The sequence below is a fragment of the Manihot esculenta genome, chromosome 1 (assembly GCF_001659605.2).
Source record: "Manihot esculenta cultivar AM560-2 chromosome 1, M.esculenta_v8, whole genome shotgun sequence".
Lineage (NCBI taxonomy): Eukaryota > Viridiplantae > Streptophyta > Magnoliopsida > Malpighiales > Euphorbiaceae > Manihot > Manihot esculenta.
In genome coordinates this window covers 3,882,343-4,026,521 of record NC_035161.2, presented here as the reverse complement: position 1 = coordinate 4,026,521, position 144,179 = coordinate 3,882,343, and the positions used below count along the sequence as shown (strand labels likewise).

The window sequence follows — 144,179 nt, the reverse complement described above, 5'->3', positions numbered from 1 at the left end:
CAGTGGTCCATTCACAAAGTTATGGCATGTGACACTGAAACTGCTTCTTGATGTTTGTAAAATGGCAGAAATCATCAGCTCATTTTTGTTTTTTTTTTTGAAGTATATAATTAATATATATATATAGTATACATATATTGTAAAGTATTGATTCCTTTGACCCAAAAATATTACTTAAAATAGAAAACCATAATACATAATTAAAATGCTCATCAGGTTTGTAGGATTATATTTTTGCATTATTGGTGGTCCACAGAGGATATTTTATTTTATTTTATTTTATTATTATTTTTTGAAATGTTAAAAACACTTTCTATATTAATAAAATATACATTATAATATTAATAAACTGATACATTTATTATTTAATTTTTAAATATTTTTATTATTAATAAATTAGTTCAATATTTTTAAAAATTTATTAAAATTATTATCTTTTTTTTATATCAATAAAATCATCTTTTTTATTTTTTTATTAAAAATAAATAAAAAATAAAAAAAAAATAAAATCTAATTTTACTTTTAAATAAAATCATTTATTTAATTTCTAAATATTTTTATTATTAACAAGTCAATATTTTTAGAAATTAATTAAAATTTATTATTTTTTTTAAATATATTAAAATATTTTTTTTTCATTAATGAAATAGTCACCCGTTACCCTTCTCTTTCTGTTCCTACAAAAAATAAAAAAGGGAATAATTTAATTTTTTTATTATATTATTTACAGTAAAAATAAATGAAAATGACTATTTTATTGATGAAGAGAAAAAATAATAATATTTTAATAAATTTTTAAAAATATAAAAATTAACTTATTAATAATATTAATACTCAAAGATTAAATAGTAAATTTTTTTAATAATATTAATAATAATAATAATAATAATAAATATAATTAATATGAGTTTTAGAATTAAACTTATAACATTAAATATTATCATATAGAATTTTAAAAAAAAAAGTATTTCTAATGTTTTTTATTCAATTATATTTATAATTTAGTGTAATTTATTTCATATAATAATTCTTTATTAATAATATCATTCAGAGGAGAAGCTAATATCATTCAAAACTCAGAGGAGAAGCTAATATGATTCAATGATCACACATCTCTTATCCTCAAGGTAGCTTGTAAAAGTTCCATCCTTTTCTTCCACTCAAAATCTAAAATGGGGCGGTGGCGTAGGCTTCTCTTATTTCAATTCAAATCATTAATACCTTTGAACACGTGTCACCACCCCATACCGTACTTCTTCATTTCTTCCCCCTTCTTATTGGTTCCCTTTGCAAAAATCTCCCTCTATGGTCCATGTAATTTCACTTTCGTTTACTTCCCTTTCCATCTCCATTGAATATTGAATTAAGATTTAAATTTTCAAAATTTGTGGGGTTTTTCTAATAATTTAAATGTCAAAATTAGGTGAATCTAATATAATTATAAAATGTATTAAATAAAAAAAATTATTTTTTTTTCTTAAATTAAATATAGTAATATAATTTTTTTTAAAAATTATAAGAAATGATAAATTTTTTTTACGTCTTTAAAATATATTAAAATTAACATATATTTTTCCACTTTTAAAAAACCAACAATTTAATCATGTATTTTGAATCTTTTAAATTAAAAGTCTTTTTCATTTAATTTTGAATATTGAATTAAGATTTAAATTTTGAAAATTTGCAATTGTTCTAATAATTTAAATATTAAAATTAGGTGAAATCTAATATAAGATCGATTTTATATAAAATGAACTTTATAAGTATTAAATTAAATATTTATTTTGAGAGTTTAATATATTATAGTATTATAAGAAATAATAAATTACTTTTATGTCTTTAAAATATATTAAAATTAGTTGAATTTTCAAGATGTGCGAATACTTATTGATGATCTGAGATCCAGAGAAATAGGGTTTTTACAATGGGCTCTGTAAAACTTAGAAAAAACTTAAATCTAGAAGAGAGCATTTCTCCTTTTATAGGTTTCCTTTTGTCCGCTAGTGACGTGCCGATAGAACGAATATCAGTAAACCACCTGTCCTTGCCACGCTGATACGGATGTACGAAGGAATCAAATCTCTGCCCCATGCATAACGGCCTCTGATCCTCTCCAGGCTCGGGTAGGCGGGTCTACTAGATGGGTGGACGGATCCTCTTTCGGGTTCTGGGCTGGGCCGGAGAGTGAGAATAGAGCAGGGCCTAAATGGAATCGGCCTAAGGAGTAGAGGTGGCGTGGCCGGCCTGATGAGGGGAGCCGGATGAACCTGGTCGTGAGGCTTAGTGGACTGGACCCAATTGGCGTGAATGGCTTGAGAATCTCTGAGCAGTGGGCTATTTTCATGGGCCTAGCCCTAGACGGGGATGAGGTGAACTCAGGGGTCATCAATTGCCCCTTTACCTTCTCGGCAGTTATTGCTCCAACTGTCGAGGGGGTAAACCCCTAGAATCATTATGACCGCGTCTGTTGAAATTCGGCTTGCCCTTTCATCTTATTGCCACTTGCAGCTTTAAATCTTCTCTACCTTTTTCTATATTTAGCTTTCCTCTGCCATTTGTGCGCACTGTTACCCTCGTTTTCTTACTTTTATCTTCCCGGTACATTTTCTTTCCTTTTTGGTGAATAGCCTTTAAGGATTCTGATGCTACTAGCCTAGAGTATGAAGTCGCTCTGTCTCACATTAAAGGGTTAGCCTCTGATTATATATTACTAACCTTTCCTTCTTATCTTTGGGATCGTTAACAAAACAGCAAGATGTAACGACCCGAAAATCGGACCGTTACCGGCGCTAGGATCCGGGTCGACTTAAGGCCGCCGGGACCCGTAGCAAGCCTGACATAAGACCTGAAAACCTGTATAATCCCATACATGATCACAACATACATAAAAATTAAAACTTTTCTTTTCATAAACATCCACCAAACTCAACCTATGCATACTCTGATCATATACATAACATAGTCCCTCTGTGGGACCTCATCAAGCCTTAAAGGCAAAACAACGTGTGTTGAGCTGGTTTACATAAACATCATATCATAAGATCATGTACATACAAAAGGGATTAACAATGTACTATGGTCAAGCACAACTCTATCCTCAATAACCTCATTACATAACATACTGAATAATTTTTTACATTTCATCATAATACAATTGTCATGTCCACAATCTATCTATTACATGCATAAGACTTTCTTTATCCCTTCTTGCCTTCTCTATCTATCCCGCACCTGCAAACCTGGGGGTTAGGGGAGAGGGGTGAGCTAGATGCCCAGTGAGTAGAACTATAAAAAGAATATTTAAAACATGCCATCATGAAATGGATCACTGCACAAACATTTCACATCATGGACGGACTGACCCAAAAATCCCTCAGCTCCATGCCCGGCCCTATTATGGGCACCACAGGACTTCGTATTGCCCGGCCCTATTATGGGCACCACAGGACTTCGTAGATCGGAGCTATTGCCCGGCCCTATTATGGGCACCACAGGACTTCGTACAAAGGGCTAGTGAGTCGTGCAATGTCCATCCCCCATCAACAACAAATAGTAATGCAATGCAACATAAATTCGTGATTCTAATGCAACCAACCTATAATATAATCATGATGCATGAAGCATGATAAAAACATTTAATTTAAAAGGCTTAAGTATAGTCCCACTCACCTCTGGCTGACTCTGACAACTCTGTAGCAGCTGACTCACTGCTGGGATCCTTGGTTCCTCGGGTCCGAACCTACACAGGTGGACTCCAATGAGGGACCAAACATATATAAACATGACTCTAAAATATCCCCCAAAAACCCCCTAAAACATCATGAAAACATCATAGAAAACATGCATGAAATGGCTGAACAGGGCACTTTCGGCGGCAGGTTCGGCGGCCGAAAGTCCTGGACAGAGACGAAACTCAGCTAGGTTCGGCGGCACCTTCGGCGGCCGAAAGTGCCAGACAGAGACGAAAGTCTCTTTTCGGGGGCACCTTCGGCAGCCGAAAGCTGCCTTCACAAGAGGGGTTCGGCGGCCGAAACTCCCTTCGGCTGCCGAACCTGGTTTCTGCCAAACGGCAGAAACTTGGTTCAAATGAACCTCCTGCCTCCCAAAACCATAGATCATGCATATTTCTCAACCAAAACACACATACAAGTTCCTAGGGGTCTCAAACATGCATATACCCCATCTACAACACTTCATTCACACACAATCAAGCTACATTGCTCAAACATCATCAAAACCCATAAACTCAACATATGTCCTAACATGCATTTCTACCCATAGATCTTACTTAAAACTTGTTTAAAACATATAAAGGGTTCAAGATCGACCCTTACCTCTTGAAGAAACGAGAGGAAAGCGATCCTAGCTTGGAGATGGAGAGATTTAGCTCTTTGAACCTCCAAGCACTCAAAACTTGCTCAAAGCTCACAAATCTTCAAAACAAAGTTATAAACTTGTTAAAACCATGAAAGATCTAGAGGAAACACTCAAGATCGAGGGAGGAACGGTGGAGACTCACCTTGGCCGACAATGGGAGAGAAAAAGCTCGCCCGTGCGGACCAAGGGGACCCTTTTATAGTGGCTGGCCAGGCCACGTTCGGGGGCCGAATGTGCCTCCGCATCCATGCAATGTTCGGCGGCCGAACATGAGGTTCGGCGGCCGAACCTGCACTTCCCTCACTTAGACTTTCGGGGGCCTAACGTGCCTCCCAAAGTCCATGCATGTTCGGCGGCCGAAAGTGAGTTTCGGCGGCCGAACCTGGGTTTTTCCTTAAAGAATTTTCATGCAAAAACTTATTTAAAATCATACTTAAAACATTAAAATACATGAAAACATTTTATAAAAACATGCTTTTACCCTTCTAGAGGTTTCCGACACCCAAATTCCACCGGACGGTAGGAATTCCGATACCGGAGTCTAGCCGGGTATTACATTCTCCCCCCCTTAAGAACATTCGTCCCCGAATGTTCCTCAACTAGTACATGCATAGCGAAACAAACATAACATACACATGAAACACATAGAGACTAACCTTAAAAGAGATGAGGATATTGCTGGAGCATAGACTCCCGTGTCTCCCAAGTGCATTCTTCCATGTTGTGGTGGTTCCACAGGACTTTCACCATCGGGATTTCCTTGTTCCTTAGCTTTCTGATCTGGGTGTCTAGGATCCGTACTGGCTGCTCAACATAGGTGAGATCCTCTTGGATCTCCACATCAGGCTCACTAAGAACCTTGCCCGGATCTGACACGAACTTTCTCAACATAGAAACATGGAAAACCGGATGGATTCTCTCCATCGAAGCAGGTAAATCCAGCTTGTACGATACATTCCCAATCTTTTGCAAGACTTCGAAGGGTCCAATGTACCGCGGAGCCAGCTTACCCTTCTTCCCGAACCGAACCACTCCTTTCATTGGAGACACCTTAAGCAATACCAGATCCCCCTCCTGAAACTCTACTAGTCTTCTGCGGATGTCTGCATAACTTTTCTGCCTGCTGGTGGCAGTCTCTATCCTTTCTCTGATAATGGGCACCACCCTGCTGGTGATCTCAACAAGCTCAGGCCCTGCTAAGGACCTCTCTCCTACCTCTTCCCAACAAACGGGTGACCTGCACTTCCTCCCATATAAAGCTTCATAGGGAGCCATCCCTATGCTAGCATGATAGCTGTTATTGTAGGCAAACTCCACCAAAGGTAGATGTTGCTTCCAAGAACCGCCAAAATCTAGCACACACATTCTGAGCATATCTTCTATGGTCTGGATGGTCCTCTCTGACTGTCCATCAGTCTGGGGGTGGAAGGCAGTACTGAAATCCAATCTAGTACCCATGGCATCCTGCAGACTCCGCCAAAACCTGGAGGTGAACTGGGGCCCTCTATCTGACACTATAGAAACAGGAACCCCATGCAGTCTGACTATCTCATCAACGTACACCTGCGCCAACTTGTCCACAGAATAGCCACTCCTGACAGGGATGAAGTGAGCAGATTTGGTGAGTCTGTCCACAATCACCCATATGGAGTCCAATCTGTTGGACGTCGCCGGTAACCCCACTACGAAGTCCATAGCTATGTTCTCCCATTTCCACTCTGGGATAGGTAGCGGGTTAAGCATTCCAGCCGGCTTCTGATGTTCCAGCTTCACCCTCTGACATATTTCGCAGGCTGACACGAATTGTGCCACTTCCCTTTTCATAGCTGGCCACCAATACACCCTCTTCAGATCTTGATACATCTTGGTGGCTCCAGGGTGAATGCTGTATCTTGCATTATGAGCCTCTCTCATAATGTCTCCTTTAAGCCCGATGTCATCTGGTACACATAGTCTGTTCCCATAGCGGAGGATCCCCTTATCATCGAATCTGAACTCACTATCTTTGCCTGACTGAACAGTCCTGGCAATCTTCACTAACTCTGGGTCCTCGTGCTGTTTCTGAGCCACCTGCTCCAGAAACACGGGGGTTACTTTCATCTGTGCAATCAAAGCACCTGTACCAGACAACTCCATCTGAAGACCCTCCTCAATGAGCTTATAAAATTCCTTCACCACCGGTCTCCTCTCTGCCGTGATGTGGGATAGACTGCCAAGTGATTTCCGGCTTAAGGCATCAGCTACTACATTAGCCTTACCCGGATGGTACTGTATCTTACAATCATAGTCACTGAGCAGTTCTACCCATCTCCTCTGCCTCAAGTTCAAATCTCTCTGACTCAAGATGTGCTGCAGGCTCTTATGATCTGTGAAGATCTCACATTTTACCCCATAGAGGTAATGCCTCCACATCTTGAGGGCAAAGATAACCGCTGCCATCTCCAGATCGTGTGTGGGGTAATTCATCTCATGCCTCTTTAGCTGTCTAGAAGCATAAGCGATCACCCTACCATTCTGCATCAACACACAACCCAAGCCTACTCTGGATGCATCACAGAATACTGTGAAGTCCTCATTGCTGGTTGGCAGAGCTAACACTGGTGCTGAAGTCAACCTCTTCTTGAGCTCCTCAAAGCTTTCTTCACATCGATCGGTCCACTCGAACCTCTGATTCTTTCTGGTCAATCTGGTTAAAGGAGCTGCAATTTTGGAGAAGTCCTGTACGAACCTCCTGTAATAACCAGCCAAACCCAAGAAACTTCTGATCTCTGTCACTGAGGTGGGTCTGGGCCAGTTAGTCACAGCCTCTACTTTCTTGGGGTCTACCTCTATTCCATTCTCTGACACTATATGCCCCAAGAATGATATGCTCCTTAACCAGAACTCACACTTGGAGAACTTGGCATACAAGCCATGTTCTCTCAAGGTCTGCAAAACTATCCTCAGATGATGGGCATGCTCCTCTGCATTCCTGGAATACACTAAGATATCATCTATAAAGACAATAACAAAGTGATCCAGGTACTGGCTAAACACTCTGTTCATGAGATCCATGAATGCTGCAGGGGCGTTAGTTAACCCGAACGGCATCACAAGGAACTCAAAATGCCCATATCTGGTCCTGAAAGCTGTCTTTGGAACGTCCTCTTCCCTGATCCTCAACTGATGATACCCGGACCTCAGATCTATTTTGGAGAAACAACCCGCTCCTGCTAGCTGGTCGAATAGATCGTCGATCCTTGGCAATGGGTACTTGTTCTTGGTAGTGACTTTGTTCAACTGCCTGTAGTCGATACAAAGCCTAAGGGATCCATCCTTCTTTCTCACGAACAAAACTGGAGCTCCCCAGGGTGAGGTACTCGGTCGGATGAAGCCCTTGTCTACCAGCTCCTGTAACTGCTCCTTCAACTCTTTCAATTCAGCTGGTGCCATCCTGTAGGGAGGGATAGAGATTGGTCGGGTTCCAGGCATCAGTTCGATCTCGAACTCTATCTCCCTAGCAGGTGGTAAACCTGGCAGCTCGTCTGGGAACACATCTGCGAACTCTCTCACCACTGGCACTGAGGCGGGATCTCTAACCTGACTACTAAGCTCTCTCACATGAGCCAAATACCCCTGACATCCCTTCCTAAGCAACCTACGAGCCTGAAGAGCTGAGATCATACCTCTAGGTGTACCCCTCTTGTCTCCTCTGAAGACGACCTCTGATCCATCCTGACCTCTGAACCTGACTACCTTGTCCCTGCAGTCCAAGGTAGCACCATGGGTAGATAACCAGTCCATCCCTAGAATGACGTCAAAGTCTGTCAAATCTAGAACCACTAGGTCGGCGGACATGCATCTTCCCTCAACAAATACAGGACTACACTGACAGACTGACTCTGCCACTGATGGATCACACTTGGGTCCACTGACCCAGAGAGGACACTCTAACTCAGAGATCATCAACCCCAACCTCTGGACGGCTCTCGGAGCAACAAATGAATGAGATGCACCAGGGTCCATCAAGGCATATACATCTGAACAACCAATAATTAAGTTACCTGCCACCACGGTGTTAGATGCATCTGCCTCTTGCTGTGTCATTGTGAAGATCCGTGCCGGAGCTGATGGACCTTCACCTCTGAAACCCGCTGAAGAAGAGGCTGCTCCTCTCCCTCTGCCTCTGCCACTGGCCTGAGTCATGGCTGGAGCTGCTGGCTGCGCTACACTGCCTGAAGCTGTCTGCTGGGACTGAGCCATCGGGACTGCTCTTGGACAATCTCGAGCCATATGCCCCTCCTGACCACATCTGAAACAGGCGTTCGTCCCAAACCGACATGCTCCCCTGTGTAGCTTACCACACCTCGCACACACTGCATTATCCGCACCAGAGCTTGAGCCACTCCCAAATCCCAGACTAGACTTGACCTTGTTCCAGAACTTGTTCTTCTTACCCTTGGGTTTACTCCATCTTTTACTGCCTGAAGCTGCTGCACTCAAGGTAGAGGGATCTAACCTTCCCCCACCCGGAGTTTTAGAACCAGAAGCTTGTGCCACTGTCTGTTTGACTGTCCCCTGAACGATGGCACTGGCCTCCATTCTCCTAGCCATGTCTACTATGGCATGAAAACTCTCTCTATCTGCTGACTGTACCAAGGAGGAATACCTGGGATGGAGCTTCATGATATACCTCCTCGACTTCTTCTGGTCTGTGCTAAGGTCTTGCCCTGCAAATGGCAGCAACTCCATGAACCTATCAGTATATTCGTCCACACTCATGTCATCAGTTTGCCTCAACTGTTCGAACTCTATCATCTTCAATTCCCTTGAACTATCAGGGAAAGCCCATCCTGCAAATTCATTAGAAAACTCCTCCCAAGTCATGCTGTCCACTCTCGGGTTCACATAATTCTTGAACCATTCCCGTGCCTTCTTGCACTTAAGCGTGAACCCGGCCATTTGAATGGCTCTACTGTCATCAGCCCCAACCTCATCTGTAATTGCCTTGACCCGCTCCAAGTACACAAACGGATCATCACCGGTCTCAAACTGGGGAGCACCCAGCTTCATATAGTCTGTCATCTTGACCTTGCTCCCACTGGTTGAGCTAGATCTAGGAGGTTGAGCAACTGGGGCTGCTGGTTCTGCAGGTGGTGGAGGTGGTGCAATATTTTCTGAGCTAGGGTTTTCTGGATTTGGATAGTAGGGTGGAGGTGGATACATTGGGTACTGAGAGTATGGTGGGTAGTATGGTGGGTATGGCATGTGTGGAGGATAAGGACTAAAACTGGGGTAATCCGATGTACCTCCCATCGAATACCCTGGATGGTGTGAATAGGGTGGGTAGTGATGTGGCTGGACATAACTCGAGGCCTGAGCGCCTCCTTCTGATTCTCCCATGCCCTCTTCCGGCATGCTCACACCGAGACTGCCATCCCTCCTCTGATCTACTTCCATATCCTCAGACATTCCTCCCTGCACTGTTCCCCTTACTGATCTGCTTCTACCCAGATCCAAAGACCTTCTAGGGTCTCTTGCTACTCTGTCCCTGTTGGACCTGCTAGACATTGCCCTAGGCAATGCTGGAGGACGGGCGCTCATGCCCTCATCCTCAGGTGGTACTCCAGTCAATCTTGCTGATCGACGAGTTCCCCTCATCCTGTTTTTCTGAAAACAGCACATCACAAGCAACATTAGCATCATATGGTTCATGTGGGCACACATGAACCCGCATCACATACATCACATATCATAGCATATCATTAATGCACATGCATATTATCATGGCATTTCACATCATCATGCAAGACAGGACTCCACATCCTATCCTAGTGGACATGATCTTTTCCTATTGTGCTTGACCTTCTATAACCTCTATGAGCCCGACACTCTAGGTCCGACCATATGAACCTAGGGCTCTGATACCATTCTGTAACGACCCGAAAATCGGACCGTTACCGGCGCTAGGATCCGGGTCGACTTAAGGCCGCCGGGACCCGTAGCAAGCCTGACATAAGACCTGAAAACCTGTATAATCCCATACATGATCACAACATACATAAAAATTAAAACTTTTCTTTTCATAAACATCCACCAAACTCAACCTATGCATACTCTGATCATATACATAACATAGTCCCTCTGTGGGACCTCATCAAGCCTTAAAGGCAAAACAACGTGTGTTGAGCTGGTTTACATAAACATCATATCATAAGATCATGTACATACAAAAGGGATTAACAATGTACTATGGTCAAGCACAACTCTATCCTCAATAACCTCATTACATAACATACTGAATAATTTTTTACATTTCATCATAATACAATTGTCATGTCCACAATCTATCTATTACATGCATAAGACTTTCTTTATCCCTTCTTGCCTTCTCTATCTATCCCGCACCTGCAAACCTGGGGGTTAGGGGAGAGGGGTGAGCTAGATGCCCAGTGAGTAGAACTATAAAAAGAATATTTAAAACATGCCATCATGAAATGGATCACTGCACAAACATTTCACATCATGGACGGACTGACCCAAAAATCCCTCAGCTCCATGCCCGGCCCTATTATGGGCACCACAGGACTTCGTATTGCCCGGCCCTATTATGGGCACCACAGGACTTCGTAGATCGGAGCTATTGCCCGGCCCTATTATGGGCACCACAGGACTTCGTACAAAGGGCTAGTGAGTCGTGCAATGTCCATCCCCCATCAACAACAAATAGTAATGCAATGCAACATAAATTCGTGATTCTAATGCAACCAACCTATAATATAATCATGATGCATGAAGCATGATAAAAACATTTAATTTAAAAGGCTTAAGTATAGTCCCACTCACCTCTGGCTGACTCTGACAACTCTGTAGCAGCTGACTCACTGCTGGGATCCTTGGTTCCTCGGGTCCGAACCTACACAGGTGGACTCCAATGAGGGACCAAACATATATAAACATGACTCTAAAATATCCCCCAAAAACCCCCTAAAACATCATGAAAACATCATAGAAAACATGCATGAAATGGCTGAACAGGGCACTTTCGGCGGCAGGTTCGGCGGCCGAAAGTCCTGGACAGAGACGAAACTCAGCTAGGTTCGGCGGCACCTTCGGCGGCCGAAAGTGCCAGACAGAGACGAAAGTCTCTTTTCGGGGGCACCTTCGGCAGCCGAAAGCTGCCTTCACAAGAGGGGTTCGGCGGCCGAAACTCCCTTCGGCTGCCGAACCTGGTTTCTGCCAAACGGCAGAAACTTGGTTCAAATGAACCTCCTGCCTCCCAAAACCATAGATCATGCATATTTCTCAACCAAAACACACATACAAGTTCCTAGGGGTCTCAAACATGCATATACCCCATCTACAACACTTCATTCACACACAATCAAGCTACATTGCTCAAACATCATCAAAACCCATAAACTCAACATATGTCCTAACATGCATTTCTACCCATAGATCTTACTTAAAACTTGTTTAAAACATATAAAGGGTTCAAGATCGACCCTTACCTCTTGAAGAAACGAGAGGAAAGCGATCCTAGCTTGGAGATGGAGAGATTTAGCTCTTTGAACCTCCAAGCACTCAAAACTTGCTCAAAGCTCACAAATCTTCAAAACAAAGTTATAAACTTGTTAAAACCATGAAAGATCTAGAGGAAACACTCAAGATCGAGGGAGGAACGGTGGAGACTCACCTTGGCCGACAATGGGAGAGAAAAAGCTCGCCCGTGCGGACCAAGGGGACCCTTTTATAGTGGCTGGCCAGGCCACGTTCGGGGGCCGAATGTGCCTCCGCATCCATGCAATGTTCGGCGGCCGAACATGAGGTTCGGCGGCCGAACCTGCACTTCCCTCACTTAGACTTTCGGGGGCCTAACGTGCCTCCCAAAGTCCATGCATGTTCGGCGGCCGAAAGTGAGTTTCGGCGGCCGAACCTGGGTTTTTCCTTAAAGAATTTTCATGCAAAAACTTATTTAAAATCATACTTAAAACATTAAAATACATGAAAACATTTTATAAAAACATGCTTTTACCCTTCTAGAGGTTTCCGACACCCAAATTCCACCGGACGGTAGGAATTCCGATACCGGAGTCTAGCCGGGTATTACACAAGATTTCTCTTCTCAATGGTTTGCTCTTCCCTTGCCCTAGCTCGGGCTTCCATGCCGAGCTCTCGAGGTTCCGAATCTTCAAGACTGTACACCTGTGTCGAGTCAGTCTCAACTGTTTCGATTGTTCGAACTTTTAGATCCTCTCGGACTTTGAGATCGATCGTGAATTTCAGGTCAACAGGATCAAAGTTTGCCCTATCTCCTGATGATGTCTTTCCGCATATGTTTTACAATGTTGAAAGTTCAACTTGTTCCATTGCTCTTCAGAATGTTTCGCTAATTTTCTGGTGTTGCCTTCACTTGTTCCATTGCCCTTTAGAATACCTTGCCGATTTTTTGTTGGTGCATCGGGCAGATGGACGGGTAATGATGCTGATCTCCCTGGGACTTTAACTCGAAGACTTATGTTTTTCATGAGATCGGCATATAATATCTGAGCTCGTTCGTATGTATTGCAAATCACATCTCGAGACGGAGCTTAGCCGGCTTACGAAGTCGATTTTTCAAACTATAAGAATTCCTCGGAACGGAAAGCTAAGATAGTAGGGTAGGCGATAGTGATGTAAACGTAGATGATGATGTATCTGGGCGTGTAAATCCTTTAAGGATAGCCTTTTAGTCCGTAGTGTTGGTATTTGTGACATGCTGTAATGTGTTTTTCTTTTAATGAAATTTTTGTTTTGCGTTCATACTCAAACTGTTTTTTCTTTATCATAACTGAAGTACTTAGATTGCTTGCTCCATAACTTTTCCCAAGGGATCTGCCGTATTGCTTTCTCCTTCTTGCCCCTTTAATCGTTTAGAACTAGAGTTCATTCGGCCAACTAAGCTTTTGACTTACTTTTTTTTTTTTCCCGAGCTGGACTAGTCGTACTCGTGAGCTCTGTTTTAATCCTATGAGCCGAGCTCTTGACCTTCTTAGGTAATAAGCAGGGCTGGTCTTTATCGTGCTTTCATCTGCTTGTGTCTTTGAGCATTTTATTTATCTTTTTTTGAGCTAGATCAGTCGTAACCCTGAGCTCTGCTTTTAACCTATGAGCCAAGCTTCCGACCTACGTAGGTAATGAACAAGGCCGGTCTCTATCATCGAGTGAGAGGTCCAAGTGGAGCCCGGTCTTACGGTTTGAGCGAGTTGGATTTGTTCTATGCAGATGGCATGTGGGCTTTTGGGCCTGTCCGTCAATTACTTTTGGGTGATGGGCTATTGCCGTGGGCCCAACCCTTAATAGAGGTGGCGAAATCCAGCGGCCGTCGGTTATTGCCCCTTTACCTTCGATTATTGCCCCTTACCTTCGATTATTGCCCCTTTACCTTCGCGTCAGTGATTGTATAACTGATGAGGGGGTAAACTTCGAGAGTAATTAATGACCGCGCCGCTCCAAGACAAAATTGTTCAGAGTGACATTGCGTTTCATTATTGCCTTTCCTTCCGAATTCTCTTTGTCTCTCGAAGAAACTTGTTCTCGTCTGCTCTCTGTTTTCCTTCGACCTCTTCTGCCTTCTTGACCTTATTGCTTTTCAAGTACGCTCTTTTACTCTTCCATGGAGGATTCTAAACTTCCCGATGTTGTCAATGTCGAGTCGCACATTACTCCTTCCTCCATAACCAAGTATATTTCTCGGAGTTATTTAGATACTCCTCTTTACCTTATTCGCGCTCCTCTTCGGAATGAAAGGATAGTTCTTTCAAAACCTGCCCCTCCTGGTTTGGTAGATCCCCAGAGGGGTCTTCGCATAGTCTTCTTTCTTAAACAGAGGGATTTTGGTCTGACCTTCCCCTTCACCCCTTTCTTCATCGAGGTTTTTCAATATTTTGGGATAACCCCCCGGATGTTGTCCCCGAACTCCATTTTGTTTATGTCTTGCTTTGAATCCATTTGCCTGAGTTGGGATTTTACACCCACAGCCTGTCTATTTGTCACTTTCTTCCGCCTTGTTAGGGCAACTCAGAAATTTTACTATTTTTCTCCCCGTGGTGGATTGTCTCTTTTCACGGGCTACAAGGATTCCATAAAGGGGTGGGTAGAGAATTTCCTTATGGCAGAGCTGAGAAAAGATGTCGATGTGTCATGGGGGGTGAGGCTAGACTGGGAGGATGTCCCTCCGGGCATCAACGACCTGCCCCAACTAAGCCTCACCGAGCAGGTGGGGTATCTCCGACTGACTTCTGTCGACAAGAAGTATGACGTCGAGAGGTGTATGTTCGTGTCTAATCTTAGGGATATCCGGGACACGGGTATAAGGCCTTGTTTAGCAACTCCGCTTTTCTTCGTAAGTGACATTAGAAAGTACGCTAACTCTTTCTGACTTTGTGTTTTTTGGCAGCTTCTAACGTTAAAATGGATGAGATCAAGCCCCCGAAGAACTTAGTTCTGTCTCGGGAGAGTATGAACGCTGCTTTAGATGCTCTTCTGGCTGGGCGTCCCGTGCCTGAGGTCGCTGCAGAGGTGGCCCGGGTTGTTTCTACCATGAAGGTTAACCGGCCTCTGACTAGAGCTCCTTCTCGGGCTCCAAAGTCGAGCTCCCATGGTGCCAGACCTTCTCGATCATCTCGTCAGGGTAGGTCGGCCCCTGCCTTGAAACCTGTTGGGGAGGCTAAATCTGGTCAGGGTTCTACAGAGGATGCGGAAGGAGCTCCCCTAACTGTTGTGAAGCAGGCCGGGGATATTGGACAGATGAGGACGGATCTTGCTCCTTCTGTTGAGGAGGCACCAGGGGGGAGGCTTGAATCCCCTATTATTGAAGAGGAGGCTCCTGGGACAGGACTGGAGATCATTCTTGTTGACGATAGTGCCCCTGAGGAGGTGAGGTCTGACCTTGCCAAGGACGAGGATGTCATAGAGAAGGTAGGGGACAAACGTCCTGCCTCCCTCGAAGTGCCATCCCCAGCTCCAGCTCAAAAGAGATCCAAGGCTACTAAGGGATCAGCTCCAGCTCTCCCTCCCATTGGGAAAGAGAAAGAAGTCCCTGTGATACCACTGCTGTCTACTCCTGATAACGACATTCTAAACGCAGAGGATATCACTCATTAGTCTCCGGCTAGCGTGGTTGCTGAGATTGTCAAGGAACGGATATTTGGTGGCATCTTGGAGGCTTCAGATCCGCACTTGCTTGCTCTCACTGGCCTTTTGGCCAGCTCTACTAGGGAGCAAGCAGCGTTCCGTTCCCGACCTCGCGAGGAGCTCGGAGATACGATCAGGGAGATGCTCCTGATGGTAAGATAAGCTACCTCCTATGATTTTATTCTGGTTTTCTTTGTGTTAACAGTCTTTTCCTTTGTTTTAGGTGATGGGCCTCTTCATGGAGGTGGATGCCCGTGATCACTTGCTTTGGGAATCTGTGGACCGCCGGATAGAGGAGGCGCGCCTGGAGGAGAATTTGTCTGCAACTAGTGATGCCAGGGGCAACCTTACAGCGGCTCGAGCTCATACTGAGTCCCTCCAAGCGAGGCTGCATTCTGCCTTGGAGGCCCTCAAAAGAGCCGACGAAAGGACGGCTGAGGCACAAGAGCATGCTAAGTCCTTGGAGGCAGAGTTGTCTCATACTCGCAAGGTTCTCAAGGAGTCTGATGAGAGGGCGGCTACAGCAGAGATTCGAAGTGAAGAAGTTTTAAAGCAGCTGTCCTCCCTGGTGGAGACCCTTAGTGAAAGGGATGAGGCGATAAGCCAGAAGGAGGCGGTCCAGCGCCAGTATGAGGCCCTGAAGGCTGATTTTGAAGGGCTTCAGGTTCACCTAAATAAGGTGAATATTCAAAAAGAGAGGGCCTTGGTTCGGGTGGAGATCCTTGAGCAGGAGCTGAGCACGAGTTCTGCGCGTATCAGAGACCTGGCTTCATCGGCCGAGGAGTCTACGCTTCGTAACCAACAGCTTAGCCATGAAGTCAGGGCTGCAGAGCGTAAATGTTCAGCCCTGCTCAAGGTGGTTAAACATTCCGAGGAGAAGATCCAGCGTGAATGTGAGAGGCGACTGGAGGAGTATCAAGAGTCGGATGAGCTGAAAGGAAAGATTGAGCAGGCTTGTGAAGCTCACCTCCAAGACTATAAGGATTCTTCTGAATTGAAGGCGGTTATAGCTGAGGCCTGCGAGGTGCATCTGGACGAGTATAAGGCCTCCGAGGAGATGAAGACTGCTATTTGGAAAAAAGCCTTTCGTATGTTTAGATCTGGCTATAATAGGGGTTTAAGGGAAGCCAGACGTGCTCCTGATACTCCTCTGTCAAAACTTCGAGCTAGAGAAGTGGATTCTGATGGCGGGGAGGTTCTGTATGGGGAGGATGATTTCCCCTTGCCTAGAGGGACCTCTCGCATTGCTGCTGGGTCTTCCGGGGAAGAGTCCGAGCAACAGGGGGACAATATGGAGGACTTCGGGACTGAAGGCGAAGACCCCGAGCCTGAGGCGGGAGATCCTGGCCCTGGGTTGGAGGGTGTCAGATCTCCTCTGGATGTAAATGTAGACAAAGATACTATAGGTGATGATATTCTGAGAGATGTAAGTCCCTTGAGGACTGTTTTTCCTTCAAACCTATCAGATAAATAAGTTGTTCCATCTTCTGTTGCTAATGAAAGTTTTAATTTCTTTTACTTGAACTATTGCTTTTGTTTTATTCTTGAACTTATCTTTTCTTATCGTAACTGGAGCACTTAATCTCCATATCTTGTAATTTATATTTGACTAAGATATTTCACTAAGAAATTTTGTTCATGGGTTTTTCCTATCTGGACTTAGTCGAGCTGGATTATTTCTAACCATGAGCTCGGTTTTCAGATCACATACCTTTTAATGGTAGATAATAGGGCTGATAGTAGCTGAGGTATTCTTTGTTTCATGCCACTGGATTTCCCTCGGATTGTCCCTTTACTTCCTCAATATTTATTACATGAGTAGTGAGGGAGTGAATCTCTGTATTTTATTTGTGCTCGCATGGCCTCCCCTTAGGCGATTTTACTTTGCCTGTTTTAGTTGTGAGGTCGGCTGTCTGGTTCTTGCCTTTCTGTGTGTTCCACGGGGAGGTCGGCTTTTGTCGTTTTTTCTTCTTGTTTGGGTTGTTCTTGTTAAATGTTTGCTTATGACCAATTGGCTCGAGCTAGGGACGCGCTCTTTTGCCTGTATCCATCCTTCCAAATGTCACATATTGGGAAACTATCCGAGCTAGGAGATCGGTTCTTTGCTTTTTTGCTTTAGGCTTTTATACCTGCAATCTGCAGCTCGTCCTATACTTTTGAGTGTTGTCCGGACGCGTTGCAGTTCGGACCTCTTTCTAGGCTAGCTAACTCAGCACTAGAAGTTGATTTGTGAGGTTAATGTTGTACCGAGCTCGCTTTTGGAGATTGGCCTGGGGCTATGACGCTCTTGGCTATTTTGCCCCGAGCTCTTCCGGGAGGTCGGAATTTGATTTTTCATCAGTAACTTAGGATTTGTCTTTTTTGTTTTCCCGGGAGTTCTAGGGGATCCCGGTCTTCTTTGTTTTTCCGGGAGTTCTAGGGGATCCCGGTCTTCATGCTCCGGGAGGTCTTTTAAGATCCTCACCGGCCGTTTTTGTTTTGTTTTCCCGGGAGTTCTTAGGGATCCCGGTCTTCTTTGTTTTCCCGGGAGTTCTAGGGGATCCCGGTCTTCATGCTCCGGGAGGTCTTTTAAGATCCTCACCGGCCGTTTCTGTTTTGTTTTCCCGGGAGTTCTTAGGGATCCCGGTCTTCTTTGTTTTCCCGGGAGTTCTAGGGGATCCCGGTCTTCATGCTCTGGGAGGTCTTTTAAGATCCTCACCGGCCGTTTTTGTTTTGTTTTCCCGGGAGTTCTTAGGGATCCCGGTCTTCTTCCTCCGAGGTTTCTCTGCTACAGGGTCTTCATATGCTGTTTTTCTTTTTGAAAAGTGACATTCATAATAGAAATGACATTATCATATAAAGAATGGCGTCATTTTATTCAGTTGTGTCTTTCAGAGTATAATAATATTTTTCTTTACAAATATTTCAAGGGAAATACCTCTTCAAGTGTTGGATATTCCAAGCATGGGGCTCAGGGTTTCCCTGCATATCTTCAATTCGGTATACTCCCGGTCTGACCACTTTTGTTATTTTGAATGGGCCCTCCCAGGTCGGTGCCAACTTGCCTACCGCCGCTCTTTTTCCCGTAGCCTCCAGGTTTCTCAAGGCTAGGTCTCCCACTTTCAAGTTTCTTTCTCTGACCTTTTGGTTGTAATATCGTGCTGCCCGCTGCTGATAAGCGGCAGTTCGAATTTGAGCCTCTTCTCTAATTTCTTCGAGAGCATCCAGGTTGCTCCTTAACTTATCATCATTAGTGTTCTCACTGACGAATTGGACTCGATGAGTGGGGATCTGCAACTCCACTGGGACTACAGCCTCTGTGCCGTAGGCAAGTGCAAAAGGTGTTTCTTTAGTGGACGTTCTGGGGGTAGTCCGAAGTGCCCACAGGATACTGTTGAGCTCCTCTGCCCAGTTTGCTTTTGCTCCATCCAGCCGCTTCTTTAATCCCTGGAGGATAGCCCTGTTAGTAACCTCTGTTTGGCCATTAGTCTGGGGATGGGCCACGGAAGAGAATTTGTGCCATATGCCCATGTTTGCTGTAAATACTTTAAAAGTACTACAGTCGAACTGTCTGCCGTTGTCTGAGATAAGCACTCTTGGTATACCAAATCTGCAGATGATGTTTCCCCATACAAAGTCTATCATCTTGCGAGCTGTGATTGTGGCTATTGCTTCTGCCTCTGGCCATTTTGAGAAGTATTCTACAGCCACTACTACGAACTTTTTCTGCCCCGTGGTCTTAGGGAAAGGTCCCAGGATGTCTATTCCCCATTGTGAGAACGGCCATGGGCTGGATATGCTGGCTTGTGGAGTGGCTGGAACCTTGATGGTGTTAGCGAATCTTTGGCATACGTCACACCTTCGGACGAACTCTTCTGCTTCCCTTTTAACGGTGGGCCAGTAGTATCCTTGCCTGAATATTTTATGGGCTAACGTCTCTGCCCCTTCGTGAGCTCCACATACTCCCCTGTGTATCTCTTCCATCACCCTTATAGCCTCCTCCGGGCTCACACACCGGAGCCATGGACTGGACTTGCCTTTTCTGTACAAGGTCCCTCTTACTGCTTGGTAATTGGCAGCACGAGTTGCTATCTTCTTGGCTTCCTCTTTATCCTCAAGGAGTTTTCCCTTCTCCAGGTACTCTAGGTATGGGGTCATCCAAGTTGGGCTTTGTTCCACCTGCAACACCGTGTTAGTTTTACTAAAAGCAGGCACGAGAACGTGTTGTATGTATACTTCATCAGGGAGCTGTTCTAGCTCTTCTTTGGACAATCGGCTGAGCAGGTCGGCTTCCTCGTTCTCTTCTCGTGGTATTCTTTGGAATTTGATGGTAACTCCCTGATCTATGAACTCGGCCTCTATTGCTTTCACTTTTGCCAGATAACTCTGCATGGTTGGATCCCTAGCCTGATACGCCCCAGTAACCTGATTGACCACCAGTTGTGAGTCGCTATTTACTTCGAGGTCGGTTGCCCCTACCTCCATTGCCACCATCATTCCGTTTATTAGGGCTTCATACTCCGCCGCATTATTGGAAGCCTGGAATTCTAAGCGCAGGGCATAGCAAACCTTAAAGTCTCCAGGCCCCTTAAGCATGATTCCTGCACCGCTGCCTCCAGCGCCTGAAGCCTCGTCTACGTATAACTTCCAATTGAACTTTTGGAAAGGTTCTTCCTTCCTCTCCATTCTCGATGCTTCGGAAGATGATTCCCCTTGTTCCTTACTAAACGTGCATTCTGCTATGAAATCGGCAAGGGCTTGAGATTTTATAGCTGTCCGAGGTCGGTACTCCAGGCAGTATGGGCTAATCTCGAGGGACCATGCGAGCATCTGACCTGAAGTCTCTGGTCTATGCAGAATCTTCTTCAATGATTGATCCGTCATCACTACTCCTTGGTGGCTTTCTAGGTAAACCCTGAACTTCCGGACTGCCAACAATAGAGCATATGTTATTTTCTCAATGTTCATATATCTGACCCCGGCATCTTTAAGCACCTTGCTGACATAGAAAACAGGCTTCTGCTCCCCTTCTTTCACCCTTACCAATACGGCACTAACTGCTTGTTCAGAGGCTGCCAGGTATATCAGAAGTTCTTCACCTTCTATGGGGCTGCTGAGCACACGGGGCGAGCTGAGATAACTTTTGAGTTCTTTGAAGGCTTCACGACAATCTTCTGTCCATTCGAAGTTTGGCACTTTCCTCAATTTTCTGAAGAACGGTAAACATTTTTCTGCCGACCGTGACATGAATCGATTGAGTGCCACTACTCTCCCTGTCAGTTTCTGGACGTCCCTTACGCAGGTTGGTTCTGACATATTTAATATGGCCTCTACTTTCTCCGGATTGGGCTCGATGCCTTTCCCACTCACCATGTACCCCAGGAATTTTCCTCCTCTGATGAAAAAGGCGCACTTTGCCGGATTCAACTTCATTCTGTACTGATCTAATACTCCAAACACCTCCTTCAGATCTGCCACGTGCTGTTGGAAAGTTAGGCTCTTGACCACCATATCGTCTACATAAACTTCTACGTTCCTGCCGATCTGCTCTTTGAAGATTTTGTTCATCAGTCTTTGGTAAGTTGCCCCGGCGTTTTTCAATTCGAAAGGCATGGCTTTATAGCAATAAGTCCCATCTTCCGTTATGAACGAGGTTTTTTCTTCATCCGACCTATACATTGGGATTTGATGATAACCAGACATTGCATCCAAAGACGACATGTAATCAAAACCGGCCATAGAGTCGACCATTTTATTAATATCAGGGAGGGGATAACAATCTTTAGGGCAGGCCTTATTCAGATCAGTAAAGTCTATGCACATCCTATATTTGCCATTGGCTTTTTTGACTAATACAGGATTGGCTAACCACTGTGGGTACATAACTTCTCTAATAAAGCATGCCTCCTCTAGCTTCTGTACTTTCTCCTTGGAAGCCTGCCGCTTTTCCCTTCCTACTACCCTCTTTTTCTGCTTTACTGGTCTGGCTTCAGGGAGGACATTCAGTCTATGGGTCATCACCCCGGGGTCAATTCCGGGCATGTCCGAAGGCTTCCAGGCGAAGCTTGATGCATGACCTCGAATCAAGGACATCACCTCGGCTTTCTGCTCCTTGGTGAGGCCGACGTTGAGACTGAAGGTTTTGTCTGTTTCCGTTTCTGATAAGGAGAAAGTCTCTAGTTCCCCCACCGGCTCTGTTCTGGCTTCTGTTTTCTCATCTCGGACCTCCAGGACTTCTGAATCCATCTTTTCTTCTGTTAAGCTCGGCTCTGCTACGGTAGCCAGGTACACTGCCCTTGCTTCCTCTTGACTTCCCCGAACTGTTCCCACCCCTGCTTCTGTGGGGAATTTCATTGCCAAGTATTTGATACTGGTGACAGCTTCAAAGTCGAACAGCACAGGTCGTCCCAGAATCGCGTTGTAGCTCAGAGGGAGTTTAGCCACCAAGAACACCGCATAATGGGTGTGAGCCCTCGGGGCCTCTCCCAAAGTAAGGGCTAGCTTTACTTTCCCTTCTACTGTCACCGGTGCTCCTCCAATCCCTTTAATTGGGGCTTGGTCCCGAACCAGTTGCTCTTCAGGAATTCCCATCTGCTGGAAGACTTGATAAGGCAACAGGTTTACCTTGCTTCCGTCATCCACCAAGATTTTCTTTACCCGGTAGTTGTGAATAATAGCTTCAATAACAAGGGCGTCATCGTGAGGCATCTGAACATCCTGAGCGTCCTCCGAGGAGAAAGTGATGGTTGTTGAAGAGTGTTCAACGATTTGCATGACCTCAGCACTGCTAGTTTCTCCTTCTCTGCTTCTCTTTTTCCCCCTTCGGCTCATCCGACCTCCCGTGCCTCCTACGATCATGTTGATAGTTCCACTGGACCCGTCATTCACAGTGTTGGCTCCTGTTCTTCTCAGCGTTTGGGCTGCCGGATTGGGTTGAGGTCTCTGTCCTTCCGGTTTCTTTACAAAGTTCTTTAGGTGCCCTCTCTTTATCAACCTCTCAATTTCTACAATCAACTGGAAACAGTTGTTGGTGTCATGACCATGAGTTCTGTGGAACTGACAATATTTGTCAGGATTTCGCTGGTCGGCTTCCGCTTTCAGGGGCTTGGGCCATTGCAAGAATTCTTTGTCCTGGACAGCTACGAGCACTTCGGCTCTAGAGGCATTAAGTGGGGTTGGTTTCTCCGGAACCCATGAAGGGAGTGGCCTTTGTTCTGAGGACCGAGGGGGAAAAGGTCTTTGGTCCCTTCGCTCCCAAGGCTGTCTATAAGGCTCGGACCTTTTGCCATGTTTCTTTTCATGCTTCTCCGGCCTCCTTTCCTCCGGGGCTTTCTCCTTGCCTGCCGTTTCCTTGGCGAATCGGCTTGTCACCAGAGCGTCATCTTGTCTTATATACTTCTCAGCCCTCTTCATTAGCTCGGCCAGTGAGGTCGGAGGCTTCCTGCTTAATGAACCGAAGAATTCGGCGGAGGTCGTCCCTTTCTGCATGGCCTCCACCGCCCTCCCTTCATCGAGCTCGGGAATCTGCAGGGCTTCTGTATTGAAACGAGCTACGTACTCTCTAAGCGATTCCTCCCGTCTTTGCCTTACTGTTTCCAGATAACTCGTCTTCCTATCCGCTGGCACCCCGGCGATGAACCGACTAATGAAACGAGTGGCTAGGTCTCCAAAACTCCCAATGCTTCCAGTCTCCAGGTTGTTGAACCACGCTCGCGCTGGCCCTGAAAGTGTCTTTGGGAATACCTTGCACATCAAGGCATCCGATAAAGTTTGTAATTCCATGCAGGTCTTGTAATTCATGACATGCTCCCTTGGGTTACCAGCTCCGTCGTAGGCTGCCATGGACGGCATCATAAACTTCTTAGGGACAGTTTCCTGCTGCACCCACTTCGAGAAAGGCGAAGAAGTGGGCAGGAAGGTTTGGCTTTGATCTTTCTTTCCCAGCTCGACCAAAAGCTGCTCTCTCAACTTCTGCAGTTTTTGGTCCACATCTTCATCTTCCGGCCTGGATTTTTTCTCCAGGCGATACTCCTCTTCCTTTGCTTCACTCATGGTCCACCTGGTTGTCTCGGTGGAATAGTTGTCAGCCTCTTCATTTTCTATCATCTCCCTCACCCTTCTTCCGTGGACTCGGGCCTCCGGCTCTTCCTCTTCTCTGACTCTTCTCTCCCTTACCCCGGCGTCGCGGCTGCTGGTTTGAAGGCGATCAGGGGTAGGTTGGGGCTCATTGGTTTGGGGTTCTTCTACCACTGGGAGTGCGTTCACTGGGGTGCCAAGGCCCCTTTGCTGCATTATCTGCCCCAACCAGTGGGTGGTGCTTTGTAGCTGGGATGCGATAGTTTGGAGGTCCTGGTTGGACAAGGCCACTGCGGGCGCGTTCCCTGTCAAGCTTGGCGAGGGGTTGAAAGAAATGGGTGGTTGGTTATTGGTAGTCGTAGGACTAGAAAAAGAGAACTGCTGTCCTTCTTGGGCAGAGTTCAGGTCGTTTGGGATGTTGAGGTTGTTTTCGTTATGATTGGTCATCGTGGATCTCAGTGGGTTTGGTTAAGAGTGGAACTCCGGTGATGAAAAGATCTCCTTCGTTTCCCACAGACGGCGCCAATTGATGATCTGAGATCCAGAGAAATAGGGTTTTTACAATGGGCTCTGTAAAACTTAGAAAAAGCTTAAACCTAGAAGAGAGCATTTCTCCTTTTATAGGTTTCCTTTTGTCCGCTAGTGACATGCCGATAGAACGAATATCAGTAGACCACCTGTCCCTGCCACGCTGATACGGATGTACGAAGGAATCAAATCTCTGCCCCATGCATAATGGCCTCTGATCCTCTCCAGGCTCGGGTAGGCGGGTCTACTAGATGGGTGGACGGATCCTCTTTCGGGTTCTGGGCTGGACCGGAGAGTGAGGATAGAGCAGGGCCTAAATGGAATCGGCCTAAGAAGTAGAGGTGGTGTGGCCGGCCTGATGAGGGGAGCTGGATGAACCTGGTCGTGAGGCTTAGTGGACTGGACCCAATTGGCGTGAATGGCTTGAGAATCTCTGAGCAGTGGGCTATTTTCATGGACCTAGCCCTAGCGGGGATGAGGTGAACTCAGGGGTCATCACTTATAAAATTATATTGAATTAATACCTCTAAATACTTTGATAAGTGATTAAAAAAGAAAAAAAAATCATTTTAGTGAGAAAAATTAAGTTATAGAAATAGTAAAAGATGGAAAGAATAGTTTATAAGAAAAAAGTAAAGGGTAAATTACAGTTTTATCCCTCTATTTAATAAAATATCTATTTTAGTCTCTATATTTTTAAAAATTTATAATTTAATTCTTAATATTTAAAAAAAAGTTATAAATTAGTCCCTACAGTCAAATTATTAGTTAATCTGCCGTTCACTTTAATAAAAATTATCAAATCACCCTTTAGTGTATATTTTTAATATAAAATAATATAGTCCCTTAGATTTTATTAAATTTACAATAAAGTCCCTATAATTTTTCAAAATAATTCTTATATTTTATAATTATTAAGAGATAAAATCTTAGAATTGATCCTAAATCCTTATATTTTACAATTGAATTTCTAAGTATATTTTTTAAATAAATTATTTTAATTTTATAAATTAATCTCTAAATAATTATAATTTTAGAAATAAATTTCATATTTTATGTGAATTGAACTTTTAATATTGTAGTTATTTATAAAAGAGTGTACTTAAATTTTTATAAATTAATCTTTATATATTTTAAACATTTACAAATATATTTTTATAATTTAAGAATATTAAAAATCAAACTAAATTATATATATTTTAAGTGGAAGGATATTAAAGTGCAAGAGTTGATTCAATTGGTTAAGGGAGTATATTGAGTGTGCAGTGGTTGTGGGTTTAATTCCAGTAAAAGTAAGTACCTTTTTAATTAAATGAGAACGGTTTGATTCAATTTTCTGCATTAAATCGTTCGATTTACCAGTTTGATCAAAGTCCAGCCAGTTCGCACCTGATTCATTTGATTTTACCAAACAGAAAGTTATTTTTAACAACTATGCTTTGGTTATTTTTTTTTTACTTAAAGGTATTTTAATCATTTTCATAAAAATTAACTCTAATTTTAAGAATAAGAACTAAATTATAGTTTTTTCAATTGTCAAGCACTAAATTATAGATTTTTAAAAATACAGGGAATAAAGCAAACATTTTATTAAATTAGAGGATTAAACTATAGTTTATCTAAAAAAATACAAAACAATAAAAAAAAGGATAAATTATACTTTAGTCCCTAAATTTTAGTATGATTAATAAATCGATTCCTATATTTTTAAAATCGAACATTTAAATCCCTCTATAATCAGTCCATCCAAATAAGAGGTTCTTCCATCCATAATTCTGTTAGTCAACAGGTCATAAGGAGAATTGACATTTCAGATACCTGAAATGCTCTTATGAATATTTAAATTCTTGTCAATGTGGGTGAAACATTTTATATTGCGTAAACTATACTTTAATATTTAAATTTTAGTGTAATTAATTAATGTATTAGTTCTTGTATTTTTAAAATTGAATCTTTAAATCCATCTATATTCGGTTCAACCAAAATTACAGTTCTTTTATCCATTATAGATATTAGTTTAAAACTAGTGGGTGATTAAATTTTTGAAAATATAATTTTTTTCTAAAATATTTTCTGTAAAAATCTGTAATCTATTTAAAAATTATTTGGTACTACTTAAAAATGATTGAAATTGTAAGTATTTTTTGAAAATTTTGAAATTATCAAATATTAGAGTATTTTAATGAACAGAAATTGAAGAATAAAAAGTGTTAAAATTAGTTGAATATGATAATTTGGATAAAAGTTAATGGGACTTAAATATTCTTTCAAATGAAAAAAATTATTAAAATATTTAAATTTTTAATAGATGTGGGAAAGTTAATGAAATCCTAACTTCTTAATATTTTTAATTTAAAAATGGAACAATAAAGATATTTTTATATTTTTAATTATAAGAAATATATGAAAATATTAGAATCTTTATGTATTGATTATGGAGAAATTTAAGTGTTCGATTTTAAAAATACAGAAACTAATCTGTTAATTATATTAAAACTAAAGATCTGACAACTAAAGATCTGACATGTAGTGTATCCATTAAAAAGAGTAATAAAGATATTTTTATACTTTTAACGGTAAAAATGGATGAAAAGATCTTCTATTTGTACAGACCGATTATAGAGATATTTAAGTATTTGGTTTTAAAAATATAGAAATTGATCTGGTAATTATGTTAAAATTTAGGAATCAAAATATAATTTATCATAAAAAATGATTTGTATTAATAAAGAAGAAAAGTAAAAAAATAAATTTAGAAAGTTTCTATCATTCAATATGGAGTCATGCATGCGAATCAAAACCCTCCACTGTATTGAGTACAAAGAAAATGGTAAAATATAATTATAAAAGATATGAAAGCAAATTTACAACAGAAAAAATAGAATGTTGAACAAAAAGAATATTTTTAAAATTTCTCTTTATTTTAGCTTTAATATAGATATATAGATTAATATATATTTTTCTAAGAATAAAGAATACTTTAATCTCTATATTTTATTATAATTAATGGATGGATATCATTATTTTTAAAACCAAACACTTAAATTTTTTTAAAATCAGTCCGTTCAAATTAGAAGTCACTCCATTTACTTTTACCGTTACAAGTGTAAAAATATTTTTATTACCTTTTTTAAATGGATAAGATACGCTTGAATCTTTGAGTTTATAAATCGGTCCTATATTTTAAAATCGTACACTGAAATCCATCTACATTCAGTCTATCTTCATCTATTATAATTTAAATATTTTGATTCTTCATTTTTTATTTGAAAGAATACTTAAATCTCTATTAACTTTTATCTATAATATCTTATTTAACTAATTTTTAACACTTTTTATTCTTTAATTTTTATTCATTAAAATACTTCGATACTTATTATTTTAAAATTTTCAAAAAATAGTTACAATCACAGATTTTTTTTAAGTGATATAAATTAACTTTTAAGTAAATCGTAAAATTTTATAAAGAACATTTTAAAAAAAAAATTATACTTTCAGAAGTTTGATTATCCACTAGTTTTGAGCTGATGTCCATAATGGACGGAAAAAATGCAATTTTAGGCTGGTTAAATATAAAAAGATTTAAGAATTCAATTTTAAAAATATAAATATTGATCTGTCAATTACATTAAAACTTAAAAATAAAAAATGTAGTTTATAATAAAAATTTTCACCTATATTGAAAAGAATTTAAGTGTTCGTAAAAATATTTTAGGTATTTAAAATGTTTATTCTCTTTTTAACCGGTTGACTAATAGAATTATGGATGAAAAACCTTCAATTTAAATGGATTGATTATATAAGAATTTATGTGTTTAATTTTAAAAATACAAGATCGAACTGTTAATTATGTTAAAATTTACTAAGGTAATTTATCCTTTATCTAATTTTAAAATCTAATAATTTAATTCTTATATTTTAATTCTTTCAAATTAGAAGTCTTTCTATTTAATTTTCAGTTAATTATATTTGAAATGGTTAAAATATCTTTATTTAAAATCTAATAATTTAATTCTTATATTTTGATTCTGTCAAATTAGAAGTCTTTCTATTTAATTTTCAGTTAATTATGTTTGAAATGGTTAAAATATCTTTATTTAGTATTTTTTCAATCATTGGATTATATCAAAATTAATATTTATGTCCCTAAATTTTTTATAAATAAATAGTTTATATACAGAGAGAGAGACTTTGCATTGCAAATCAAAAAGCAAGTATAGCATCAGAAGAAATTAAAGGATCAATAATAGGCGGAACCTCCTCAATCCACATACCTAACTCTCCATCAAGAGGACAATATTTAGCAAGAGCATGTGCAACAGAATTGCCATTCCTCCGAATAAAACACTAGCAACACGAATGCAAAAAATTAGCCGCATGGAGATAATCCTTGACCCCAAAGCCAAATCCATTATCATAAGAAGGAACAGCCTTCAACACATCAATAAGCATTTTGCAATCTGATTCAGGCACAATATCAAAGAAATGAAATTCATAAGCTAATTGAAGCCAAAGACCATATGCAAGGCCTCTGAAATGATTGAACCCTACCGACCAATAATCCTCTTACTAGCACTAGCTAAGACTTATCCAAGATGATTATGAAAGATAACCCCCAAACCCATTGTGTCTGAGTCAATAACACCAGCATCCATATTCATCTTCACAAAACAGAGAGGAGGCTGCCAGCGAACTGCTAAGGACCGAACGCCTGGCTGAACATCCCTCGTTGGCTGTTGATGTACAAACAGAAACATCTCATGCATGGAATGGGCACTAGCAGCAGCTGAAAAACCACTCCAACGACTTTGCGCTGACAAGCACCGATTACGTGCACCCCATAACTGATTGCAAAGACAAGCAATATGTCCTAAAACCTCCATAAACCCTTCCTCCACAACCCTGAACCACCATTGCTGAAAATCTAATCCCCCAGTAGCATACACCCAAGACAAATGACACAAGTCCCAAACCTGCCTAGCGTGATAACAGTCTATGAACAAGTACAAAACTGGCCCAGTAGCTAAATATGTTCAACAAAGCGGAGAAATGGAGGAAATATGATGATGAAACTTCACCCGAGTTGGAAGAATATACAACACAGCTTGCTAAAGGAAACTAACCACTTTCGCTGGAGCAACCAGACTCCACACAGAACACCACCGGAAAACGGTAGCCGAAGATGAGAATGTAGAGGCCCATATCATTAAGTATTGTAAAACCCAATCTATACCCACTCTTCACCGAATAAAGACCATTTGTGGTATAATGCTAGCTAAACCCAAGAATAAGGTCATGGAAAAGGCCCAAGGGGAATCAATTTCAACCGCTCAACGTCTACAGGAAAAAGTAATTTATTAGCAAAGGAAAAAATCCATGTCCTTGCGTGCTCATTAATCAAAGTAGAGACAATGAGATCATCACTAAGAAGAGGTGTAGGAGTAATCAGCTGAAAAGTGCTTGGTTGGGGAACCCACGGGTCTTGCCATAAACGAGGTTGTCGTCCATCCCCTATTTGGAAACGGATACCCCTTTTCAGAAGATCACGTCCGTGTAAAATACTTCGCCAAGTGTAACTTTGAGAGGACCCTATCGCTGCTTCCAGTAAAGAGAGGTGAGGGAAATATCGTGCCTTTAGTATCTCGTAAGGAAAGAATCCAGAGCTTGTAAAAGTTGCTATCTTGTTTAGCCAACATAGCTTGGTTAAAGATCTCAAAGTCTTGAAAACTTAGATCCCCTTCCACTTTAGGTAGGCATCCTCCAACGGTAAAGGAACATCCAAACTATGTTTCAACCCCTTATGAGTAGAAGAGACATCAATCACCACTGACTGCTCGCGCTGTCACCGCCGCCAGGTACCTCGTTTATTACCCACAGAACAATTGTCAACTGAAACACCACCAACCGAATCCAAATGCACGACTCAGAATCAAGATTTGTACATGATGTTGATCAAAAGTTGCATAAAATTTAAGTCTATTCTAATAAGCCAATGAAATATGGGATTCAATGAATCTGAAATATACTACTGCTGAGGATGCTGGCTACAAGAGCTACAAGAAAAAATGCACAAATCAAATAATAGGTACGAAAATAAGAAATCTGATTACAAACCTAAGTTTAATAATCCCACCTTTAAAACAAAAATAAGAAATCTGATTACAAACCTAAGTTTAATAATCTCACCTTTAAAAGGAAAGTACATTGTTTTGTATGTGATAAGTCGGATTATCATGCACCTCAATGCAAAAAAAGAGCGATAAATGACAATTTTCCTAAACCAAAAGTGAATTTAGTTGAAGGAGATGACATTATTGTTGTGGTCATTTCTCAAACTTTTCATGTAGCTAATATACAAGAATGGGTAGTAGACTCTAGTACTACTAGGCATATCTGTGCAAACAGAAATACATTTACCTTTTATACTACAGTGGGGGAAGGAGAAGAACATGTGTATTTAGGTGATTCTAAGACTGCAAGTGTCCTTGGTAAAAGGAAAGTTCTTCTTAAACTCACATCTGGCAAGACCTTAGCACTTAATGTGGTACTTCATATACCTAATATGAGAGCTAATTTAATTTTTGTAGCTCTATTGGAAAAGGCCGGAATTAATGAGTCTTTTGAGTCAGATAAAATTTGTAATGACCAAAAATGACATTTTTATTGGAAAAGGTTATTGTAATCAAAGACTTTTTGTTCTCAATATTTCTGCAATAACAAATGGAAATGTATCTTTTTCTGCTTACTTACTTGATTCATGCTAGATTAGGACATGTCAGTACTTCTTATATTTTAAAAAAAAATGCAATATCTTGGTATAACATCTGACACTGGTAATACATGTTTAGATAAATGTGAGATTTATGTAAAATCTAAGTCAACCAAAAAATCATGTTGAACTACACATAGAGAATCTGAATTGCTTAGTTTAATACACACAGACTTGGGGGATTTAAAACAAACTATGATTAGAGGTGAAAAAAAAATTATGTAATTTTTAATGATGATGACTATTCTAGATATACTAAAGTATATTTACTTAGAAATAAAGATGAATGATTTGATATGTTTCAATTATATAAAGTTGAAGTAGAAAATCAATTAAATAGAAAAATAAGAAAGATTATATCAGATAGAAGTGGAGAATATATCTCATTTAATGACTTTTGTGAAAAAGAATGAATGATTCATGAATTTACTTCACCTTATTCACTTGAATTCAATGGAGTAGCGGAAAAAATAAATAGAATATTAAAAGAAATGATGAATATTTTATTAATAAATTTCTCCCCACCTAATAACTTTTAGAGAAACTTTATTATCTGCTTGTTATCTACAAAATATGATACTCTATAAAAAACTAATAAAATACCCTATAAATTTTGGAAAAGTTATACACCTAACTTAAAATATTTAAAAGTGTGGGGGTGTCTTGCAAAATTAATCTTCCTAATCCTAAGAAATGAAAATAAGTTCAAAAACTTTTGCTTGTATACTTATAGGTTATGTTGATCATTGGGCTGCATTAGTTAGACTAATAAAATATTTGAGAGATACCATGAACTATGATATCTTATATAGTGGATTTCCTGCTGTATTAGAAAGATACAGTGATACTACTTGAATTTCATATTCAAATAAAATAAAATTCACTAGTGGTTATATATTCATTCTAGGAGGTGGTGCAATTACATAGAAATCAACCAAACAAAATATCATTGCTAAATCCACTATGGAGTTAGAGTTTATTGCTCTAGAATTAGCTGGAATTAAAATTGAGTGGCTAAAAAACTTCTTAGTAAATATTCCGTTAGGAATAAAACCAACATCATCTGTATCAATGCATTGTGATTACCAAGCGGTAATAACTATTGCAAAAAATAAAACTTTCAATGATAAAAATAGATATATTCGTCTGAGATATAATGATTATTAAATATTTTATTTATAAGATTTAAATATAATATTAAATCTGACCGTTATGATTTTATTATATTATCTCAAGATTTTTATAATCATATATAATCATCGGTTTTTTCACTATAAATAGCCACCATCTTTATAAGAATACAGACTCCCATTTTTTTTATTTTATTCTTTCCTTCATCTCTATTTTCTGCTAAATTATAAAGTAGAGATAAATTTTTATTATCCTGATCCTGAAAATTAAACTCTAAAAAATTTATTTAATTTTGAAAACTTATTTAATTCGGAGATATTACAAAATAAATCTTTAAAGACCGTGTTTAATACAACTTAAATTTTATTATTTTATTCTATTTCTCAAACTAATTCAAAATAGGTGTCGTAGCTTCTAAAGTTGCACCAACCTATTGTTCAGCAAAAACCAAACCTTGGTCACCTACTACCTAATCATTATGCACACCCTTATTCAAACCCACCGGAACATCAACCACAGGATCAACAAAGGTGACTGGTCCTGGACACCATTAGGAGACATAGTTACGGGGCCTGGTGTATGCTGTTGTGCAACAGCTTCTGCCAAAAATTTCGCCTCCATCTCTCGTTCAACAGTATTTCATAGCTAAAATAACTTATGGGGCACATGACGCAACAACTCACCATACCGAGTTCCTCAAGCGAAACCTTTAACTCACAATCCTGAAAGATGTCCTATGAAACCGCAGGCATAACAGATACGAAGAAGACGTTTGTGATGCAATTGGATCCGATTAACAACACCAGAACTCAGCTTAATTAAAACCCCATGCTGTTTATGGATATTAACTGCAACTCTAACCCGAAGGTCTAATGTCCATCCTAGCAAATCAGATTCATCACAAGACACAAAGGAGCCAATCATATTCGCAATAACTGTAGAAGTTGACTTAGAGAAGGAACTAAAGGGAACTCTAAAAGCCCTAATCCAAAAATCAGAGGTTCGGAAAGTCACAAAAGCAGTAGTGTCATCCTCACGCATTCGAGATTTTATAATTAAAAGTGGGTCTTGGTAGCCTCTAGGCATGGCTCCTCCGATTGAACCTGTCGGACCTACTTTTTGGTTATATTGCCTTTATTTTTGGATCTTCGGTTTCTATACTGCTTAATATGGCCACCATTTTCTAAGCTCAGTTTGGGGTCTTGTGCTTCTTGTTTGATGATTCTCGTCTCCAGCGACACCAACAACCTTCTCGGCCGAGGTAATGGACGACGGACGGTGTCCTGCTGAGGAGACGATTGGCTCTCCTGCTACCTGCTGGGTTTAGTTTCTCAATGGGCTTGGGCTGAATCCTGGGATTTGGGCTTGTCTTTCTTAGCTGGATTTTTGTTTAGGCCATGGGCTTTTGTTTTCTGGCTGGCCTTGTAGTCTCATATCTTGTACTTAGACTTAAACCTTTTATCAATAAAATAGTTATCTTCAACAAAAAAATAAAAATAAAAATAAAAATAAAATCACTCAATTTTAATTTTAATTCTTCATCCGTCGGTTCAATTTAAAATTAAACTAAATTAAATAAATTAAAAAATTAAAATTTTAAAATTTATAAAAATCAAATTAATTTTGATTAGAAATCAAATTGAATCGAATTAATCTGATTCGGTTCAATTTAATAGATTTAAATTTTTAATAAATTTTTTATTTTTTATATTTTATTTTTAATATTTTAAAATTTAATTAGAATACTTTAACATTAATATAATCTAATCTCTTTATATTATTAAAAATAATCTGCTATTATTATTAATCGGTTCGATTTCATCTTTTAGATTTTTTTCTGATCAAAACTGAATCGAACTAAAATACTCAAAATTTTTAAAATTAAAAATTAAATCGAATCGAAATAAATAAAAAAAATAAAATTTTTAAATTAATTCAATTCAATCAATTTTTTTAATTTAAATGAATACCGGTGATCCCTGCTCTAACCTGTCATGGCAGATTTTCATATTAGCTCCCCCTTCATTTATTCTCTCTCCTTTTGATATTCTTTATGTTTAATTATTTATATTTAATTAATTGATAATTATTTATTAATAAGATTATTTTATTTTAATAAATTCATTATTTTTTTTGAATCAATTTAATAAATTCATTATTAAAATCTATGATATATTTGATATTTAATTTGATTATTTATATTTAAATTTAGAATTTACAAAAATTCTCTTTATATAGAATAAGAGTATACAAAAGTTATAATTAGTTTTAATTAAGGAATTAAATGTTAACATGTTTATTAAGATTTTAAATATAGCAATATCAAACTACTTTATTAATAAATTATTAAAATGTTTCATATTTTAGTTTTGAGATATTTAAATTTTTTATTAAAAGTAAGTCTTTTAACATTAGGAAAAAATAAGTTGAAATCTTAAAATTAATTCTTATTTAAATTTAATTTTCACTAATTAATTTAATAAAATCTAAAATAATAACAATGAAAAGAATAAAAATAAATATAAAATAGTAACTAAATTATTAATAAATATATTAAATTGAAATTTTATTTAAAATAAAACAATTTTTATTAAAAATTAATTTTTAATGTCTGAGCATAAAAATGAGAGTGCTAGATGGAATATCCAAAATAATTATTTTAATTAAAATAATATATATTTTTATTATTATCTAGTTAATTATCTAAAAAATTCTAATAAATAGGTTAATAATTAGCTAGATCTTTATTTTTAGCTAATTATAATATTTAAACTCTAATATTGTAAAAGAAAATTGAAATTCAAAATTAAATAGTAAATATATCATATTGATTATAGAATTTAATAATAAATTTATTAAAAATATATTAATACTATTAATAAATAATTATCAATTAATTAAAAATAAAGTAGGCTAAAAAGGAAGAAATAATGGATAAATTGGTTGTCAACTTCTAAACATGTTAGAGTGATAATGATTTTTATTAAAATAAAAATAAAGTTAGTGATTTTATTGAAATAATTAAAATTGAAAATTATCCTTTAAAATTGAGAAAAACTCCCAAAAAATTATATATAGTTGGGTTTTTTTTTTTAACAATTAGGATTTCTTTGTACATACTAAGTTTAATTTTAAATTATTTAATAATATTTTCATTATTTGCCTCGAACCAAAATAATAAAAAAATCAAATCAAATTTCTAAATTAATTGATTCGATTTTGATTTTTATAAGACATTATTTTTTTTATTTATTATTTTTTAAAGTTGGATCTAGTTGAGATCTAAACTACAATATTATAGCAAATAATGATTATCATTGAGCGAAATCTCATTGATAATCACAGTATTTTCCATTTTGTATAATTTCTCTTCTTATGTTTATGTGTTTGTTTGATGAGAAAGCAAAGGGAAAAAGAAAGAGAAACTAATTCAGTTGAACCATTAATGAGGAGGAGCCTCCTCAAGTTACAAACTGGTCTTGAAAAAAATACACACACATATATATATATATATATTATATTTTTATATTAGAATGAAAAAGAAGGCTTTGGAATCCTCTTAAACAAGAAGACATTACCAGTGTTGAATTGAGCTAAATGTCCTGCAAAACAAAGCATCATCCTAACATAAGAATCTCTACATCCTTTCAATAGCTTCATAGCAGAAGAGACTTTCGGCTGAACTCTCAGTTTCACCTTGATCTTCCATCTCCTGCAAGTTTTCTTATGTTTCAACCTCTGATATCTTTTCCTTCTCCTATATCTCTCTATGTTAATGCAAAATGCACTGCTGCTAATCATCTTCTCATAACCAAAAATGATTATGCACCTGCAAATTTTATATTCCTAAAGGGTAAAGAAAAAAGGGTTAATGTTGTTTCAACGAAATTTGACAAGCAAATGAACATGGAAATGGAGTTTTCTTGTAAAGGAAAAAGTTAGGTTAAAAAGCAGAAGTGGATCCCCCATGTTGGCTTTAATTAGAGCCCCCAAAAGTCAGCAAACACAGTGTACGATTTAATGTATCATGCCTTAATTTGTTGGTAACAAGTAACACCTAACCAACTGCTATTTTCTTTTTCTTTCTTTTCTGCTATAGTCTTCAATCTTCTCTGTTCACAGCATTAACATGATTCTTTAAAGATTTCTTTTTTTTTTTTTTTATTCTCAACCTCATATATGTAATACCCGGCTAGACTCCGGTATCGGAATTCCTACCGTCCGGTAGAATCTCGGATGTCGGAAGTCTCTAGTAGGGTAAAACTATGTTTTTAAAAAATGTTTTAATGTGTTTTATGTTTTAAGCATGAAAGAAAATGAGTTTTTGCATGAAAATAGTATTGGAGGAAAACTCAGGTTCGGCCGCCGAACCTCAAGTTCGGCCACCGAACATGCATGCGTTGCGGGTGTGCTTTAGGCCCCCGAATGCATAAGTGAGGGAAGTCCAGGTTCGGCAGCCGAACATGACATGCATGCGGAGGCACATTCGGCCCCCGAACGTGGTCTGGCCAGCCACTATAAAATGGTCCCTTAGCCGAAAACGGGCGAGCTTTTTCCCCATTTTCGGCCAAGGTGAGCTCTCCGCCGTCCCTCACCAATCTTTGATGTTTTCCTCTAGATCTTTCAAGATTTTCATTTGTTTTAACTTTGTTTTGAAGATTTGAGCTTTTGAGCAAAGTTTTGGAGCTTGGAGGTTCAAGAACCCACTCTCTCCCACCTCCGAGTTTTAGGTCGTCTCTCTCTCGATCTTCAAGAGGTAAGAGCCGATCTTAAGCTCATTGCATGTTTAAAGTAAGTTTTAAGTAGATCTATGGGGGTAGAATGCATGTTTAGGTTATGGTTATGTTTATGGGTATAAATGTATGTTCTTGAGCAATGTGGATGCTTGATGTGTTGTAGATGGGGATTATGATGGTTTGAGGCCCCTAGGAACATGTATGCTTGTGTATGTGTGTTGTAGAATAGGTTTGATGCATGTTTAGAAGGTTTGGAGGCGAAATGTGCAAAGGGAGCCAAGTTTCTGCCCTTTGGCAGAAACCAGGTTCGGCAGCCGAAGGACTTTCGGCCGCCGAACATGGCTGAGGAGGCAGCCTTTCGGCTGCCGAAGCTTGCCCCCGAAAGGAGACTTTCGTCTCTGTCTGGCAGTTTCGGCCGCCGAAAGTGCCGCCGAACATGCATGAGTTTCGTCTCTGTCTGGGAGTTTCGGCCGCCGAAGGTGCCGCCGAACCTGCCTGACTTTCGGCTTTGGAGGGACTTTCGGCCGCTGAACCTGCCGCCGAAAGTGCCCTGTCCAGGCCTCCTTTGCATGTTTTTCTATGGTTGTTTCACGATGTTTTAGGGGGTTTTGGGGAGTAGTTTAGAGATATGTTCTAGTATGTTTGGTCCCTCATTTGAGTCCACCTGTGTAGGTTCGGACCCGAGGAACCGAGGACCCCAGCAGTGAGTTCAGCTGCTTCGGTGTTGTCAAAGTCAGCCAGAGGTGAGTGGAACTAAACTTAATCTCTTAAATTGAGAAATTAAATGTTTTATCATGTTTCATGCATCATGATTATGCAATAGGGTGATTGCATTAGTTTTCACGAATATGCCGCATTGCATCGATTGTTGTTGATGTGGGTAAATATTGGATGACCCAATTAGTCCATGACAGGAAGACCAGGACCCCATTCTACGGCCTGGCACGGTTATGGGACTCGAAGACCAGGAGCCCAGAGGAGGCCCTGGGGTAATGGTAAGTAATGTATGTTATGACAGGAAGACCAGGACCCCATGCTACGGCCTGGCACAGAGTTAGCTTGGACTAATTGGTGACAAGTTCACCCAACCCTTATGTGAATTGTCTGTGTTATGATGCATCTCATTGGAGCATAGTGTTAATATGTTTTATAGTTCTGCTCACTGGGCTTTTAGCTCACCCCTCTCCCTTTACCCCCAGGCTTGAAGGTACAGGATAGAGCAGGAGTCCGAATAGAGTAATGAAGTTTTGTTTATGTAATAGCTAGCAATGGACATGATCAAATTGTAATGTAAAGTCTTAATCAGTATAGTTATGTAATGAGATGATGTTTATGAATGTTAGAAGTGTGCTTGACCATAGATTGTTGTTATCCCTTTTAATACATGATCTTAGAGATTTTTATGATGTTTATGTAAACCAACTCAACATATGTTATGTCACCCATTGGGGGCACTGATGAGATCCCACAGAGGGATCAATGTTTATGATTTATGTTATGTACAGTGCATGCACAGGTTGAGTTGGGTTGATGTAGATGGAAAGAAAAGTTTTAATTTTTATGCATGTTGTTGATCATGGATGGGATTATACAGGTTTACAGGTTTCATGTCAGACTTGCTACAGGTCCCGACGGCCTTAAGCCGATCTGGATCCTAGCGCCGGTAGCGGTCCGATTTTCGGGTCGTTACAATATACGAAAGTTTTGTACTCTCCTCATATATACTTTAATTAACTATGCACAAATCTCGTTATAAGTATTTGATATAATGGTTCAAAACATGTTCTTTATATTATGTATGAGGTTTTGTATCGACGAAAATAAAGATGAGAAGAAATTGTACAGACTTATATAAACTTCTTTATTTTTTTTTTTTTACTTTATTTCTAATTAACCTCACTAGTTTTTATCTTGTGCATGGACTTGTACCTTGTCAACGTTGTTCTGGATTACACACTCTCTCAGGATCGCCAGCCATGAATGCAGTTTCAATATCTGTCATCTCTCCCATACGAATTGAATTAGTCCTACCTGAGGACTGAACTCTAGTCCTCTCTGCCAACATTTCGAAAAAAGCATGAGGTGCCCAACCTACAATGTCAAAATAGGAAATGAAAATACATCAAAATGACATAAAACAATATCTAAACAAAATAGCTGTGTTGTTCAGACCTATATAATGTACTCGAAAATGAAAACAGTCGAAGAAGATAGTATTATCTGGGTATTATTAGCATACCTTCAGTCTCATATGGGTAAGGGAAAAATTGTAAATAACAAAATGCAGCTACAATTGTTCCTGAATTAAAAGAAAAGGGGTATCCAAAGAAATTAAATGGCATTTTTCAAACAAGTGGGCTTTCAATAGTTCCACAAGAATTTAGAAATCTGATCATATGATTAAAATTTCAGAATTAGGAAACCTATAAGTGCTCCAGCAAAGACATCAGTCCAATGGTGCCAGTAATCATCCACACGAGAAATGCCGACAAGAATAGCAATTAGCACTGGAATAAGTACAATACAGAGTTTAGCTACGTGCCCCCTGCGATCGAACACCCTGAGTTTCCCTGACATGTACCAGGCAAGGAAAGTGAGACCTGCAAAGGACCCTGCATTGCAAATGGAAATTATTAGATTTGGATAAGGACTAATTAAATTATATATGATTGGAGAAATATCTGTGTAAACATATGCTCCATTTACATGAAGAATGCCCACTAGGAAAGCTTTTGTATCCTTCCTTTATAATGTGGGCATCTCCATGACAAATAACATCATAGGTAACCGGATCAAATGCCTGGAGAGAATGCAAACAAAAAACAGTTAGGCTATGGAGCTAGCTTTAAGGTGAAGGATTTATTTAGAAAAAATTATTTCACTTTTCTGATGATAAAAGAAAATGAAAATGGAGATTGATGTACCGCTTTTCCATCAGGAAAACACCTCCAAAAGAAGTTTGGCCGTGGCCGGCCAACAGCATCTTTGATAGCATCCGTTATAACTCCAGTAGCAAGAAGAGAAAACAGTAGCCCTGATCTTGCACAACAATGTAATGATACAATGAGCTATTAGCATCTAAATTTTATTTCACCAGAACTGAGTATAAAGAGGAAAATGTCATCGAATTATAATAGACCAATAATCAAAGAAATTGCAAAATACGATTGTATATGTACAACGGTTTTATTAAAACAATTGATTATAATGGGTTTTTCATATGAGTCTCTTTACAATTAGCGATCAGAATCTCTGTTGTACATATAACGGTTGTATGTAATAAATTGTTAATTAGGTATCCGCCTCATAGTGCAAGAAGAACAAATACAAAATTTCCAATGCCCTAAAGAAAAAGTATATGAGAAATACCCAGTATGGCATGATGCAAGTCATAGACATCCTTTCTATAATAATAGTACACAGAAAAGATAGCAACTGGCAAAACTCCAGCAAGAATCTGTGAACAAGAAACAGAAGATCACAACAACCAATTTTCTTTAACACAAAATTAGTTTCAAAACTGACAAAAATACTAATCAAAGGATTGTAAATTTAAACAAATATAATTAATAATTCAGGATACATACTGGAACGGCCCACACAGGTACAGTGTTGGGTTTAAATGGGTAACTTAAATCTGTCATCATCCCTTGCCCGACAAATCGGTGAAAAGGTTCAATAAGGTTCAAAAGGCCATCAATGATCACAAGAAGTATCAGAATTAGCCAATCATGCAGGTGTATTCTTGCCACCTTTGCTCCATGAGATCTTAAAGTATGAGATCCCAACCAGACGTCTGCCATTTCCCCAACTGCACAAGGAAAAACAAAGAAATTCACCCAATTAGCCTGTAGATTAAGCTTCAATTTCAAATGGGTACAATAGATTTTTTACGTTCTTATTGACAATATTGAGACAGGAGGATCCTTACAAAACCCAATTTCAAGAATCCTTACATTTTTCAGATTTCATTCATAAATTCGACAAGGAACGTAAAGTTATTGGGATCAGAGGCATCATACGACATGAACAAAAAGTTATCAATGAAGAAAATCAAAAAGCTTATCATGCAGGATCTACATTGATGAGGGTTAAAAACTAATTTGGATAGAAAGATGTAAACTAAAATAGAAACATTAATTTTACAAGAGAAATCTCTGGTGAGATGAGAGATCAAATAAGATGGAGAAGAAGAAGAAAACAGACCTTTTGAGGTGAAGAAAATCTCTGCAATGGCGAATTGATAGGGAAGAGTATTAGAGATTGTGGATGCATGTGGGTGACAAAAATGTTATATGCCTATGGAACAAAATAGCTCTTCCATTACCACGTTGCATTTTTATAGCTTTCTGAAATTTAAAATACTTTTTTAAGAAAAAAATTTAAATAAATTGCTTATAAATTTTATTTAATTTTGAAATAAAAAATTTTAAATAAAAAAATAAATTAATCTTTTTATGAAATTCTTGATTTTAAAATGAAAATATAAATGATTTTGTGAATTATACGTTAGAATCAAAATCAGTGTTAAAATAAAAATAGAATGGTAAATTTTTGTTTATATTTGATTTATTATAGAAATTCTGTAAAATATTTAGTAATGCTAATTTTATATAGGAAGATTTACTATTTAATCTTTAGATATTATTATTATTAATAAATCAGTAGTTTCTACATTTTTAAAAATTTATTAAAACGTTTTTATTTTTTCTTTCCGTCAATAAAATAGTCTTCCTATTCTCTTTTTCGTTAAAAATAAATGAGAAATGAAAGAAAAAAATTTTAAAATCCAATTTTACTCTCAAATAAAACCCTTATTTAATTTCTAGATATTGCCATTATTAATAAGTCAGTTCTTACATTTTTAGAAATTTATTAAAAACTCTTTATTTTTTTCAGATCTATTAAAATGTTTTTATCTTTTTTTAGATCTATTAAATCGTTCTTATCTTTTTTTCCGTCAATAAAATAGTCTCTCCTCCTCCTTCTATCAAAGAAGAAGAAAAGAAAGAAAAAAAAGGAGAAAAAGATGATGATAATAAAGAAGAGGAAAAAGAATAGTCGCCTCCTTTTTCTCCTCCTTAAAGAAGAAAAAAAAAAAGACAGAAGAAGAAGAATCGAAGAAGCAGAAGAATCGAAGAAGAAGGAGAAGGAGGAGGAGAGGGAGAATAATTTGGTTTTTTGCTACATTTTTAACGGTAGAAATAGACTGAATGACTATTTCGTTAATAGAAAAAAAAAAGAACGTTTTAATAAATTTCTGAAAATGTAAGAACTGACTTATTAATAATAAAAATATTTAGAGACTAAATTATAAATCTCTTTTTTATATATTATAAATTATAAATTAGTAATAAATTATCAAATGCATTTAAATTTACATGTAATTTTTGAAAAAAAAAATTGTTTTAAGACTTTTATTTTTTGAAAAAATAATAGATTATCAAAATAATTTCTCAAACCTTTTATTTTCAAATTCCAATTTTGAATAGTTCAATTATTAAAGAATTCATTAAAATCCATTATAATAAATTACATATTTTGTTATTTATTCTGATAAAATAATAATTTTATTTGTTTATTATACACACAATAAATTATTTTTTCTTACATGTTCATCCCCATGTAATTTATTGGATACTTAAATTAAATTATAATTTATTAAACACTTAAATTTTATAAAAATTATATAATAATTAAATATAAATAAGTTTTGTAATAATTTTATTTATCAAAATGTAGTTTTTATTATATTTTAAACTTTTATAAAAATAACAAATTATTCTTAATAAAATGAAAATATAATTTTATAATTTTATAAAAATTTAAAGTATAAACAAAAAAATTATTATATAATCAGTAATGACTGAGTTTTTTTATTTTTTATTTATAAATAATCAATAATACAACTAATTTATTTTAAATTGAATTAATACTGTTAAAAAATTATTTTTTAAAGAAATAATGTTCATATTTTTTAACTATATAATATTTCGTCTTAATATGTGTAAAATATTTTTAAAAATATAACTGTAATTTCAGAATAACAACTATTTAGTTATAATAATTAATAAAATGAATGGAACCGTTAATAATTTAAAAAAATTGAGATTATTTAATATTTTTGTTGTAAAAAAAAGACTAAATAGTTAATTTTATTAAAATACATAAATTAAATAATAATTTTTTTAAAAAAAATTATACATTAATTATATAAACTTATAAATCTGTGTAGAACAATAATACAATTATACTTTTAAAAATTTCTGGCTCCTTTCTCCTTTCCCTTCAGGACAGGGATAGCCACTTTGGTTTTGTTAAAAAGGTGACTAATTCCTCTACTCTCCATGCTTGATAGATTTTTTAAAATGGATAACTAATTAGTAGATTTTTTTAATATAATTTTTTAAAATAAAAAGATTAATTAGTGAATTTTGTGATATTATAAAAATCAAATAATTAATTTTTTTATATTTATTATGCAAATTCAGAGCATGAGATGTGGGGTTTTTAAAGATCTACTTTTGTGTATATTTGAGAGTTGGAATTTAAACTCTTAGTTGTTAGGGAGTGTAAATGAACTAAATTATTCGTGAACTACTCGAAATTCAGTTCGATAAAACCTCGACTGAATTCGAGTAAATTTCTAAACGAGCTAAACTTAAGCTTAATTTTTAGGTTCGTTTGATAAACGAGTCAAGTTTGAGCTATATAGTATTCATCTTGTTAAAGTCTCGTAAGCTCGGCTCGTTTTCGAATTCATGAGTAGGCTCGCGAATAGACTTGAGACACAAGTCTCCTTAAACAAGCTGATATTAATATCATAAAAGAAATAAACTCAAATTCTATATATTTTCATAAGTCAAATCTAAATTTTCTAAAATTCAACTCTATATAATTTAATTATACTCATAAAACTTGCAGGTATTCAGATCATTAAGATTTAAGAACTCATTATTTACAAGTTTACGAGATAATTTGTATATATACTTATTTTACTAAAATTATTTAATTTTAAACGTATTAGTTTTAAATTAAAACTGATTATACATATAAATAAATTGAATTGTTCATGAACTATTTGAGACTAAGTTTGATAGAAACTTGACTCGTCTAAACTCGTTTGCTAAACCAGCCAAACTTGAGCTTATTAATACTCGGCTCGAGTTTGAAATGAGTAAAACTCGAATTCGACTCGAGCTCGAAAAAATTTTTAACGAATCAATATTGAACTCTTCAAAACTCGGTTCATTTACACCTCTAATAGTTGTGGTCAACTTTTGATGGAGGTGGTCAGTATTTTATTAAATTTAAAATTATTAATAAATGTAATAGTATATGATAATGATATAGAGAGTATTAGAAAAATAAAACTCAAAATGCCCAATAAAAAGAGACCCATGATCCAAGAACCCAAACGGGCTATTCTATAATCCGTTTCAGACCATAACCCTAAATAAGGGTTAAGGAAGGAATCCTTATCCTACCAAGACTCAATAATAGATTATATCTTACTAGGATAAGACTATCGATAATCTATATAAACGAGCAACTTTCAGGTATTTGATCTATCTTATTATCTGATCTTTTTCCTAAATTCGCCAAGGTTTTATCCACCAAACCACTTGGTATTTCTTATTGTTTTGCATATCCATTACCCGAAGGAAGGACCAAAGCATCATCATTAGTGCTATTTGTGGAAAACGAAAAAGTTTCTCATAGGAATATAAATTTCGTGATTGTTTGTATCGGTTCTTTTCCTAGGTGATTCCTGATCTCCTCACCTCGAATCGCGACAATGGATAACAGTGGTACCATCAAGGCAACAGGGGGAACTTCATAACTATGGAAGAGTATACTGGAGATGAATCTTTGACGCGAGAACAACTTTTGAATAAATTGAGAACTTGAAGAAACTCTTGAAAAAATAAGAAGGAGATGGCATCCTGCAAGGGACCCATAATGTCCGTGTTAGGAAGAATAAGGATGATATATGGAAAAGGACGGTGGAGAGTCGTGAAATTGTTGGAATGAAAATTAGAAACCAAGAAGGCGGGCATCTAGAGGCGAGATTGATGAAGGCTGTAAAGAGAATCCAAAAGGAGCAGTTGGACAATGACTTTAGAATTGGAGATGTTTCTCCCCTTTCTACTGAGATACTAGCCGAGTCTTTACTAGACAAATTCAAGCTACCGTCTTTGGACAAGTACGATAGAAAGACCAATCCACGTAACCACCTGACTAACTTTCGTACAGCCATACTCCTCCAGAATATCAATGATATGGTCTTGTGCAAGGTCTTTCCTTCCACTCTCACTGGATTGGTGCAAAAGTGATACCAACACCTTCTAGCTAACTCCATTCATAACTTCAAGGAATTAGTTTATGCCTTTAAATAGAGATTCATCAAATGTATCCCTCCCAAAAAGTTATCTTCTTACCTTCAGAAGGTAAAGCAAAAGGAGTATAAGTACTAAGAAGCTATGTAGACAGATTCAATATGGAAGCACGACATGTGAAGCAATAAAAAAATGTTGCTACAACACAAGGTTTGTGGAATCCTTAATCAAAAACCCGTAGAGACTACCATCAGTTGATGAAGAGGGTCTAAAAATATATTCACCGAGACAACGAAAGGCAAGCCCAGAAGGCGGAGAAAAAAGATAAGAAGAGATTTCAGGATGGAAGGGAGGTGCTAGGAGATAGAGGAAGGGGCGTACCAGGTGATGGATACTGGTAGACTTGAGTGAAAAAGCTATTCTAAGATCATAGAATATCGCCAATATCAAGAAATTCAATCAGTAGCACCAAACTTTCCTACCATCTATTTTGGCACTAGGCAACATAAGAGCACCCATTTAAGCAATCACTTTCCCATTTAGGCGACATAAGACCACTCTTAGGCGACATAAGAGCATCCTCTCAGGTAACCACTTACCCTATTACGCAACGTAAAAGCACCTTTAAGCGATGTAAAAGTGCTCCTAGGTGATATAAGAGCGCCCCTAGGCGATATAAAAGCACTCTTTCAGACAAGCATTTGCCTACTTAGGTGACACAAGAGCGCCCTCTCAGGCAACCACTTGCCCCCTCAGGCAACATAAGAGTTCCCTTAGGCGACATAAGAGCGTCATTTCAGGCAACTAGGCAATGTAAGAGTGCCCTTAAGTGACATAAAAGCGCCCCTAGGTGACGTAAGAGTGCCCTTTCAGGCAACTATTGCCCCCCTTAGGTGACATAATAGCGTGCTTTTAGGCAACCACTTGCCCTCTTAGGCAACATAAGAGCATCATGTCAGGCAACCAATTTCCCCTTAAGCATTATGAGCGCCCTCATAAACAACGAATACCATGGCAACATAGTATCAGATCTTATCAACATCAAGCCGCCAATGTAGGAGGAATAAATCAACCAAACCAATTGCTCCTTGGGCATTATGAGCGCCCTCATCAGCAACTGATACCATGGCAGGATAACACCAGATCTTATCAACGTCAAGTGTGAATGCAGGGGGGAAATAAGTCAGTCAACCAATCCGCCCTTAAGCATTATGAGCGCTCTCATCAGCAACTGATACCATGGCAGTATGGTACCATATCTTATCAATGTCAAGTTGCTAATGCAGGAGAAAATAAGTCAGCTAAACTAATTGCCTCTTAGGCATTATGAGCGCTCTCATCAGTAATTGATATCATAGTAGTTTGATACCATGGCAGCATGGTACCAGATCTCATCACTGTCAAGCGGCTAATGAAGTGGGGAAATAAGTAAGCCAACCAATAGACCTTTAGGTGTTATGAGTACCCTCATCAGCAACTAATGCCATAGCATCATGGTACTATGATAGCATAATACCAGATCTTGTCAACTTCAAGTCACCAATACAAGAAAAAATAAGCCAGCCAAACTAATTGCCTCTTAGGCATTATGAGCGCCCTCATCAGCAACTGATACCATGGCAGCATGGAATCATGGTAGCATAGTACTATAGTACTATGGTACCATGACCAAGAGAAAGTCTTTTAAACTCAACAAGGGATCGGAAACATTTCCTACTAAGAGAAAGCTGAAAACCCTTTCAACCTAGCAAGGGACCATAAACCTTTCCTACCAAATGAAAAGCTGAAACCCTTTCAACCCAACAACAGATCGAAAACCTTTCCTACCAAATGAAAAGCTGAAACCCTTTTCAACCCAATAATAGACCGAAAACCTTTCCTACCAAGTGAAAAGCCAAAAACCCTTTTCAACCCAATAAGGGACCGAAAATATTTCCTACTAAATGAAAAGCTGAAAACCCTTTTCAAACTAGCAAGAGACCTGAAATATTTCCTACCAAATGAAAAGTTGAAACCTTTTTCAACTTAGCAAGGGACCAGAAACCTTTCCTACCAAGTTAAAAGTTGAAAATCTTTTTCAACCCAATAAGGGATCGAAAACCTTTCTACCAAATAAAAAGTCAAAAACCCTTTTTAACTTAGCAAGGGACCGAAAACCTTTCCTATGAACAAAAAAGCTGAAAACCTTTTTTAACCCATAAGAAAGGCCGAAAACACACAAAGGTAGTCGAAAAACCACAAAGGAGGTTGAAAACTCAAAAACTTATAGGGGAGGACAAAAACTCACAAGAGAGGTCAAAAACCTAAAAATCCACAAGAGGTAAAACCCACAAAGTAGGCCGAGAACCCAAAAACCCACAAAGAAGGCTGAAACTCCGAAAACCCACAGGGGAGGCCAAAAACTGAAAAAGACCACCAAATATCAACGAAAACTCCAAATTTCAGTGATCGGATAAATAAGCTTTCTGGAGAGACAAATGCTAGAAAGAAGAAAGTTGAGAGGGGGTGTGGGGCAAATGAACTCATACACCACTTTGTATAGAAAGTGGACAAATAGAGTAAGGGAATGTCTATTCATTTTCCCAATGTACCAACGCAATGATAGAGGCACTAATGAACCTAAAGATTCGTTGAATAGAAAGGGGACTAATGATACTGATATAGAGGCCAATAGAAGAATAAAGGTCAAAAATCTAATAGAAAGAGACCCATAATCCAAGTATCCGAACGGGCTATTTTATAGCCCATTTTAGACTATAACCCTAAATAAGGGTTAGGGAAGGAAAACTTAATAACATATTCTGAATCATATTAGGATAAAACTATTAATAAACTATATATACGGGCAATTTTTAGGTGTGTGATCTATCTTATTATCTAATTTTTTCTCTAAATTTATCTTGGATCCTTTATTGACTTGGGCATTGGAGATTTTGTCCATCAAACTACTCAGTATTTTTTGTTGTTTTGCAGGTCTATTACCCGAAAAACAGGATTGAAGTAAATTAGAAATTTGGCAGTAAGATTGGGAATTATTCGCTCTTTCTAATTTTTAGAAAGTAAAATTTAGTTAATATCTTAATTATTTTTTTTATATAAAATTATCTATTAAAATGAGTATTGTCTTTTAAGTTATTAAATTAATTATAAAAATATAATAATTTACCAATTTATTTTTCCAATTAATCATCAAAATAAATTTAGTGTAATTAAATAAAAATAAACTGATGACCGTTGGGCTTCATCTCCCTCATATGAGGCCAAGCCCACGATGACAGTCCCAGACCAAAGGTCGAGAAATCTATTCAGTGAGCCGGCCTGGACCATCCGGCCTCGAGATTGGGCCTCCTGTGGGCCTCAACCCTTCCACATCTAGTCTAGTCCTGAGGCCAAGTAGGAGAGGGATAACCGGTCCATCCGTCCAGCGTGATCTGTTCACACGCGCGCCCAAGAGGGATTAAATGGCCGTTTAGCGTGGAGCAGACGTCTGACGCTTTCGTACGTCCATATCTGTGTGACAGAGGCAGGTGGCCCAATAGGAACAAGACCGTTATGCGTCACTAGCGGACAAAAGAAAAGGATAAAAGGGAGGAACACTCTCTTCTCGGGCTAAGCTTACAAATCCATTTGTAAACCCCTATTTTCTGGATCTCAGATTATCAGAATTGAATCGGTCCAATTAAATTTGATTTTTAATTAAAATCATTTCGGTTTGATTTTTATAAGTATTATAATTTTGATTTTTAATTTATTCGATTCGATTTAATTTTAAATTGAACCGACCAAATAATTATCTCTAATTTTTTTTTAAATAAAAATTGAAAATTGAGAGAATAGGATCTAAAATCTCTCAAATTTATTCAGATGTATTTATTATTATTCAGATATATTTATCATTATTCAGCTGTATTTATCGTGGCTGTGGTCACCCTAATTTTAGAAAGTGATTTATAAAACGAAACGGACCAAAATGAAAATTAAGTCTATTTTGTGGAGTGTGATTTTTTTTTTTTTTTTAATCATAGCAGTCAAAATCAGGACCTTCCCAAAGTATAATAAAAAGTCGCCCACTACTTCCTTTGTTTTCTTATTGCACTCAAAAGCCACGTTTGGATTTCATTAAATTTGCCCTTTTCTTAGTAATGTGAGTAGTCACTGAGAGCAACAGCTCTTCTACGTTTTCCACCTTTGCTAATGCTACCTTCCATCTCCGATGGCCACCACCCACCGCCACCGCCACCTCCTCCCCTCTCCTTTCCCAGTTTCATCATATTTATCATACTACCCTTCTTTTCTCCCCTTCCCCACCAAACCAAGGCAAGTCTCTCTCTTTCTTTCTGCACAAACACGCAGAGTGATTCAGTATCTCTGTCCTCTCTCTAATGTTATTGTTTGCTTTTTCAGGTCTCGCAAGATCCTCTGCTGCTTATCTATAAAGCATTCAAATGACAGCCAAAGCGCCACCAGCAACGCCAACAACCACCAGCAAGACACCAGCAATCTCCGGGTTGTGTTCGCGGCTGGTGGGACTGGTGGGCATATAATCCCTGCTGTAGCCATAGCTGATGAGCTCAGAATCGCAAATCCCAACACCCAATTCCTCTTTATTGGAACCCCAAATAGCGTGGAAAGTGCTTCAATCCCTTCTGCTGGATACCCCTTCTCTTCCATCCCACCTGTAAGATTGTATCGCCCACTACTTTCCCTTCGAAATCTTTCGCTTCCCTTCCATTTGATTCAATCAACCATACATAGCTTCAAGCTTCTTCGAGATTTCAATCCTCATGTTGTTGTTGGCACTGGGGGCTATGTCTCTTTCCCTACTTGCCTTGCTGCTTTGTTTAGAGGACTCAAGGTTGTGATCCAAGAACAGAATTCTGTTCCGGGCATTGCCAACTATGTTCTTTCGTTTTTGGCTGAGGTTGTTTTTGTGGCTTATAATTCTACTGTTGAGTGTTTTCCCAGAAAGCATAAGTGTTTGGTGAGTGGGAATCCTGTAAGATTATCATTGAGGCAATTTGTCTCCAAGGCAGTGGCTAGGAAGGAATTCTTCCCCAGGTCTGGTGGGAAGGAAGAGGCTAAGGTTATTTTGGTGCTTGGAGGGTCTTTGGGGGCCAACACTGTTAATATTGCTTTGTTGAACCTTTACAGTCAAATGTTGCTTGAACATAAGAATTGGTTTATTATATGGCAAACGGGGGTTGAGTCTTATAATGAAATGGAAAGCCTTGTTAGAATCCATCCCCATTTATTTTTGACACCGTAAGCTCTCTTCTGTTAGTTCTCTTATGTTCTGCTGTAGGTGGATAGATCTTATGCTTTTGATTCTTATTAATGTAGTATATATGACCTCTGGAAAAGAAAGGGAAAATTCAAAGAAATCTTTTTTAGTTACAGGTTAGATAGATTGAAATTGTTCTTAAGTAATGGGAGACCACTTTTATCATGGGAGAAGGCGTGTTTATCTCTTCATTTTTATTCTTTGGATGAGAGCTAAAAGTTGAACTTGTTTATTCCTGTAATGGGAAAGAAAAGTGTGACTTAGTTACCAAGCTAATTCAACGGTAACAGATATTATGAAATTATATTTGGCTTTTGATATGTGTTCTATGAATCTAACTCACAAGACAGGAGCCTAGAGAATTAAAAAAATAGTCAAATTTTGGCCCTTAAGCTGTTTTGGTGAAAATTATAAGAATGTCTGTGACCCTAATTATGTAATTGTAATTGAATTTTTCAACTATAGTTGTTTCCTACATATCTCATTGGGTTGGAATATGATTTTTCTTAGTTGATCTATATCACCTATTCTTTTTGTGTGCTACTGCAAATTCCCACTAATGACTGTAGCTTTGTTGCTTTGAAGAGATGGCTTTATTACCCTTCCCTTTTCTTTTTCCAAGATTAGTAAGTACACAATTTTGTTCTCCTTGAATTTGATGTAGTTGTGAAACTATATTCCAGGTTCCTGCATTCAATGGATTTGGCATATGCTGCTGCTGACCTTGTTGTCTCTAGAGCAGGTGCAATGACATGCTCTGAGATCTTAGCTACTGGGAAACCTGCTATTCTGGTAAATTGGAAAAGATTCTTCCTTTTTCTATCTTGATTGAGTCTTCATTGACATAAGCCTTAATTTTCTTTCTTATAATTATTAGAATCAGCTTTTTGATAATTTGTATTCTACTGAACTAGATGAAGTGGAATGGTATTTCTCTCATTTGGAAATGCCTTATCACATACTTGGTTGTTGTATTCAAAAAATCAGTATACTTGATAGTTCATATGCTTTGATACTGATACAAAGCTTGAGATAGAGGACTGTGCTACGTGATCAAAGCTTGATTGTTATGTCATTCATTAAAGTATATAGTTGAATGAGAATACTTCATGTCAAACTTGGGGCTATATTGCAGAGTATATTGATGTAACCTGCAAATTTTGTTGCTCATTAATTTTTATTAACTTGACGACTAATTCCACACTGCTAGTGGAAGCAATTCAAGGATTTTCTTCATGGACATTAATTTGACCATTTCAAAAAAGTAGAAACTGAAGAAAGATGTGAATTAGGGGTTAATCATCTTCTGTTGACGTTTGTAACATACATCTTTTATTACAGCCCTGGTACTCAAAGTTTATTGATAGATAAATTTCTATATTTTATTTTTTAAGCATCCCAAAAGCAGAGAAATCATTAATCCATGTGTATATATATGTAAATTATAAGTTTACTGCTAATAAAGGGTTTGATGATATTGGAAACCCCCCTAAAGCAAAATTTGCATCGCGTAAGTTAAGGAGTTCCATGTTGCATAATCACAAAGGCAAATAAATATTTCACAGCAATCATAAAAGAGTGGATGAAAGAACAATATGGTTAGTTATGCGATTGCGTATGTTAATCTGTACTAATTTGTCTCTGAAGATATTATAACCATGTATTTTTTATGCGTAAGACTCTAACAAGTTTCATCCTAAAATTGTAGACTGTGGGATTTTGTTGTTAAGAGTATCAAGCCAGTGCCACCACCAGCATAAGTTTGAACAATTGAGCTCTTTTGTATCAGAATATGAAACTAGGAGCCCAATTGACATTGGTTTTCATGATGGATGTTGAGATGTTCTTAAATGCATTAAGGCTTCGTATTTCTTTTTGTGTGCACTCTGATGCTTGACTTCATATAAATTCAAATCCATATCACTTCTTTATGATCAAGCTATCCATTCAGCTTTTACTTTGCCCAAATTGTCAACTGTTAGGTTGGTTATATTGCTTGAAGACATAATATCACTCTACTTTGCAGATACCATCACCAAATCTAGAGGAAGGACATCAACTAAGAAATGCTTCGCTAATGGCAGATGTAGCAGGTACGAGGGTTATAACTGAAGATGAGCTAGATTCAACTACCTTGGGAGCCACAATTGAAGAGATTATAGGTAAGTTAAACATGTTGCTTATTTATTCTGCCCGATAGGGGAAGAAATGAAAGAAAAAGTGGCTATTTAAATAATTTTTGCTTCAAATGGTTTCTTTGCCCATGAAATATGAGAACTCAACCTCATACATGCATGGCTCTTTGGAAATTTTTTCAGCTGCATGAAAAATATAATTTTTTAAGGAGCAAGAAAAGGGAACATATGTATTAACAAGATGGTAACTGGGATATTTTAGCCAATGTTAGGTGATGAAATTTGCTTTTACTTTGCGTATAGGCAAGTGGAAAGTATAGCAGTAATTTTATTTGAATCAACCTTTTTTTTTCTAAATCTTTCTCCTTTTATTTCCCTCAACCAGAAGTTATGTACATTTTTGCCTTTCATCTCAACAAAACATCAATATTTGGGAATGCCCATATCCATCGAATACAAATGAAACAAAATCAGTAAATTGTGAAGTAACTTGAATAGGCTACAACTGGAAAAGCTTGCCAAGTTCATTTTAGACCATGAGCCCAACAAAATTAGTAATTTGTATGCAAGACATGTAATGTGCTAAGCTTTTTCTGCAAAATTATGAGAATTTGATGAATCCTAAAGGTATATCTAGATGTTATGAAGGATAAGGTAGTGGCCTATCCTTATCTAACAACTTCCTTACCAACTGTTACCAACTGAAAAGGTACTGGAATCAGTTAAATTCCTTGGGTCAGTGCAGATGTTTCGGGAAATTTATGTAATAGGATCTTCACATTGTCAATTTCTTTTTGTAGTTTTTATTTTTATTTTTTAAATAATATTTTGCATACAATTATAATGCTAGATGTATTATAGTAAATTTACACTTTGAATAATTTCATTTTGTAACTGAAAAATAATTATATGGTTGCTGTAGCAGGAGACAAGGATGTAATGGCAGATATGTCAGAAAGGGCTCTAAAAGCTGCAAAGCCAGATGCCTCTGCAGAAATCGCATTGCATATTCTCTCCCTGGTTGAGGCATCTACTAAGAAGTAGCAATAAGTTTACTTGGTGTATGAAATTAAATTTGTTTCTGCTGGTTAGATCACACTTGCTGTAAATCTTTCTTATGGTACAAGAATCTTCTACCCTTAGCTGTGGCGTTTTTCATAGGAATCAGATTTACAGCAGAAGCTAAGAATGGAAGATCCTCTTAGAAATTTTTAAGGTTAGAATCATGGTAGAATGTAATTTCTATAGATTTAGGGTGGATGGTTTTGAAGGAAGTGATCTCACATTCAAAACTTTAACATTTGCTTGAAAGGAAGAGAGGGTTCATGATAGTTGTAGGGATATATGTCCTGTTTTTCTTTGTGCAAGGAAGTGAATGTTCATGCATGTGCACCAAAAACCTGCGGCAAAGGCCCCAACATAAGCTTACCCATTTCACTTGTCTAGCATTCAACACTCTTCTGTGGCTGCTTCTCAAATTTCAAGGTCACCTTTAACAATGAATACCCAGTTCTCAGAATCTCCAACGATGATTATATCATTAAAGATATCTTCATTAATTCTATAACAATCAGTGGTTCCTCGTATCTAATGCTGTGGTCTATGAGGAAGAAACATGTCCAGCTCCTTTGCATAATGTGACCCTTGATCTTATACAATTGCACATCAAAGCCTAGGCGCTCTGCTTCCAATTCTACAGCTTGTCTTTTTCTGCGTTTCACTTTTAAGAACTGATGTTTCTCTGCAGCTGTTCTTTGAACTCATGCGACTACTTCGTCAATGCTCCTTTGACACTAGTGGTGAACATGTTTATAGTTTGTTTAGTAAGAATTACACTGAGATTTTGAAGCTGGGTTTCCTCTTGAATTGGACTTCTCATAATTTCAGGCAGTTGTGAGACAGTGGTGGTCACTGTGGATGTTGAGAATGATGAATTTGTTTGTTCAGTCATGATCGGACTCAGTTCCTGTGATGAAGGTAAAGATCTCCATGAAATTCAAGTTCTTTTCTTTTCTGTAAGTGTAGCATTGGATCATTTCAATATCTGTAAATTGACCCACAAAAGATCACAGAATTGAGAATATATTCCATTCAACTGAATATCAAAATAAATCATTTCCATAAAAATTCCAGTACTATAATTTCAATAAGCATGAACTGCTAAATCGTCCGGACCCCTATCATTTCAACTCAAAAATTTGAAGCTTCACACCAATGAATGAATTCAGATTATGTATACTGGTAAAATCTATACACCATGTTGGGAGACGAGGAGAGGACTAAAGAGCAGCAGCAATCTGAAAGAACTACATCCAAGACGATAATGAAAGAACACCGGCTTTATCCTCGAGCCACCGGTTCAGTCTTGCAAACCGGGCAAATATTTTTCTGTGCAAGCCATTGCTTTATACATTGCATGTGAAAGCCATGTCCACAATCCAGCTTCCCCAGCTCATCATCTGCTTCATAATCCTCCTGTATATAGACGTGTAAATGAGAGCAATGATGAGATAATTAAAGAAATGAGAGATGAAATATGATGCTGGAAGTATTACCTGACAAATGCTGCAGTTCTTATCCGGTATTATGGGTAAATGTGATGAAAGGTCGTTGATAATTGAGAGCTTCATTTTCCTGACACATTGGCTCATTTCATCTTCTTTCAGTCCAGTACTCACATGACCAATTCTCTCACCTAACTCCAGCAGTTGCTGTTAGCACCAAGACAAAGAAATTCTAAATTATTTTACCAGCATTGCGTGATATAACATAGCTATAGTGAGCCTGGTGGACAAGCTTAAGCAGAGACTGAAAAAGGGGTTCCCACAATACAATTCCACTCCCACTCTTCAGCATTTTACTTACAAAATTGCCCACCGGAAGAACCGAACCCCTCCGATTTGCACTCAGTAGCCCGACACACCATTGCCAGGAAGTATAATCGAAATAAAAGGCAACTAAAGGGATATAAACTACCTCATATGACATGTGATCGATATCGAGCCTCCAGTCGCTATATCTATCCAACCTTCCTCCCATCATAAAACTATTCTGGAGCATCATTATCTGCAATTTAGCAAAGGGGATTTAAATTGTCTTAAATTCCAAGAAGAAATATTCCAAAGAGCAATTTAAGAAACATATGATTGAAAGCTTCCACCCAACAGACTCTTAATTATAAGTTATAACTCATTCACCAAACCTTTAAGAAATAATTTTTTTAGAAAAGATCATAGACATCTTAATTTCTTTGGCCAAAGTTAGGAATAAGTGAACTGAAACAAAACTTCAACTTGCCCTGTCCTAATCCGCAAGTCATGATACAACTCGGTTTGTAGCTTACGAATGATCAAAATCCTAAACAATGTAGGCAAATAAACTAATGCAAACTAAGAATTCAACCAGCAATGTCATTACGGAATACCTGCAAAGTGTCATTTCTTAGCCCATCTTTGAGTTCTTGTTTCAATCTTTAGGATATCGTTATGTCCCATTGAAACATCACCCTTTAACCACCCCCCCCCCCCCCCGGGTAGAATTATATGTTGCAATATTTGACAAAGCAAGATGAAAGAAGGAAACAGCTTACAAGCTTTGAACACTTTAAATCGTAATAGTTTCTTCTTCTAAGCAGATCAATATCAAACATCAGGGTTATAGAGGATTCACTTCCGTTTTCACAACTTGGTTGCTAGCTGGCCCTCAAACTGTTAACCCAGAAACAATCTCTATCTCTCCCCCTCTCCAACAAGAAATTGAAAATTGAGAAAAATTGACACTAGGATAACAGTGGAGATTAAAAAAGATAAAAGTAACAATTCTCCATCCTCTTCACTCCCCTATGACAAGAAGTACAGAAGAAATCATTAAATTTAAGTTGAGGGCTGTTGTTGTATATTAAAAATCAAATTTAGTTATCTAATATATCTTGAGAGAGAGAGAGAGAGATGTTTCAATAAAGAAAAATCATTTCCATGAGAAAATCAGCCTATCCACCATAATAATCAACACCTATTCATAATGCAGTGCTCTCTGATCACCCAGTGGAAGCACAAGCACGCCAAGATAACATGACACACAGAGACATTAGAGTAGAAAAACTTTAAGCAATGGGCACACCTCAGCTAAACCATCAGGAGAAGGATGCCGAACATGCCGGTAATATCTACTTCCAAAGACTTCAGATTCAGGGTAAGATGCTACAAAAGCAGGGTCCGTATCCAGAAAAGGAAGAGTTTCAGGATTCACTGTGGCCCGCCTCCCTAAATATGCAGAGCGCTGACAAGATTCACAGGACACAATAAGCTACATACAAAAATAAGTCATAAACACAAAAACTACATGCACAAAGTGAACAGTTAAGCAGAAGAAAATCAAATTCTTAGCTCTGCACATGAAAAACAAACCTAAACAAGAAGTGAATCCAAGAAAAAACAATCTAAATATGAAGCCAAGAAAATCAACACCCGAGAGAAGTGTGTCCTCTAATTCTAAAACCTGCGGTACTTATCAACAATCTCCGTATAAGTTAACAGTTAAGCTGATATGGTAGGGTCCGCAATTTTAGCCCCATAGAATTTTTTTTTTTGTCATTAACCATGTAAGATCATACGTGCACGCATACAGAGATTAATAAAACAATAGCACATAGCAGAGCCCCCATCCTCTCAAAAAAGAAAACACACACACTACCACCACCACCATCAAAAGAAAAAGTAATTTACATAGAACAATGAGAAAACAGGGAAGGTGGAAAGAACAGAATAGAAGCAAAAGGGATCTTGGACTCCAATGGTGATGATACCCAAAAATATAACACTAATACTGATGCTAATTACACTCATAAACTATGGATTGATATCTAATAGATGAAAGTTTAGAAAACCCTAATACTTTTCTAAAGAGATTGGTATTGGGATTTACCAGCCCCTGCAATCCCAAACAAGACATTAATAAATAGCAGAAAAATCAAAAATAAAAAGCAACCCAATATCATAATTATAGGATAGATTTTGGTAGTAAATAAATCAAGCAATTAACTCGATCAACTGCCCCTCAAAATAACTTAGTTCAAACCCAAAATAAATTTTGTTGAATAACAGCAATAAATGCATTAAATCTTAGATCAATTGCCGAGCAGAAAGTCAATAACCCTCCTGAGATCAAACACAAATTGAACCTTTTATTATATAGATAGATGTTTTCCAATTGAGAATCTGTCAGCATCCATACTATACCTGGCCATAGCTGCATTATACGTACAAGAAAGCAAGAAAATGAAGTGAAGTGATGTGAAGTGTCAAAGAAAGAAGCATTAAAAGTATACCTCCCTCTCCCTTTGATTGATTTTGTTGTTGTCCCCATCAATCTTCCCTCTCCCAGACGCATTTCTCCTCCCCACAACACAATCCACAGACCCAACAACAGCATCCGAAGAAAACCCAATTCCAGGGCCACACCACACATCCTGAATAACCAAACAACTCCCAGGATTCAAACTCCCACTATTCCCATTGTTGTCGCTGTTTCCATTGCTGTTGCTCCCTTCACCCAGACCCTGCAAGCTTGGTTTGTTACTCTCACCGCAAATCCTTATATTGTCTTTCTTCCTTTTCTGCCGCTGCAGATTATTTTTCTTCTTCAGCCTCTTCCCCTCCCACTCCGCCGATGACCGTATCATCGCCGGCACCGACACTTGCTGCGCGGCCCCAGCGGTGCATCCTAAACCTCTGAATGTGGTGCTCTTTTTCTTGGTGGTGGGCTCAGCGGTGTTTGTGGAGAAAGGGGAAAGGAAAATAGAGGAGATTGTGGATTTGGAGGAGCGAGAGATATGTGGGTTTGGATCTGTTTCTTGTATAGAAATGGGATTTTCTTCTTGCTGATGATGGTGATGGAATTGGTTTCTGGGTTTTCTTAGCTTGATTTGGTCTGCTATAGTGGATGAACTCTCTGCAAAAACAGGCATGATTTTACAGAGAAACAAACAGAAAGAAAAGGAAAATCACAAGTAATTAAGCTTCAGAGAGAGTAAAAGAGATAGGGAATGAGGAAGAGATTTGTTTTTTAGTTATTATGCGATGAAAAAGAAGAGATTTTGATTAGCATTGATGAGTTTGTCTCTTTATTGAGATTTTTTAAATTAAAATGAAAATGGAAATAGTAAAGAAGGGACCTTTGAGATTAATTTGAAAGAGGGTGTAGTTAGGTGGGCTAGTGTTTGTCTTTGTTGTTTGTTGGAAAGGAAAAGAAAGGAAAGGAGAGAAAAGAAAATAAAAGAAAAGAAAGATGGTCAATTGCTTAACAAAGAAAGAGCACAAGACTCAAGACTCTGGAATCCATTAAAGAGCTTTTGCTTTCTTTATTTGCTATAATTGATGATGCTAACTTATCCATGAAAAAAGCAGGCTTCTCTCTGTTCTGCTGAATTTCATTTATTATTTAAGAAAATTATCAAGTGAATTTTGAAGTTTTAATTATGAAAAAAAACTAAAATTTGATCCTAAAATATGAAAAAAAAATATTAATTAATCTATTAATTTTAGAAAAATACATTAAAATATTTTTAAAATTTTAAAATATTTACTAATTAATAAATTTTTATAAATGATAGGAATTAATTAATAATTTTTTAAATTTTAATATTTTTATAAATATAAATCTCTTTTAGTTAATTTACTTATTTTCATACTATAATTTTTAATATGTTAAACAAAGAGGAGAAAATTATTTTTTAAAATATTTTTTTTAATAGTAATGAAATAATATCAGCCATAAAAAATGAAATGACGTCAAAAATTTACATTATAAAAAAAAATAAAATTTAATTAAAAAAAAAAAGAGAGAGAGTCGAAATGTGGATGGACGAGAATGGAAAGGGTCCCACCAGGAAGTCACAAGGTCAGAACAAAGAAAGAGAATTGTATTTGGGTTGCATTTTAAAATATATTTTATGAAATTGATTATATTTTATATAATAAATTAATTTTTAGACTTTAAATTATGTCATGTAGAAATTAGAAATTAACGATTTATCTTATATATTTTGACCAAAATAAAATGTATTCCATCCATATTTAAAGAAAAACCTAATTTTTTCAGTTTAATAAAATAAATAAAAAATATAAAAATTAAACTATTTATTTTTCAAAATAAAGATAAAAATAAATATACTTTAAGAATATTTTAATTGATATTGCTGTAAATTTAATAATAATAAATTTTTTAAATAAAATTTAACTATTATATATATAATAATATTGATAAAAAAATCTATTTAACTGTACAAAATTTAAAAATAAATATTAAAAATAATCATAATCAAAATTTTAATTTTTTGAAAATATTATATATAATTAGTACTGAATATTTAATCGGTTTGATTCAAAATTGAATTAAATCGAATAAAATAAAAAAATTAAAATTTTAATATTTATAAAAATCGAATCGAATTGATTTTGATTAGAAATTAAATCAAACTGAATCAATTTAATTCGATCCAATTTGATTCAGTTTGATGAATTTGAATTTTTAATAAATTTATTATTTTTTATATTTTATTTTTAATATTTTAAAATTTAATTAAAATATATTAAAATATATTCTTTTTATATTATTAAAAATAATATATTATTATTATTATTAATCGGTATTTAATTTTTTTATTTTTCTATTAAAATCAAATTTAACTGAAATAATTAAAATTTTTAAAATTAAAAATCAAAGCAAAATAAATAAATTATTAAATTTTTTTTAATTTTTTTTAATTTAAATTAAATACAGTTCATGTTAATGTTCGATAAATTTAAACTCTATATCATATGTTAATTATACTATTGCCGGTATAATTCAGATGACGAAATTAGGGTTAGAAATCGAGTCTCTTTAACTCCATTACTCGTAATCATGTGAGCTACTGCTGGTCTCTATTTAACTCCACACTTTGTCTTCGCCTTAAAGCATCCTTTTCGCAGTCGGCCTCCATGTTTAGCTGTTATCATATGGCTGTTCAAACTTCAAGATACTCTTACTCTATTCTCACAAAAAAATATATTTATTATTAAAATAATAATATTATTGAACTAATGCCGATAATCGCCGGACTTCTCCATCCCATCATGAGGTCAAACCGACAGTAGCAACCCACAATTCGGAGGCTCCTAAACTCTCGAATAAGTCGAGTCCAACCCGTTCATTCTTCAGACTGTATCTCTATTTAAGTCATTTGATTGGACCAGTCCAACCCAGTTTAGTCTTAAAAGAGGGAAAATACCCTCCTCTAGGACTAAGTTCTCCTAAGTTTATAAAACCCTTATAAAATCTTATCGTTCTGAATATCAAATTATCAAATACCATATTAAAATTATTAAATTTAAGAAAACTTAGATCTAAAAATACCACTTTTTAATGATTTTTTTTTTTGAAAGCAAATTTATCAACACTGTGGCCGTCAATTAGGAATATTGTCCTCAGAGCTATTAGCCTTTCCATTTAACATGAACAAAAGCCATGGAGTGCGTCAATCGCGGTAACATTTTAACTAAAATTTTTATATTTTATAAAAAAAGTAAAAATAATAATAGATGTAATAATTTTTAAATTATTTTCATTTATTTCATAAATATATTAAATTTATTTTTATAACAATGAAAATATTTGCTATCATAAATATAAAATTTGTTATGATATAAACTTTATAAAATATGATTAATAATGACATGAAAACTATTCATATTTTTTAATAAAATATATTAAATAAAGAAGAGATGCTGATTTCCACTTTTTTTTTTTTTTTAAAATGCTAAACAAAGCTGATTGGTTGCTTTTGGCTTCTCTTTCTTTAATCTCAAGTCTTCCCCATTCCTTTCCCACCTTTCATCGATTCCCTTTTCTTTTTGTTTTATTATAATTTAATTAATATATTAATTGCTAAAGCTTTAAAGAATCTAATTAATTGAATATTTAATCAATATGATTTGCATTATCAAAAGCTTAAAGTTATTAAAATCTATTATATAGTATGAGATTCTTTCAATGGAAAATTATTATTAAATGTTTATCCTATAAAAAAATTTCTTAATTAATTTTTTAAAAAAATAAAAAGATATAAATATTAATTATAATATAATCGATGATTAAAATTTTATATATATTTAAAAGCATTTTAATATTTTAAAAAAATTAAAGGAAAATTAAACAAACCAAACCACCAATATAATAGAGCAATTAAACATACAAACTAACAAATAGATGACTGCAGTATTCACTCGATTTAATTTAAAATCGAACCGAATTAAATAAATTAAAAATTAAAATTTTAGTATTTATAAAAATTAAACCGAATCAATTTTGATTAAAATTCAAATTGAATTGATTCGATTTGATTTGATTCGATTTGATCAATTTAAATTTTTAATAAATTTTTTATTTTTTATACTTTATTTTTAATATTTTAAAATTTAATTGAAATATTTTAATTTTAATATAATTTAATCTCTCTGTATTATTAAAAATAATATATTATTATCACTAATCGGTTTATTTTAAATTTTTTTAATTTTTTTAATTAAAATCAAATCGAACTAAAAAAATTATTTTATAGATGCTTGTCATTATCATTTGAAAAAAAATATTTTATTAGATAAGTTCCACAATTGAAGGCTTTAGTTTTTATTTTTTTAAAAAAAATTAGGATAAGCATGAAGGTGATTGATGTAGAAAAGTTAAATGAAAAGAGTTTGGTGAGCTCATAAGCTAAAATAAAATCTTCTCTCTTAATAATATGGGTTTGCTAGTCCCTACTTCTTTCTTCAACAACAAACAAAATCTTGTCTACATTCATTTTCATCCATTATTTATATTTTTCTGGACCATATTAGATTTTAAAAAATTAAAATATTTTATTTTAAAATCAAAACTCTTTCATTATAAGATTAAATTAATCATTGAACTATTAGTGTAGTAATAAATTTATCTTTTATATATATTAATGGTTAATAATAACTTTATTTTTTTTAAAAAAAATTATTCTTATATATTTTTAATTAAAATTTTTTTAAATAATATTGGTAAAACTTGGAGTTGGTGATATGTAAAAGAAAAGTGATGGGTATCATCAATTTTAGGAGGAGGAGGTAAAGCACATGCTAAATTTAGATGCTAAAAGAACATCAAAGTTTTCTTTAAGCTTAGTTAAACTCAAATCCTAACTCTCCTACCAAAATGTAGGAACATGAAAACGACATCACATTTTGCGTTTATTATTCTGAATTTGGAACCATCATTAAGGATTATACCGAGATGCTGCTAGAAAGAATGGGTTTTAATATTTCTTGAGTTACAAGGCAATCTAACAAGGCGACTCATTATACGGCAAGAGCTTCCTTAAGTTATACTAATTTTACAGAGTGCGGTTTTTGATCTGAAAATGCTGATGGCCAAAGGAGAGAGAGCAATATAAAGAGATGGGTACTCCAGAATAACACAATGAAGTAAAGCCTGCAACTACCAATTGGAGCTCCATCCAAAACCCACAAAGGAACCTTTAGAATGCTAGAGCTTCAAAATTAGAAGAACTAAAACAAGACTAGATCAAATTAAATAGGGAAAGTGCTATGGAAGAGCAAAGAGGATTCCTCATCTGGTTCGAAATGACTACAAGGACAATCCACAATCGAAAAGGGGAGGGGAGGTTCCCTATCCAAAGGGACAAGAGAAGCCTCTGAAAGGCACAAGCACCGGCGAATCTAAAAGAGGAGGAACTAAATTTCAAAGAAAAAGAAACTTTCTCTACCAGCCAATAGAGAGAGAGAAAAAAAAGTACGTTTTATTCCTTGCCTTAGTATAGAAATAACAATAATATTGTTGAATTAAAAAATTTCATTACAAATTATTAATTTTTATGAGACTGTTATTTTTAGAATATATATTTTTACATAAACCTTCACAATAAATTTTAAATGTTCAATTATAATCAAGTCAAAGCATCTGTCAAAAGAACTTTGATAGAATCATTCACAGAGTATATAATATATTTTTTGTGATGTGAAAAGAATAGGAAGGAGAAAAGAGAAAAAGAAGAGAAAGGGTGCCAAGCAATTGCAAAAGAGAGAAGAAATGGGAGGAAGTAGGGGTTTTTTGTCGATCTAATTCTTTTTTCAGTTGTGTGGTTTGTTTTAATTTCTTCTACTGAATGATCTCTTCCTTGCCTTCGAATAGAGGAAAAAAAGTATGTTTTAATTCTTTCTTCAGTGGTGTGGTTTATTTATTTATCTAAATAATTAATTTAATATAACATATTTATTTTATAATAGTATTTTTAATTTTTTGTATTTTCATTTAAAAATTAGAATTTAATTTTTTAAGAAATATTAATTGTAACATGAAAATTATTAATAAAAGAATACTTTTATATTCAAATAGTAATAATTGGTTTGTATTCATAATATGAGTCGGATTCAAATTAGGTGAGATAATTTTCGTGGGATACTTTATCCATCCAACCAAATCCAGTTTTGGGCTCTCTATCCCTTCACCTCCAGGTTGCTTGTTTTCTAATGCCTGAGACAGGTCTAGAGAAAAAGGCCAAATATTTTTAACAAAGAGTTGGGCTTAGGGTTTGTTCCTTATCCACCGCCGCGGCACCACCAGATCAGAGTCTTCTCTAAAACTTAACATTGTAATAAACCCTAACCCTCGAACTTCAATCCTCAGCTCTGAGGTAAAGGAAAAGGCCAGCAAGCGATGAACATAGCTGTTCTCAGAAATCTCTCACGCCGTATTCGCAATCATCTTATTCTACATTTAAATTCCGATGTAAGACCTATCCCATTGATGCCATCGTCATCTCTATTTGTTTCCTGGACTCGTTGTTCACTCAGATTCTACTCGTCTGAGTCCGACTCACCCCGTGAAGAGAATTTTGATCCGACGCAGAAGCGTCATGGCGGCGTTGAGGATGTTGATGGCGTGAGCAACCAAGGTTAAGCAAATAGAATTGTAGTTGGTTTCTGTTTGGCTTATTAAAATTTGTGTAAATTATTGACTTGTTAGATGTGATGTGTTGCAGAGCTAAAGAGGCAGATAGAGAAGTATTACAAGGGGGATGAAGAGGCAATTCCAGCAATATTTGAAGCCATATTGAAGAGGAAATTGTCAGGGATTGGAGATGATGAGGATGACAAATTAATGGAAGAAGTTAGGCGGAAATCTCCAAGTGAGGATTTCGATTCTGAATCCGATGAATTGCGATGATGCGAAATTTGCATTTGAATATATATATATATATATATATTTTGTATTGATGGAGCATTAGAGAATCAAAGTAACAAACAAGTAAATCATAAGTCTTGCTTCTTCCAGCGCAATTTGTCAGGAAATTGGCTTGCGCCGAGAAAATTTTGAAATATGCTTGTTCTTGTAATTTTCTTGACCATTTAATCGCCTTTCAAGGTCACCATGCAAATGAGTAAAAAACAAGCCTTGAATCGTAGATATGTACTGTAAACCTTCAGGTAGAAACCTCAACTTACGGCAATTCCAAAATTGAAGACGCCTCAAACATGGAAAAGCCCCATTCACCAATACCAATCTCAGTCCACTCCACTAGTTCACTTGAAGCAATTGTCAAAGTTCCCAATTCTGGAAATCCACCTGCCTCGCAAAAGTCTGCACCAATGAGCTTTGCGCTGTAGGCATACCATAGAACAAGATGTTTTAGTTTGGGAAGAAATTGAAGAACTGAAGATGGGTTCTCCTGGAGATTAGAATGGCATAGTTCTAGAGTGTTTAGGTTTGCAATGGAGAGAAGCCAACTGGGGATTTCAACTAGGCCACCACGGATAAAAAGCTCTTGAAGATGCGGCGGTGGAGGGGAAAATGAGTCCAATTCGGGGAGAAGTGTGCCACTGCTGGCTTGTTCTGCATTTAATGATAGGGAAACAAGGTTTTCCAGTTTTATGATGGATGCAAATAGCTCATCGGCATGATCCTCGGAAACATCATGAACATCAAGTTGTCGCAGCTGGGTTAAGCTACTCAGTTCACTAGCAATGCCAGCACCAGAACAGATGCCTGTGCAAGTGTGAAGATTTGCATTTTCCAGTCCCTCTTGGAACTCTAATCCCAAAACTATATCCGCGGATATCTCTCAACAAAAGGTGCCGAAGCTGTTTAATATTCATAATTTCTACAGGCAGCTGGAACAGGATTGAACAATTTACGTCCAAAGTTTGTAGTTTTTGAAGATTAGCTACTATACGTGGAAGCTTCCTGATGAATAAGCTGCTCAAGCGTAAATACTTGAGGTGAACCAAGTCTCCCACTTCATCAGGTAAGTTTTCCACTGCACCATGCAAATCACATACCAAGATGAACTGCAACCCACATATAGTTTGCAAACACACCTGTGAAAACGCACCAAAATGATCATCAGAATTCCTTGATGAGGCAAACAAGGATCGAAGTAGAAGGCTTTTGATGTTAGATGGCGTGCTGTGTCCATTGTTTTTGATAAATGAATGGACTGGCGAATTGGCAGCTTTAGATATGAAATCTTGCTCGTCAACTTTGACAAGGTATGATTTTTCATAGAATCTGGATCCTTGTATTTCACTGTATCCTTTAATATAATGTTCTTGAAGCATGCTTAAGCTAATTAATTCCTGAATAATGTTTTCTGCTGTATCCTGCATAATTTCCCCTGGTTTTTCTGGTAAATCTTGAGCCAACAAAAGCCGAACTACTTTATCCATTGCAATAATTATTGGAAACAATATAACAGTAATCTAAGCAGGATTTGAGATGATAAGGAAGCTTTTCATAAGTAGATTTGAAAGCTGCTAAAGAACAAGTCTCACCTTTGTGTCTGTCTCGTTGAATTCTGCAGCTTGGAATCCTTTGAGCTTGAGGAGTTATTCCTCTGGGCATCTCACCATAAAACTCTTGAATCCCTACCATTGGATTTACGAAAGAGGTATAAGAGACTCATGATTGTGGAGATTATCAGATCAAACTGATGAACAGGTATTGCAAGATGAGAGAGTAAAATCTGATCATAATTCAAGTGTTGCTGGTGGGTAAGGGTTTTTCCTTCCTGAATTTCTATTGGATCCAGTGGGAGTAATTATTAAATTTCTAGTGGATTCCGTTGAATTTAAAGGATAGAATTTATGTAGATTTAATTATAATTTTAATATATTTATTGTATGTATTTGTAGAAAAAAAATTTTTCGAAGAGGGACTCTTTTTCTATTCCCTAGTTTAGCTGGATTCCAGTTGAGAACGTGAAGATGAGGAGACTCTGGCCGTAGGAGAGAAATCATATAGAATTTAGGGAACTTAGCAGGAAAATAGTTCAGGGTTTTCTATATATATACATATCTAAACGACAGCACTTTAATACCCCTAAATCGGTCTGTTCAGTTTCTTCGGTTTTATCATTGAGTTAATCAAACTGAATTTAATAACTGAATTTTTTTAAAAATATAATTGTAATTGAATTGATTTATTAAAAAATAAATTAAAAAATTAAATTAAATCAGGATTCGATTTTTTGATTCAATCGGATTAATATTCGCCCTTAATTTATCATATTTTTTATGATATTAAAAAATGCATATTCTATTCCGATGACTTAGCTAAGATTTTATTTATTTCTTCACTAGATATATATTCAAATACGCGTAATATATATATGTATATATATATATACAGTCAAGGCTATAACAGTAATTTTACTATTTTTATTTATTTATTTGTTTTTTCATAAACCTTTTCTTTTCATCTCATTGAATGCCAATTTTAATTTGCTATTTGGAAATTGAAACTACATCTCTTCTGGTGTCCACTTCATTTCCTCTTCAGTTTATGGACGTAATTGGATCAGGAATCTTCTCCTGCAAATCTTCATAAAACTTCTATGAATTTTGTGTCCTGTTTGACAATTAGATCTGAAATTTCCTACAAACCTTAATTAAGATCTATGCCGATAACCACCATCAAGAAAGGAAAATTTCATTCCTTTGTGAAATTTCATTAAGGTTTTTTCCACCCTCACCTTCTGCTCTTGTAAATAGAGGCGAAAGTAAGACAAACATGTGGTAGATAATTGACTGCCTTAAATTTTGAAATTAATATAAATACTCATTTATATAATTACAATTTTATCTCTTTTAGTAATTAAGGATGCTCACCTTAAATTACATTTTTTATAATTAAAAGTTAACACTCGGTAAAGAAAATAATAATACTTTTTTAAAAAAATAAAAAAATAAATAAAATATAGCTAAAAAAATAAAAAGAAGATAAAAAATAATTTTAATAGAATTTATTTTTTTGTTTTGTCCACCTTCAATAAAATACTTGACCTCACCACTGCGTATAAAGATTCTGAGCATGTGGACCAAGGCATATTCCTACTTTAGGTTCCAAGTTGATAAGAAAAGAAAGTAGAGAAGAAAGCATATGATAAAGTAGCGGCGATAAATTTTAATTTAATTTTTAATTTAAAAAATTTTAGTTATTTTAATTCAATTTGATTTTAATAAAAAAATTAAATTAAATTAATAGTTATAATAATATATTATTTTTAATAATATATAGATTAAATATTATTAAAATTAAAATATTTTAATTAAATTTTAAAATATTAAAAATAAAGTATAAAAAATAAAAAATTTATTAAAAATTTAAATAAATCCATTAAATCGGGTGATTTAATTTGATTAAATTTTTAATTTATTTAATTTGATTTAATTTTGATTTGAATTGATCGAATACTCAAAGAATAAAATATTATTTAAAAATATTTAAAAAATAATTTAAATTTATCTTTAACATAATTTAATTATAAAAATATTAAAATAACAAAATAATTATTTTCAAACTATTTTTTTAACCGTATTTAAAATAATATTTAAAAGAAAAAAGTACTTTTATGACTTTCAAACTCAATTTCAGACGGGCACTAAAACTTTCTTGGGAAGATGGCTATGCAATGATCATGGCTATAACTACAACATCCTGCATCCTTCATCTTGCTTGAAAAAGACACCACCCAACAAATCCCCTTTTGAAGTTATCCCACCATTAATCCTTGGAGACGAAGCAAATATAAATTTCTTCAGCAAAAGGACATGACAGAATGGAGACAAGGCGTTGTTCAAGTTCCTCTTCTTCCTCTTTGTCAAAGGATCAAGATTCAGATTCCTACTATAAAGTTGTGGAATTTACTTGCAGTGCTTGTTTATTCTGTGTTTGTTGTCCTCTTTGCATTGCTTGCTGCTGCATCAAGCTGCCATGCAAGATCTGCTGGAAAGCTGCAAAATTTGCCTGTAGAAACTACAGGATTTGCTGTGGATCAAAGAAGAAAGTGTATGCTTCATATTCTTCATTTTCTGATATTGATTCTCATAGTTTGCCAAAGCTTAAAGCTCATGAATTGCAATGTAGAAGATCTTCTCCAAGCTGAAATTTCTGAGATTTCTTTCCTTGTCTGCTGTTTAATTCAATTCTGATTCTGATATTGATATTCATGTGGCTTGGGATTATCAGATGGTTAAGCTCCATATATTCCAAGTCTTTTTGTTAATGTTTTTTACCTTTCCCTTGTTATGATTTATTTTTTTTAAAAATGAATATAAATAAATTTTTGAATCAAGAAATCAATTAAATTCCTTTTTTTTTTTAAATTTCAAATGGAAGAGTAATGAATATTTTCTTTAGGACCCATCTTAGAGCAACCCATTTGCTTTAATTTTTTTTATCAAATTCTTTGCTGAATTATAACAGTAAATTACATGATCTTCATTTATGAAAACTTGAATTTTAAAAAAAATTCCAAGATTATCCATTGAAGAAAATAAAAAAATTAGACCTATTAATCTAAATTTAATGAAGATAATGATTTCGTATTTAAAAATTAAAAAAAGAAAATTGTCAAGAATGGGATTCGAACCCATGCCCTTTCGGACCAGTACCTGAAACTGGCGCCTTAGACCAACTCGGCCATCTTGACTTGATTGATTTTTCGTTCACTTAAAATAATGTTTGAGAAAAAATTACTTAATGATTCTTAGTACTCAAAACCGGGTAATTAACTAAAAAAAACTTTGTACTTCATAATTTTTCAATCCTACTCTTTACTTTAAAAATATTTAATTTAAATTTAAGATTACCATATGTAAATTTACTAATTTCTTTATTTTTTAAATATTATAATAAAATAATGAAAAATATTTTTTTTCTATAAAATATTTTATAGGATTATTTTTTCAAATAAATAGAGGGTTAGTTTTTATGATAAAAAAAATACCATACAATTATAGATTTTTAGCTACATGTGTTATTTGCTGTGAAAGAACTTAAAATATTATTGTTAATAAAATAAAATTACCAGAACAATTCAGCAGATTTTCATTACATCTAAAATCACAAAATTCTCGACAATTAATGGTAAATTTATTTATTAATTATTAGTACTGTAAAATTTTTAAAAAATTATTATAATTAACTCTATTTTTTTATAAAATAAAAACTAATGATTAAAGAGATAAAGGTGTATAATTACCAGAACAATTCAGCAGATTTTCATTACATCTAAAATCACAGAATTCTCGACAATTAATGGTAAATTTATTTATTAATTATTAGTACAGTAAAATTTTTAAAAAATTATTATAATTAACTCTATTTTTTTATAAAATAAAAACTAATGATCAGGGAGATAAAAGGTGTATAATTCTTATACAATTACTCTTAAATTCTAAAAAAAATTTTAAATTCGCTATTTTCTTTAGTTTATTAATTTAAATGTCGAAATAACTGTAGTAGACTCTAAACTTTTCACGTTTTCTTTCTTACAAATTGATTAATTTTTTTTTTTTAAAATGAAAATCGAGAATTGGAGGAATAGAATCTGAAAAACAGATACACTTATAACCAGACAAATTGATCAATCATATTAAAGTTTCGTTTTAGGTACGTACACATTATATCCATATCCAAAAAGTTTATATTAATAGGATATAAATTAATAAAAAATCAATTTTAGTAATATATATATACTTGCAATTTTTTGTCAAAGGTAGAGAAATTCATCAATGAAATATGTATATGAAATAATTATGAATAATATAAAATAACTATATATTATAATTAGTAAATAGAGATTTTTAACATATATTTTAACTAATTTAATTTATTATTTATATGCAAAATTGTTTAATTTATTATTTAAAAATTTAAAAAATGTTAAATATAAATGTGAATGAATGTAAATATTTGAAATTTTTATTTGATTGATTTTTTAAAATTAAGGGTTAATTACTCAGTTATTTAATTCTAGAAGGACTAAATAATAATTTTCAAAAGAATATAACGACAAATGCCACACACCATAGGAAGGAACAAAAGCAGGGCAGCAAAAAATATCGACATGTTGAATTAAAATAGTAAGCCATCCGTACAGTTCTCCGATCAACGCTCCTCACTGTTTCAATTTAGCAATGGGAGTTCCTATACTTCTCTCCTTCGCAATTGCAACTCGATCGAAACCTCTCCATTCTCCAAATCCCATCAACCAAATCCCTAAAATCCCAAATCCCACAAAATGCTTTCAACTGGGTCCTTCCATTTTCCCATGCAAACCCACCTAAAATATTTCAAGACTCCAAAAAATTCCAAACTAACAAGACCCATTTGCAAGCTCTATACAACCAAATCAATGGCTTCAGCAACTTCCAACACAGCAACAAGCTTTGGGTTTAGGGACCTGATGGAAACTTTGACAGTGCATGTGGAGAGAGCAGAAAATAGGCCACTGAATGTGCCCTTGATAGCTCCGTTTACAATAGCCTCGTCTAGGCTGGATAAAGTAGAGAATGTGGCTATTAGGATTGAATTGAGTAATGGGTGTGTGGGATGGGGTGAGGCCCCGATATTGCCGTTTGTTACTGCAGAGGATCAGCCTACAGCTATGGCAAAGGCTGGAGAGGCTTGTGAGTTGTTGAGGAGCTGTCCACCGATGACCTTAGGCTCGCTTTTGGAGAAGATTGGAGGAATCCTTCCAGGGCATCAGTTTGCATCTGTAAGTAGAATTGAGTTCTGTGGCTGCTTTTGGTGTTCGGGATTTGTTTTGAAATTTTGTATTCAGTTGCCGTGCTTTTGTTAGTCAGTGATCGGTTGTTTTATGTATTGCTTGAATTTTGAAGTGAACGTCCCTGATTGAGAAAACATGAAATCCCATGCCATATAATCCAAAATAGAAGTAAATATGAGATTTAAAACTTATTACTCTCTCTTCTCTCATTTGAGAGATTGAGTTATTAAATACATTATCTCAGTTTATTATGGCTGTGGCGAGAAGAAAATGATAAATATGCAAATTAATTCAGTTTAAGCTCCAAACTGAGGCCAGTTTTCTAATATATCCCTGGTTGGAATTAAGAATTTAACAAGAATTCAATTCTTGATTTTTGTCAATTCTCTTGTTTGGAATGAAAGAATTCTATTTTTTTTGTTCAACTTTAAAACATTCTTATTTTAAAAAGAATTAGAAATCATGCATGATTGTGCAAGAATTTATTTGAATTATTTTCTTGCAAAATGAATTGTTCCAAATTGAATAATGTGATTTTTGACTTGATGTCAACAATTGCTGCACGCCCATTACGAATGTAGAAACATATACTCTTGATCTATTTAGTTGTGTTTCTGGTGATATATTGCAACCCTCTTGCTGTTGGAGAACAATTTCTGTTGTCGCTGAAATAGCTGTATGCTGAGGTTGTGGATATGTAAAGCTTGTGTGCCACTGTATTCTGATGGAAATTTATTGTGTTTGATTCTCATTTTTGTATATGAATAGGAATTTCATTTCCTAGTACTTCTTTTGGCACTTATAGGTTAGGGCAGGAGTTGAGATGGCATTGATTGATGCAGCGGCTAATAGCATTGGCATACCATTATGGAGACTATTTGGTGGAGTTTCAGATAGCATAACTACTGATATAACAGTTCAGTGCGGTGGTAGTGATTCTTAATGTGGTTTATCATACATCCTGTTCCTGAAAAATCCTCAGTGCCATTGGTGGCTTTTGCAATTAACAATATTCTTTCATACATAAGAAACATATACTTACAGGTTAAATAAGTTAAAAGTTTTACCCTTGACAGTAGGCTTATCCTAATTACACATGCAGATTCCCATTGTATCACCGGCTGAGGCTGCTGAATTGGCTTCAAAGTATCGCAAACAAGGATTCAAAACTTTGAAACTCAAGGTGGGAAAGAACCTCAACGTGGACATTGAAGTTCTGCAGGCCATACGTGTAGCCCATCCTGAATGCTGCTTTATCCTGGATGCTAATGAGGGATACAAACCCAAGGAGGCTGTTGAAGTTCTTGAAAGATTACATGGTAAATTATAACCTCAGGAACTATCTAAATGTAGAAAGAGTAGTTATTGGCATGTACATTATCCTGGTATCTCTTTCTTGATTTATAAACACACAAAGAGCTCTTTGGAATGATGTGTCCAAGTGCAGTTTTTGCTGCATCAGATGTATGGGAAACACAGCAGTGAGTTGGAAATGCTGGTTTCCTGCAATCTGGGATTTGGCCAATAGGGCCCATTAACAAACTTACAAATCTGGCTGTGTGCTTGTATTTCTAACCAAATGCATAGTCATGCACACTTAACCCATTTACTCTGAAATTATTTTCACTTCTTTTTACCAGCTTTAGCATCTAAGCATAGTGGAGAATTCTTCACTTGTGGAAATGCTTTTTCTTTCTCTCTTCCTCCATATTTAACCAATGCAAAATAATAATAATAATAATAATAATAATAATAATAATAATAATAATAATAATAATAATAATAATAATAATAATAATAATAGTAATAATAATAAGAATAAGAATAAGAATAATAATTTTTTGATGCTGGATTTTATGGGTATTTAGGGCTACCTATTTTGGGAGGAAATATAGGCAGTTGTTATCTAGGAATTCTATATGGATTCGCAATTCCTAACTAGTATTGGTTTAGTGTTTTCTTGTTTAGGATTCCAAATCCTAATAGGATTAACAATTCTACTATGCATACCTAACTTCTCAAGGTACTTTGGTAGATATTATATGATTATTGAATTTGAGAAAAACACAATCGGAACTTTGTTTATTTTCTCTTTTGTTCTATTGTCTTTACATTACTTTGGCCTGCGAAACCAACTTGAACCATCATTCTCTTCCCACAGAAATGCAGGTTACTCCTATTCTCTTTGAGCAACCAGTTCATAGAGATGACTGGGAAGGCCTTGGCCATGTTACTAATATTGCAAAAAGCAAATACAAGGTATCTGTTGCAGCTGATGAAAGCTGTCGAAGTTTAGCTGATGTGAGAAGAATAGCAGAAGGAAATCTTGCAGATGTCATTAACATCAAGCTTGCCAAAGTAGGAGTAGTTGGGGCACTTGAAATTATTGAGGTAGCCAGGGCATCGGGTTTGGATCTAATGATTGGTGGTATGGTTGAGACTAGGTTGGCCATGGGCTTTGCAGGTCACCTTGCTGCTGGCCTTGGGTGTTTTAAGTAAGTGCATTGAATTTATAATTATATGGTGATACAAATTTCAAACATACATAATTAGCTTTTACTTTTTTTTTTTTGTGAGTTGACATGTATATTTGTTATTATCTTCATGAAAAATTTGTTGTTTAAGTTTCAAGCATATAGTACTCCTTTTCTTTAATTTTTCATTTCAAATGCCCCTTGTAGGTTTATTGACCTGGATACACCCCTTTTGCTATCAGAAGATCCTGTTCTTGGCGGTTATGAAGGTATTAAGCCTAACTCTATATAATATACCGTGTAATGTTTCAGTTTCTATACATAAGGTAGTTTGGCATTGTTGAGTGTTTGTGGCTCATATTTGTTGGAGAAAATACTATTCACTAAAGGACCCTAGTAAAGGAGAGTGGGTTCCATGAGGACAGAGGGAGGACCTTTAGCGGGTCATTTTGTAATTACAGGTTTTCTTAGTCCTACTTATTTAAAGAATAACTCTAGAATATCTGTAAAAGAAGTTGTATACTTGAATTTTTGTCCCCTCAGTAAAAGTCAATTGTCAATGGGCATAAACACTTATTGAACCACATTAATCTGTGTGTCTATTTTTATTTTATTTTATTTTTATTTTTTTCCCTCATCTCTCTGTTGTGAATTTTCACTAATAGATATCTCTACTTTTTATGGCTTTAAATCTGAAATATTTATGGTTCTTACTTTTTTCCCTTTCACTAGTACTGGGTGCTGTATACAAATTTACAAATGCTAGAGGCCATGCTGGTTTCCTTCACTGGGACAATATTGTATGGTGAGTTTCATATAATCTTCCAATTCAATTTCACTGGCACAAAACTAATGAGCCCTATCATTATGATGTTTAGAATATTGGTATCTGTTTTAACTTGAGTATAAGCATGACGGTAAATATTATGTCAAAATAATGGATATTTCTTATGCTCATCTCCTAGTTCCCTTGAAAGCAAGCTCTGTTTATCAACTAAATCTCACACATCAGAATTGAAAATTTTCTTCTTCCTGAAAGGGAATGGTGCCTAGATAATTTCCCAGATGGCAAAAACCTACAAAAACTTTAAATGGAATGATAAGAAAAATGGTAATGGAAATTAAGGAAAATCCCTAATGAGTATAGCACCATAATTGGATCACATTTCTCGACTTCTCTTCATTCGGATTGCTTTTCCTATAAGTGTTATTTTACTTTAAATTTCCCTCGGATGCAAGGCTGTCAAGCATTGGGGAAGTTGCGTTGTATGGCAACTCCTAGGAAATTTCCTCAAGCCTGTTAGGAGGTAGAAGTTCCAAAAAAATTGATTTCTTTAGGCAAATTTACAAAACTAAATGCCAATGTCTTTGGTTCAGTATTTCTAGCTCATCATATTACGAGATGGTATGGATGATTATATGTCATTAGTGAAACTTATAAGGCAAGGATACAACGCTGAACTATGCTAGGGTCAAATAAAATAACAGAAAAATTACAAATTTTATTATGCTATTGAAGTGCTGACCTTTATTGCTGGGCAAAATTCACTACTTTGTATCATGGAGATAACTAGCCTATGACAGTGGAGAAGTAATCGTCTGAGTAACACTTAACCATTTGTAATAAGCTCTTAGGCATTTTGGTTTAATTTATTTGAGAATCACTTGGTCAAGCTGGTCCTTCAGTAACGCATTTAGATTCTTGGTTACCTCCTCCAATGCTTTTTTTTTTCAGTGATTTCCAGTCTCCATTATAGAGTGTTCTGTTTGACTGTGAAGTTTTTCTGCCTAATTTCAGAGAAGATTTTGCTACCTGAGTCTGTGGGGAATCAATTACTTAATTGTTGGTGACCCTCAAGCTCATTTGACGTATGACTACACAACAAAGTCATGTGGCTTCTTAACAGAGTGCAAGCCTCTCTGAAAAATGGCACAAGATCTCATCTTAACTAATATTCCAGATAAATCAAAGTTAAAACTAGAGAAAACAATATCCTCTATTGCTCAAATGAATAAGAATGTAAAGGGATAGATAAAATCACATACTTTATGTTGGTCTTGAATTCTACCTCCTCCTTGATCTAGGCTTCAAAGCACTATTTAATCAATTAATCATGAGTTTTCTTTCTTTGGTCATTATTATTTTCACTCGTGAAATGTAGAGTTATTAGTACCTGCATTCCCTATAAAATTTAAATGTTCCTTAATACCTTGCTGCTCGAGGCTCCAAATTTTGGTTAATACTAGATAGCAGAAAACCATTTGAGAAATCCTAAGAAGTATTAGTTCGACAGCTGTAAATTAGCGAGAAAGAAAGATCTAAGGAGATGATAATTTCAAAATTTATGCTTTGATGCTCGTAGAAGTTTCTGTCACTTGCTTAGTCATGCTTCCTTTGGCTTAGAATACCCAGTTTTTTTTTGGAAATGGAAACTGTCTATTATTTTCTATGATTATGCTTCATGCAGAAAATCAAATCCTTGATTGATAAATTTGGAACTAAATGTTACTTCCAGAATGTGTTTTACTGTTGAATTTTCTTGCTAAACTTTTGAATATCTGTTTAACATTGTACTTTCTCATGTCTCATCTTCCATGATAATCAAAGATATACTGCTACATTATTGGCAGAGATCAATATTTCGATCGCTGAGGTGATTTAGAGCTTCTCACAGATGGTGTCTGAAAAATCCTTGATGTTAATAAGAGTGGTTGGCCATCAACATCTTAAAGCCTTGTAACAAATGAAGAAATCAGCAGAAGGGGTCCGCAAGCTTATGGATTGCTGGTGAGATGAGCAGAACTATTTAGTATTTACTCTAGCAATTTTAGTTTAGGTTATTTCTGCAGCCATTGCCCGGAATTTTACCATGTAATTGCAAATGCTGGAATCAAAACACGTCTAGTTTGTGCTGTTTGTGTTGACAAGTGAATTATGTTAATTGTTTCATCTCCCATGCCATTCATTTCTTACGGGTAAATAACCTTTTCATTCTGCGAGTTATATCAATAATTAACAAATATGTTCTCCATTTTTGAACTCAATAGTTTAGTCTTTGTATTTTGATTTGATCAAAAAGAAGGTTCCTCGGTCAACATTTTAGAATACTGTATTTTTTCCCTCATTTTGATAAAGTTAAAATATAGAAATTAAATTATTTATCTTTTTAAATCAAATGATATAATATGGTGACCGCTGGACCGAGTCCTGAAAAAAGAGAGAAAAAAGAGACAGGTCTCAAGTCCATTAGAGCTCATTGTGCGAGCTGGTCTACTAACACTTCATGCTAACAATTTATGCAGTATCTACCAACACACAGTTCAACCTGTGATTAAGGCAGGTTGGATTGATCATAGGTTCTGACTTGCCAAAAAGGAGTTTAAATGGTTTGACGGGACATGTTTAGTTATATTGTGACTCTATCAGTACGGGCGTTGGATGAGAATTAAATGGCCACTTGACGAGGATGGATAGGCAAGTACGCTCGTGTGTATGGTTTTGCGTGACAAATAGAGTCGCTGGATGAGAATTAAATGGCCGCTTAATGAGGATGGACAGACAAGTAAGTCCGTGTGTATGATTTTGCATGACAGAAACAGGTAGTATTGTAGTAGGGTGTCGATTATACGTCACTAGAGAAAAAGAAAAAAAGAATTAGACGTCACTAGAGAATAAAAAAAAGAATAAGAGAGAAAAACGTAATTATATATATAAATTCTATTTTCCCACTAGATTTCATATTATCATAATATAAAGTAAAAAATAAGATATTTTTAATATCAAGTAAAAAATAATATATTTTTAAGGATATTAATTAACGTAAAATTTAGTATTAATTTGATTGAATGAAAAATTACAGAAATTAAACTATTGATTTTTAAAGTTATAGGGTAACATTTTAATTTTGACATAACTTAAGGATGAAAAAGAAATTTAGTGTTTTTCCTAGTAATACGTGTTTTACTCCCATTTGAATTAAAAATCATGGGCAATTTTTGGTCTACACTGTTAAATCATGAGCATGCCAATGGCCGGAAAGATGAGAATCTTTTATCTCTTCTCTAAAAGAAAAGACATGGCCAACTTGAATATAGAAATTAGCATTGAGGAATTGGAATCCAATGTAGATCAGTAAAGCTATTGCCCTTGTACTTTTCTTGGTAAATAAATAATTTGTTTCTGATCTCTTTTGTTCTATTGGTTCTATATTTCCTTTATATCTCTGAAGGGATAAAGGGAGAGCTTCATCACATCAAGAACTAGCATATTTCTATGCTTGTTGAAAGCTTGCTTTGAAAAAAAAAAAAGTGATATACTGTTAAGTTCTTGAAGTTTTAGGAAATTTATTTAAAATTACTTGATTAAAATATTCATATATTTTATAAAATTCAATTATTTAGTATGTTTAATATTTCTGTTAAAAAAACTTTAGTCACATAAATATTTATTTTATTTCATCTTTATCATTTTAATTATATATATAATTTAATTTATATAATTTAAATTATTCATAATATTTAATTTTTCTCGTGAACACTAAAGCAAATTAATTTTTTTTTATAAAAGGATTAAAGAGTTTAATGTTTATAAAATATATAGATTTTTTAATTTAATAATTTTAAAATATGAATGAAATAGTAAGTTTTTTAAAAATTTAAAGGTTTTATGGTAATTTAAAAAAAAAGCACACTTGCCATTGTGATCTATCCAACTATCACAATATCACATATATTAATATATCCATATGATAAGTCATTTTCAAAAAAGAAAAAAGAAAAAATCTTTTATATGTAACAGTTACCGATAAATTGAAGATTTTTTAAATATTATTATCTTACAATCATAAATATTAGTAATAATAATATTTTTATTATTATTAATTATACTAACGAGCTCTTAACCTATTAATATAACATAGCATATCAATGACTTTTTTTTTGTGTGACCCAATAGGCTCACATTAATTGGTAATAGGATCAGTCCAATAAAGCCCATAAATGTGGCCTCTAGTAAGACATTATGACTACCCAATTAATATGAGGATCGATAGTCCGATAAAACCTAATAAATAGAACATGTATTAATCTCTTTGTCATAAGATATCTAGTTTGAATAAAAGTCATAGTTAATGTCAAACTTATAATGTTCAAACTTATAATGTTCAAACTTATGATTTCTCGATCTTTAAGCAGACTGATAAAATCAAATGATATTGATTACATTATCAATTCATTTGAGTACGGCCATACATTCCTCAGTCTCACTTATCGAGGGGCCTAGAAGATATATCTCTTAAAGAGAGGGACAAATTTTATCTTGATTGTTCAATATCATCTACATAATTTCTATTATATTCAACCATAAACTTTATAATTATTTGATTGAAGATAATGTTTAGTTATGTCAAAACACAAAAGTCCTTATGTTGGAAACTATGACAATATCAAGTCAAAGCATTAAAACATAACTATCTTGAGATTCACTTATGACAATAACCTATGCAGTGATCTCAAAGTGAATCTATCAAATACTTTGTTCTCTAACAAATATCTATGATTATTGATTTATATCAACATATACATAATCATCTCATGATTATCAATCAATAATCATATTAGTCATATTTTATTATTATCATTATAATAATGATAATAATGAGTAATCAGGGATGTTAATCATTATTATGCAACATACAAACAAATAATAATGATAACAAATAAACTAAATGACATGTAAAAGATTCAAGATAATGTCTTAGGGCAAATACACTAACAGGTATCCCTTAAACATCTTTGGAATACGGAAGATTAGTGCTATATATGCAATATCTTCTTAGCTGACCGTAGATACCAACCCAGTAGCTGAGAGGCGAGGAGCATAAGGCAAGTCAGATGAGGTTGTAGCAGGAAAAACCTCTGTCGCTACTGTTTCTAACTGACGGGCTCTAGTAAACTCTTCATCTTCCACCAAGTCCGACAAAGAGAAATCCATTGTACTAGTTGAAAACCCAAATGGCCGAAAAATCTCCTGGGTAGAACGCTCTTGGCTGAAAACCCAACTGGCGAATTGTCCAAAAACCCAACTGGTTGAAAATCGGAAGCTGAAAACTAGAAGCCAAAATCGGAAGTTGAAAACCAAAAATTGAAAACTGGAAATCGGAGGCCGAAAATCATAGTCGGAGGCCAAAAAGCTATAGCTAGAGGCCAAAAACCATCGTCAAAGACTGAAAACAAGGGTCGAAGGTCGAAAACTGTATCCAAAAGTAAAAAACCATCATTGGAGACTGAAAACCATAGCCAAAGGCCGAAAAACCAGAAATTTCTAAGTAGCACAAAACTCCAAAGGTCGAAAACAACCAAGAAGAAAAAACTACAAGTAAAACTCAGAAATAAATTTAAGAAAAGTACCTTGAAAAAAGAGTATGAAAAAAAAGTTTCAAAATATAGTGATCGGAGAAGCCTATTCTTTAGAGAGAGAACGCAAAAGCTAGAGAGAAGGAGGAGAGTTGAGGGTTGGTGTTGGACAAATGAGCCCCACACACACCTCTTTACATGAGAGTAAGGGAATGACCCTTCATTTTTCTAACGTAGTATCCTTTAAAAGCAACAAAATAAGAGGAAGAAAAAGAAGAAGAAGGAAGAGAAGGCAGAGAAGGTTTCCTGAACCTAAAGATTTATGGATAAATGGAGGACCAATGATACTAATACAGGAATCATTAAAGACCTAGAAACTTTAATAGGCCTCTCTATGATCTATTTCAGAATATATAGGCCTTCGAGACCCATTCCAGACTAAAATCCTAAAAAGAAGAATTCTTTGTCTTACTAGACTCAATCACAGAATTAAAATCCTATCAAGATAAAACTACTGACAAACTATTTAAAGAGATAATTTTTAGATATATAATCTATCTAATTTTTTTTATCTAAATTTACCTTAAATCTCTTATTGATTTAGATATTGAAGATTTTGTCTATTAAATTATCTGATGGTGTTTTTTTATTGTTTTATAAATTCATTATTCGAAGGAAGGATCAAAGCATTATCAATTTTTTTTAGAATAATTATAATTTAATTGTATAAAATATAAAAATATTTTAATAAAATAATTTTGAAATAAAAATCAATTATTAAATTTATTTAAAATCTAGAAATCAAATAGTAATTCTATTACTTAATTTAATAATTTGAATGTTTTTAGATTTTGATTACCAAAAGATAAACGTCTAATCATTAAGGAAAGTGGGAAAAGTTATTGTGTGCATGACCAACTATAGTATAATGTGCAGAAATTGTTGAATCTAATAATTACTAGGTCCTCAAAAATAAAAATAAATAAATAAATAATTCTTTTGAGAAAATTGATTTTTAAAAATAATTAAATTAAATATTAATACATTTTGATATGTTATTCTCATTTCATGGAATTGTTGACTAATTAAAATTAATCATAATTATTTTTAATAAATATTCGTCTAATAATTTTCAAATTCAATATTAAATTCTTAAAATGATAATAAGCTTTTTAACATATTAATTTATAATTTTATAATTTGATGTGGAATGGAATTACATTCTTATGTGTTTTTATGCTAATAGTAATATATATTAAAAAATAAAACAGAAAAAACTATATATTTTAAAGAAAATTACAATTATAATTTTTCATATCACTTTTTAAATTATTTGAGAAATAATTTTAAAAACAAGAAATAATTTTAAATAATAATATTAAACTTATAATAAAATGCCCTATAAAATAGATTAAAAAAAATGACGGTGAACATTCAGAGCATGAGGATTAAAGGTGAATATCTCATGATTTGTAAAGACCCACATAATGATTTCAAGCACTCTAATATTTTCTCATTTTTTTTATTTTTTCTGATAAAAAAATGTAAGCTGAATGTGAAGTTTAAAGTTTGCAAGTGTAAATATTAGTTAAAAAGGTTGAATTTATCTTTAAATTATAAATAAATTAAAAACATTAAATTTTATTTTTCTCAAATAAATTTAAATAATACAAATAAATTAAATAGATGGTAACTTATACTTCAAAATTCTAAAAAGTAATAATTGTATTTGAGTTTTTTTTAATGATAGTTTAAAAATAAATATAAACTGAAAATGGAATTTAACCTTTTTTTATTTTTATTATATAATTTAAGGATAAATTTAATAATTTACCTGTAAACATTCATGGGATGGTTTATATTAATATCAGGATCACTTCAATACTATATTAAAAAAATGGATTAGATTTAACTCTGTGGCTAAATTGTCCAAATTATTGTATTTAATATTAAATTAATATATTAAACAAGCTTTAATTAGTAAGAGTTTTAGTAGGTAGGTAATCAGAATGCAGTTTAATTGAATTAAATTAATTTGAAATTTTTTTTCGTTTAGTTTTATTTTTATTTTAAATTTTTTAATTATTTTGATTTAGTTTGATTTTAGTCAGTGATAGGCGGTTGTCGAAGCCGTAAAAAATAACCTATTATCAATCAACAAATAAATTTGTAGATAGTGGCAATAGGGTCGAACCACAGGGAATTGACACCAAGTATCTTCCTAATAATGACTAAGGCCAGTAATAACAAATAAGTAAAAGATGGGGGTTTGTTTTGATGAGTTAAAATCTAAAAGCAAAAGAGAACAATAATTTAATTGAAAAGGAATTCCAATGAGAAAGAGATTCTAGCTGAAGTGTGAGTCTAATTCAGTTTGTTCAGAATTGATCATTGATTATTAAAGACTCCTATTTGATTTCAATAAATTAGTTTTGGTTGTGGAAGACGCTTCTCACAATCCAAATTCCTCCTTAGTTCTAGTTTGATTAGGAAACGTTCGCTAATCAAACACTAATCAACAAGTTGCCAAGGAACGTCCTTGGGGCATTATAGCATCGAACAACTGTTGATTGCATTAAGACTTAGAGAAACCCAATTCTATCCTTGCCAACCGCGTGGTCAAGTTTAGATTATGCAACCTGATTAAATGTGTATTTGAACAACCTAAGCAATTACGGACCTAAATCATTCAAACAATATTACTTAAGCAAATTAAAAGCAATGGGCCCTTATTGATTCTAAAAGCAAAGTAATATTTATAGAAAAGATCAGATTGCATAAATATTGAAACAAACAAGAGTTCAACAATGGAGTATTAAACCTCCCAATTCATCACAAATCTGAATATTCTCAACTTCAACTAGAAAATAATGAGTTTAGCCACTCATGGTGACTAAAATACACAAAAGATGAAAAGAAAGAAAAAGAAAGAACAGCTGAAGAGTTTCTGGCGAGGGAGAAGGTGCTGAGTTCCTGATCAGAAGATGCCTTTGCTGGTTTTGAGACTCCCCTTTTATAGCTGAAGAATTCTCTAGGGTTTTGAAATCCCTTTTTGATTTGGTGTTGGACTCCTCTTTTGATGTTGAATTTAATTGCAATTGGATTTCCTTGGATGAGAAGCTCTTTCGTGGCTCTTGGATTTGTGTTGGAAGTGATTGGATTGGATTTGGACTTCTGAAAATTCGGATTTCTGTTTGCTGCCCATTTTCCCGCTCTGTTGTAATTTTCTGCTGTCAGAGTGATTTGCCCGGTGCTTTGACCAGTTTCCTCAAGTGATTGGGCAAATCACTGGGCAGATCGCTTTTCTGTGAGTCAGTACTCTATGTCTTCTACGAGTGATTTGGCCAGTGATCTTCGAGTTTCTTGGGCAAATCACTGCCCATATCACTGCTGTCTGTTGTCTCCGGGTTTCTGCTTTAGCTTTGATCTGGGCAGTGACTGGAGCAGATTTTTGGGCAAATCACTGGGCAAATCACCCTTTTGTAAATTTTCTGCACTTTTTCTCCAATTTTGCAATTTCTTCCTTTTCTGTAAAAATAAGATAAAAACCATAAATTAAACTAAAAAATGTGTAAATAAGCAATAATAATTATGATAAAAATGTGGCTAAATTATGCTTGATCAAATACCCCACACCTAGCTTCTTGCTTGTCCTCAAGCAACAAATAACTTAGCCAATCAAGCCCCCTTTTTCCTTAGAGCCTAAGTTCCACTTAATCAGCCCCCCTAGACTCCTAAATTGAAGTATCACAGTATAGAGTACATGCACTAAGGTCATCCTCTCCTTTCCTTGTTTCCTTTCACCTACCATGGTCAAGAGAAAGGTTTTTGGTTCAATCATGCTTATTCCTTTATGTTAGTTTTAATGCAACCCCTAGGAGTGATTTGCCCATTTTCTTCTCTCTTTCTTTTTATTTTTATTTTTATTTTTAGCAGCACTTATTCTTATCCTTGCCTGAAAAAGTCACTAACCTTTTTACGCGATTGTGTACATGGGTGATACACCCCCGGTTACTCAGTTAGTCACTTGTTCAAGTGGCTACTAGCTTTGTTCATAGTCTAGACCATCGAAACTTATTTGCTTGAAAAAATTACTGACCTTTTTACGCGATTGTGTACATGGGTGATACACCCCCGGTTACTCAGTCAGTAACTTCTCCAAGTGGCTTTTAGGCACAGTTCATAGTTTTAGACCATTGGAACAGGTTTATGATTTGTGCTTTGTGCTGATTTTTTATGATAGTTTGGGCAAATCAACTCATAGGGAGTTACACTAGCTTTATGTTTGCATGCATTTGTATTTTTATTTCTCTTGACCTTAGCACATTTAAGGATTCAATTCAAGAGAAAAACTCCCTAAGTGAAGGTAACATACTGTGAGTGATTCAATTTAGGCTTAAAGGGGTGGCAAATCAATGGGGTCATGAGATAAGGAGACTCTTTTAACCTTGTTATCTATGTTGAGTAGAGCAAAAGCTAAGACAAAATTCTGTGTGTGTGTGCAAAAAGTGAAAAAAAATTCTGGTGTGTGCAAAAAGGGTAAGAATAATGCAAAAAGAAACACAAAGAAACAAAAAGAAACAAATAGAAATCAAAAGATGGTGTGATCAGTGAATAAATACTCTCCAGTACCCCCACACCTATCCCAAATATTGTCCTCAATGTTTGAATATATATATAGATAAATGAAGGAGAAAAGGGAAAGGGACTTCCTAGCCTGTGAGTGATTTGACCAGTGACTTGGGCAAGCACTGGGCAAATCACTGGGCAAATCGCTATCTGTCACGGTGCTGGGGCAGAAAATGTTGAACCAGCAGCTGCAACATGTCTTCCATGTGCTGCATCCTGTCTTGAGCCTCCATCGAATGGTCTTGAGGTGCCTTTTATGTCCTCCAAGGTCCACCCAATTGCTTTCTTGTGCTTCCTCAACACATCAAAGAGCTTTTCCTCTTCTTCTTGGCTGAGCTGGTTAGAAATAATTACTGGAAGTGTATTTCCAGCTCCCAAGTAGGCATATTTGAGGTGATTAGGCAAGGGTTTCAGTTCTGGTGCATTTTCTGTCTGCTTACTGTCTGATTTGAGCTGTGATTTGAGCAGATTTTCTGGTATTCTGGGCAAATCACCGGGCAAATCACCCACATCCAGCAAGTTACAGCAGTCTGCTGTTTTTTCTGCTTCAGTGATGTTGCTGTCCACTTCTCCTTTCCTGCAAAGACCATCATAAAGTAAATTTTCTTGATCAAAATCAAAAGTTTCTTGACTTAAATCATCAATTATATCAAGGCCATAAACAGGAGAAACATCATTGGGGAATTTCATGGCATCATAAACATTAAATTTTATAATTTCCCCTTCAAACTCCATGGTCAATGTGCCATCATGCACATCAATTTTAGTTCTTGCTGTACTTAAGAATGGTCTTCCAAGTAGGATATCAGAGGTGATTTTGCCCTTGTCTTCCTCCATGTCAATAACATAAAAATCTGCTGGAAAGACTAATTGGTCCACTTGCACCAACACATCTTCTAGCACTCCCTTGGGATAGACAACAGATCGATCAGCCAATTGGATCATAATGCTGGTGCCCTTGAGTGTACCTGCATTCAACAAGTTAAAAATAGAAAGAGGCATGACATTTATTGAAGCTCCAAGGTCACACATGGCCTTCTTTATTCCTATGTTGCCTATTTTGCATGAAATGGCAAACATTCCTCTATCCTTGCATTTGGTGGGAAGTTTCCTTTGAATGACAGCTGAGACACACTCCCCCACACTTACCTTTTTATGTTCAGCAAGTTTCCTCCTATTGGTGCATAGCTCTTTGAGAAATTTAGCATACCTTGGTATTTGTTTGATAGCATCAAGTAGGGGTATGTTGATTTCCACTTTGCGAAGTGTCTCCAATATCTCTTTTTCCTCTTTCTCCTTTTGGGATCTTGCAAATCTCTTTGGGAAGGGAGGAGGTACCTTGAATTTCTCCATAAGTTGCTGTTTCTGCCTTTGAATGGATTCTGCCTGGTCTGTTGATTTGGGCAGATCACTCTCTGCCTTTTCTAGTGATTTGGGCAAATCACTACTGGACAGCTCAGTTTGCCCAACGATCGGGTCAGTTTCTACTAGTGAATTGGGCAAATCACTGCCCTGATCACTTTCTGGCAGAATTTCTTCCATGGCCTGTTTTTGCAATTTTTCAGCCCTATTGTCTTGCAATTCCTTTCCAATCCTCAATGTGATGGCACTAGCATTTTGTCTTGGATTTATCTCAGTTTGGGAGGGCAAACAACAACTTACCTGTGCTAGCAATCTGGTTGTGCTGGATTGTCCAGGGGGCTGGTTTGTTTCAGAAATTTCAGCAGATTTTGGTTCAGTTGGGGCACTTCCAGCAGTTGCTGGTTTATGGACAGCAGCAGGGGATGTACCAGGTACTTCGGCTGGTGCTGATTTGCGGGCAGCAGTGGTTGTGGCAGTTTGACAGCAGTTGCTGTCTCTATTTTCAGCAACTTGGACAGCAGCAAATTCTGTAATTTCTGGTGTAATTTTGGCAATTTCAGCAAGTGCAGCAACTTCTGGTTCAGTGGGGGCAATTTCTGAGGTTGCTGATTTTTGGACAGCAGGTGCTGTTTTTGCAGCAGGAGCTTCGGTTGGTGCTGATTTTTGGACAGCAGCAGGTTCTGCAGTGGTGATTTGTGCCGCAGACTCAGCAGCTTGGTCTGTTTCCTCGTCATCGTCCCATAGATCTTGAAGCTCTTCCTCTCTTCTTAATATGTATGCGTCCACTGAGTTGACCGCTTGATCCACTTGCTGTTGGAGAATTTTCCCAGAAATTTCCAATTTCCTCACCATCTCTTCAAGTTCCATATTGGAGTTTTGAGGTGTTGCTTGGGCTTGATAGTTTTGGTAGTAGTCAGCCCTTGCATAGCCATAATTCGGATTGTCCCCCCAACATGGATTATATTGCAGATCTCTTTGGTAGTCATGGTAGTGGTCTGTCCTAGCATAGCCATAGCTCAGATTGTCTCCCCAACCTGTATTGTATGTGTCAAGGTAGGGATTATGTCTTGGTTGTCCATAGAATCCTTCAAATGCATGTGCTTGTTGAAGTTGTTGAACTTGTCGAGCTTGACTATAATTTCTCACAATAGAGGTTAGTTCAGAAATTTGAGAAGAGAGAAAAGACATACTTACCGTAGCCATGCTTGTAAGGTCTTAGCAGTGCGTTCAATTTCTGGATCGTAAAGAATAGCTTCTTTACGATCAGCCCTGGTCATAAAAGGAAAATATGTTAGTTTAAATCAATTCCCCGGCAACGGCGCCAATTTTTGATAGGCGGTTGTCGAAGCCGTCAAAAATAACCTATTATCAATCAACAAATAAATTTGTAGATAGTGGCAATAGGGTCGAACCACAGGGAATTGACACCAAGTATCTTCCTAATAATGACTAAGGCAAGTAATAACAAATAAGTAAAAGATGGGGGTTTGTTTTGATGAGTTAAAATCTAAAAGCAAAAGAGAACAATAATTTAATTGAAAAGGAATTCCAATGAGAAAGAGATTCTAGCTGAAGTGTGAGTCTAATTCAGTTTGTTCAGAATTGATCATTGATTATTAAAGACTCCTATTTGATTTCAATAAATTAGTTTTGGTTGTGGAAGACGCTTCTCACAATCCAAATTCCTCCTTAGTTCTAGTTTGATTAGGAAACGTTCGCTAATCAAACACTAATCAACAAGTTGCCAAGGAACGTCCTTGGGGCATTATAGCATCGAACAACTGTTGATTGCATTAAGACTTAGAGAAACCCAATTCTATCCTTGCCAACCGCGTGGTCAAGTTTAGATTATGCAACCTGATTAAATGTGTATTTGAACAACCTAAGCAATTACGGACCTAAATCATTCAAACAATATTACTTAAGCAAATTAAAAGCAATGGGCCCTTATTGATTCTAAAAGCAAAGTAATATTTATAGAAAAGATCAGATTGCATAAATATTGAAACAAACAAGAGTTCAACAATGGAGTATTAAACCTCCCAATTCATCACAAATCTGAATATTCTCAACTTCAACTAGAAAATAATGAGTTTAGCCACTCATGGTGACTAAAATACACAAAAGATGAAAAGAAAGAAAAAGAAAGAACAGCTGAAGAGTTTCTGGCGAGGGAGAAGGTGCTGAGTTCCTGATCAGAAGATGCCTTTGCTGGTTTTGAGACTCCCCTTTTATAGCTGAAGAATTCTCTAGGGTTTTGAAATCCCTTTTTGATTTGGTGTTGGACTCCTCTTTTGATGTTGAATTTAATTGCAATTGGATTTCCTTGGATGAGAAGCTCTTTCGTGGCTCTTGGATTTGTGTTGGAAGTGATTGGATTGGATTTGGACTTCTGAAAATTCGGATTTCTGTTTGCTGCCCATTTTCCCGCTCTGCTGTAATTTTCTGCTGTCAGAGTGATTTGCCCGGTGCTTTGACCAGTTTCCTCAAGTGATTGGGCAAATCACTGGGCAGATCGCTTTTCTGTGAGTCAGTACTCTATGTCTTCTACGAGTGATTTGGCCAGTGATCTTCGAGTTTCTTGGGCAAATCACTGCCCATATCACTGCTGTCTGTTGTCTCCGGGTTTCTGCTTTAGCTTTGATCTGGGTAGTGACTGGAGCAGATTTTTGGGCAAATCACTGGGCAAATCACTGGGCAAATCACCCTTTTGTAAATTTTCTGCACTTTTTCTCCAATTTTGCAATTTCTTCCTTTTCTGTAAAAACAAGATAAAAACCATAAATTAAACTAAAAAATGTGTAAATAAGCAATAATAATTATGATAAAAATGTGGCTAAATTATGCTTGATCAGTCAGCAAAAAATCGATAAACTGAACTGAATTAATTAATGAGCAATAATATATTATTTTTAATAATATAAGGAGATTAGATGATAACTGATGTTACTGAAAATAAACTAATAACATGATCAAAATGGAGCTGTACTATAATTGGTTAAACCTGTAAGAAAGAAAATGTGAAGTGATAGGTGTCCATAACAGTCACTCCGACACTCAAGTAAGTAAACCGGAGAAAATGATGAATAAAAAATTTGAGAGTATTTGTGTGGAAAAATAGTATACATTTCCCTCTGTATGTAGACCTGTATTGTGGTGCCAGCTCATGGCTTACTTTAGGCGATTGTTATGTAGTATCAGAGGTCTCCTCATTGGTCTTAGATTCTTTAAATTCGAAGGTGACAGTTGTTTTCATGATTTAGGTCGTGGGGCTTTATTTGTCATGATGTCCTTGCTTTCTCCTTGCTTTCTCCTTGTGTCAGGTTCAAGATCTTGTCTTAACAAAAATTAATTTGAGTGATATAATAATGCTTTGACGAGTTTACGGGCATTTTCCAACCTTTGCAAGCTTTTTAGCTTTTTGCAGCCTTGTCGTGCTTCCGGATTTTTAGTCTTGACGAGTTTCTGGGCATTTTCTAACCTTGATGAGCTTCTGGACATTTTCTAGTATTGACGAGCTTTCTGCCACCAAATACCTTTACAAGCTTCCAAACATTTTTCTAGCCCTTACGAGCTCTTTAGCTTTTTTCAGCTTTTGAGGGTATTTTTTTAGCCTTTGCGAACTCCTTGACTTTTTCTAGTCTTGATGAGTTTCCGAGTATTTTTCTAACCCTGCGAGCTCCTTGGCCTTTTCCAGCCTTGTCAAGCTTCCGAGCATTTTCTAACTCTTGCCTGCTTTTGGCCTTTCTCTAGTCTTGATAACCTTCTAGGCATTTTTCTAGCCCTTGTGAGCCCCCTGGCTTTCTCTAGCCCTGACGAGATTCCAGACATTTTTCTAACCCTTGCGAGCTCCTTGGCTTTTTTAGCCTTTACGGGCATTTTCTAACCCTAATGTGCCTCCGAGCTTTCTCTAGTCTTAACAAGCTTTCGGACATCAAATGCCTTTGAAACTTTTTGTAAAGTAAGCCTAACACCCAGTAGTTGGCCTGACTTATACTCACCTTTCGGCCTGGCATGAAGATGCCTTAGAAACTTCTTGTGAGTCGGGACTAATACCCAGTCTCCTGGCTTGGTGTGTACTCGCCTTGTGGTCTGACATCAAATACCTTAGAAACTTCTCGAGACTAACACCTGGTCTTTTAAATTGGCATGTACCCGTCTTTTGGCCTGGCATAAAGATGCCTTAGAAACTTTTCGGGACTAACACTCGGTCTTCTCACCTGGTGTGTACTTGTATTGTGGCCTGGCATTAAATGTCTTAGAAACTTCTCGGAACTAACACTCGGTCTTCTGGCTTGGTGTATACCTGCCTTGTAACCTGACATCAAATGCCTTATTGTGAGGGACCCATGCCCGAATGGTCTTGCGACCTTTTATGAATTTATTTCCGTGGACCAATGCTCGAATTATGTGCAGGACCTGTGCCCGGAGTATATGCGGGACCCATGCCCGGATGGCCATGCGGCCATTTTTTGAATGTGCTTTTGCGAATCAACACTCGAATTATGGCCTGGCGATTGCCTTGTGGCCTGGCATGAGATGCCTTATTATGTGAGACCCATGCTCGAATGGCCTTGTGGCCGTTTTATGAATATGTTTCCCTTGACCAACGTCCGAATTATATGCGGGACCCATATCCAAATGGCCTGATAATTGCCTTATGTCCATTTATAAATTTATTTTCACGGACCAACGCCCGGATTATGTGCAGGACCCATGCTCGAATAGCCTAGCAATTACCTTATAGCCTTCGTTCTTGTCTCCATGCTTTTGTCTATCTAATGATTATGATTTTCCTCGTGCTCGGGTCTCCTATCTCTTCTACTTTTTCTGATGAACTTTCGAAGTGTGTCGTTTCTTATCAACCTCTAAATCTCATCTTTCAGGTGCCGACATCCCTCGATTGTATGTCTATGGTGTTCATGAAAATGGTAGTACTTGGTCCTGTCTCACTTTCTTGCTCTCTTGGGATTGAGTTTGGGAGGCCACTTAACCTCGTTGTCGTTTCTCTTGATCCACATTAAAATATGTGTCCTTGAGTCATTCAATAGAGTGTAATTCTTATACTTACCTCGGTCGTCTCCCCTTCGAGAGACTGGATAACTTTTGTGTTCTTCCCTGTATCCTTGCTTCTCAGACTTTTGGCCTTGTTTCTGACTCGTCCTTTTGTCCTCTCCCCATCCTTCCTGGCACCTTTGGGTAGCCCGTACCAGCTTCCAGCCAGCACTTTTGAGGACATCACCTGATAGCTCCTCTTCCTCAAACTTGTCCTTTTCTTTGGACTAAGTCTGGATTGCCTCTGTTCGAGTCTTTGAGGTCTTTTCGGAAACTTCCTCCCTCTCTCTAGGAGCCATGAGTGACGCCTCTTCCCGAGTGTTGTATTACTTGAAAATAACTTGCAACCTTCTAACATACTGGAGCATTTGTTCAATACTTAGATTGTTGAAATCTACCTCGTTGACCATAGGGTGTGTGTTTTGTCTACTGTCGGGAATGGAAGAAATGATAACATCCTTATCGATAACAATCCTAATAGTATCTCGTGAATTGTCGACCATTTCTAAAGGTAAAAGATGTATTTTTTTTTAAGTGAAAAGGGATAAAAGGCCAATTTTAATTCAAATAAACAGAGAAAATTCAATGGATTTTTTCAACAACGGAATCAAAATGATGTTGCTGAAAATAAACTAATGATTTGGCCAGAAAGAAACTGTGCTATAATTAGCTAAACCTATAAGAAAGAGAATGTGAAGTTGTGGGTGTCCACAATAACCATTCCGACGCTCAAGTCAATAAACTGAAAAAAAATAGTGAATGAAGAACTTGAGAATATTTGTGTGAGAGAATAGCGTACTTTTCTCTCTGTGATTCTTCTTCTTTTATATTGTAAGAAAATGTAAATAAATAAAGTATTTCCTGATTTCTCGACGATGATGTGACAGACTATTTGATAAAGGATATCGCTGACTAATAAGCCGGTAATCCCGCGATTACAAGCGTAATAGAGATATGCAGGATTATGCCTGAAAACGATAATTTCGTGCTGAGACTTGCTCTATCGAGAGAAGGGCGATTTTTAATGATGAACTGAGTGATTGTGATGTCCGTGTCTTTTTTACCTTAGACTGGACCGTGTTACCTACTTGTTAGATCCTTGCCATGTGAACATACCAGTTCGATTCAAATTAATTTCTATTTAAAATCAAATTAGTTTAATTTTTATAAATATTAAAATTTTACTTTTTAATTTATTCAATTTAATTTAATTTTATATCAAACCAATATAATGGTCACCGTAGGACATAACGAGAGGATTCACTCATTCTTCAATGTGGAATTGGAATGGCTTTTAATTAGCATGCTTAGCTAAATCATTACTACCATAATTATATATGATTATGGTCTTTGTTGGTTCACACATTTGCCTCACTTTTAACATTATTTTATGTTTAGCTTAATGTTCAATAATTTCATTACTATAAATATTTAATTTAAAACTTTTTTTAATCTCTTATTTAAAATATTCTGAAAAAGTTTCCATTTAATCCAGTTCAACCCAGAGAGAAGTAAGTAAGTTTCTTTATTTAATTTTAAATTAATTTGACCAATAATAATTTATTTATTTATTAATTTATTTAATTATTTTACATTATACATCAAAATAAACTTTGGCATTATGCAATGGGTAAGCAATAATTTTACATAATGATAAATAAAAATTCAAGACTGAGACCTTAAGAACTAAAAGATCTTGCTCTTTTATTGCTTCAATTATTTGAATTCCTCTGATGCAGGACTATTTAGACTCCGTCAGGAGTTGTAATTAATATCGTTTGATTAAGACGAAATAAGAGAAAAGATAGATTAAAAGACGAAAAGCCTTATTGAAATTTCTTAAAAATTGAAAAGTGAGTTCCTAATAGTAAGGGAGGCTATTTATAATAGAAATAAAATATTAATATACAAAAATAATTCTAATCCTAATAGTCAAGGGAGACTATTTACAATAGAAATAAAATCCTAATATGCAAAAATAATCTTAATCTTAATAGCAGTCTAACTGTTCCATATCATCCTCATATTTGGCCAATTATATTTTATCTTGTAAATAATATAAAAGATTTAATTAAATATATATTTTTTTAAATATATATTTTATAAAAGATCTACATTTTAAATATATATTTTTTTAGAAAAATAAGTGAACGAAAATGTAAAAAGTGATAATTTAAAAAAAATAGACTAACTAAAATGTCTAACAAAATCAAAACTTAAAAATATTTTAATAAATTTTTGTAAAATATAAGATCAATTTATTAATAGTAGTATTAGTACCAAAAACATTTTTATAAATCTTCCTTTTTGGTTCATTATTTGTTGGTTTGTTTGTAAAATTATGTAATTTTCATTTTTTAATATAAAAAATTTTAAATTAAAAAAATAATAAAATTTTTATTTCAAATAAATAAATAGTTAAAAAAAATCAATAAAATTAAATCTTTACAAAATTTTTGATTTGAAATAAAGCATATAATCTTACTATTTGACATTTCTTTTAAAACTATCATTAACAAAATAATTTTATTAAATATATTAGTTATAAAATATTAAAAAATAATTTAAAATAATATTTAATATAATTCAATTTAAAAATATTAAAAATAATAAAATAATTTTTAAGATATTTTTTAATTATTTTTTAACTATCAAATGTAATATTAATTTTATTAATTTTTTAAATTATATTAATATTTAAAGTGAATTTAAAAAAATAATAAAATAAATAATTTATCAAAAATATCTATACTTTTAGTTTTATTATAATTTTATTCTGAACTTTTAAATTATTAATAATTTTATTTTAAAATTTGTTGACGTTGTATTAAGTTAGTTAATGACGTGATAATTTTATTAATTTTTAACGGTATAAATAATAGTGGAGTAAAATTAAAAAAATTTTAAAAAATAAAATTTTAATTAATAAAAAATACAGAATATAATTATAATAAAGTCAGAAGTATAGATTTTTTTCTATTAATTTTTTTATAATATTATATTTTAGAGTTATTTTAATATAAAATAATTTTACTTTTAAAATTTTATTTTATTAATAAAATAGTTATTTTATTAAAATTAAATTACAATAATCTAATTTTTTTAAATTTCAATTTTTTATAATAATTTAATTATTTTAATTTTAATAATTTATAACAATTTAGTTATTATTGTTTTAATATTTATAATAATATATTTCTTTTAATTTAAGTTAACTTCCACAATCAACAATTAACTAAGATTATTCTGTTAAAATAAATATTCAAAAAAAAATTTTTTTACTATTAAAAAAATAAAAAAAAATAAATTGTGGATTTTGCTCATCTTAGCAATTATACCATAAATAATCATAATTTTATGCTCTTTACCGTTTATGTATTTTAATTGGACAGTATTATGTATTTTAATTAAAATTAAACTAAAAAATTTCTATATTTTATTAGTAATAAATTTTTTAATAGTTTATTAAATAATAATTATTAATAAAATAAAATATTTTTTTGGAAAATATAAAAAAGAAGTCAAAGTAATGATGAGGAATTAACATGTGGCTACAGAAAGAAGCGATATAAAATCACCGAAAGCCCCAAATCCAAAATCACAACTTCAATAGAGAATGGGGATTTGCTTCATCATTCTCTCCCATGCTTCTATTTCATGCACTCGGTCCCACTTTCACGCACTTGGTCCCACTTTCAACGCTTATATCATTTCCAATTATACATGTATATATACATGAAATTTTCACCCTAAATATTATCTTTAATTATTTATTAACAATTAATTTTCAATTCATTTAAAGAATTAAATACATAATGGAGTGAAAAATATAAAAATTAAATTATTAAATATTAAAAATATAAAAATAATTTATCCAAAAATTTATAAATATGCCATACTTTAAAAAAATAATAATAATAAATTAATATTTAATGTAAATATTGAGGCATGAGAATGGGCTATATGATTATTAAGAACATGAAGAAAATTTAATAATATATTTATTTATAAATGATTAGAGAGGCCACTTTCTCTTTCTGCACACATTAATCTCTTCATCTTCATGCTCATGCTTGGGTGGAGGGTTGGGTCCACATTCATTTTTAGATCATTGGACATTAAATTATTGAAAAAATTACTATTAAATATCTAAATTTTTAGTTTTTATATTTTAAAATTGTCAATTCAAAACATTTGTATATTTTATAAAATTAAAATTTTTAATTATTCTTTTACAGTAATTTCAATTTTAAAAAATATATTAAAATATTTTTAACAATTAATTTTCGTTAATTAGTAAATTTTTTAAAAACATATGAGAATCAACTAATTAATTTTTTAAAATTATATAAATTAAATAATAAAATACTTAACGACTAAAATTAATAGATGGACTAATTAATAGACTTTTTAAAATATCAAAAACTTCAAAATCGAGAGACCTATTAGTAAATTTACTCATATTATAAAAACTAAAAAATAATTTTTTCATATTTTAATTTAATTTTTATAATTTTATTGATATATATTATTTACCCGTAATTTTAAATATTTATCTACTATTTAGTTCGTGGATGAAAAGTAAAATAAATTAACTAATTTAATAGTTGGATTAAATAGTTGAATTTTATAAAATATAAAGATGTTTAAATTGAGTGAATTTAAAATAGGAATAAACTAGATAATTTTTAAATTTTTTAAAAAAAATTAAAAATGAAAAGAAATTGAATATTTGATACCCATTTTCATCTATTCACACTAAGTGTGAAAAGCTAATTTTGAATCTATCTTTTTTCCTTGAATCATTGATTTTATTTTTGTTGTATTAGTTGAAAATGTTGGTGGAAGGATGAAGACTTGCATTAGGCTAAAGCTCAACTATTTATTTGCACTACACTTTAGTAGAGATGAGACAAATGAATGACTACAAATTCTTTCTTGCTTGCTTTCATTACAAGTTCACATCGAAAAAATCGTATTAGGTTAAAATCGAAAAAATCGATCGAATTGAATTAATTTAAAATTTTAGTTTATTTTTTTATTTATTTCGTTTCGATTTGATTTGTAATTTTAAAATTTTAAATTATTTCGATTCGGTTTGATTTAAAAAATCAAAAAAATAGAAATAAACTTATTAGTGATAATAATATATTATTTTCAATAATATAGTGAGATTATATCATATTAAGATTAAAATATTTTAATTAAATTTTAAAATATTAAAAATAAAATATAAAAAATAAAATATTTATTAAAAATTCAAATTGATAAACTGAATCGAATTGAATTGAATCAGACCATTCGATTCAATTTAATTTTTGATTAAAATCAATTCGATTCAATTTTTATAAATATCAAAATTTTAATTTTTAATTTATTCGTTGGATTCAATTTTAAAACACACCAATTAAATAATCATCTCTCTATAGTTTAATAGAGTGATTTTGATATATGAATAAACTATTAATTTAATAAAGAATTAAGGGGTTGATGGGAATTTACTTTTTTTTTTAATCAAAAGGACTAAATGGCAAAAAAAATAAAAAAATAAAAAAAAGACTTCATTGTATAATTATGCTTGACTACCTTTTTCACCCCTCCTCCCTTCTATAAATAGGGAGGCTATGGAAGCCTAAAGGAGTGCAACACCCAATCATCCCCTTCCACCCTCTCTCTCTTTCTGGCAAACACTCCCAATCGAGTAAAGTTTTCTCTGAGTTATCTCCATTTCTTTCTTGGGTTCAAAGTGTTGAAAATGAAGAAATCATATGTAGCAATCTACGCTCTGATGGTGCTACTCCTGGCTGAGGCACAGCTAACAATGGCAGTGACATGTAGCCCAACAGAGCTGAGCCCTTGTGTAGCTGCAATCACATCTTCTTCTCCACCATCAAAACAGTGCTGTGACAAGATCAAAGAACAAAAGCCTTGCCTTTGCCAGTACCTCAACAACCCAAATCTCAAGAAATTCATCAACACACCAAATGCCAGGAAGGTTGCTACTACTTGTGGAACTCCATTCCCCAAGTGCTAGAGACAAAATTTTTGAATTTGGTGTGGGCATGAATATAGTGGAGCACTAGTTGTTATTGGAAATAATCTGTTGGGTCACTTGTGAATTTGACCCAACTCAGTTCTTTGGTGTGGTTTAATCATGTACTAGTTTGAAAAGGCACTCTCTGTAATGGATCTAATCAGTTGGATCATTATAATTATTTTAATGGTAATCTAATTTTCTGCAATTAATTGGGATTTTCAATTAGATATATTATTGTAATTTGTTAATTAATTTTACTGCATAATTTTAAAAGTGGGGAACAGGGGAAAAGAAAAACAGAGCCTATTCATAAACAATGAATTAAAGTTCAATTTCACCCCAATACTTAAAGTTTAATTTATAATATTTTCAACTTTTGTCCAAATTAGTTTAGAAGTTTCAATTTAAGCTCCATTTAACCGAAAATCAAGGCGTTGATCTTCTTAATTTTTGGACTAAATCAAGATATTTAGTCAAAAAGCATGAAATTCGATTCTTTTTTTTCTTTATGAGTCAATAAATCAAGAAATTTTGACAAAAATTTTTTATGTTTGAACTAAATTGAACTTAAATAGAAACTTTTGGTCAATTAGACAAAAAGTTATAAGTGGAAACAAAGTGAATAAATTCTTCTGTTATTGAAATATGAAGATTGTCATAGCCAAACCATTTTCATGCAGAGTGGCACAACACACCATAATTTAACAAAAAAAATAATCCAAGAATGCTGGAGAAAAACTCCAAAATTCATTTACATGTACAGAAATAAGAAATACTTACAATGAAATATGTATTTCTCACAAATGCAATAGGTTTGAAATTGGGTTCCAGCCCATAATCCATGGTCTCTTATCTGTTGGCAAGGCAAGATTGAGCTCAAACATCTCCTTTGACATGTTTCCTCCTTCACAGAAACCAACAAGCTTTGCCACTATTTCAGCACTTTCCTCCACATGCCTCGCATCATGAGGATTCGTCCACAGTTTGTTCACAAACTGCAACTTCCTCTGTTTCCCCTCAAGTGGAACATCCCACTTCATGTACAATGTATCCCTTTCTTCAACAGTTAAACGAGAGGTCAACCTCTTTGCCAGAAACTCCCTTTCACGTTTCAATGCTCTAATACTGCAAAATCAACAAGAAAATTAAGAGATAAACAAAGTTTGTTTAGGTTTATATTCATCATGAAGCAATTTGCCATGTCTTGTGAGTTCTTAAGCTACAGAAAGAGAGAAAAAGAACCTTGATGACAGAGAAATTGTAGGCTCATCTCCAATACGAGCTGGGCTTGCATTGCCCATTTCTGCCAAATGCTGCTGCAACCAAGTCAAGCGCCTAAGCTCAACTTCCATGTAAATTTGATCAGCAGGGTCCCCCTTGAATAACAAATAAAACTGTGTCCTATGGATGATGGATACATAGCATAAATCCCATAATTCAATGATCTGCTGCCTTTGCTCCCTAAAAGTTACTTGCCAGGAAACTTGAGGTTCTGGTTCATTTAGGTTATCTTCATCCTCAAGATTATAGCCAGCTGCTTCATTTGCTTCCAGCTCAAGGACCTAAAATGCAGATGGAATTAATTTCTCAATCAATGGAAGGAAAATTAAGATAGGAGATAAAGTTATAATACAAATGCTAAGAAACAAACTAGACATTTAAATGGACTCAAATATTATACCTGGCAAACAAGTAACTGCTTTTGGTATTGCAATTTGGCAACACGTTCCTTCAGTTCCGTTACATATGCTCTTATGCTCCTTACATTTTCCTCTGCTGCATTCTGAAACATCTTCTGCATTTTCTTCATGTTAACTGAATTAGAACGTTGATAGACTGGAGTGCCTTCCCTCGATGACACATCTCCAGCTTCTTCACTCTTAGTAGGAGTTTCTTTCTCAGACTCTGTCTGGGTCTCAGAGTACATAATAATGTCTTCATTCCCTGGAGCTTTGTTTTCAATATCATTTTCCAAAATTTGCTTAGAAGTTGATAGTGGTGAGCAAGGAGACCTTATAAAGTTTTGCCGGTTGGCACCATTGCTTGATGTCAAAGGAAGTATCTTTTTCTTCTTTGGTTGATTCCTAGCTTTCGAAGTTGCTTCCGAGTTTGATTGTGGATTATTGCTTGGAAGAGACATTACTAGTTTGTCTATAGACTTCTGAACATTTTCCAATTGCTCTTCAAGATTTGCAATAGTGCTGCCCTGTGAATGAAGTCTCGTTATCTCCTCCTTGAGGTTGGCACTGACACTTCTATTAGGAGCTACAACACAACCAATTTCCACTTCCTTACAAACTGGTTGAATGGATCGCATTTCTCTTATTTCTGCTTGTAGTTTAGCAATCGTCTCAGCTGCATCTTGGTTACCTAGTCTATGACAAGCAACCTCCTTTTGTAGTACTTCTAGAGCTCGGTTAGCTTCTTCTCCAAGTTGCTCCTGAAGATGTTCTAGTTTGCGAATTTCATGCACTAGAGTGAAAGGTGCAGTTGATGATTGCCTCATAGACTGCCTTAACATAGTTTTTCTTGTTCTATCGCAGCGGCTTAACTCCTTGCTGTCCCATTTTGGCAACAATGCATCAGAATAAGAGAGACACTTCTTCACTGATGGACGTGGAGCTTCCAATGTGCTTGGAGCCTGCATTCCAATGATTCAGAGAATAGCCCAGAAAGAAATAGAGAGGGAAAGAGAGAGAGAGAGAGAGAGAGAGAGAGAGAGAGTAGACCTGAGGCTCCTCTTGAATTTTTTTCCGCAACTCATCTACTTGAGATTGTGCAAGATCTCTCTGGCGTCTTAATTCTTCCATTTCCATCTCCATCTAGACACAATAAGATATAAGATGTAAATATGGTACACTCATCAGCATTGTTATAAATTCATCAAAACTGAAACTTATATGGCAATGCACCTGCTGAATTATCATGTCTTTCTCCTTTGAAGGGTCAGGAGTGCGCAGCTCTGCTTCCAGCCTGGCCACCTCCTTCTGTAGATGCTTCACTAGCTGCTTATCTGAAACAACCTGGTAAATTGTTTTAGAGAAAAGGAAGGAAAAGATATTAGAACTTGTATTATCGAAGTTGAGAAAGAAACTCAAATAAAAGAGTTAAGAAATAAAAGATCAATACCATGTTGACTCGGGCATTGTTAGTGACCTCTTTTGCCCGTGTGGCAAAGAAGAGAGTGTTTCGAGATTGTTCAACATGGCTGAGTGCTGGACTTAAAGTACATATGATGGCAGTACGGGCATTACCGCCAAGTGAATGCTGCAAAATGCGAGTAAGCTTTGAGTCCCTGTAGGGTATATGACCGCTTCTTTTCCCAACGCTGCAGAGGAGAAAAAAAAGTAAAAAATTTCATATGCGTTCAAAGAATATCAGCTATTTTATAATGTTTAACGAAGAAAATAAACAGGAGGCAGGCAACATTAATTGGATGATTTAGACAATTTCGGTAAAGAATTTTGTGCATTGAAACTTACTTTTAAGATTCTAACAGCATTTCTCAGTTCCAAATTTCCTTTTCTTTTTTTTCATAGATGATAGTAACAGCGTTAATGAGATGATTTAGACAATTTTGGTTAACTATTCCGTCTGTTGAATTTATTTTCAAGATTCTAACAACATAAGAATCAAGGGATAAGTATAATTGTCTACATTAATGCAGGTTGGAGACAAAAGCAAGCAAGTCCTGATAAGCAGAAGTGTGCTGATAGTAGATTCTGACCTGAGCTTTCTTATGACAGTTGTCAGAGTCATCAAACTAAGATTAATGTGGCATCCTTCCCTGAGCCTGGCACCATCTGTGTGCGTCTGTGAGGCTCTTTCACTTCCAGCTAGATCTACAAAATTCTGCAAGTCATGAACCCAAGAGTTATAATCAATGAGAGCAGTAATTTTTCAATATAGGGCAACAGTTTTCAATTTTTACCAGGCCTGCAACGAATGATCTCACACAATCTAAATTTTCACGGAGAGTACTTTCTATTGTCTGCAGCCACAACAAATAGAAATCCAAATATTGGTTTGCACAGAAAAGCTGATGTCAACGTGTATCAGTGAATGTATATAATCTGTGATCTTACCAGCCTTATAATTTGGTGTGACCGCGAGCTAGTATCATTAAGGGCAGTTTCACCGACTTGCCTTTGGGCTTCAAACACAGCAGTAATAAGTTAATCAAAATCCATTGGCAAAGGAAGATGACTAAAGTAAAGGGCTTCACTAGAATACCTTCACAAATACTGATCAGATGCCTTAAATGCTGGTCATTAGTTGCGGTTTCTTCTACTAGCTTCTCAACTACAGTACCTTTCTGCATGTGGGAATGACAAGAAATTCATTCAATGAGAGAAGCCTTCAGAGTTCAGAAAAGCATAACTAGAAACCTACACTTAATAGAATATACCTCTGGGTCATCAAGAAGCTTGAGATTTCGACCAGAATCTGAGTTCAGCAGGTCCCTGACGTTTTCATTATAAATTTCTAGTCCAGAAATCTTTATAGTAAAATCTCTCTCTGGTGTCTGCAGCCAGGACAAAGATGGAAGATCAGATAAAATAAATGCCTTTGGATGTCAATGAGTGTGTGTGAAAGAATTAAAATTAAAGCTTATATTGTAAGCTACTAATGAATAACAGGAAACAAACAATATGAAGCTCGGAAGAAGCTCACATTCATTATGTGCTTGTAGATGTCATTAACAGCTTTCTCAGTTATTCCTCTCATCGTATATGTCTTCCCACTGCTAGTTTGCCCATATGCAAATATGGTTGCTGCAATATAAAACATGAATAAGTGGTTCTGCATATTTTGAACATCAAACATTAACGCTTAAATGACATAACCATATGTTCAGATGTGTAGTTTATGCATTACCATTTATGCCCATCAAAGCAGACAAAGCAACATTCTTCGCTCCATCCTCATATACAGTTTCAGTTAAACAAGTGGGACCAAAAACTTTATCTGGAAAAAAGAAAAACCTCAACAGCTTCATACATATGACAGAAGAAAGAAAGATAGAAGACACTGTATATCAAACATCAACATTGTAAATAAAAAGGGGCCATATTTTCAGATAATTTACCAAATGTGAACGGGGTCTGTTGAGCTACACGTTCCTGAGTAGGTGGCTTAAATACAATGGTGCGATCATCAACACACTCCCATGCTACTTGGTCTTTGGCTAACTGCTCTTTTTTGTTTAGAGGTCTTAATCTTACAGTAACTACAATCTTCTCTTCCTTGGATCTAGGACCTCCAGGAGTTGATGCTGGTGTCCTATCAATCTTGGAAGCCGGTGTTCCTGGAGTTCTTACTGTCATCCTTATTATACAATCTACAGTTGTTCTCTAATTGAGTTTAGAAGAGACCAAAAAGTAGCACAAGCTAATGCCTCTCACAGTAGAGGCTATGAAATTAATGTCTCGTTTCTCTTGGTGCGGAAATTGCTGAAATATCAGTTGCTGCCACCAAATCCAGTTTTATACACAAACGAAACATCAAGGTCAGTCAACAACAGGAAACAAAACAAGACAGTGGGACTTCAAAATTCAAATAGCTTTCATAATAAACAAGTGACTTAATATTTGTGTTTTGAATAACAACAGCAACAGTTTAATTTAGTCAGCTTTCCCATAGGAAAATAGCAACTACAGATTTACATATATCTCTTTACCAACAACACATTTAAATATTCGTCTTCCTAAACCATGAACCGCATATGATCACAACCACAAACTTGGCCAGCATATGTGATCTTGCCAAAAATAAAATAAAATACAACTTATTCTGAACCTTGCATCTACTCCAGTAGCACCAACAAGAACTCAAAACAATGTCACAGTTCAATTTCACAGGTCTGCGGCACTCGAGAATGGAACAACCAAATTTTGCAAACAAGAAGGAACACCAAAATTGCACATATAATTTCATTAGACAATTACAAATTCCAGATTTTAGCTATACAACTTTGCTTCAAATTAAGAGACATAGTGATTAAGTTTACTACGTTTCATTACCGAAGTAATATCTGTACATACACGCAGACACACAAAGAAGCAACAAAGGTTAAAACCCAAAATTCCCCCTCTTGTATTGGTGCCTCTTCTCATATGCCCTTTCAGTTAAGATTATTAATTGTAACTGAAATTAAAGAGAAATTTCATAATTATTTACTTCAGTTTCTCCTGATCTTAAATTAAACCCAAAATAATCGAGGCAAATGAAAAGCAGAACAAAAAGGCTCCAGTTCTTCTGCCATTGTTCTGCTCATTTTCAATTTTAATCCACAATCAGAAATCGATACAATTTCTCAGATTAAGGAATTAAATTAATCAAAATCAACTTAAATTGCCAACAAATCTCCAAAAAGAGTTCCAAACAATGAATGTAACTGCACTTTATGATCAAGCGACTTACCTGGACCTGCCAAGTTTCAAAGAGAGAAAAAAATTAAGCAAAAAAGGAAATTTGAGGAAAACCCTCCACAATTTATTAATCACCTACTAATACAAAGACAGATTAGAGATAAAATCAATTGACCTACCATTTATGGTAATGAAATCCAGTTACACAAGGAAGGTACACGAAGAACAGAGATTGCTTCAATTTCTTACCATTTAAAGCTACATTTACAAGGAAATAAATTAAAAGAGAAGGGAAGCAAAACTCACAGAAATCTCAAGCCGAGATCCCTCAGGATAAACAAGCAGATTGAACCGCAAGCTTGCAAAAGAGACAATAGGGGAGTAGAGAGAGAAAGGAACGTTAGAGGTAGAAAGATTCGTAGAAGAAGAGTAGTGAACTTTGTTTGTTTTCACGTTGTGAATTTGCGTTTGCGACCAATTGCATTTGAATTCGAGTCTTAACGGCTAGTTTCTCTCTCTCTCTCTCTTAATTAATCTGGAAATTTATTTATTTATTTATAATAATTTATTTTTGTCACCGTTTCATTATTAGTGTGACTATTGCGGGCGTTTCGTAAATTAATCGGCGATCAAGCGGGACCGGGCTTCAAAGTTTTTGAAAACAGGGCTTTGCCTGGATTGACTGGTTTGTCGAGCTTTTTGCAATATTAATTATAATACAGTATTTAAAATTCTATTTATTAATAAAATAATTTTTAAATATATATTTTTATTATAATAATATCATTTTTTTAGTAATTTTATTATTTATTTTGATTTTTATATAATATTATTGATTATTAATAAAAATTTAAAATATAAAAAATATATACATAATTTATAATATTAAATATAAGTATTTAATAAAATATTTTAATATATATTATTTATACGTAATATTTATATAATATGAATTTATTTATAATAAATATTTATAATATATTTGATATTACATATAATAAAAATAAAATATATTTAATTTTAATATAAATTTAAATTAAAAATATTAAATTTCAAGAATTGTATTATAATTTGTAACTAATTTTTTTAAATTTAATTTATTATCCATAATTTAAATATTAAATATAAATTATCGTTAAAATTTTTTTTTTCAATACCCCATAAATTAAATATTTTCAACTTTTCAAAAAATTATATAAATATTTATAATTATTTTCTCATTGTTTCAATTAATTAATTAAAAAGAATTAATTTTTTTTTATTTCAAATAAAAAATTCTGAAATTTTTAATTTTAAAAATAACAGTAAAAATCCTTCGATTTTAATTTAATTATTATTTCTCTCCTTTTTTTTTTTGAAATGGATTATTCTCTCCTTATATCTTATATAATTTCATATTTCTAATTAAAATTTAATAGATTTTAAATATTTACGATAACAATAATATTTTATAATGTTATATTTACATTAATCACATTATATATAATTTTTTTTATTATTTTTACTTATTAAATATAATATTTTTAATTATTTTAAATAGCATTTTTACACTATTTATTCGTTTAATTTTCCATAAAATTAAATATTAAATAAATAAATAAATATTTAATATTAACTAAATTATAGTAATTCATAAACTTTTAAGTATTACTACAAATATGAAATTTTATTTTTATTTTGTTAAACATTATTATTATTTTAATATCATAATTATTATAAGCTAACATTATTAAAAATAATTTAAATATTTTATCCAGTTAAATTATTTATCTAACATTCATATTTAAAAATAAAATAAATAATAAATAAATAATAAAAATATGAACTAAGTTGTTTCTCTAATATTTTTTTTTATAATTTAAATATTTTAAAATATGTGGGAGGATATTAATGGTATTCGGTTCAAACTGAATAAAGCAATCCAATTGAATTAATTTAAAATTTTAGTTTAATTTTTTATTCATTTCGATTTGATTTAATTTTTAATTTTAAAAATTTCAATTATTTCGATTTAATTCAATTTTTATTAAAAAATTTAAAAAATTAAAGTCAATCGATTAGTAATAATAATATATTATTTTTAATAATATAAATTAGATAATATTAAAATTAAAATATTTTAATTAAATTTTAAAATATTAAAAATAAAATATAAAAAATAAAAATTTATTAAAAATTTGAACCGATGAAATCGAATTGAATCAAATTGGTTAAATTTAATTTTTTATTAAAATCAATTTAATTTGATTTTTATAAATATTAAATTTTAATTTTTAATTTATTTAATTTTAAATCCAACCGATGTAACGATGAACGGTGAATGCTCATTGATTGGATAACAATGGAAATGCTCAAAATTACCAAACCTCTCCTTACTGCTACTACTATTACAACAAAATCATGAAGCCTAACTCACACCCAAAATCAAAACCAGAGCCACCAATTCACCCCATGCTCACAACCCAAAATCAGAACCATATCCTTCCAATTTAATCCCATCCTTCTTGGTCGTCTTCTCTTCGTCAACCTATGTTCCTGGTCAGATTATGAACAGAGTCTCTGTATCTTAACGGCAGCACCTGGCTCCTCCCTCTCTTTGATCTCACCATCCGCGATGTGTCCTCAAAATCTTCTGACGTATTTTCCACTCCAAAACACTCACTGCTTCTTTTAGAAGACGACTCATTGTTTTTACCTTTAGCTGCTTATGATTTTTTTTTTCTCCCAAAACCTCCCTTATCTTCTGAGCTATCCGAAGGTCTGGATGCCATTGCTGCTGCTTCAAAGGGTAAAGGAAAATAACTATTTTTCTTCTGCTTTTCTTCTTTTTTATCTTCAAACGACGGCACCGTTTTGACCCCTTCATCATCACCATCAAGACTTTCTTGTTTGACATCCAGATTTGTAGCTTATGAAACTTCTAAGCTTCGAGAATCTTTCGCAATTGCTTCAATTGTGGGAGAATCCATACCCACTCGGTCCCTAACCTCTTTAGGATCACATTCTCCTTCTAATGAACTTTTCTCTGCTGCAAAAACTCCACCTCTGTACAGTTGCTATATACTTTGTCCACAACGCTACAAGAACTCAAACACTCTGATGCTTCAGTTTCCGGCCATGGACGAAATTCCATGTTTGCTGCCATCAGTAGAATTTCTAAACTCTTAGTCTCTTCAAGAGGATCGAAGAAGCCGGCAAAAACAAATATTCATTTGAAAGAGGAGCTCAAGATTGAAGCTGCCTCTATAATTTTTATATATATCTGCCTTTCACCACTGCAATTTACATATATATATATACAGAGTCATAGTCCTAAGTCAGGAAGGAGTGTGTGTTAACAATTAGTTAAAAGAACTATTCTAACGGGATTTTACAGGATTTTACAGATGTAGTCGGGATTTTACAGGATTTTGCAGATATAGTCAAATGGCATATCACATATCCTTTATACCCCCTCCCCAAGCTGGAGGTGATGAAAAATCAACCAATCCAAGCTTGGAAACAAAATCATGATAAGAATGGGAAGGTAAAGTCTTGGTGAACATGTCAGCCAACTGCAGGGATGAAGGAAGGTATGGTGTGTGAAGAAGACCAGCTTGTATTTGATTCCGAACCACATGACAATCAATGTCAATATGCTTGGTGCGTTCATGAAACACAGGATTGGCAGCTATATGAATAGCAGCCTTATTATCACAATGAAGTGGTATAGGTTTAACAACAGAAATATGAAAATCTGTCAAAAGAGAAGTTAACCATTGAAGCTCGCAAACGGTAGTAGCCATAGCTCGATACTCAGATTCAGCAGAAGATCGACTAACTGTAGATTGCTTCTTAGTCTTCCAAGAAACCAAAGAAGTGCCAAGAAAAATACAATATCCTGTGATGGAACGACGAGAATCTGTACAGGTCGCCCAATCGGCATCAGAAAATGCCCGAATTTTGAGATCATTGGTAGCTGGTAAAAATAAGCCAATAAAACTTGTACCCTTCAAGTACTTAACCACAGTAAGAGCAGCCTTGAGATGCATAGTGCGTGGAGCTTGCATGAATTGGCTAAGTTGCTGAACTGCATAACTAATATCAGGGCGTGTCATGGACAAATAAAGTAAGCGACCAACAAGTCGTCTATAACTCTCAACATCTTGCAATGGCTGTCCCATGTCCGCCGTTAATTTAACACCTTGGATATAAGGACTGCCGGCAACCTTGGCATCTTGCAAACCAGTATCAGAAATAATATCAGTGATGAACTTATGTTGAGTTAACATCATGCCAGTATCAGTGCGTGCGACTTCAATGCCCAAAAAATACTTGACATCACCGAGATCCTTAATGGTGAATTTCTTATCCAAATAATGCCTCAAGGAAGAAATTAGTGCAGCAGATGGACTAGCAATCAAACAATCATCAACATAAACCAAGAGAGCAATAAAAGTATCTCCGGTACCTTTCTTAAAAAGACAATGATCAAAAGAAGACTGTTTAAACCCCTGGGACAGCAAACTTGCGGTTAATTCTTTATTCCATTGTCGGCCAGCTTGCTTCAACCCGTAAAGTGATCGTTGCAACTTACAAACTTGCCCGACTTCAGCTTTGTCATAACCAGGAGGAACTTGCATATAAATGTCCTCATCAAGAAAGCCATGCAAGTATGCATTATTAATATCTAATTGCTTAACGTGCCATGAATATGCAGCAGCCACAGTCAAGAAAACACGCACAGTAACAAGTTTGGCCACTGGAGAAAATGTTTGATTATAATCTAGACCCAATAACTGATTGTACCCCTTGGCAACGAGTCTAGCTTTGTAGCGGTCTATGCTTCCATCTGCATGATATTTAACCCTGTACACCCACTTACAACCAACAGGTTTAGTATTAGGAGGCAAAGCAGTTAATATCCAAGTATCATTTTTTTCTAAAGCATCCAATTCAGTACGCATAGCATTCACCCAATTCAAATTATTTTTAGCATCATTATAATTGCAAGGCTCTTTAACTTTAGATAGATTGGCAATAAAAGTGACGTGGGAAGAGGAAAAATTTATGCGGGAAGTGGAAGAAGTATTGGTAACATAATCATCGAACCAGGCAGGAGGTTTCTTTGACCTTGTACTGCGCCGAACCTGTGATGGAGGTGCAGGAACTATTTGCAAAGCTGTCTCACCTTCCAAAGAAATGTGACCATCATTACCCGAAGGAACATTGGTGTCAGTAACTGTGGATTCTGTACTAAGTGCAGGGGCAGAGTCGACAATTTGAACATCAGTGGCGGATGATGGTGGTGTATAATCAGTATCAGGAATGCAAGTAGGCAAAACAAAATTTGTGGCATCTGTAGGTTGATCAAAATGAAAAGGAAAAATATTTTCCATAAAAATAACATCACGTGAAGAAATAATGGTTTTGGTGGTGAGACAAAATAACTTATATGCCTTTTGATTTTGAGCATATCCTAACAAGACACATGGAAAAGCTCTTGGAGCAAATTTTGTTTTATGAGGTACAGTATTTGTAGCATAACAAAGGCATCCTATGGTTCGAAAATACCCATAATTAACCTGTTTACCATGCAATCTTTCATAGGGAGTCTTCCATTGCAAATTTTCGGACGGCAAACGGTTAGTGATATGAGTTGCTGCTAACAATAATTCAGACCAAAAATGAGATGGAAGCTTAGATTGAAAAAACAAGGTTCTAGCTATGTTTAATAAGGTTCGGTGTTTCCGCTCTACTACCCCGTTTTGTTGTGGAGTATAAGGACAAGTACGTTGATGCAAAGTGCCTTGTTCCTGTAGAAAAGAACTACATGCAGAATTGACAAACTCAGTCCCATTATCAGTACGCATAATCTTGATCTTCTTGTCATAATGTGTGAGCACATAACAAAAATAAGACTTCAAAGCAATCAACACCTGATCTTTTGTTTTTAACATATATGTCCAGCAAAACCGACTATAATCATCAACAATAGTGAGCATGTAAACAGCATTTGTAACTGATGTCAACTTATACGGTCCCCATAAATCAACATGGATAAGATCAAACACATCTTTAGTAGAAATAGAACTAGTAGGAAATGATAATCTAGTTTGTTTTGCAACTGGACATACAGGGCACATCAGCTCAGTGTAATCACATTTAACTACTCCATCCACATGCTTCAATCTCTTAAAAGAAACGTGTCCTAGCCTTGAATGCCAAAGCATTGCCAAATGTTTATTATGCTCAAAACAACGATTAACAGAATTACAATTACTAACTCTATTAAAAGAGTCTGCTGTCAAATAATAAAGATCGTCAAAGACAGTTCCTTTGGCCAAAACCTCTTCAGTCTGTAAATCCTGGAATAAACAATATTCGGGAAATGAGTGCACAGACATTCGACAAGTCCGAGTAAGCAAACTCACAGACAACAAATTGCAGCTGAATGAAGGGACATAGAGAACATTGTACAAAATAATTCTGGAATTGAGTTTAATGGTACCAATATGAGTAACCGATCTGGTTGAATTGTCAGGTAACCTAATGGTTTTGGGTGGGTTCAATTGAACAACTCGATCATAAAAATGGAGATGAGGTGTGATATGATCGGTTGCGCCACTATCAACTATCCAATTTTCCTTGCAATTAAAATTAATGCTAGAAAATACTGAATTGAGCAAAATACCTGCAAAGTTCACTTGTCTGACATCCCCATCTTCCTGATCAGCACTGCCACTCTTGGATTTGATAAATTTCTGGAATTCATGTTGAAAGAATTCTGCCATCCCTTTGTCAACATTTTCTGCTCCCTTTTGCTGCTGCACTATTGATTTCAAAGGGGTCTCATCCACTGCACCTCGAATGACATTGTTAGCTCTGTGGTATTTACTAATATCAATACCCTTCTTTTCCTGCATAGTAAGAAACCAATCTGGATACCCATGAATTAGAAAACAATCATCCACAGTATGACCTCCATTCTTACATTTAGTGCAGTATTGTTTCTTCTTTTCTTCTTTACGGAAAGAAGAATAGCTCCTATTATTTCCAGAACCAGCATTATTTCGACCACCTGAATAATTTCGTCTAGCAAGCATTACTGCAGCTGTCTCAGTTGAAGTCGAGCTATCTGTTTGGACTTCTCTTTGCTTTTCAACGCTCATAATCATTGAATATGCTTTATTGATAGGTGGCAACGGATCTTGGAGAAGAATCTGATTTTTAACATTATCATATTCATCTCCTAATCCCATTAAAAATTGCATTAATCTCCTATTGTTTTCATAATCTGTAATAGCAGTACCTGTTTCACAACAAACAGGCAATGGAGCCAAACATAACAATTCATCCCACTTCTTCTTCAAATTCGTGTAATATTCTGTCACAGTACTGTTGCTCTGCTTGTAACCAGCAATATCTCGCTCAATCTGATAGATCATTGGCCCGTTACTTTCGCCGTATCGTTGTTTCAACTCATCCCAAAGAGCCTTTGCGTTCTTACAAAACACAAAAGCATCAGATATATCCTTTGACATGGCATTTAGCAACCATGAAACCACCATACTATCAGCTGTCATCCATTTATCGTAATTTTCTGATTCAGGCGCTAGTGCTTTAATCTTCCCATTGATAAATCCCAGCTTTTTCTTAGCTCGAAGAGCTATTTGTACCGACCTACTCCAAGAAAGGTAATTTGGTCCTTTCAAGGGAGTACTCACAAGACTAAATCCTGGAGCCTCAGAATTGCTCACATAATAAGGATCTTCTTCAGTATTCTTGGTATTGATAGCGGCAATGATTTTTGCCAAATCTTCCGGATTCATCATCGTGAAATTGTAAATTAAAACCTAACAAATATCGAACCAGGCTCTGATACCATCAAGAGGATCGAAGAAGCCGGCAAAAACAAATATTCATTTGAAAGAGGAGCTCAAGATTGAAGCTGCCTCTATAATTTTTATATATATCTGCCTTTCACCACTGCAATTTACATATATATATATACAGAGTCATAGTCCTAAGTAAAGAAGGAGTGTGTGTTAACAATTAGTTAAAAGAACTATTCTAACGGGATTTTACAGGATTTTACAGATGTAGTCGGGATTTTACAGGATTTTGCAGATATAGTCAAATGGCATATCACATATCCTTTATATCTCTAGCTAGACTCTAACTCCAAATGATGCATTTGAACCTGCAGCAAGTCCTGTACCTCACACCTAAACCTCATCAAGGATGACAACCGTGGCATTATGGATGGAAGAAGACAAATATTTTTCTCGGCTAAGTTAGGGTTTCCTGAACATTCAGGAAATGGCCCAATTGAATGATTTATGAAAATAGATGAATTTTTTTTAATACCAAAGCACCACTGAACTCTAAAAAGTGTTGTTAGCCTCATTTCTCTGAGGAGGGAAAGCCAATCAATGGTGGCAGCAACAACGACGAATAACGACGAAACTATCGAGAAGAGGGCAGAGAGGTGATATGGCAGATCTTTCAAGAGGAATTGTGGGTTAGGTTCGATCCCACCGAATGTGAAGATTTTGATAAAGTCTTGTCTAAAATTAAACAATTTAGTTCATTGTGTGACTACTAATAAGAGATTGAGAGATTGGGCAATCGAGTTTAAGAATAGTCATAGAAAGCATTGGTGGAGACTTTTATGGGTGGAATTAAGTCCGAAATAACTGATGAGATACAAAAGTTCTGATCTAAAACATCGAAGGATGTTATTAATTGGGCACTTATGCATGATGAACGATTGCAATGCCAGTAAAGGTCGCCATGGGTGACTCGTTGACTCCTAACCGAAACCACTACCACCTTGAAGATGAGGACGACACTACTAGCCATACAAGGACTATCCTAGGATGAAATGCAGAGATAACAATCCCTTGAATAATGCTTTAATTGTGATGAGAAATTCATTTATATGAGAAAACGCTCATGTGATCAAAGATAGATTTATCCGTTTCAACCTTAGAGATAAGGTCGTTGTTGAAGGTGAGGAAAATGATAAGCTATAAATAAAAAACTGTACCACACTTTTAAATTGCCGTAAATTTCAAATTTGCAAGAGAAATTTTGCTTATTTCACCAACTTCCAACGCAGCAGAACTGAGTGGAGGGGGAAGTCCTTTGAGCTGTTCAAAATCACCTACATAAAGTTCTACTTTTTCATGTACTGAGCAAATTACATATTATCATTCAAAATTTTTTGGAGGGATTAGAAATCCTATTTACTTCAGACACACATACTTGATTGTTTCTGAAGTGAATGCTCCTCTGCAGAAGATAGTCTTAAACTGAAGTGGGAGAAAGGTTACCAGATGAACTTTGAGGAGAAACATTGAAAGGCCTTGGAGGAATTTCCAATGCTTCACTACAAACTTCCAACATGACCAAAACCTCACTCATGGATGGTCTATGTGAAAGGTTTGTCTGTATGCACCATAACCCCACCAACACTAATCTTCTTGCAATTTCATCTTCCTCTTTGGTTCTGACAGAACATAGTCCTAAGTCACTGTCCTGCTGAAGACGGTGATAGATCCAATGTGGAAAATATATTTTACTTGCATCATTTGCTTTAACATTTGCATTCTTCCTTCCACTAACCATTTCTAATATCATCATCCCATAGCTATATACATCCGACTTGTGTGAAACTCTTCCAAAGCATCTGCTGTATACTTCTGGAGCAATATACCCAATTGTCCCCCTTACATTTTCCATTGATGCAGTGCTTTCTTTCCTGGAACACAGTTTTGAAAGCCCGAAATCGGCAATTTTAGGAAGAAAATGTTCATCCAAAAGTATGTTTTGAGGTTTGATATCTAAATGCAAGATTCGAGTATTACATCCACCATGTAGATACTCAAGCCCTTTAGCTATTCCTATTGCAATTTCATACAAAATTTCCCATTCCAGGCAGCAACCGGCTTTCCAAGTATTTCCATTGTACATGAACTTCTCAAGTGAACCATTAGCCATGAACTCGTATATGAGAGCTCGTTTGTGACCTTCAAAGCAGAATCCCAGAAGAGAAACTACATTAACATGTGATGTTCTACTAATAATAGCAACCTCATTGATAAATTCTTCTCCATTTCTTTTCCCTTTTGGAATATTTTTCATCAGAATCTTCACTGCCACAGGACGACCATCTAATAGCTTTCCCTTGTAAACAATGCCATAACCTCCTTGACCTAATTTATCCTTAAATGAGGCTGTCATTTTCTTTACATCTGAATAGCTATATCTTTTTGGAGCAATGGTTTGTCTAATAACTTTCTCAATCTTCTGATTATACTCAAGTCTTCTAAAGGGGATTGCCATTTGGTTTGAAGCTGTCACCCTTTTAAAGCTCCAAAAACAATAGAGCAAAAAGCAAAGTAATGACATCCCAGCCAATGTAAAGCCAATAATAATCCCCATTAAATATTTCTTCAGATTTGATTCATGGCCTGTAACACAATAAGTTGTTGCAGATAAGCTCAAGGACTGGAAAAGTTGAAACGAGAAGAGTACAGTTAGAAGAATACTATACCAGAGATTGTTCCAGGGGAAGATGCATTCTTCCTTGGCTGGTCTCTGCGAAGGCAGACAAAATCATGTGTAGTTAAGTTAGATCCGCAGATCCCACCAGAATCCTGACAAGATACACATGAATGTCTGTGAGCTTGATATTCGACGTCGAAACCTTCACTCAGAGCTTCATTTACTGTCTTGGATCCACCATAGAGTTCCATTAGAGCAGCCTGTGAAACTGGACTTGTTAGGTGAGCTCTGCAATACTTTACAAGTTGTGGTTGTTGAAGTTCCCAGGTGATTTCATCTGCATAGTAATTGTAAACATGTGTAGCCTGCAGATCACATGTAAAGGCATAACTCAACATTGAATCCACCATGGGACATCCATAGATTAATGTAAGGTTTCTAGACGTTGAAGTGTATCCATAGAGAGGATGGTTCAAAGCAACGTCTTGGAGGTTTTCAGCTTCAGCAAGACAAGCACCTTGCCACAAGTCCCATCTCACAATCTTCATGGAAAAAGTTTCTTGATCTATTTTCAATATCAGGAAACGTTGTTTGCCAATGATGACAAATGGGTATTTATTACGTTGACAGTTAAGATGAAAAGCATGGTGGCCGCAAACTTCAGGAACATGGCTTCCCCAGAAAGGATACTCTGTTCCTTCAATGTCTCCACACTTGTAATGAGCAAACAAGCACTTGATGAAGAGATCGCCATTGCTGCTGCTGCAAGAAATGGGAAATATAATAGACAAGGACCCCAAGTATTTGGCAAGACAGAAAGAAATGAGGAAGAAGAGCTGATGTTCCCTCATTGGAAACTAAGAAATCTAGCTAATGCCGGAAGAAAATTTATGAACTATGTCTGCGAGTTTTACTATGTTTAAGCCAAACTGGTACTTGGCGAGACAAGAAAATGAAACAAAATCATAACTATTATTTTGGGATTCTGTATGCATAGCCAATGAAAGAAAATCATAACTATTATTTTGGGATTCTGTATGCATAGCCGGATGATGAAGTAAGAAAATGTGAAATGATAAAAACTGAGATGTGTGGCATCGAGCATTCAGGAAGCTAGGCATTGAGTTAGATGATCACGAAGGCTGCCATCGCCCCCCCATGGACGTTGATTTTTTTGAATTGAGGGGAATATTCTTTTGTTTTTAAACGGTGTTGGTTTTTCCAAATTTAAGTTTTGGAACTATGATTTGGGAACTCAAATTTAATAAGTTTGGTTAAATTTAATTAAATTGAAAAGAAATTATATTATAAAACTGTTATCATTATGTAGATTGAACAACTAACTTTTTATTTAAATAAATAAAATCAGTTCAAAATAATAAATTAATTTTGTTGTAAATAAAAATTAATTGTTAGAAAAGTTAATTTAATTATTATTTTATCATTTGTTGTTATTTTGTGCATGGTTGGTTTTTCATAAATATATTAATTAATAACTACTAACAAAATTTTCAATATGTTTGATTTTTTTATGATTTCTTTGGCTTTATAATTTTTGTCTTTTTTTTCTAAAATTATTATCTATTTTTTATACTATAATAATATATAAATCGAGTATTATAATTTTATTTTTAATAAATCTCTCTTAATATTTAATAAAATTTAATATATTTTAAAAAAAATAAATATTTTTATTAAGATATATGAAAAAATAAAATAAACAAAAATGATAGAACGGCGTATAAATAACATAGACACTATACTTATAAACTTTAAATTAAATGAAGGAAATTGTGAAAAAGAAATCCTATAAAAGAAAATAAAAGGAAAAAAGAAAAGAAAAAGAGAGGGATTAAGGGATTGCCATTTATCTTTTTTGATAAAAATCATGATTATAAGGATAATGGCAATCCATTTCTTCCAAGGCAGATTGGATTTTGAGAAAAACCAGCCCACCAACAGTCCTATTATATCCGACCACAACTATTCCGATAAAATTTTGGGGAAAGTGTAAAAAGGTATATTTGATTTCATTATTTTTTGTTTTAAAATTTATGATTCAATTTATATTAATATGGTTGAAAGAAAATATATTTCATGATTTTAACTTTACAAACTTAGCTATTAAATAATATAGAAAAGTATAATCCAAAGTCAGAATGTCAACGGCCGTCTAAATATAAATATTAATCACTATAAATTAGAAACTAACTAAATATACAAAAAATGTGGCCAACTAATTTAGACGATAATCATAGAATATTTAATTGATATGCTATCAATTCTATTACACCCTCACAGTCTGAGTAGGGGTAGATGAATGCTGAAACTATCCCGAAAATCATCAAACTATATGTGCGGAAGACCTTTCATAAATATATAAGTAATTTGACAACGAGAGAGGGCATGAATAACATACACCTCTCCTTTTTGGACCTTCTCACGGAAAAATGAATGTCCATTTCAATATGTTTAGTGCATTGATGTTGAATTGGATTTCCAGTTAATATATCGCACTAATATTGTCATAGTGAACCAAAATTGCTTTTTGGATAGGACAATGAAATTCAAGAAGAAGATTCAGAATCCAACAAGATTCTGAAACAACATTAGCAACACTCCTGTATTCAACTTTAGTAATAGACTTAGAGACTGTAGGTTGTCGTTTGGAAGACCAAGAAACAAGGTTATCTCCAAGAAATACACAAGTATCAGGACATTCATCCCAATCTGCATTTGTATACAATAAAAGAGTCTGAATCGAAGACTTATATAAGCGCATTCTATAATCAATCGTACCTCGTATATATCAAAAAAATGCATTTTAAAGCCTCCATGTGTTCAACTTTCGAAGTATGCATAAATAAGAAAACTTGTTGAATGGCGTAAGATATATATGACCGTGTGAAGGTAAGATATTGTAGAGCACCAACTAATTGATGATATTTCGTCGGATTATTATAAGCACGATCAGATTTTGCATTTAGCTTCCTGTTGGTATCAATGGGAGTTAAACTAGGTTTGCATGAACTCATTTCTACCCTTTTTAATATGGCTTCTTCATATTTTTGTTGAGAGAGAAAAAGACTAAATTTGGTGTGAGTAACTATAATACCTAAAAAATAGTTCAATTAATCCAAGTCTTTCATAGCAAATTCTCCACTGAGAAGAGATATAATAGAACACTAAAGAGCATCAGAAGATACTGTAAGTATGATGTCATTAACATACAATAATATATATGCAATGTTAGTGTTATTGCAATATATAAAAAGAGAGTGATCATATTTGTTGCGAGTAAACCAATGGTAGCAACAAAATCAGTAAACCATTGATACCATACTCGAGGAGCTTGCTTAAAACCATACAGAGATTTACGTAATAAGCAAACATGATCAGGTCGATGACTATGCGGTTTTCGAAGCCGGTAAAAAATAATCTTTTTGGTTATCCACAATTTTACAATTGTAGATAGTGGTAAAAGGATCGAATCCACAAGAAATTGATACTTACCTATTTTTCTTATCAAGACCAAGTAAATAAACTGAAAATAAAATAAAAGGGGGTTTTGAGATTGATGAACTAAACTAGAATTAAAAATAGCAAAGCAAAGCAAATAATAAAGTAAATGAATTCATTAATGAGAAAAACTCTAGTTGAAGAATTGGATCCACTTCAGTTGTTGGGATTGATCATTGACACTTATATTCTTTTATTTGATTCAATAAATTAGTTATGGAGGTGAAAGACGCTTCTCACCACCATATCCCTCCTTAAGCATAGATTAATCAGGAAACGTTCTCTAATTAATCACTAATCAACAAGTTGCAAGGAACGTCCTTGGAGTTTTTAACATCTTACAACTGTCAATTGCATTAAGAAATAGAGAGGCCTAATTCTAGCTACCCAAACGTATGATGATCTTGTTAGATTATGTAATCTCCTTGGTTTTTACACCAAGAGTTACTTGTGTTTGAATAATTCAAGCAATTACGGATTTCAAACTATCCAAACTAACAAATTATTACTTTGCAATCAAGAATCAATGGGCCCTATTGATCTAAATAACAAAGCAACAATAGAATTAAGCATGAAATTGCATAAATATTGATAAATAAAAGATAAACAATATATGTTCAGATCTCACAATCCATAAACAACTTGAAGTTTCACCTAATCTTCAACTAGAAAAAAAGGGTTTCAGCCACTCATGGCTGAAACTAACAAGAAAATAAAGAAAGAAAACAAGAAAGAAGAAGGAGAAGGGCTGGCGGCTGGTGCGCTGGTTGCTGGTGTGATTTTCGAAGATGGATCTCCTTTTGCTGGTTTGCTGTCCTCTATTTATAGCTGAATGGGGCAACCCTTAGTTTCTTGATTTGGATGGAGTTCTTTTCCCAATTGGAGTTGAATTCTTGGAAGGGAAGTGTATCCTCTTGAGATTTGGCTTCCTAGATATGTGGGATTGAGTGCTGAGGTGTCTTGATGGGTTGCTGAGTTGTCCTCGCGTGTTTGGGGAGGAGAAGACGTCTTGGAGTTTTGAATTTTGAATTCCCGCTTCTCTGCTGTCTTGTTGTCGCAGACCTTGTTTGCCCAGGTTGTGTGGGCAAACAGCTCGGGCAAATAGTCTGTCTTGCCTACTGTCTGTGCACTGCTTCTGTCCTGCAAGTCTGTTTGCCCAGTCTGTTTGGGCAAACAGTCTGGTCAAACAGCAAATCATTCTTCTCCCATATCAGCTTCAACTTGGTTTAGACAAACCAGACTTGTTCTCTTTTACTATCTTTTAGACAGTTTTAAGGCCATTTTTATCAAATTACCATTTTACACCATTTTCTGCAAAATAAGATCAAAACCACAAAATTAGGTAGAAAATGTGTAAATTAACATAAATAACAATATGAAAAATGGGTCTAAATTTGGTTTGATCAGTCGAGTAGGGTCTATAAAACCCATAGGCTGATGCATATAAACAGTTTTATTCAAGTTCTTATGCAAAAATACATTCTTGACGTCCAACTGATGTATAGACAAAGATTTAGACAAGGCAATGCTAAGAACTGCTTGAATAGGTGCCGGTTTGACAATAGGACTAAATGTCTCCTCACAATCAATTCCTTTTCGTTGTGACTTGCCATCACCTACAAGACAAGCTTTATGCCTCTCAAAAGAACCATTAGATTTCTTTTTATGACGAAAAATCCACATAGACCAAATTATATTCACATTATATTGACGATGAACTAATTCCCACGTCTTATTATTAATTAGAGCCTTATATTTATCCAACATAACATTTTTCCAATTCTGTTCATTTAGGACACTCACTGGGTTATGAGGAATTGGTGAAATTTTAGGATTTTTGACATTAAAGGCATGATGGTATTTTGAGTTTGGCTTGAATATTCCATGTTGACTACGGGTAGTCATACGATGGACTATGAGTTGGTTTGGTTGAGGTCGAATGGCGGGATTTGGAGAAAAAGAGGGAGGTTGCAACGGTGAGTTGTGGGGCAAAGGAGAGTGAACCATAGGAGAATGGAGAATGAGGTTGAGAGGTCTGATTTGAAGTTGTTTATTGATGTAAAATGATGTATTTCCAAAGGAGATAGACTGTAATCTAAGAATAAATATGTCAAGGTATTTGGAGTATGAATTTTTAAAAAAGGAAATTGAGTTTCATAAAAAAACAACATGACGACAAATGATAATTTTTTGAGTCGACAAATCATAACATTTGTAACCCCTATGATTGAAAGGGTATCCTAGGAACACACATGGAGTTGATCGAGCTTAAAGCTTATGTATAGTAGTGGAGGGAAAGAGAGGATAATATAAACAAAAAAAAACTCGAAGATGGTAATAAGAAGGATCCTTGTGATAAAAGATTTGTGTAGAAGATTTGTAACTCAATACCTTTAAAAGAAGGATATTAAGAAGGTATGTTGTCATTTCGAGAGCATGATGCCAAAAAGAGGGTGGCATGGATGAGTGAGCTAAAAGAGTACGAACTATATTGTTAATAGATTTTATTTTCAATTCTGCTTTTCCGTTTTGAGAAGAGGTGCGGAGATACAAAAAACAGAATGACATGCCATTATGTTCACAAAGCTTATGAAAATGTTGATTATCGTACTCACTGCCATTGTCACATTGAAAAGATTTGATGTTTTTTTCAAATTGAGTTTTTATGAAGTTGTAGAAAGAAAGAAAAGTATTATAAACTAGGAATTTTTTAGATAAAGGAAAAGTCCATAAAAATTAGTGTAATTGTCAAGAAATAAAGCATAATAGAGATGACCAGAGGAGCTAAGGATTTGTGATGTTCATAAGTCACTGTGAACAATTTCAAAAGGCATGTGAGTAAAAGAAACAGAATTATAAAATGGTAACTAACAAATTTTCCAAGAGGACAAGAAGTACAAAATGAAATACTGAATTTATTACAGCTAATAAAATTATTTTTTCAAAGAGTACTAAGAATAGCATCTCTTGGATGACCTAGACAGGAGTTTCACAAGCTAGAAGAAATGACATTAAAAGCTAAATGGATAGAAGATAAAGTAGCACGATTTGAGGTGGTGAAGGATAGAGTTCTCCTTTACTCTCACATCTTAGTATTTTGCTCTCTGTCTGAAAATCTGTAACGACCCGGAACCCGGACCGCTACCGGCGCTAGGATCCAGATCGACATAAGACCGCCGGGACCCGTAGCAAGCCTAACATACATCCTGTATACCTATTAAATCCCATACATGATCAATCATATACATAAAACACTAAACTTTTTCTTTCATTTACCAAGCTTAACCTGTGCATGCATAACTCATAAATATAAAACCCCACACTGAAGCCCTCATTAAATGCTCCAATGGGGTAACATATCATACATTACGCCTGGTTTACATAAACATCAATAAAACATTTCATTAAAAGATCATGTACCAAAAGGGATTAACATACACTAGGGCCAAGCACAATTTCTATCCTCAATATAATTCTTTACATTACATCACATTATAACATTTTACAACATATGTCCACATCTAACTATTACATAAAACATGACTCCTTTACTCTTGCTGACTTCCTAATCTATCCCGTACCTGCAAACCTGGGAGATTAAGGGAATGGGGTGAGCTACTAGAGCCCAGTGAGCAGAATGGTAAAAACATTATATTAAAGTTCATGCTTTCATGAAATGCATCACATCACAAACAAATCACATCAAGGATGGACTTGTCACCAATAGCCCTCTACACATTCCAATCGTGCCAGGGGCGTAGCATGGGCCTCACTGGTCTTTCTCTTACATAACATAACATAACATTCCAATGTGCCAGGGGCGTAGCATAGACCTCACTGGTCTTTCTCTCCCATGGTTCATTTTTGATGTTTTTCCTCCGATCTTTCACGTTTTAACAAGCTTTATGTTGATTTGAAGAGATTTGAACAAAAGAGCAAGTTTTGAAGCTTGGAGACCAAAGAGTTGATTTCTCCCCATCTCCGAGCTAGGATCGTCTCCCCTCTCGTTCTTCAAGAGGTAAGAGTAGATCCATAGTTCATTTCATGTTTTAAGCAAGTTTTATGAAGATCTATGGGGTAGAAATGCATGTTAGGTTTTTTTTGAGTTTATGGGTTTATGATGTGTTTATGAGCAATGTATGTTGAATATGCATGTTTGATGTATTTTGGTTGGGGTTTAAGTTAGTTGGAGACCCCTATGTGCTTGTTGGCTTGAGTTTGTATGTTGTAGACTAGGAAAATGCATGTGTGAATGAGTTGGGAGGCTTTTGTGCATGTTGGAGCTGAGTTTCTGCCCTTTGGGAAGAACTCAAGTTCGGCAGCCGAAGGTTCTTTCGGCCGCCGAACCTGCCTGTGGTAGCATGTATCGGCTGCCGAACCCTGCCCCCGAAAGAGGACTTTAGGCTCTGGAAGGGAGTTTCGGCCGCCGAAGGTGCCGCCGAACATGCATGAGTTTCGTCTCTGGAGGGAACCTTCGGCCATCGAAAGTGCCGCCGAAGGTGCATGACTTTCGGCCCTGGAGGGCCTTTCGGCCGCCGAACCTGCCGCCGAAAGTGCCCTGTTCAGCCCTCCTTTGCATGATTTCTATGATTGTTTTAAGGTGTTTTAGGGGGTTTTTGGGGAGTATTTTAGAGTCATGTTCTTAGTTGTTTGTCCCTTATTTGAGTCCACCTATGTAGGTTCGGACCCGAGGAACCGAGGACCCCAGCAGTGAGTCAGCTGCTCCAGTGTCTGGTCAGAGCTTCAGCCAGAGGTGAGTGGAATAACTTTTTATGCTTTAAAGTAAATAAATCAGTTCTTAGCATGATTCACGCATCATGAATGCCATGAGATATATTAGGGTGCTTGCATTAGAATTCACGAATATGTTGCATTGCATAATATGTTGTTGATGTGGATGGATATTGGATGATCCATAGCCCTCAATCTATGGTGGGATGATATGATATGTACGGTACGGAATGAAAGACCAGTGGGACCCGTTCTACGTCCGCTGGCACCATGTAAGAGAAAGACCAGGACCCATTCTACGTTCTGGCACTTTGGAATGTTATGTTTAAGTGAAAGACCAGGACCCATTCTACGTTCTGGCACTATGGAATTATGTAGAGGGCTAATGGTGACAAGTTCATCCTTTATGTGATATGATGCATTTCATGGAAGCATGGACTTTAAATTTAATGTTTTACTATTCTGCTCACTGGGTTTTATAGCTCACCCCTCTCCCTTAACCCCCAGATTTGCAGGTACAGGGTAGACCAGGAGGTCAGCAGGAGTAGAGTCATGTGTTATGTAATAGTTAGCTGTGGACATGAATATGATGTAATGTAAAAGTATTAAATAGAAATGTAATGTATTGATGTTTATGGAAGTTTAGAGTTGTGCTTGACCATAGTATGTTGTTAATCCCTTTGAGTACATGATTTTAATGATGCTTATGTAAACCAAACTTAATCCATGTTATGTCACCCCATTGGAGCATTGATGAGACTCCAAGGAGGGGTTAATGTTTATGATTATGTTTTTGAATAGTGCATGCACAGGTTGAGTTTGGTGAATGAATGACCAAATGAGAAAGTTTTAAATTTTTATGTTTATGTTGATCATTTATGGGATTAAACATGTTTACAGGATGTATGTTAGGTTTGCTACGGGTCCCGGCGGCCTTATGCCGATCTGGATCCTAGCGCCGGTAACGGTCCGGATTCCGGGTCGTTACAACAATATTGCCCAATTATTGTATTGAGCAGACTCATAATCCAGCGTGAGAAAAATAGCTACCTTGATATTGGTGATCATAGTAACTGGATGAATTTTGTCAGCCATTATGAACAATGAAAGAAAGAAAAGAAAACTATAGAAGAAGATGGGTATCGTTACAGCTCTGATACCATAAAAGAAGATATATTTCCTAATTTCAATTTTTATAAATCTAGCTGTTATATAATACAAAAAAATATAATCCTAGGCTAGAATGTCAGCAATTATCTAAATACAAATATTAACCACTACAAATTAGAAACTAACCAAATATATAAAAGATATGGTCAACTAATGTAGAAAACAATTATGGAATATTAAATTGATATGCTATCAATTCTATCAATAGTATCTCATGGTATTGCGATGTAAACAATTGTTAGCAATTGCAAACAATTTCAGCAAATACAAATGTAAAAATCTTATCAAGAAACTATTTTAACATAAATTGAATTATAAATTTTAAAGTAAAAAAATCGATAAAATTATATGATATTTTATTATACTTTTCTTCTTAAAAATATTAGTTAATAATTATATTTTATTTGACACATTAAAATTTTTAGATGGCATTTGAAAATTACCATTATTTATTAATATCATAAGACCTCAAGATATTATCTTAACATAAATAGAACCAAATGATATTTTTTATATTTTTTCTAAAATTTATATTTATATAAAAATAAATCTCAAATATAAAACTCACTAACAAGTGTATTATTTTTATAATAAATCGGGTTAAAAAAAATTCTCTCGATAAATAGATGAATGACTACTATTTATTGAGATCTTGAAGTTGTCTAAATTTTGTGAAGTGTGTATGTTATATACCTCCAATGTGTACTTTTCCACCAATTTAAAAATTATTTATTTTAGATGAAAAATGAAAGAGTAATTTATGATTTTTAATAAACCTAAATAGGCAAGTTATATAGTGTAAAATATAACAAAAGGTAACTGCCATATATAAATATTTCAATACGACAATATTCAATAATTTCTTAAAGTTCTTCTATGCTTTACTTTTAAAAAATAAGAGTCTATAATATGAGATCTTTCTCTCTTGATTAAAGGTTGCAAGTTTTAGAACTAAATATAAATTACCTTTAAAATTTACGAGAGAGCGATTTGCTCTCTTAATAGGTCTATTCAGTACGAATCAGATTAACCGAATCAATAAATTTTAAATATAAAATAAAATATATATATAAAAAAGTTTTCAGTGAGGATTTTGTTAGAAAATTTGTGTTTTTCTAATAAGCACTCTATTTGTTTGTTGGATTTCTGGGCCTCTTGATTCTTTTTTTTTTTTAATGATTATGGGCAATTTTTATAAGGGTATTGTTTGTTCTATAGACCTTTATCATTGCAAAGAAATGAGGAAATAACAGGATTACAACATAGGAAAAACACACTGATCATAGAAGTAGGAATCAGCCACATCCAAGCAGCAGCTTTTAATTCCTTTAGTTTTTCTATTTACAGTTGAGTGGGAGACCTAAACTGACCATTAATTCCTATTGAAGAAAGATGTAGGCGTCAATTCACTCTCTGATGATGCCTCAGAGATGCTGTAATTGATGCCTGCAGCACCATGCCAATTGCTGTAACCCATATTTGCACTTGTGCTGTTGGCTTGGTTGTATTGCTCCCCCATCTCAATGCTTCTGTTTTCAGATGAGTACCCAATTTGGTGATGAAATGTTTTTGCCTGAGAATGGTGGTTGGGATACTCCTCCACTTGCTCTCCTGTCATGATTTTCCAAGAAAATTCGTTAATTAATTAGTACAAGAAAAAAATTATTATTTAGTCCTATAGTATCCAATTTACCCACCTTGTGTGAGCAAAGCAATCTCGCTTGAAACTCCAACAACTTCTTGTAATGAGCTCCAATTTGCATAGGCTTGTCTCACCAAATTCTGAATGTAACTCTGACAACATAAACAAAATCAAGAAATGAGACCCAAACAAAAAAACCTAGTAGTTTCTGTTTAAGATAAGAATCAATTCATACCTTACTAAGTCTTGGAAGATCCGAAGTAGAGAATGTCTGTCCATCAATGACAGCACTAACAACTTGGCATATAGGGTTTAATGTGATACTAAAATTCTGACCATGAAGAATATAACGTTTGTTTCCCAACTCGCATGTCTTTGCATGCTTTATTGTTACTTCCCATGTCTTCTCGGACATTCCAGGTCCTAAAATCTGTATTAAAAAAATAAAATTTAATAAATAATTTCTTAATTTAAGAAATAAAATAACTGACAGATTTTTAATTTTTAATACTGAAGTCGTCTTCAAAACTGAAAAATTTGCATACCCTCCTAAGCCTGTGTTGGTCGACAGTGGACAACTTGAGGAATTCTTGAACAGTGTTGATACCCTCAGCAGATAGCTTTCTGTGAAAAGCTCCATCTTTCCCAATCTTCTCAAGACGCCATACTTCATCATCCAACATTGGTGGGTGATGCTTCTTGTACACTACATGTAAGAAGAAAAAGCTTAGTAAATCTGAAAAAGTTATTAACTTTCTAAAAAGTAGAGAATTTTAACTAAATAAAAGCTGAAATAGAATCAGATTTCAAAAATATCTGGAGAACAGGAACTGTGAGGTCTATAATAAAATGGGATATTTATGCTTTTTATTTTTTTTTAATTTAGAAAAATAAGAAAAATATATTAAATGGCAGCACTACCAAACATCACCTTTCTTTTGACTGAAAATACCATATTTAAAGAATGAAAAGGATGTTACCTACTGACATTGAATGATGAAATGGATTTGGAACCCATCACTTGCAAAACCTTTTTTTTTTTTTTTTTCTTTTTGATACTGAAATGGATGCAAAATAATTTAAATGCTACTTAACCATAAATCACTAATTCATAACCAACCATTGAGGTATATAACCAGCATATTTTTTTAATTATTATAATAATTTAATCATTTTAATTTAAATAAATAATAAATTAACTCTTAAATAAAAAAAAATACAATAACATAATATCAACTAATTTCTTGATTTTCTTGCATGTATAAAATCGTATGCAAGTTGATTAGCATTAATAAGTAATAATGTTAACAAAATAAGATGCAACATATACATTAATTACTATATTTGAAGGTTTAGATAACAGTTCGTAGCGGTTATAAAATTATTATCTTAGTACTAACAATATAATAATTTGACAGTAATTTAAAATTATTATAGAAAAAATTCATTTTTTTACTATTTATATTAACTTATTTTTAAAAAATTTATTTTATATTCAATAAATTATAAATTTAGCTGCGCTTTTTAACCGCCATAAAAAAAATAATTATACCATTGTATGTAAAGGCAGTTGCTATTGACATGTAGTTATAATTAAAGTGTATTTGATAATAATTTATTAAAAAAAATAGAAAATGATAATAAAAACTTAAGGCGTGGTAGACACTATTTTTAAAGATTTATTTTGCAATTCCTTAAAATAAAATAAATTTTTCTAAAATTTTAATTTTCAGGATCGGAATAATAACAATTTATTTTTAAAAATTTATTTTTATTATATAAAATATATGAGATTACACGACACGTTATTAGTAGGTCTCGACTCTAAATTCTAATACGTAATTTAAGAAAAAAAAATGATAAATATATTATGAAATCTATCAATATGACAATGAATTTACTAAAGTTGGAGTAGAATTTAGTGTTGGCTTTCAAGTTAGAGGTTAAATTTTATGACAATCAACTGAGTTTCTGTAAGAATTTTTCTTTGGATATTAGACCTAGAGATTAATAACTACAATATATGCAAGCTATTTAAAAATAATTAATAGCTAGAAAAAAGAAACTTACATTCACCACGATGATCTTTGACAACAAAAGCTTCAGTTATTGCTTCATGAATTCGAACACCATTAGAGCTCCCTGAAACCACTCTTGCACCAATTCTGAACTTTCTGCTCCTAATCCAGCTTGAATTATCGGTGAACTCAATCTCACCAATTGGTGCAATTCCATCTCTTAATGTCACCATCAAGCAATCTCCGGCAAGCAAAGGCCGCTTGCCGGTTCTCTCCTTCAATATATTGTTGACGAATTCTTCACTAGTCCAAGTCTTCCGATCATCAGAAGGGAAATCTCCATCAAGGACGAGGATTTCTACTTTGATTGGATGAGGGAGAGACGTCGGAACTGCCAGATCACCTCTTGTTTCTACTAAAAGTATTTGAAGAGAAGAATTATCTATGTCAACTATTTTGCTCCCAGTGAATATTGGGAGCAAAAGATTTTTTCTAAACTTAAGTTGCAGGCTAGATGGTGATGATTCAGGTGCCTGGATTCGAAGTGAAGGAGATCGAGTGAAAGAGCGAGATGAACATCGTTTCAGACTATTCTCCACTTCTTCATTCACCTAAGATAACACAAACAAGAACCTTTGATTAGGATCAAATTGTCTTGTGCACATGTTTGTTGTCTTAGGGTTGCAAGAATTTGATTGAAACTCACCACTCTCCTGAGCATTGGCTCTAAGGCCATGCAGAGGTTCTGTAAAGAATTCACCATCACTGCTTCTGTAATTACTCTGTAATGTAAGAAAGAAAACAAGGAAATCGTTATTGCACCATTTTTGAGACTTTTTTCTAATTACCTACCAGTGCAATTTCCTTCTTCTTTCTTTTCTCTTCCAAAGAAAGAAAACTCGTTTTCTCACTTGGGATAGAAAATAAACAGAAGAGAAAAAGCTGAGAGTCCAAGCTAAACTAATAAAATAAGAAAAGAGGAAACTAAGCATGAAATTGAAACACATACGAAGCAAAAGAAGGTCTAGATCTGATTCGTTTCTCATTTGGGCGATCTGGGTCTTGACTTGAATCATCAAGAAATCGTTTGGCTGCCATACTCATAACCAAGAAATTCAGAGAGACGATGATGATGATGGGAAGCTACAGCTAGCTAGGGTTTTGCTATGAAATTATGTCCCTCTTCATCTCTATATAAAGGTCAAGAAGATTGACAAATAGATTAAATAAAATATTATTAAACAGAACCTTCTTGGAACGTCAAGAGAAATAGCATGTTCTTGGAATGTCAAGAGAAATAGCATGGCAAATGAACAACGCAGTGACCTAGACGTGCATGATGTAAAGACTTTGACGTCGACTCAAACAAGTCAATCCTATCAATCTTTGTATGCCCATGATTTCATATTTATGATCTACGTATCATAGAAATCAACGGCTATGATGAAAAGTAATGAGATGGGTATAAAATAGATTGAGTGTATTGTTATATTTACTAGAGTTGCTTACATGGGAATTGTTGTTGGCCGGATGAAATTAGTCAAATAGTTGCTATGTTTCCAAGAAAGAGGATCTATGGCGTAAGGAAGGTCCCATAGTAAATATTACTTATTGTGGTTGATTCATAATTTTTATTTTAAGTGATTAATAAATTATATTTAACGATTATTATTAAAATGACTAATAATAATATATTAATTTATTATATTATTGAAATAAATATATTACTAATTTATTATATAATATATATAATAATTTAAAATATAATTATTTTTGTAAATGTATATAATTTATAATATTTTTAATTCATTTATTATGTCTTATAATTTAAAATGATTTATCTAGGTGCAAGCAGTATTTGGTTTAAATTAAAAAAATTGATCGAACTAAATTAATTTGAAAATTCAGTTTGATCTTTTATTTATTTTAGTTTGATTTAGTTTTTAATTTTAAAAATTTTAATTATTTTAATTCGGTTTAGTTTTAATAAAAAAAATTGAAAAAATCAATTTAATGATAATAGTATATTATTTTTAATAATACAGAGAGGTTAAATTATGTTAAAATATTCTAATTAAATTTTAAAATATTAAAAATAAAGTGTAAAAAATAAAAAATTTATTAAAAATTTAAATAGAACGAGACTGAATCAGATCGATTTGGTTCGATTCAATTTTTAATCAAAATCGATTCGGTTCAATTTTCATAAATATTAAAATTTTGATTTTCGGTTTATTCAGTTTAATTCGATTTTAAACTGAACCGACCGAATGCTATTTATTAATATAAGAAATAATTTAGAAAGTATAATAATAATTTTTTTTAAAAAACAACTTGACAATAAGTTCATATTCACCCTTATATCTTTCTCTAGAAATGAAATAATTAGCTCAAATTTTTATATTATATTAAATATTAAATTTTAATAGTAAAATATAATTAAAAATAATATAAAATTATATTTTACTATTAAAATTCAAAATTAAATACAATAGAATTTAATTAGCCTTTAATAAAAAAATGTGAGTTTATTTAATTAAAAAATTAGAATTAATAATAAAAAATATAGCAGAAGATTTGCTTATTTTTGAAACAATTTTTATTTATAAAATTGATGAAAAAATAAATCAGGTATCGATAGGTATCGATTACTTATTAGTTGAGTCAGCATTCAATCGATTCGGTAAACCGAATAAATTAAAAATTAAAATTTTGGTACATATAAAAATCAAATCAAATCGAACTGATTTTAATAAAAAATTAAATCGAATCAAATCGAATCGATCTAATTCAATTTGATTTAATTCAATTTTAACTTTTAATAAATTTTTTATTTTTTATATTTTATTTTTAATATTTTAAAATTTAATTAAAATATTTTAATTTTGATATGATCTAATCTATCTATATTATTAAAAATAATATATTATTATCACTGATCGATTCGATTTAATTTTTTCAATATTTTATATTTAAAATTGAATAAAATTGAAATAATTAAAATTTTTAAAATTAAAAATTAAATAAAATTGAAATAAATAAAAAATTAAATTAAAATTTTAAATTAATTTAATTTAATTAATTTTATTAATTTAAATCAAATACGTCCCGGTCTTACTTATTAATTATTTATTAATATTTTAAAAAAAAATTCATACTTTTGAAAAAGCAGCCTCCTGAGCTTTGCGGGCACAGAATTTGGGGACGAAGAGTCCGCCACGTTGCTTGGAAGTTTGTATGTACTTTCCATTTCTAGACTATATCCTCCTCATTTCCAGGCAATCTCAGAATTTTATTTTTACCATTATTATTTTTTTAATTATTTTTTCTGAAAAATATACAACAACAAATTATATTATCAAATCATGGTTTTATGCATTTTTTTTTAATAAAAATTTGTTAAATTTTCCATTTATTTATGGAGTGAGAGTAAACAATTCTAAATTTCATTTTTATTCAATTTTAATTAGAAAAGTATTTTAATGATAATTTATAGGTAATTTAATAATATTAAATTTTATATTTATTCAATTTTAAAATATTCAAAAAAAATTGTATGTAAAAAATATTTTTTAAGTCATTAATTTTTAAAGAAAATAAATTGTTTTTAAATACTCATTTATTTTACAAAAAAATATTTTCTAATACAATATAGTATTTGAACATTTATAAAAATTAGTCAATAAAAAAAGAAAATATTTTTTAATAATAAAATAAAGTATTTTAATAAAAATAATTTTCTCTTTTTAAAAAAATTAATATTTTTTATATTAATTTTAAAAAAATTAATATTTTTTATATTAATTTTAAAAAAATTATATATAAATTTATTAATATATTTTATTTTTTAAATTAAAATTAAATAATAAAAAATAAATTATTTTATAGAAAATATTCTTCATAAAAAATATTTTTTAAACACAAATTATTCTCTAAAAATAAACAGAGCTTAAGTCATCAATTTTCAACAGTTTATAATCTCACAATTAAACTTTTTTTACATAATTTTGTTAATTTCTTTTACAAAATATTTATGGAAATTTTAGGAAAATATTTTCTTACATACAAATTACTTTTTATAAATAAGCCAATAAGGATAATATGGTTTTTTAAAAAAGTAATTTATATTTAAAAATTATACTTTATAATTATGAAAAAATATTTATTTTTTAATAAAATAATTTAATTTTTTATTATTTAATTTTAATTATATTTTTTATTTTTATTTAATTTTAATTATATTTTTCATAAAACAAACTTGCTTGATTTCTACATCCATTAATATGATTATAGATATAAGAATTATCTCTTATTAGGCTATATATAATCTTTCTATATTATATATACAAACCGAAAGAAAAAGAGTAAAATTCTGAAAATAATACAAATTGAAGCTTTAATATTCTAAAGATTTTTGTGTGTGAGAAAAAATTTAGTTTGAAGGGATGATGTTCCCTTCACTTATTCTTTTTCCCTTATCTTTCAGTTACATATAATCATCACTCTATTACAGTGTCACCTGTCTTTTATTATACAGAACCGTAAGTATAGGTGTATCTGTCTACTCATTCTCGTACAGCGGCCATTTAATTTCTTAACAGCACTCGATAAGGTCGCAGCATAGCTGGACCCTGTTTTCCTACTTCCCATCGTATTAAATGAATTGGACTCCTTTTTGGCAGGTCCAGACTTTTGGTCGATACGGTCTATTTTAGTCGCGAATTGGATGGTGTGTTGATGAATCCACCTGCTTAATGGACTCTAATAAGTTTTGGGTATGTCTCTTTCTCCAGAACTCAATTTCAATCTTAATATCGAAAACTCAGCGGTTATAAAAAAAATTAAAATAAAATTATTTTATATATATATAATTAATAATTATAAAAATCATTTGTCTTATTTCTTTTGGTTTATGCTTTTGTTACTATATGTTAGTTTGTCCTATTTGGCTTATCGTTCGAACTCTTTATTTTCCGCTACATTATTATTATTATTATTAAAGGTTTGTTTTTGTGTGTATATTTTTTAATTTAATTATTTTTAAAGAGAGAAAAAAAAAGATAACCAACTTAATTTTAATTTTGTTTAATTAGTTATGATTATTACAAAAAAATTACTAGGTAAACAGTTAATAATTTAATTATAAATATTTTATATTAAATGTAAATATTTAATAATTGATTTTATCAATTATTTTTTATAATATCGTTGTTTTTTTTATTGCAATCTTGAAAATGATTTCATTATTAAAAAACTAAAATCAATTTATTAAAAATCTTAAGTTTGTAATTGACAAGCCTAGCTAGTATCAACTTGCAATGAACACACTTACGACAAAATCTTTCTTAAATAAGTTTAACATAAAATGGGCCCACTAAACCCCTATTGTATCACATTGAAATTTTTACCAAATTTAAAAAACTATCGAAACCTTTTCAGAGACGATCAACATAAAAAGGTAAAATAAGCAAAATACAAATTAAGTATCAAATCCAAAAGGCAAAAATGGAATAAGAAAACAATATACAATACAATAAACAGAGCCTTCGAAGTTGTATCGATCATCCACACAATAGTTCGGCAAAGCTCAGCGGAACATGGTATGCGAGAGCGAAAGTCACCGAACATAGTGGTACAATCTTGAAATACTAAAATCATTGAAAATATAACTCTCTCTTAGTCGCATAAAACCCTCAAACAAATTCTAGGTTTAAAAAGAGACCCTCATTGTAGAAGCTTCAAACATGCAAACAAGAAAAATAACTAGAAACAAACAAAAAAGAACCACTTATATAATTGACAAGGACAATCAAAGAGTAGAGGCACGAAAAACAAATAAAAGAAAATTTAACATCTCACCTTACTGAAAGCAGAGGAATGGAAGAAAACCAAACTAAACACCTCTAAAAGAAATAGAGATGGAGAAACTCAAAAAAAAGAGAAAAAGTCTAACGAAACGAAAATAAACGGCCCAATAATAAACCCTAAAATACTGTTGTGCACGATCTCCTTGTTTCACCGTTTAAAAATCCTTCTTTCCTGTTGTTTTTTTTTTTCTCTCTCTTTCGCACGAAGCATCGAGAAGTTGTTTAAGTTTTTTACTTTTGATCGGCATATACATTTAATTGTTTGCAGATATGATTGAGAAAAAAAGAAAGATATTGAAATTTCTAAAAATACCTCAACTCAAATATAATAATTACAGTTTTATTTTTATTTAAAGTTTTTAATTTGATTAGATAATCATATTGATTTTGTATTCAAACAAAAATGGTTATAAACTTATATAAACATTTAATAAAAATGTTTGAGAATTTATATTAACACTTGATTCTATTAAATTAGATTGATATAAACTAAAAATAAAAAATTTAAAAAACTAAAAATAGTGATAATCTGAAATCCAGAAAATAGGGTTTTACAATGGGTTCTGTAAAACTGAAAAAGCTTAGAGCTAGAAGAGAATATTTCTCCTCTTATATGTTTCCTTTTGTCTGCTAGTGACGTGTAACAGAACGTGTATCATTGGGCCACCTGTCCCTGCTACGTTGATACGGACGTACAAGGGAATCAGATCTCTGTCCCATGCGTAACGGCCCTTGATTCTCCCTGGGCGCGCATGCGGATGGTCCCACAAGGCGAATGGGCTGAATTCCTTTCTGAGTCCGAGCTGGGCCGGAAGATAAGGTTAAGACTAGACCCAGAGGGGATCTGTTCATTAGGCGAAAGAGCTGGGCCGGCCTGATTGAAGAATCTGACTGGAGCCCGGTCTTTAAGCTGAGCGGGCTGGACCTGACTCTTGGAGGAGACTTAGAAGCCTTCAGATTATGGGCTGTCCTAATGGGCCTGGCTTTAGTCCAGAGTGAAGAAATCCAGCGGTCATCAATTGCCCTTTTACCTTCTCATCAGTTATTGTCCAACTGATGAGGGGGTAAATACCGAGAATCATCATGACCGCACCGTCCAAGGACAAAACTGTTCAAAACATCTTTTCGGCTCTTTATTGTTCCAAATTTCACTTCCCGTCAGTCTCCCCAGGATGTTGGCTCTTCTCTGTTCTACTGCTCTCATTGCTTTCCTCTGCTCATTTGCCCTAATCACTTTTTAGGTACGCCTCTTCTTTTACCATGGATAGTTCTAGTCTCCCCGATGTCGTCAACCAGGAGTCTAGCATCACCCCGTCTAACATTAGGAATTTCATCTCCAGGGAATACCTGGATACCCCTCTTTACCACATCCAGACTCCTTACAGGAATGAGAGGATCGTTCTTCCTGATCCTTCTCCCCCTGGCTTAATCGACCCTCAAAGGGACGTCAATTTAGTCTTCTTCATCAAACAGAGGGAATACGGTCTGTCCTTCTCCTTTTCTCCTTTCTTTAAAGAGGTCTTCCAGTATTTCGAGATCACCCCTCGAATGCTAACCCCTAACTCCGTTCTTTTCATGTCTTGCTTTGAATCTGTGTGTCTGAGCTGGGGGTTTACACCCACGGTTCACCTGTTCGTCAGCTTCTTCCGACTAGTCAAAGCGAGCCAGAAATTTTATTATTTTGCCCCCCGCGGAGGATTGTCCATTTTCACGGGCTACAAGGACTCTATCAAGGGCTGGGTAGAGGGTTTTCTGGTGGTAGAACTGAAGAAGCAGACGGGGTTGGCTTAGGAGCTCAACCTCCCCTAGGAAGGGGTCTCTCTGGGTTGTAACGACCTGCACTAGTTGAGCCTTACCGAATAGGTTGGGTTTCTTCGTCTGACTTCTGTGGACAAAAAGTACGACGTCGAGAAGTGTATGTTTGCCTGTAATCTTAAGGATATCCAAGATGCGGGTATTGTGCTTTGTCCAGCCTTTTTGCATTTTCTTTGTGATTTCTACTAGGGATTATGCTAACCTGCTCTGATTTTGTATTGTTTGTAGCTTCTGACATCGAGATGGACCAAATTAAGCCTCCGAAGAACTTAGTTCTGTCTAGGGAGAGCATGAATGCTGCGCTGGACGCCCTCCGAGCTGGGCGACGCGTCTCAGAGGCTACTGAAGAAGTGGCCCGGGTTATTTCTTCTAGGACGGTTAGCCGACCTCCTGCCCCAGCTTCTTCTCGAGCTCCTAAGCCGAGCTCTCGAAGTACCAAATCTTCCAGGCCATCTAGCCGTAGCAGGCCGAGCTCGGCTAGTCAATCTTCCCAGGCTCCAAAATCTACGCAAGTTGCAGTTTCTAGGAAGGAGGGGACTCCCCAGATCGCCGCCGGGTCGGTTGAGGATGTCGAGCTGGCGAGGAAGGATCTGGTTGCGCCTTCTGGGGGTATTTCTGAGGTGGATCCTAGGACACACCCTGCCGTCGTCAGCGCCCCCGAGGGTGAGAAAGTGACCAGCCTGGCAGGGGAAGATATTTAGGGGGCCGTTATTGAAGTTGCCCCTGTCATTGAGGGAGTAGGACCCAGTCCAGTTGATGACGAGGCCGTAGCGGAGGAGGTCGGGAGTAAGCGTCCTCCTCCTTCTGATGCACCTGCCCCTACTCCTAAGAGATCTCGTGCGTCACAAAGGCCGACTCCGGCCCTGCCTGCTATTGGAAAAGAGAAGGCTTCTGTGGTGCCTCTACTGTCTACTCCGGATGACGACATCCTGAATATAGAGGACATCACTCACCAGTCCCCAGCAAGCGTGGTAGCTGAGTTAATCCGGGAGCGGATGTTTGGCGGGGCTACGGAAGCCTCAGACCCTCGCTTGCTTGCTCTCACTGGCCTTCTGGCCAGCTCCACTCATGAGCAGGCAGCGTTCCGATCTCGCCCTCGGGGGGAGCTAGGAGATATTATCAGGGAGATGCTCCTTATGGTAAGTTGTCCTTTTCGATTTCTGTCCATACTTTAGTTTTCTTCATTTCTTTGTTCTGACAGTTTTCCCTCTTTGCTAGGTGACGGGCCTCTTCATGGAGGTAGATGCTCGTGACCACGCTCTCTAGGAGTCAGTGGATCGCCGGGTCGAGGAGGCACATTTGGAGGAAAACCTGTCTGCCACCAGTGATGCCTGAAGCAATCTCGCTGCAGCTCGAGAGCATTCTGAGTCCTTACAGGCAGAGCTGGCATATGCCCTGGATGCTCTCAAGAGAGCGGATGAGAAGGCAGCTGAGGCAGATATTCGTTGTAAAGAATCCCTAAAACAGCTGTCTTCTCTGGAAGAGGTCCAAAGGGAGAGAGATGAGGTCCGAAGGGAGAGAGATGAGGTCCGAAGGGAGAGAGATGAGGTCCGCCACCAATATGAGGCCTTGAAGGCAGATTCTGAGGCAGCCCAGTTCCAACACGAGGTTGTGATGGCTCAGAGGGAGGAAGTCCTGGCTCGGGTAGTGGTCCTCGAGCAGGAGTTGGTCAAGCAGGCAGAAAGTTTTAAAGACCTGACCTTGGAGGCTGAGACAACAAAACTCCAAAATCAACATCTCAGCCAAGAGATCGAGGCTTTGAAGAAGAGATGCTCAGCCCTGCTTGAGGATGCTAAGCTGGCTGAAGATAGGGTTCAGCTGGAGTGTGAGGAGCGCCTGCGGGAATTCAAGGAGTCAGCCGAGCTGAAGAAGGAGATTGAACAGGCCTGTGAAGCTCATCTTCAAGCTTACAGGGACTCTCCTGAATTGAAAGCAGAGATAGCTAAGGCCTGTCAGGCATGACTTGCGGAGTACAAGGCCTCTGACGAACTGAAGACGGCTATTTGGCAAAAGGGCTTCCGTATGTTCACGTCTGGCTTCAATCGAGGTTTGAGGGAGGCCAGACAGGCTCTTTCCACTCCGCTGACTGAACTCCGAGCCAAAGAGGAAGACTCTGATGGCGAGGAGGTGCTTTATGGAGAGGATGACATGCCCCTGCCTAAGGGAACTTCTCACACTTCAGCTGGGCCCTCTGATAAGGACACTGGGCTAGGAGAAAAGGAAGATATGGAGGTCCTCAAACCTGAGGAGGACGACTCTGGGCCTCAAGGGGAGGACGTAGAGCTAGGAGGGGAAGGTGCTGGGCCCCAGGGGTAAGAGATGGTACTCTATGCAGGTGATGGGAGGTCTGGGCAAGAGGGCACCAAACCTCCCCTAAGCAGTAATGTAAATACTAATGTAGAGGGCAGTAGTGTAGATAGTGAAATACCTAGGAATGTAAGTCCTTTGAGGACAATCTTTCCTCCCATAATCTTAGACGATTAGATTTGTAAATTTTCCCTCTCTTTTATTGAAATTTTATTTTTGTTTACTTGAATTCTTTTTTGTCTTTCATTTATATTCGAGCTGTTCTTACCTCTACTTATCAAAAGTGAAACACTTAAACTGTGTGCTTCGTAATTTTTTCTAAGGAATCCACTGTACTGTTTTTCCCTTTTGCCTTTAAGCTCGTCAGAACTGAAATATTATCAATTGACTGGGCTTTTGACTTATAAATTTATCTATTTCACTAAGGCATACTTACCCGTATGCTCTTTCCGAGCTGGACTAGCCGTACCCGTTTCCGAGCTGAACTGGCCATGCCCGCGAGCTCTGTTTTTAATAGTGGGTTAAACTCGTGATCTTTTGAAGTGATGAGCAGGGCTGGCCTTTTTGCTTTTAGTTATGATTTGACAGGAGCTGAAGCTGGGGTCTCATCTGCTCACGCCATTGGATTTCTCCTCAGGTTGCCTCTTTACCTCCTCAGCATTTATTACATGAGTGGTGAGGGGGTAAATCCCTAGACTTCATTTGTAATTGCCTGGATTCTCTTTAGGCGATTTTTTTTTTGGGTCAGGGCTTCCTACTGCCCCTAAATGTTTTATATGATGTCTGCTCGCGAGCGTTTTACGGGCTTTTTGCTGCCTCTGGGTTTTACCAGTGTTGAGCTTACTTTTTTGAGGTCAGCATGGTGCTTTGGCGCTTTGGCGCCTGCGAGCCCTGCTTTAGTAGGTCGCACTGCTATATGATACAGGCGTTGAGGTGCCTTGGTTTAATTTTGTTATGTGCTGGTTACTTTGCAAGATCGAGGTCTTATTGGCTTGTTAATCCGAGCTCTTTTGGGAGGTCGGATTTGAATTCTTTTATTTCTGTTTCAGCATCCTTTTGAGGTCAGCATGGCATTTTGACGCCTTTGGCTGTTGTGTGAGATCAAAGTCTCTTTACCTTATGACTCGAGCTCCTTTGGGAGGTCGGAGTTTAGCTTTTCACTTATAGTTCCGTGCACCAATCTTTTATATGAGGTCGGAACTATGTTCTTATGAGTTTGTTTTTGCGTGTGGTCGTTGTATACCATTGTTTGCTGTGAGTATGTGATACCGGAAGATCTCTAGGGACCCCGGTCTTTGTTGCTCCGGGAGATCTTTGAGATCTTCACCACTATTTTTCGCTCCGGGAGGTCTTTTGAGATCTTCGCCGGTCATTTTTTGCTCCGGGAGGTCTTTTTGTGATCCTCGCCGGCCGTTTTTGCTTCAGGAGATCTTATGAGATCCTGGCCGTTTTTGCTCCGGGGAGATCTTGGTGATCCCTCCGGCCGTTTTTGCTCCAGGAGATCTTACGGGATCCTGGCCGTTTTTGCTCCAGGGAGATCTTGGTGATCCCACCGGCCGTTTTTGCTCCAGGAGATCTTACGGGATCCTGGCCGTTTTTGCTCCAGGGAGATTTTGGTGATCCCGCCGGCCGTTTTTGCTCTAGGAGATCTTACGGGATCCTGGCCGTTTTTGCTTCGGGAGGTCTTTTTGTGATCCTCGCCAGCCGTTTTTGCTCCAGGAGATCTTACGGGATCGTGGTCATTTTTGCTCCGGGAGGTCTTTTTGCGATCCTCGTCGGCCGTTTTTGCTCCAGGAGATCTTGGTGATCCCGCCGGCCCTTTTTGCTCCAGGAGATCTTACGGGATCCTGGCCGTTTTTTTGCTCCGGGGAGATCTTTGTGATCCCGCTGGCCTTCTACCTTCAGGAGGTCTCTATGTTTCAAGGAGGTCTTTTGGTATCTGTTCTTTTTATTTTTCCTGGGAGAGTTAGTACTCACAATAATAGAGATAATCGCTTCATTACTATAAGATGGTGTTATTCATGCTTTTATAATACAAACATTCTAAGGAAAGTACCTTTTCTGCTTCACCAGCTTATTCAGCCTTTTGTTCCTCCTACGATCATATTGATGGTTCCACTGGACCCATCGTTCACTGGCCCTGTTCCCATTTTTCTGAGCGTCTGCGCTGCTGGGTTCGGCTGAGGTCTTTGTCCTTCCGGTTTCTTTATAAAGTTCTTGAGGTGTCCCCTCTTTATTAGCCTTTCGATCTCAGCAATCAACTGGAAGCAGTCATTGGTGTCGTGGTCATGCGTGCGATGGTACTGAAAATATTTATCAGGATTCCGCTGGTTTGCTTCCGTTTTCATAGGTCTGGGCCATTAGAGGAACTCCTTATCCTGAACGGCCATGAGCACTTCGGCTCTAGAGGCATTGAGTGGGGTCAGCTTCTCTGGAACCACCAGAGGGAGTGGCCTCTGTTCAGGGACCCGAGGAGGGAGAGGTCTTTGGTCCCTGCGCTCCCAGGGTTGTCTGTACGGTTCAGGTCTCTTGCCATTCTTTTTCTCGTGCCTCTCCGACCTCCCTTCCTCTGGTGTTTTCCCCTTATCTATCGCTCCCCTGGCGAATCTGCTTGTCACCAAAGCATCGTCCTGCCTTATATATTTTTCAGCCCGCTTCATCAGCTCGGCCAGTGAGGTCGGAGGCTTCCTGCTCAATGAGCCAAAGAGCTCGGCAGAGGTCATCCCCTTCTGCATGGCCTCCACTGCCCTTCCCTCATCGAGCTCGAGAATTTGCAGGGCCTCTGTATTGACACGGGCAACGTACTCCCTGAGCGATTCGTCTCTCCTCTGCCTGATTGTTTCCAAGTAGCTCGTCTTCCTGTCTGCGGGCACTCCGGCGATAAACCGGCTGATGAAGCGAGTGGCCAGATCTCCAAAGCTGCTGATACTTCCGGCCTTGAGGCTGTTGAACCACGCCCGCGCTGGTCCCAAGAGCGTCGTGGGGAATACCTTACAAATCAAGGCATCTGAAAGAGTTTGCAGCTCCATGAAAGTCTTATAGTTCAAGACGTGCTCCCCGGGGTTTCCAGCTCCGTCGTACGCTGCCATAGGCGGCATCATAAATTTCTTAGGTACGGTCTCCTATTGTACCCACTTTGAGAAGGGTGAAGAGGTGGGCAAGATAGTTTGGTTCTGATCCTTCGTCCCCAGCTCAGCCAAGAGCTGCTCTCTCATCTTTTGCAACTTTTGGTCTACGCTCTCCTCCTCTTGCCTGAGTTTCTTCTCCTGGCGGTACTCCTCTTCTTCCACTTCGCTTCTTGTCCACTTGGTTGTTTCGGCAGAATAACTGTTGGCCCCATCATTCTCAATCATCTCTCTCACCCTCCTTCCATGAACCCTGGCCTCCGGTTCTTCCTCTCCCCCAACTTTTCTCTCCCTTTCTCCGGTTTCACGGCTAACTGTTTGGGGATGGTTGTGGGTAGGTTGAGGTTCATTAGTCTGGGGCTCTTCTGCCATTGGCAATACGTTTGCTGGGGTGCTAAGGCCCCATTGTTGCATTATTTGCCCCAACCAATGGGCGGTGTTTTGTAGTTGGAGGGCCGTGGTTTGGAGGTCCTGATTGGACAAGGTGGCGGCGGAAGCATTCCCTGCCAAGCTCGGCGAGGAGTTGAAAGGGATGGGTGTTTGGTTGTTTGGTGTTGTGGGGCTAGAAAAGGGGAACTGCTGCCCCTCTTGGGCAGAGCTCAGGTCATTTGGGCCGTTAAGGTTGCTTTCATAGTGATTAGCCATCATGGATCTCAGTGGGTTTGTTAAGAGTGAAACTCCGGTGATGAAAATATCTCCTTCGTTCCCACAGACGGCGCCACTTGATAATCTGAGATCCAGAAAATAGAGTTTTACAATGGGTTCTGTAAAACTGGAAAAGCTTAGAGCTAGAAGAGAATATCTCTCCTCTTATATGTTTCCTTTTGTCCGCTAGTGACATGTAACAGAACGTGTATCATTGGGCCACCTGTCCCTGCTACGTTGATACGGACGTACGAGGGAATCAGATCTCTGTCCCATGCGTAACAGTCCCTGATTCTCCCCGGGCGCGCATGCGGATGGTCCCACAAGGCAAATGGGCTTAATTCCTTCCTGAGTCCAAGCTGGGCCGGAAGATAAGGTTAAGACTAGACCCAGATGGGATCTGTTCATTAGGCCGAAAGAGCTGGGCTGGCCTGATTGAAGAATCTGACTGGAGCCCGGTCTTTAAGCTGAGCGGGCTGGACCTGACTCTTGGTCCTACTTAGAAGCCTTCAGATTATGGGCTGTCCTAATGGGCCTGGCTTTAGTCCAGGGTGAAGAAATCCAGCGGTCATCAAATAGTATTTTAATGATGGATATTTGAATTCATTGCTAATAATAAAGTTAATAGTGATAAAGTTGTTGATAAACCAATTAATTGGTCCACATTAATTTTTTTAAAAACAAAACTACTAATTGTATTAATAAAATTCCATTAAATAAAGAGAATATCATCCCAAACAAAGAAATGATTATACGTAATAGATTCTCTAGTCAAAGTATGAGCAGTTAGAGTAGCATTACGACGAATCCATCTAACAGAAATATCAGTTCTAGAGTCTAACAAAGATTTATAATCATTCAAAATTAAATCCCTGCATAGGATAATTTGGCAAAGATGCTCCTCCTTCTTTCTCATCTCTCGAGCATAAATTATTAACATCTCCAAAACAAAGCCACGGAAAAGAGTTTCTACAAGATAAAACTCGAATAAAGTTATAAGACTAACGTCGTTGTTGCGATTTCGAAAACCTATAATAATTAGTAAACCTCCATTGAACATTACCTTCTCAAACAACCGAATCAATAAAATTTGAAGAAAAGTCAACCACAGAAACAAACACGTGACTCTTCCACATTAATAAAAGGCCTCCTCAAAATCCTTCTCTATTGATTGAGAAGCAACCATCAAAATGTAAAAAATTACGAAAAAATTTCATACCATATATCTCCTTCCAAACAAGCCGGAATGAATTGTACAACCAAGAGTCTCCATTCCTTATATTTTCAAATTCAACATTATTAAAAAACCGAAACATATATATTTTTACCTCTAATTTCATAATAGATACCCCTCTAAAGAATGTTATAAATCTGCCAAAAAGGTCTGCATATTTTGAAAATTGATTGGATTGTATGTGAGAAACATTTTCACCATATAAAAATTATAAGTGATGATTGGAATATCTCTGGAGTTTTTAATAGGGACAACAACATCTTTTCTTCATCGATAGTCAATTGACGCAGATCGTCTTCTATGAGGAAGGGAAAAGAAGAATTTAGGTTTAAAGAAGAAAAAAAGGTGAGAGTATTAAGTTACAAAAAGATCATAAAGAGAAACCTGCGTCGAAAGTTTTCGTTGACATTAGTTATATGTTAAAATCTTTAGCGACAAAATATTTATTGTTACTAATTGTATCCATTAATATATTATTTCATAAATTCATATCATATTATTTTTAATATTATTATTTTATTGTTTTAAAATAATTTTTATTTATAATAATTACAATTTTAATGTTATTAAAATTAAATATCAAAATAAACTGGTGTTTTAATAAATTTTTAATAAGAGTAAAGCTTTATAAGCAATATTCTTTTACGGTATTAAAAATAAAATAACTATAATCAAAATCATTAATAAGGAAAAACTGTATATTCTAAAACATGGTAATATGTTTCAAATTAAAAAAAAAAAGTTCCTATTTAATTTCCATAAAAATTTATTATTTGATTTTATAATTTTGAAAAAATATTAAAATATTTCTAACATTTTAAAAAGTCTATTAGTTAATTTTTCTATTAATTTTAATCGTTAAATATTTTACTATTTAATCCTTATAATTTTATAAAACTCACTAATTGATTCATTATGTTTTAAAAAAGTCTACAAATTAGTCTATCCATATCAGAGGTATTTTAGACTTTTTTTTATAATATTTAACAGCTAAAATTAATATAGAACTAATTAGTAGATTTTTTAAAATATTAAAAATACTTTAATATATCTTTTAAAATAGAGAGATCAACTAATAAATTTTTTTATAATATAAAAATTAAATAGTAAAATTTTCAATTATAAATAACTAAATTTAAAAATAAAAATGAAAATATAAAGTTACTGATTTTAAAATTTTTATTACATTAAGATAAAGTTAATTGTTAATACACAATTTATTTTACAACCTATTTTTTAATTGGATTTTAATATTTTTAAAGAAAATATATAGTTAATAACTTTACTATATTAATAAATATTATTATATAAAAAAATCATATTTTACCATCATATTTTACGATCATAATTGTATTGAATATCAAAGTTTTTTTTTTAACTAAATATATATATATACGATTGTATGTATTAAAAGAATAAAATTATATTTTTTTCATCCAATTTATTTTATAAATAATTAAACATTTTAATATTGTTTTTTAATTAATTTTATACTACATATAAATCTATGTACTTTTATTATATTACCTTTGTATGTATTGAAATAATAAAATTGTATTTTTTTTCATTCAATTTATTTTATAAATAATTAAACATTTTAATATTTTTTAATTAATTTTACACTTTAATAAATAATATTATTAACAAATTTATTAATTTATTAAGCGAGAAATTATTATGTGAATTAAAAACTTTATATTAAGAAATATAATTAAATTAAAATATAAAAATTAGA

At 35.0% G+C, this 144,179-nt stretch overlaps 10 protein-coding genes and 1 non-coding gene across 17 annotated transcripts; 4 read left to right on the top strand and 7 right to left on the bottom strand.

Moving 5' to 3' along the window:
• Positions 1–35,430: 35,430 nt before the first annotated feature.
• On the bottom strand, positions 35,431–41,052 carry LOC110623278 (lipid phosphate phosphatase 2). Of its 2 annotated transcripts, XM_021768201.2 has the most exons (9): positions 40,957–41,052; positions 40,338–40,561; positions 40,120–40,207; positions 39,675–39,784; positions 39,457–39,550; positions 39,174–39,362; positions 38,990–39,049; positions 38,680–38,841; positions 35,431–35,860 (listed from the first exon to the last, which is right to left on the bottom strand). In XM_021768201.2, exons 2-8 carry the CDS (start codon positions 40,551–40,553, stop codon positions 38,684–38,686), a joined length of 915 nt encoding a protein of 304 aa, XP_021623893.1. In that variant the 5' UTR covers positions 40,554–40,561; positions 40,957–41,052; the 3' UTR covers positions 35,431–35,860; positions 38,680–38,683. The 2 variants fall into 2 exon arrangements, with proteins under 2 accessions (XP_021623893.1, XP_021623898.1); XM_021768206.2 differs by lacking the exon at positions 38,990–39,049.
• An 8,124-nt stretch (positions 41,053–49,176) lies between these two features.
• Positions 49,177–53,836, top strand: LOC110624499 (UDP-N-acetylglucosamine--N-acetylmuramyl-(pentapeptide) pyrophosphoryl-undecaprenol N-acetylglucosamine transferase). 2 transcript variants are annotated; one of them, XM_021769684.2, is made up of 5 exons: positions 49,177–49,406; positions 49,494–50,351; positions 51,054–51,162; positions 52,397–52,532; positions 53,428–53,836. In XM_021769684.2, the coding sequence occupies exons 1-5, from the start codon at positions 49,303–49,305 to the stop codon at positions 53,547–53,549; spliced, it is 1,329 nt and encodes a 442-aa protein (XP_021625376.1). In that variant the 5' UTR covers positions 49,177–49,302; the 3' UTR covers positions 53,550–53,836. The 2 variants fall into 2 exon arrangements, with proteins under 2 accessions (XP_021625376.1, XP_021625386.1); XM_021769694.2 differs by having other exon boundaries at positions 49,178–49,406; positions 53,431–53,836.
• Positions 53,837–54,569: 733 nt separating this feature from the next.
• On the bottom strand, positions 54,570–58,867 carry LOC110624508. The gene is made up of 5 exons (XM_021769707.2): positions 57,832–58,867; positions 56,625–56,783; positions 55,482–55,571; positions 55,061–55,216; positions 54,570–54,980 (listed from the first exon to the last, which is right to left on the bottom strand). Exons 1-5 carry the CDS (start codon positions 58,468–58,470, stop codon positions 54,846–54,848), a joined length of 1,179 nt encoding a protein of 392 aa, XP_021625399.1. The 5' UTR covers positions 58,471–58,867; the 3' UTR covers positions 54,570–54,845.
• A 5,154-nt stretch (positions 58,868–64,021) lies between these two features.
• LOC110629912 lies at positions 64,022–64,923 on the top strand. Its single transcript, XM_021777125.2, has 2 exons — positions 64,022–64,482; positions 64,570–64,923. Exons 1-2 carry the CDS (start codon positions 64,245–64,247, stop codon positions 64,752–64,754), a joined length of 423 nt encoding a protein of 140 aa, XP_021632817.1. The 5' UTR covers positions 64,022–64,244; the 3' UTR covers positions 64,755–64,923.
• A 105-nt stretch (positions 64,924–65,028) lies between these two features.
• On the bottom strand, positions 65,029–66,253 carry LOC110625188 (putative disease resistance RPP13-like protein 2). The gene is made up of 2 exons (XM_021770763.1): positions 65,761–66,253; positions 65,029–65,573 (listed from the first exon to the last, which is right to left on the bottom strand). Exons 1-2 carry the CDS (start codon positions 66,251–66,253, stop codon positions 65,029–65,031), a joined length of 1,038 nt encoding a protein of 345 aa, XP_021626455.1.
• A 3,182-nt stretch (positions 66,254–69,435) lies between these two features.
• On the bottom strand, positions 69,436–69,516 carry TRNAL-CAG. Its single transcript has one exon. It is a non-coding gene; the product is annotated as a tRNA-Leu (tRNA).
• A 1,392-nt stretch (positions 69,517–70,908) lies between these two features.
• On the top strand, positions 70,909–77,022 carry LOC110627050 (L-Ala-D/L-amino acid epimerase). Of its 4 annotated transcripts, none has more exons than XM_021773286.2 (7): positions 70,909–71,586; positions 72,404–72,514; positions 72,701–72,917; positions 73,760–74,093; positions 74,280–74,341; positions 74,805–74,877; positions 76,704–77,022. In XM_021773286.2, coding segments are annotated over exons 1-7 (1,275 nt in total). In that variant the 5' UTR covers positions 70,909–71,109; the 3' UTR covers positions 76,705–77,022. The 4 variants fall into 4 exon arrangements, with proteins under 4 accessions (XP_021628978.1, XP_021628986.1, XP_021628994.1 ...); XM_021773294.2 differs by having other exon boundaries at positions 76,681–77,022; XM_021773302.2 differs by lacking the exon at positions 72,404–72,514.
• A 20,078-nt stretch (positions 77,023–97,100) lies between these two features.
• Positions 97,101–97,718, top strand: LOC110620555 (non-specific lipid-transfer protein 2). The gene has a single exon (XM_021764347.2). It carries the CDS (start codon positions 97,228–97,230, stop codon positions 97,504–97,506), a length of 279 nt encoding a protein of 92 aa, XP_021620039.1. The 5' UTR covers positions 97,101–97,227; the 3' UTR covers positions 97,507–97,718.
• Positions 97,719–98,117: 399 nt separating this feature from the next.
• LOC110620773 (kinesin-like protein NACK1) lies at positions 98,118–104,345 on the bottom strand. Of its 2 annotated transcripts, none has more exons than XM_021764630.2 (15): positions 104,187–104,345; positions 102,599–102,977; positions 102,388–102,477; positions 102,184–102,284; positions 101,918–102,034; positions 101,743–101,824; positions 101,595–101,662; positions 101,441–101,500; positions 101,237–101,361; positions 100,639–100,837; positions 100,422–100,532; positions 100,239–100,331; positions 99,191–100,150; positions 98,752–99,071; positions 98,118–98,634 (listed from the first exon to the last, which is right to left on the bottom strand). In XM_021764630.2, the coding sequence occupies exons 2-15, from the start codon at positions 102,834–102,836 to the stop codon at positions 98,307–98,309; spliced, it is 2,892 nt and encodes a 963-aa protein (XP_021620322.1). In that variant the 5' UTR covers positions 102,837–102,977; positions 104,187–104,345; the 3' UTR covers positions 98,118–98,306. The 2 variants fall into 2 exon arrangements, with proteins under 2 accessions (XP_021620322.1, XP_021620330.1); XM_021764638.2 differs by having other exon boundaries at positions 104,060–104,196.
• An 8,090-nt stretch (positions 104,346–112,435) lies between these two features.
• LOC110625080 (LEAF RUST 10 DISEASE-RESISTANCE LOCUS RECEPTOR-LIKE PROTEIN KINASE-like 2.4) lies at positions 112,436–115,552 on the bottom strand. The gene is made up of 2 exons (XM_021770601.2): positions 114,421–115,552; positions 112,436–114,337 (listed from the first exon to the last, which is right to left on the bottom strand). Exons 1-2 carry the CDS (start codon positions 115,220–115,222, stop codon positions 113,172–113,174), a joined length of 1,968 nt encoding a protein of 655 aa, XP_021626293.1. The 5' UTR covers positions 115,223–115,552; the 3' UTR covers positions 112,436–113,171.
• A 9,398-nt stretch (positions 115,553–124,950) lies between these two features.
• LOC110620496 (protein SAR DEFICIENT 1) lies at positions 124,951–128,603 on the bottom strand. The gene is made up of 7 exons (XM_021764264.2): positions 128,461–128,603; positions 128,158–128,233; positions 127,504–128,062; positions 125,979–126,139; positions 125,669–125,863; positions 125,489–125,585; positions 124,951–125,402 (listed from the first exon to the last, which is right to left on the bottom strand). The coding sequence occupies exons 1-7, from the start codon at positions 128,553–128,555 to the stop codon at positions 125,164–125,166; spliced, it is 1,422 nt and encodes a 473-aa protein (XP_021619956.1). The 5' UTR covers positions 128,556–128,603; the 3' UTR covers positions 124,951–125,163.
• Between the last annotated feature and the right edge of the window lie 15,576 nt (positions 128,604–144,179).

Bases quoted from the DNA above. Each gene is read 5' to 3' on its own strand.
- LOC110623278 (XM_021768201.2), bottom strand. From the start codon at position 40,553: ATGGCAGACGTCTGGTTGGGATCTCATACTTTAAGATCTCATGGAGCA. The intron at 39,363-39,456 runs GTAAATGGAGCA...TTTGCAATGCAG, and splicing joins TCCTAGTGGGCATTCTTCAT to GGTCCTTTGCAGGTCTCACT. The intron at 39,050-39,173 runs GTTTCCTAATTC...CTTTTAATTCAG, and splicing joins CTTTGCTGGAGCACTTATAG to GAACAATTGTAGCTGCATTT.
- LOC110624499 (XM_021769684.2), top strand. From the start codon at position 49,303: ATGGCCACCACCCACCGCCACCGCCACCTCCTCCCCTCTCCTTTCCCA. The intron at 49,407-49,493 runs GCAAGTCTCTCT...TTGCTTTTTCAG, and splicing joins CCCTTCCCCACCAAACCAAG to GTCTCGCAAGATCCTCTGCT. The intron at 51,163-52,396 runs GTAAATTGGAAA...TCTACTTTGCAG, and splicing joins CTGGGAAACCTGCTATTCTG to ATACCATCACCAAATCTAGA.
- LOC110624508 (XM_021769707.2), bottom strand. From the start codon at position 58,470: ATGCCTGTTTTTGCAGAGAGTTCATCCACTATAGCAGACCAAATCAAG. The intron at 56,784-57,831 runs GTATACTTTTAA...GAATCTTGTCAG, and splicing joins TCAATCAAAGGGAGAGGGAG to CGCTCTGCATATTTAGGGAG. The intron at 55,217-55,481 runs GTAGTTTATATC...TGGTGCTAACAG, and splicing joins TCGATCACATGTCATATGAG to CAACTGCTGGAGTTAGGTGA.
- LOC110629912 (XM_021777125.2), top strand. From the start codon at position 64,245: ATGAACATAGCTGTTCTCAGAAATCTCTCACGCCGTATTCGCAATCAT. The intron at 64,483-64,569 runs GTTAAGCAAATA...GATGTGTTGCAG, and splicing joins TGATGGCGTGAGCAACCAAG to AGCTAAAGAGGCAGATAGAG.
- LOC110625188 (XM_021770763.1), bottom strand. From the start codon at position 66,253: ATGGATAAAGTAGTTCGGCTTTTGTTGGCTCAAGATTTACCAGAAAAA. The intron at 65,574-65,760 runs GTATAGTAGCTA...ACACTTGCACAG, and splicing joins ATTCATCAGGAAGCTTCCAC to GCATCTGTTCTGGTGCTGGC.
- LOC110627050 (XM_021773278.1), top strand. From the start codon at position 71,110: ATGCTTTCAACTGGGTCCTTCCATTTTCCCATGCAAACCCACCTAAAA. The intron at 71,587-72,403 runs GTAAGTAGAATT...TGGCACTTATAG, and splicing joins CAGGGCATCAGTTTGCATCT to GTTAGGGCAGGAGTTGAGAT. The intron at 74,342-74,804 runs GTATTAAGCCTA...CCCTTTCACTAG, and splicing joins TGTTCTTGGCGGTTATGAAG to TACTGGGTGCTGTATACAAA.
- LOC110620555 (XM_021764347.2), top strand. From the start codon at position 97,228: ATGAAGAAATCATATGTAGCAATCTACGCTCTGATGGTGCTACTCCTG.
- LOC110620773 (XM_021764630.2), bottom strand. From the start codon at position 102,836: ATGACAGTAAGAACTCCAGGAACACCGGCTTCCAAGATTGATAGGACA. The intron at 102,035-102,183 runs GTGAGCTTCTTC...TCCTGGCTGCAG, and splicing joins TCTACAAGCACATAATGAAT to ACACCAGAGAGAGATTTTAC. The intron at 100,533-100,638 runs GTATTGATCTTT...ACAATTTACCAG, and splicing joins ACAATGCCCGAGTCAACATG to GTTGTTTCAGATAAGCAGCT.
- LOC110625080 (XM_021770601.2), bottom strand. From the start codon at position 115,222: ATGAGGGAACATCAGCTCTTCTTCCTCATTTCTTTCTGTCTTGCCAAA. The intron at 114,338-114,420 runs GTATAGTATTCT...ATTGTGTTACAG, and splicing joins TTCCCCTGGAACAATCTCTG to GCCATGAATCAAATCTGAAG.
- LOC110620496 (XM_021764264.2), bottom strand. From the start codon at position 128,555: ATGAGTATGGCAGCCAAACGATTTCTTGATGATTCAAGTCAAGACCCA. The intron at 125,864-125,978 runs GTATGCAAATTT...TTTTTAATACAG, and splicing joins ACCAACACAGGCTTAGGAGG to ATTTTAGGACCTGGAATGTC. The intron at 125,403-125,488 runs GTGGGTAAATTG...AAATCATGACAG, and splicing joins GATTGCTTTGCTCACACAAG to GAGAGCAAGTGGAGGAGTAT.